Source organism: Balaenoptera musculus, chromosome 2 (assembly GCF_009873245.2).
Source record: "Balaenoptera musculus isolate JJ_BM4_2016_0621 chromosome 2, mBalMus1.pri.v3, whole genome shotgun sequence".
Classification (NCBI taxonomy): Eukaryota; Metazoa; Chordata; class Mammalia; order Artiodactyla; family Balaenopteridae; genus Balaenoptera; species Balaenoptera musculus.
The window spans coordinates 137,757,423-137,878,212 of record NC_045786.1 but is presented as its reverse complement, the minus strand read 5'-3'; the positions used below and the strand labels follow the sequence as shown (position 1 = coordinate 137,878,212).

The 120,790-nt window shown below is 39.7% G+C and overlaps 1 protein-coding gene across 1 annotated transcript; it reads right to left on the bottom strand.

The window, feature by feature from the left end:
• Nucleotides 1-14,046: 14,046 nt before the first annotated feature.
• RHOJ (ras homolog family member J) lies at nt 14,047-98,292 on the bottom strand. Its single transcript, XM_036844655.1, has 5 exons — nt 97,649-98,292; nt 37,318-37,376; nt 25,787-25,951; nt 23,755-23,850; nt 14,047-16,435 (listed from the first exon to the last, which is right to left on the bottom strand). The coding sequence occupies exons 1-5, from the start codon at nt 97,890-97,892 to the stop codon at nt 16,289-16,291; spliced, it is 711 nt and encodes a 236-aa protein (XP_036700550.1). The 5' UTR covers nt 97,893-98,292; the 3' UTR covers nt 14,047-16,288.
• Nucleotides 98,293-120,790: the final 22,498 nt, after the last annotated feature.

Below are 120,790 nucleotides of genomic sequence, written 5' to 3'. Positions count from 1 at the left end.
CCTGCCCAAGATCAGACAGCTGATTGGCAGCACATGCCAGGTTTCTCTGAGACAGAACTAAATTCTTTCCATTGGAGCATGATGGCTTTTTGGAGTGTTCCTTCCAAGTTGTTCCTGCCTGGAGAAGTCTTTGAGTTTACTGATGTTGGACAGTCTCTCACCATTGATAAGCATGTGTGCAGTCTCTTCTGGAGGAAGCTCTGTGCAAGCTCGGGTTGTTTTATGGAGATTGTAATTTTTCTCTGGTTTCCTTTATAACCTCTAGCAAGCTAGTGCTTTGCTACAGCTCAAACCAAAGCTTATAACAGGAGAGACTGAGGGAGAAAAGGAGCAGAGCATCAAAGGGAAATTCAAAGAGACTGCTGTGGAGATGAAGGCTGTATGCTCTCAACTCATCTCCCAGGCAAATGTGGACACTGGCAGAGGGATGGTGGTCCAGTGCCTATTGGGGGAGCTCTAGATAAAACCAACTCTCAGCAACTCCTTACTCTTGGAAATATGTTTATTTTGCAATTAACAAAAGGTAAAGAGAAGGAGAATTTCCTAGATTTTTTTTTTCATAAGAACGTTTTTCAACGGAGAATGTAAATGCTCACTGCTCATTCTACCTCAGGGCTTATTAGTTCCACCGGTTGAATTCATGCTTTCCTTCTTCCACTGATTAGGAAATGAATGAGCTACCAGAAAAGCACCAAATTCTGCTGAAGTGACTCAAAGAACTGTTCAAATTAATTAGGTTTTAAGTATACTAACAAGCATTTCTCAGATAGTAAATAAACTGTATATCTAATCGAAAATAATGTGGCATTGATAAAAACAAATTGCATTTCATCAAGTTTTCCAAGAGGACTGATTGTTTTTTTCATTCAGGAGACATTTTCTTTCTTTTTTTTAAAAATAAATTTATTTATTTATTTTATTCATTTTTGGCTGCATTAGGTCTTCACTGCTATGCACGGGCTTTCTCTAGTTGCGGCGAGTGGAGGCTACTCTTCATTGCGGTGCGCGTGCTTCTCATTGTAGTGGCTTCTCTTGTTGCGGAGCCCAGGCCCTAGAGCGCGTGGGCTTCAGTAGTTGTGGCTCGTGGGCTCTAGAGCACAGGCTCGGTAGTTGTGCTCTGAGCCAGGAGACATTATCTTAAAAATAATATGTACCTTATCCTTTTTTGGGTTTTGTTTTCTTCAAAATATTAAAGCAAATTATTAAGAAGTAACTTTAAAAGGATTCTTTAGCAAATTCTGAAAATTTTATTTCTGTTGAAAATTTCTACTAGAGAAACAGTTTACTGCATTAGAAGAATTTGGTCCTTATTGGCAAGATGAATCTTCTGGCATTTCTTTTACAATGATCTCCCTTTGTTTTAATGAACAGGGTTGTTTGGAATTGTGTACAGGGAGGTCTGAAAGGCTCAGTGGTTGGTTGTTGTGACTCTGGAGTATCTGAAGGGGGGTGCTAAAGACCTCTGAGGAGGTGATGTCTAACAACAGGAAGAAGAAGAAATAGGGAAAGGATGAGAAAAAGGGAGAGCAGGTGCACAGCAATGTAACCGGTGGTGTAAGCAGAGACTTGTTCCAATGTTAAGGAATTTAGAGGGACTATTCGAGTCTCTAGGTCCTCATTAGCAGGAGAAAAGCAAACAGTTCCCAAGCTCTTGGCTTTATTTTTGGCTCTAAGTTCCTCTGGCTGTCTTTCTTTAGCATATTGAATAACTGAGTTAAAAAAAAAAAGTTTCCTGATACACAAGATCAATTATATGCTTTGACCTTGACTGTGGGCCATTGGAGCTTCTGGAAAGTCATTCAAACCCCAAATACAACCTCTCCCAAACAAACAAACAAACAAACAATCAAATCACACACACACACACACACACACACAACCTTCTCTAAAAGAGAAAAAACATTTTGCTTCAACAAAGAATATCAATATTACCAAGATGAGAATGGTAATTTTTTTTTTTTTTTTGGTGATGCTGAAGATACGATTACCAGCAAGGGATAAATATAAATATCCCTGAGTCACAAATAATATTATACAACTTAAAATCACTTGAAAGAGCATTTATTCACTTAAACTCTCTATATACACAATAAAGGATATTGATGAATTATTATTAGTCATTATCTCTCTGAAGTACAGATGCAGAATTATGCACTTAAAATAGAAATTTAATCCTGTGAGTGTGCAAGTTCTTTCCACAGGAAATGCATGAACAGATCACACTTTCTTGGTCTCACTCTGTTGCTCATGCAGAGATTATCAAGATATGGAGAGATGCATCCTCAAAGGAAGGTGATCTAAGCTTCTAGGCTGTTCTGAACCTCCATCTTCCATTATCCTCTTGGCATCTGCATATCAAAATTAAAATATTTGGGGGGACCAATTTTACTGAGTGGAATTAAGACATCCAGCATTTAAAAATACGTTGTCTTTAAGAGGAAGATTTTGCTCAGCTTTTGGCTCCTGTTAGAACAAGCTTAGGAAGCTAAAACATAAGCACTAATTAATGAGAAAGTCCAATTGAAACTGGTGGCAAATTTCAGCATGAACAAAATCTGAGCCACCTTCTGGACAAACCAAAAGGAACTAATGTACCATAATTTCACTCATGCCTGTCTCTACGCTGCAAGTTGCAGATCAGTGTAGAAGCAAGTGGGCTCTGATCAGGGGGCTTCTCTTCTTCGGCACTTGATTATTTCAATGTGCTTAATTCACTAGAGGGCCTTCTGATTTCTTGGACTGGGATTTTGTTTTACTGTTGCAATAAAGGGACTGGGAATCAAACATTTAAAAATGATAAGTAAATGGATTCTTAAAGAGAGATCGATTGTTGACGTCAGTTTTCTTGTCCTATTAGTTTCGTATGAAGAAGATAAAATAGGCTTTACTTTGCAGCCTGGGGAAGGGAGTGAATGGGTGGAGGTGCAGGGCTCCAGGAGGACGTGCAGTCCCTGGGTAAGAAGCACTTTTTGGCACCTTGCACTGGTGGTTATGACCAAGAAGTAAACGGTACATTTGCAATAATGAAAATCATCTTTGGTAAGACTTTGTTTTTGGATTTGACTAAATTCTTCCAAGAATGCTAGCCACTTTGGGTAGCCAAGCTGCTCCCAGATGTAAAAGCTGTCCCACTTTAAAAGCTGTACCCAATTTAAGGATATATTGGGACCCAGGTGTTTTCCTGCAGCCTTGAGCATGAAGGAACAGCTGACTGACAGGACCAGAGTCAGAGCTGTAGGGGGCAGAAGGTTGTCCTTCTCAGAGGAAGTGGTCCTTAGTGACGGGTACCTGCACAATGACATCAGGTTCTTACTCTGGGACGGAATCACTGATACCCTAGCCAGAAAATTAGTAGGCCATTTGTAGGTAAAAAAGAAGTGGTAATCTTTGCGCTCTTTCTTTCTTTGTTTGAAAGTAGATATGATTTCCTTCAGAATTTCTGCAGCAACAATGGAATTTGAATCAGATAATAGGCTTAAGCGTGTGTGTGTGTGTGTGTGTGTACAATTTGCAATCTTTAAAGGGCTCTTGTACACAAGGTAGGGTATGGGCGGGGTGAACAAAGCATGGTCCCTTGTAATGTTTAGTAAAAAACACGTTGAATAAGTGATAACAACTCTGGTCTGTGCTTAGGACAATAAAGATATAAATCTGGGAGAGACCCTTTGTAGAGGACAAGCTGTAGTCAATCCTTACTCTGGCCTCTAGAGCACTGTCTAGAATATTGTCTTAAGCAATGAAGAATAAAGCTTAACTAAAAGTTTTATGCCTCAGAAATTTGTTTTATCTTCATTTTATAAGTTTACAACTTTACATGATATAAATCTTGCTTTTTTTTTAAATTTTAATTATTTATTTTTTAACATCTTGATTGTAGTATAATTGCTTTACAATGTTGTATTAGTTTCTGCTGTATAACAAAGTGAATCAGCTATACATATACATATATCCCCATATCTCTTCCCTCTTGCGTCTCCCTCCCACCCTCCCTATCCCACCCCTGTAGGTGGTCACAAAGCACCGAGCTGATGTCCCTGAGCTATGCAGCTGTTTCCCACTAGCCATCTATTTTACACGTGGTAGTGTATATATGTCATTGCCATTCTCTCACTTTGTCCCAGCTTACCCTTCCCCCTCCCCGTGTCCTCAAGCCCATTCTCTACATCTGGGTCTTTATTCCTAACCTGCCCTTAGGTTCTTCAGAACCATTTTTTTTTCTTTTAGATTCCATATATATGTGTTAGCATACAGTATTTATTTTTCTCTTTCTGACTTACTTCACTCTGTATGACAGATTCTAGGTTCATCCACCTCACTACAAATAACTCAATTTCCTTTCTTTTTATGGCTGAGTAATATTCCATTGTATATATGTGCCACATCTTCTTTATCCATTCATCTGTCGATGGACACTTAGGTTGCTTCCATGTCCTGGCTATTGTAAATAGAGCTGTAATGAACATTGTGGTACATGACTCTTTTTGAATTATGGTTTTCTCAGGGTATATGCCCAGCAGTGGGATTGCTGGGTTGTATGGTAGTTCCATTTTTAGTTTTTTAAGGAACCTCCATACTGTTCTCCATAGTGGCTGTATCAATTTACATTCCCACCAACAGTGCAAGAGTGTTCCCTTTTCTCCACACCCTCTCAGCATTTATTGTTTGTAGAATTTTTGATGATGGCCATTCTGACTGGTGTGAGGTGATACCTCACTGTAGTTTTGATTTGCATTTCTCTAATGATTAGTGATGTTGAGCATTCTTTCATGTGTTTGTTGGCAATCTGTATATCTTCTTTGGAGAAATGTTTATTTAGGTCTTCTGCCCATTTTTGGATTGGGTTGTTTGTTTTTTTGATATTGAGCTGCATGAGCTGCTTGTGTGTTTTGGAGATTAATCCTTTGTCAGTTGCTTCATTTGCAAATATTTTCTCCCATTCGGAGGGTTGTCTTTCAATCTTGTTCATGTTTTCCTTTGCTGTGCAAAAGCTTTTAAGTTTCATTAGGTCCTATTTGTTTATTTTTGTTTTTATTTCCATTTCTCTATGAGGTGGGTCAAAAAGGATCTTGGTGTGATTTATGTTATAGAGTGTTCAGCCTATGTTTTTGTCTAAGAGTTTTATAGTGTCTGGCCTTACGTTTAGGTCTTTAATCCATTTTGAGTTTATTTTTGTGTATGGTGTTGGGGAGTGTTCTAATTTCATTCTTTTACTTGTAGCTGTCCAGTTTTCCCAACACCACTTATTGAAGAGGCTGTCTTTTCTCCATTGTATATTCTTGCCTCCTTTATCAAAAATAAGGTGACCATATGTGTGTGGGTTTTTCTCTGGGCTTTCTATCCTGTTCCATTGATCTATATTTCTGTTTTTGTGCCAGTACCATACTGTCTTGATTACTGTAGCTTTGTAGTATAGTCTGAAGTCCAGGAACCTGATTCCTCCAGCTACGTTTTTCTTTCTCATGGTTGCTTTTGCTATTTGGGGTCTTTTGTGTTTCCATACAAATTGTGAAAATTTTTGATCTAGTTCTGTGAAAAATGCCATTGGTAGTTTGATAGGGATTGCATTGAATCTGTAGATTGCTTTGGGTAGTATAGTCATTTTCAGAATGTTGATTCTTCCAATCCAAGAACATGATATATCTTTCCATCTGTTTGTATCCTTTTTAATTTCTTTAATCAGTCTCTTACAGTTTTCTGCATACAGATCTTTTGTCTCTGTAGGTAGGTTTATTCCTAGGTATTTTATTCTTTTTGTTACAATGGTAAATGGGAGTGTTTCCTTAATTTCTCTTTCAGATTTTTCATCATTAGTGTATAGGAATGCAAGAGATTTCTGTGCATTAATTTGTATCCTCCTACTTTACCAAATTCATTGATTAGCTCTAGTAGTTTTCTGGTAGAGTCTTTAGGATGCTCTATGTATAGTATCATGTCATCTGCAAACAGTGACAGCTTTACTTCTTCTTTTCTGATTTGGATTCCTTTTATTTCTTTTTCTTCTCTGATTGCTGTGGCTAAAACTTCCAAAACTATGTTGAATAATAGTGGTAAGAGTGGACAACCTTGTCTTGTTCCTGATCTTAGAGGAAATGGTTTTAGTTTTTCACCATTGAGAACAATGTTGACTGTGGGTTTGTCATATATGGCCTATATTATGTTGAGGTAAGTTCCCTCTCTGCCTACTTTCTGGAGGCTTTTTATCATAAATGGGTGTTGGATTTTGTCAAAAGCTTTTTCTGCAGCTATTGAGATGATCATATGGTTTTTCTCCTTCAATTTGTTAATATGGTGTGTCACATTGATTGATTTGCGTATATTGAAGAATCCTTGCATTGCTGGGATAAACCCCACTTGATCATGGTGTATGATCCTTTTAACGTGCTGTTGGATTCTGTTTGCTAGTATTTTGTTGAGGAGTTTTGCATCTATGTTCATCAGTGATATTGGCCTGTAGTTTTCTTTCTTGGTGACATCTTTGTCTGGTTTTGGTATCAGGGTGATGGTGGCCTCCTACAATGAGTTTGGGAGTGTTCCTCCCTCTGCTATATTTTGGAAGAGTTTGAGAAGAATAGGTGTTAGCTCTTCTCTAAATGTTTGATAGAATTTGCCTGTGAAGCCCTCTGGTCCTGGTCTTTTGTTTGTTGGAAGATTTTTAATCACAGTCTCAATTTCAGTGCTTGTGATTGGTCTGTTCATATTTTCTATTTCTTCCTGGTTCAGTCTCAGAAGGTTGTGCTTTTCTAAGACTGTGTCCATTTCTTCCAGGTGGTCCATTTTATTGGTATATAGTTGCTTGTAGTAATCTCTCATGATCCTTTGTATTTCTGCAGTGTCAGTTGTTACTTCTCCTTTCTCATTTCAAATTCTATTGATTTGAGTCTTCTCCCTTTTTTTCTTGATGAGTCTGTCTAATGGTGTATCAGTTTTGTTTATCTTCTCAAAGAGCCAGCTTTTAAGTTTATTGAATCTTGCTATTATTTCCTTCATTTCTTTTTCATTTATTTCTGATCTGATCTTTATGATTTCTTTCCTTCTGCTAACTTTGGGGTTTTTTTGTTCTTCTTTCTCTAATTGCTTTAGGTGTAAGGTTAGGTTGTTTATTTGAGGTGTTTCTTGTTGCTTGAGGTAGGATTGTATTGCTATAAACTTCCCTCTTAGAACTGCTTTTGCTGCATCCCATAGGTTTTGGGTTGTTGTGTTTTCATTGTCATTTGTTTCTAGGTATTTTTTGATTTCCTCTTTGATTTCTTCAGTGATCTCTTGGTTATTAAGTAGTGTGTTGTTTAGCCTCCATGTGTTTGTATTTCTTACAGATTTTTTCCTGTAATTGATACCTAGCCTCATAGCGTTGTGGTCGGAAAAGATACTTGATACAATTTCAATTTTCTTAAATTTACCAAGGATTGATTTGTGTCCCAAGATATGATCTATCCTGGAGAATGTTCCATGAGCATTTGAGAAGAAAGTGTATTCTTTTGTTTTTGGATGGAATGTCCTATAAGTATCAATTAAGTCCATCTTGTTTAATGTATCATTTAAAGCTTGTGATTCCTTATTTATTTTCATTTTGGATGATCTGTCCATTGGTGAAAGTTGGGTGTTAAGGTCCCGTACTATGATTGTGTTAGTGTTTATTTCCCCTTTTATGGCTGTTAGCATTTGCCTTATGTATTGAGGTGCTCCTATGTTAGGTGCATAAATATTTACAATTGTTATATCTTCTTGGATTGATCCCTTGATCATTATATAGTGTCCTTCTTTGTCTCTTGTAAGAGTCTTTATTTTAAAGTCTATTTTGCCTGATATGAGAATTGCTACTCCATTTTCTTTTGATTTCCATTTGCACGGAATATCTTTTCCCATCCCCTCACATTCAGTCTGTATGTGTCCCTAGGTCTGAAGTGGGCCTCTTGTAGACAGCATATATGGGTCTTCTTTTTTTAAAAAAATTAATTAATTAATTTTTGGCTGCATTGGGTCTTTGCTGTTGTGAATGGTGGCTACTCTTTGTTGCGGTATGCAGGCTTCTCATTGCAGTGGCTTCTCTTGTTGCAGAACATGGGCTCTAGGTGCACGGCTTCAGTAGTTGTGGCACGTGGGCTCAGTAGTTGTGGCGCATTGGCTTAGTTGCTCCGTGGCATGTGGGATCTTCCCGGACCAGGGCTTGAACCCACGTCTCCTGCATTGGCAGGTGGATTCTTAACCACTGAGCCACAAGGGAAGCCCACAGGTCTTGTTTTTGTATCCATTAAGCCAGTCTATGTCTTTTGGTTGGAGCATGTAATCCATTTACATTTAAGGTGATTATCGACATGTATGTTCCTATTACCATTTTCTTAATTGTTTGGGGTTTGTTATTGTAGGTCTTTTCCTTCTCTTGTGTTTCCTGCCTAGAGAAGTTCCTTTAGCATTTGTTGTAAAGCTGGTTTGGTGGTGCTGAATTCTCTTAGCTTTTGCTTGTGTGTAAAGGTTTTAATTTCTCCATCAAATCTGAATGAGATTCTTGCTGGGTAGAGTAATCTTGTTTGTAGTATTTCCCCTTTCATCACTTTAAATATGCCTTGCCACTCCCTTCTGGCTTGCAGAGTTTCTGCTGAAAGATCAGCTCTTTTCCTTATTGGGATTCCGTTGTATGCTATTTGTTGTTTTTCCCTTGCTGCTTTTAATATTTTTTCCTTGTATTTCATTTTTGATAGTTTGATTAATATGTGTCTTGGCATGGTTCTCCTTGGATTTATCCTGCATGGGACTCTCTGTGCTTCCTGGACTTGATTGACTATTTTCTTTCCTATAGAAGTTTTCAACTATAATCTCTTCAAATGTTTTCTCAGTCCCTTTCTTTTTCTCTTCTTCTTCTGGGACCCCTATAATTCGAATGTTGGTGTGTTTAATGTTGTCCCAGAGGTCTCTGAGACTGACCTCAATGCTTTTCAATCTTCTTTCTTTATTCTGCTCTGCAGTAGTTATTTCCACTATTTTATCTTCCAGGCCCCTTATCCGTTCTTCTGTCTCAGTTATTCTGCTATTAATTCCTTCTAGAGAGTTTTAAATTTCATTTATTGTGTTGTTCATCAGTGTTTGTTTGCTCTTTAGTTCTTCTACGTCCTTGTTAAGCATTTCTTGTATTTTCTCCATTCTATTTCCAAGATTTTGGATTATCTTTACTATCATTACTCTGAATTCTTTTTCAGGTAGACTGCCTATTTCCTCTTCATTTGTTAGGTGTGGTGGGTTTTTGCCTTGCTCCTTCATCTGCTGTGTGTTTCTCTGTCTTCTCATTTTGCTTGACTTACTGTGTTTTAGATCTCCTTTTCGCAGGCTGCAGGTTCATAGTTCCCGTTGTTTTTGGTGTCTGCCCCCAGTGGCTAAGGTTGGTTCAGTGGGTTTGTAGGCTTCCTGGTGGAGGGGACTAGTGCCTGTGTTCTGGTGGATGAGGCTGGATCTTGTCTTTCTGGTGGGCAGGACCGCATCTGGTGGTGTGTTTGTGGTGTCTGTGACCTTATTATGATTATTATGATTTTAGGCAGCCTCTCTGTTAATGGGTGGGGTTGTGTTCCTGTCTTGCTAGTTGACTGGCATAGGGTGTCCAGCACTGTAGCTTACTGGTTGTTGAGTGCAGCTGGATCTTTGCGTTGAGATGGAGATCTCTGGGAGAGCTTTCGCCGTTTGATATTACATGGAGCTGGGAGGTCTCTGGTGGACCAATGTCCTGAACTCGGCTCTCCCACCTCAGAGGCACCTGCCTGACACCTGGCTGGAGCACCAAGACCATGTCAGCCACATGACCCCTACTATCCTATGAAATTGTAAATCGGGGGAATTCCCTGCTGGTCCCGTTGTTAAGACTCTGCGCTGCAACTGCAGGGGGTGTGGGTTCTATCCGTGGTTGGGGAACCTGTAGTTTTGGGGCAGTCATTGAGGAGACAACTCCGTCAGCTCCCATCCAGCTTCCCTCTTTCATCTTCTCCGACTTGTGGGCTAGGTAGGAGTTTAATATTGTGACAAAGGGCACAAGCTTCTTTTGCAGATTGCCTGAATTATCAAAGTTAGGTGACTGGATGATTGGAGGCTGCTGGTTTTGGAGGGTCTCCTGCAGAGGCGGGGGCTGCAGTGCCTCAGTCTGGACACTGGTCTCTTTCTTATTTCTTCATGGAAAATAATTTTGGAGGGCATTTTTTCTCTCCCTTAGAAACACCAGAAAGACTTTCAGAAAAGAAGTACTTTAGATTTATCAGATCTTTCAAACCAGATGCTGCTTTTCTGCTTTTGATTCCAAAATATGCTGTTTCTGCAGCTGGGAAGCACATGACAAGTAAAAGAAAGGACTCCTGAAAGCCTGTTTATTCATCCAGTAAATGTAAACAGCTCAAATATTAGCCTAAGGAATACCCAATAGGTAGCATCAGAGAGACAGGCGAAGCTGGTGGTTTCATCATCTTGGCAGCTACATATTTGGGTGTAAAGACTGATGATAAACTTTTTGTTGTCTCATAGGCCAGTATTCTCAAATTTTAATGTGCACATAAATCACCTGGGGGTCTTATTAAAATACAGCTTCAGATTCAGTAGGTCTGGCCTGGGGCTGAGATTCTATAGTCCTAACTATCTCTCGGGTAGTGCCCATCCTATTAGTTCCCAGACTACACTTTGAGTAGCAAATTTCCCATTCTAACAGAGGCCTGGGGAAGGCAGTTTTCTTGAGTGGCTGGTAGGGACACCCTCAGATAACCCAGAAATGACAGTAGGAAAAAAAGACTGTTAAATGAATTAAAAGTACATGGCACAAGATAAACTGCAAGGTTAGAGTACATGAAATAATATTCCATTAATTATGAAAAGTATACACAGAATACATAAGAAGCAGATTGTAAGAAAGTCAATCCATGAGCAGGTCAGCCATTCTCCCCTTGTCTATCATTTCCTCTGTAGAGATTACATGGGGAGGAGTGTGGACCATTTCCATTGGGATAAAACTCTGCTGAGATGTACTTAAACAGCAATTACTGTGTACTCAGAGTAAAAAGCAATTTAAACCAGGTGACGAGGAGAATGCAGAATTCATTAGGCTTCTGCCCACAGCCCCTCTACCCGAAAAAATCCGATTGCTTACAAAAATTGATTTAAGAAAGAGCAGGTGGTGATAATTTTAGGTGCATATTTACAAAGCTACCCTAAACATACCACCCTGCCATGAAAGAGTTTCTATTTTTTCTCAAAGAATTAACATAAACTCAAAAGGCTGCCTTGTTCAGGGTCTCTGGGAGGTGAAGTGTGCTACTATGGCTTCTAGGTGAGACTCAGCTCTGGGCCTTATGGACCCTCTCCTCAGATTACCCCAGGAATCACATCCCCTGAAACATTGATCAGGTCCTGTTCATCAAAGATAACTGCATATACTGGGAGGCTTGGAGGACATGGCTGAAAATACAACAAAATCACACCAGCTACAGTATCATGAAGTTTCTGAGTCACTGCAGAACTCAGAATAAAATGAAATTACCAGGGTAGAACATGTTTAAAACATGCACAAAATGACTCTGGATTTTAACATAATATTCCCTAAGGAGAAAAAAAACATAGATTGTGACCAAGATTAATCATGCAGCTTTTCCTCTAATTTCCTGTAGTGGAAGTTAAAAGCCAAGAACTGTTACTGAACTTGCACCCTCCGAATTCGCAGATGAGCCAAACCCTCCTTGACTCATTCCTGTCCTAACCCCAAGAGACCTCCAAAGAGCAGGGCTGAGCCTTTAATGCCTGATGCGCCTCTGCGTAGAGCTTGGAGCTTTAATTTCCCTTCTGGTCTTTGTTGACCATGGAAACACCATGAATTGTTGCTTTATCTCATATTTTGGTACTCCGTTATTGCTGTTGTACATTTTATTTTATTTTGTTTTGCAGTTTAGAGATGTTTTAATTTTAGGAAGGTAATGCTGTTGTGCATTTTCAATGCAATTAGAGATATTCTGCCAAGATAAATAAATATCCTTCATACAAGTAACTGTCTTTCCAGATATCCCACAGTCATCCTTTGCAGGTTTTAAGTCACATTCATTCTCAAGGAAACTTTCAAAATAATTTATTCACTCATATTTCTCAGTAAGTTTCCCTTGACTGCCTGCTCCATATTGGCAGAGAAGGTGTGAGGGGGATGACCTGCACTGCTATTTAAGACTCAAAGAGCACTGTCCAGCATTTCATCCATTTTTAATGAATCACGAGGTGGAATTATCTAGGATTATCACACGATTAACTCTGTTGGCTGACTCTGCTTAGATACCCAGAAACATGGAATGCTCTTCATGTGAATGGTCCTGCTTTCTTCCCTATGCCTCTAGAGACCAGTCAGAGGTTAGCAATTCCCTGGGAGAATTGTCAGCTATGTGTTTTTGCCTTGTATTTGGTTATAGCTTTTTTCTCCATTCTCTAAATGTTTCCTGTTTAAAAGTACCTAACTTCCTTTGCAAGAAATTCGGTTTCCCTGACCTTCTCTCTCTTTTTTTTTTTCTGTTTCTAATGGTCCTTGAAATGAAAATGTTTTCTTGAGTTTCCTTATTTGTACTTGAGTCATTATACTCAATGACTCACGAGAATAGCTGGTGACCTGGGGTTCTCTCTGTTGAAGAGAATGCACATTTTGCATTCTGGCCTCTAAACATAGGGGTAGATTTAAAAATGAAGACATAAATGGTTAATCATCTCCAGCATGGTGTCAAACATTCCTTTAAAGTTAAACCTTGATTTTTAATCTTCCATCACTTTGGTCTTATGGATGAGTTTGCCTTTATGAATGCAATACTGCTTCTTTAAGGCTGACCTCAAATCAAATATTTCTTCTTGAAGACTCTCTACTTTGCGTGGTTATTGCTCATAGGAACCAACACTCCTAATGATATTTTTGTTGGCTTCAAATTCTGGGCTAACTTTTTAAAATTTTCTCCTGGAATTGTGAATGTGGTTGTGACTGCCTCTTTACTACCGTTTGAATATTATTTCCTTACTGGTGTTCTATGAAAGTTGTGTATGTTTACAGCCACTTCATCCGGTACCTCTCTTATAGACCGGAAATCTTTCAAATGGTTCTTTACATGTCATGATCAAACATATTTTTATTAAAGTCTCAGGACCAAATCTCTCATCCTCTCATATGTGTATGACTCAGTTTTTGATTTCCCAGTTTAGTGCTGCCTGGTTTAGGGTGGATGTAGTTACTGCATTCAGTAATTGCTCTTTGAATATAAATTTACTTGGCAGAAAGCAGCCCAGAATTTTCCTGTTAACACAGCTCTGACTTGTGTCTTAGTCCTTTTGTGTTTCCAAAGGAGTCTATTAATTCTACCAAACAACCCACCATCTGACTGAAAAAAAAAAAAAATCTGTCAAACTAGCTACTTGATTAAGCCATTAGATTGAGATTACATTACATTGTATATTCCGGATTCCAGGCATATTAGCACGTAGATCAGATTCTTGTCTCTAGGTTATTACTAGTTTGATGGATTATCTTATTCTAGTGGCCCATGCCATGTGTTTGAAATGTGGCTAGGATCTATAGGATAAATAGATATAACTCGGGTAATACTCCTACAAAACTCCAACTTAATATGCTGATAATGAATAGATTATAGTATGGAGTTGAAGGGCACTGGATGGGAAGCAGAAAAGCTGAGATCTGTCCCAGCTTTGTTGCAACACATCTCTTTTAACTCATCTGGGCTTGAGTTTTCTCATCTGTACAATGAAGGGATTGGACTATAGCTTCTTCTATCTCTGAAAAGTTAAGACTCTACCCTCCAATGGAGATCACCTGCCCTTTCTTTACTTTGGAAGATAGTGTAGACCTTTAAAGGATCCTTGTTGAGATTTCTATGTCTTTTTATCTTTGGTTTCAGAATATAGTTTTATTCAATCTTATGGCAGAAAACATTTTTTTTTTAAGTGAAATGAACTACCAATCGCCATGAAACAGGGAATACATGATTAATTTGGTGGAATGACATTAACACATTTAGGTTGCTTTGTTCTTCATTATTTTATTCAACAATTAGCTCATAAGCCTGCTAAGAGCCTGTGCGCCACACAGACACTAACAGTCTCTCTCCAGGTTCTGGTTCCCGGTGAGAGAGAGATCTCCCACTATGAACAAGTTAATCCCTGTGGTCCATTAGGGAGGTGATGGCTTGGGGAACCGTTCGCCTGTTGAGTGCACACATCTGGAAAATTCTCCTTGGCCGAGCAAACATACTGCTCTCAATTTTTCATCCACATCAATGAGATGTGAGGAGTGGCTCTTTAGCAAGACACGACCACACAATAACGTAACAAAACCAGCTAACGGCACTTCATTTATTATAGGGCTAAATGCTCATTATTGTTTGTAAAGGATGAATTCATAACCTCTGCAGAGTTACAGTTTATACATGGTTGATTTCCATTTACAAAGAGAGAAAGTCATTGTTTTCTCTAAATGTCAAGCTTTGACTTACAAAACTCCCGTTTTCTTTTAGGTTGGGGGATGTGTGTGTGTGTTCAAGAAAATGTTTAGCAACTAGATAGGGGAGAAGGGAAATAAAACTTGAAATGTAGTAGGGAAAGCACATTTCAAAAATTCTAAACAAACAAACAAAACCCCCAAAACTGAGGGGGTTTCATGGAAGGTCTTAACAGAGAAGACCCACACCATACACTTCTTTTTTAATGTGCTTCCTCCAGGAGCAGAAGGAACTGGGAAAACTGGATTTTTCCAACAGGAGTGTGAATCTGGAAATTCTTAAACTAAAATTTGTGTAATTTCATGCTGCAAAGAGGCACTCTGCTTATGCAATTGAAATAAAAAATAAAGTGCCTACCTGGGTGTTTCCAGAGTAACTGTAAGCAAATAAGACTAATTAGAAGCCTTCACAGTCTCTAATTAAAAGCTAGGAAATAACTCACTCTGTGATACAAGAATCCCTGGATGTTTGGAAGAGTCACTTCCCCAAGGCCAAAGTCCCTGTTCCATGGAGCATATCATTTTGGAAGCAGGGGATCCAGAGCTTGGTACCCATGGATCTAGCCCTGAAATACACATTTGGGACAATGAGTACAGGAAATAGGGAGGGGCAATATTTTAGTACCAGTTGTACTTGGAAAATATCATTTAAAAAGAATGGGAGCTCCCATGGACAAGGAGAGAAGCACTTTCAGTTGAAGTGAGAGGGAAAATTGAGGCACTTTGCTTAAGCTTTGGGGACTTTTAAACACTTAACTTTTTCACGCCCCATGGCCCGATCCTTCTTTGGAATAAAGTTATTATTGGGCTTGGGAGAGAGTGTGAAATCAAGAAAGGAAAGGGGCATGCAATGGGGAAGGGAGGGAGCAGGAAAGTTCACTTTGCTGAATAAAGAATCTTTTAAAATATAGGCCTGCCACATTCTCTCCCCAATCAGTTTGACTGAAAAGCAGAAATACTACTTTCTTAAACACAGTTCATTTGCAATTTTCCATCACAATATAATGTGGAAAAAATAAGGCTACCTATCAACGGAAGCATATCTGGGGTGAATCTTAGGCAAAAAATGTGGACCTGCAATAATTCAGATGGTGTTTTCTTTCAATCAGTTTCAAAAATTATGGCTCCATATATTTCCAAAAGTTTCAACATTTTCTTGTATCTCCTTATAGTCAGGCGCTCAGAGGTACGTGTTGGTTTTAATAGCTTTGGTAGAAACATGCTGAAATAGGAATGGATATAAAACCCTTTGTCTTTAGGCTAATTTGGTGTGGATTTATAAGGCCTGAGTAAACTGGTAAATTAGTAAATTTCTTAAAATAATACAAATGAATGTAAGACACATAGTAGAAGAGCAGATTCAGAAAAAAAAAAAAGGTTAGTATTGTATTCCCATGTTTTGTAAAAGATATCAAGTAAGGCCACCAATACAGGAACCGAGTTCTTTTTTCGTTTTTCCCGTGGTGATTTCCTATCAGCTTCATGTTCTTGGAGGGGGCGGTGAAAAATGCAAGATGGCCTTTGACTTTGTTTCCTACGTGGTCAGCAGTGGCACGGGCTGCAATCCGGGCTCAGCATTCCCGTAGAGTGTGCAACGTGGGTGCTTCTGGCTGGTAGGGAGGATGTGGCAGTTGGCTGATAGTGTGCCGTGTTTGGGAGGGCTCACAGGGCAGAGGAGCAAGCCTCTGTGTCAGGGACTTCCTCTCTGGTCATGCCCTCCTTTTGGCTTGAGCTGGGTCTCGGAGGTTGGCTGCCATTCTTACCCTTAGATGCGGTGGAGGTGGGTCTCAAGCTACCTCAGATAATTAAACAGCAGCTGTGACACTTGGAGCAGTGTTTCTTCTTTTTCTTGGGATGGAAAATGGTGAGGATCGCTTCATCAAAAACGGCTTTGAGACCTTTCTGAGTCAGGGCCGAGCATTCCAAGTAGCACTGTGCTCCAATCTTAAACACACAAGAGAGAAAGGCATGAGAGGAGAAAAAGAGAGAAAAGCACAGTGGTGTCTGCCCTCTGCACAGCCAAGTGCTGCTGCTGCTTGTCTCACAAACAGCCTGGGGGATGGTTTGGATCATGTCTTTTTCTTCTGCATTTCAATTTGCATCTGCTATCCTGATTTTTGGTATTTTTATATTTTTTTGCTTTCTGATATTAATAATAAATGATTGTGGATTGCTTTTGATAAGCAACAGATTCTGAAAGTGATCCATAACCATTTATTCCTAAATATAAGAATATAAAAAATATAAAAATTAAGAGAGGATTCAAACCAGTGATATGGTTTAAATATATATTGTGAACAACAGGGTACATGATGTTGTTTTTAGTACCTTCTCATTTGTATGCAGAACATGTAAATCTGGTGCAAGCGAAACATATTCCCTTCTGTATATAGTAGGGCAAGGTGTCAACTTGGTTAATAAAGCACATAGAAAGAGAGTGGGTGATATGGTTTTATAGGTCATTCTTGATTAAAATGCTCTTCTGACAAGGTATCTCTCAGCAAGTAATATCTGATTGGTCATATTATTCAGTTTTAAGATACATTAAAAGGCATATCTTTAAGCAGTTAAACTCCAAAACACTAAAAATAAAAATCATAAAATGCATTTACTGACACAGACATCCTCCTTGTCAGTATACAGCCTATGTGTATTTAAATGAGGAAATATTTTGTGCTTGCTTAGGGCTTTGTTTCAAAGCTTTTGATGATTTCATATTATGATGTATTTGATAATCACAAGATCCCTATTAGAAATATAAAAATTCAGGCCAGAGCCATAGATTCTCATTATAAAAATTGCAGGGTAGAGCAGACCAGAAGTTGGCAGTCAACTTCATGAGATAATTCATGTGAGGGAGACCCGGGGTTTTAATTGCTCCCAAGCTCAATATGAGCTAAGAGTTTGATGTGGACCTTTTAATATTAAGGATATCTGGATAAATGCTTCTATTGTATGCTTTACATTATAAGAATAACTTTGAAAAATTACAGTGTACTCAGAAGAGGATGGCTGGATGGTGAGCTCCTGGAAACCAACAACAGATAAATGACTAAAACAGGGTAGCAAAATCACATGCCGATTAGGGCCAGTAGCTTATGTAACTGAGTAAAGCAGCGCTGGTGCCAGACAACAGGAAGAGGTAGAGTCTGTGGCGGCCTGTGAAGTAAACACCCTCTCCAGAGCTGGTAGTCTATTTGGCTTAGGCAACTGCTGCCAGGCAGGAACGTTGGTTCATCACTGCCATCTTTGTATTTTTCAAGAGGACTTGGACATTTGGATTTTAGTTAATATTTACCAATTTAAAAACACTCTGTGGTCCAAGCAAGCTGCTGATGTGGGATGTCTTTGGCAGCAACCAGCCAGTTTGTAATGTGTGGATTAAAGGGACTGGTGACTTAGCTTAGAATAGAGTGGGAACAGCCCCAGAAGGTGAAATGTACTGTTTAAGGACATCCAACTAGAAAGTAAATGATCTAGACCTAGCATCTGGGTCACTTGATGTGTGTTATTTTCCTAGTTCCATGACGGAAACTGTGACCCTCATCACTCAACACTGCAAGAAGCTGGTCAAGCTGACAGTTAATGAAATGAAGCTGCCTACCTGTTTGAAAGTCCACAGATAAGAAAGCTAAGCATGAGGTAAAACTGTTCTGGTGGCATCCAGATATTATGCACTTGCTTTTTTCCTGTATGGTTAATGGTTACTGTATGAGCCAAAGGAAAATACTCAAAGAAAAGATGTTAGATATTGATAACTTATTTTATGGTTTCGTTTTGACCATGGTCTGGATTAGAATATGGCTTTTTAATATAATTAAAAACAATTGAATGCAAGAGAGGGATAAAGGATAGAGAAATTTTTCCTAATAATGTTCTGAAATGTCATCTGTCACATTTTGGGATTGTGTTCGGTATTCGATACGAACACATGTGAAAAGCACACTAATCTAGTGAATGTGTCAACTGAATGAGTGCTTGTAATGTGCTGGCTCTTGTCAGTCATCCTGAAAAAATACACAGAAAGCACTGTGGGGCTGTTCCATCCGGAATACCTCCCCACTAATGATCACAAGCCTCAGTTGATTCTGGAAATTACAGGAGAGCTGGGCTGCTCTGGGCTCACACGTGGAGTTCTGGACTGTCTGGTCCTGCAAGACGGGCAAGCACACTCTCTCCTCCTCCTGTCCCCTCTCCCCACCCCCTCACCCCCCATCCCACAGTGCTGCTGACAGCGTGTCAGAGTTTGTCTTTTGATGGTGCAGGAGGAGTCCAAACTTGTCTTTCCCAATTCAGACATTTCTGAAGGTAATGAAACAGCAGATCAAGGCATTATTGTATAACTGGGTTAATATAACATTATTTTGTACTGATAGTTCCAGGAAAAGTAGCAAACAGATTTTGGGTGTGATTTGGGAAATATGTGTGAGAACCAGAACCCAGTTGTGAGATGAGTATTGTTAACCATGGCTCAAGGGGTCTGAGGGTCAGAGAGGAGAATTTATTCAGGTTCAGGGAAAAGGCGCAGCCATGTTATAGGGACTGCTGAAGAAAAAATGTGTGCCCTCAAAGATGCAAAATGGAAAACCATCCCAAGGAAATACAACCTCTCTTACAGCAGCAACTTCATCTGCCTTTTGGAGCAAAGTGATCTACACAGTCAAATATTTAGAACCCATCTGTAAGCGCTCAGGATTCACAGATCTTTGTTTAGATACACATGCTAGCAATCTGGGACATGCTTTACCAAAATGATGTGTTTTCAAGAACAAACTAAAGATTGAGAAATGTAAACTGAGAGAACACTTCCCTGCTAACTTTATAAAAGCTAAAACTTATTGTCTCAGATGCTGGGAAATTTTTCAGAGGTGTAGAGAACATTTTGAGTCTGACAAGAAGAAATTAGAAAACAGGCAAACAAATTCACAATGACCAATCAAGTGGAAGAAAACCTAGTATTTCTTCCAGATGGTCCTCATGGAGGTGGGACACGTTCTAGAACAAGATAAGGTATAACTGGAAAGAATAAAGGTGGAGAGGTCTTCCCAGCTGCAGACGTGTCTGAGAGGACACAGTTTCAACAACTCTAGCTTGCTGAGCTAGATCTCATGGTACATTGACTCATTCAATCGGGAGGTAAGTCTATCACCATTCTCCTTTGCAGCTCAGATAACTGATGTCCAGAGAGGTTAGGTAACCTCTCTAAGGCCACACAACTAAGAAAATGGCAGAGATTTGAATTTGTCTGTCTCTTGAGCCAGGGTCTTAACCAGTCTCTTGTGCTCTCTCTAGCAAGTGTAAAGAAATATGTTTGAAAGAGCAAAACTAACGAACAAATGGAGATGCTGTTATGGGCTGAGTGACAGTAGTGAGAGAAGAAGAGAAGGAAAAGTAAGGCAGTTCCTGTAAATGGAGAGGAGACATGTCAGTAGAATGAACAGAGTGGGCTTGTATCTTAAGGAATGGCTAATAGCAGAGAAGTTCCTTATTTCTTATTTAAGAACTAGGAAGGGTACATGCAGCGAGAGGGCAACTTGAGAGCCAAGCAAAGGAAAAGGAGCCAAATAGCTTGTGAGAGAATTTCCATCTCAACAAATCAACATTATGACCAAATTGCTGAAAGAGGAGAAGGGTTTCCAGGCTGCATGCATTTGCTGCTGATGTTTCTTTCAAGAACTGGCAGAATTTGCCAATGCAAGGGTGGATAATGTGAGGGCACTGCTTGAGTGTAGGTTATTATGGAGTGGTGGGGACTATGGCTTACTGAAGGGTATATACATTGCTTAAAAGACTGTTGAAAAGTTGCAGTTGATGAGGAAATGCTGGATAGTGCTGCCGGATGTACTGATTTTTTTAAAGAAGCTAGAAATGTGTATATTTACATAAAGTTTCCAAATTGTTCAATGTTGACCACTAAATCACATCAAAAATACCTGTGTGGGTTGATCAAAACATTTGTGGGTGAAATTTGGCCCATTACTTGCATGTATTGGTCTCCTTATCTGGAATTTCGTCTCCCCAGTCCCCTAAATTTGTCCACTTGACAAACTTGTTCCTATCCTCTAAACCTGGCTCAGTTCTCAACTACTCCAAGAAATCGTCTCTGAGTCCTCCTCCCCTGAATGTGTCCATCACTCTCTCCTTTCTGTTACCTCAGCCCTTTGTGTACCTTTCTGTTGTATTTGTTCAGTTGGTGTACTTTTGTTTGTCTATCTCTCTCATCTTCTGGCCTGTGGGTTTCTTGAGGGCAGGGGCTATCTCTCTCTCTCACCTCTGTAGCCCAGACCCTAGCGGTGAAGTGACTGATTTCTAATGACCATGGGAGAAAGAGGAAATGGCCGGCACACAAAACAAGGAAGGTAATGGTGACTCTTGCAGTCAGGGGGAGGGTACTAAAGACTCCATGAGCATTGATGACAGGATTTTTGCTGCAGTTTTGCTGCTTTAAACCCCACTGGTGCAAGTTAAAAATCCAGGGGGAAACAGGTGCTAAGACAAAGAGTGAGAACAGCAATAAAAAAGGCACAGGGTGAAGAAGATGGCAGGAGAGGCCCAAAAGAGGCCAAAGACCAAAAAAGGAAAGAAGATGGTCAGGTGTTTTATCAAGAAATACCTCAGGAAGTCTGAGCTTAGAAAATCATGTTTAGGTTGTATCCAATGGAATTGGGAAAGAGAATGCACAAAAGTATCATCTTAGAGCTAAAGTGACATATATTAGGTATCAGTTATTGCCAAATAAGTCCAGTGGCAGTATGGACATACACAAATGAGAAAAGCATGGGAAAAGTAGGCTGAAGATTAAAAAACAGAATAATGAAGGGAAGAGGGAGGATAAAACAAGTAAAGGGATAACAATGAATATTTATTATAAATTGATATAAAACATTTATGTAAATGTAGTTGACTTTGGAGTGTAAAGAACTGGAAATATATACAATATGAAAATGTCCTTTATAAATAAAATGTCCTTTGAGTCCAAAAAGAGATGATAGATAAAAAATGTTTTGGAAATTGAAAAGTACTGAACAAAAAGATATAAAAAAATCTGAACTTGCAAAGCCTTTAAGCTATGGGGAGAATATACACATTAAATATGGGGCTTCAGTCTGTAAACAAAGAAGCCCCAAACCTAAGGGTTTCTTTTCAGATTATAGGAGGGAAGCAGAAGAGCATGGTAGTTAAAGCACAGTTTCATATCCTGGCTCTGCCACTTTCAAGTGTTGTGACTTTAGTCTCTCTGAGCCTCAGTTTCCTCTAGGAAAGTGGAGGTAATAATATATACACCTCAGGGGGTTGCTGTGAGGATTAATTAAGACAAAGCATGTAAAGCGCTTGGCATGAAACCCAGCCCACTGCAAACACTCCATAAATGTTAGCTGTTATTATAAACTACTTGACAGGAAAGTCAGGGAGCAGAGAAACTTAAAGCATCTCTATAATTACACGAATTGTGATGAAACAAGTTAAACTCTTGCTTGGTTTTCTTCTAAATTGGATTTTGTTAGCTAAACATGATTCTCTCAGTATCTGAGAGCAGTTGCTAGGAGAAACTGGCAAAAGGCAATGAAGTGGTGAACTCAGCCATTGTTCCTAAAATAAATATGAAATGAGATGGGAGGCTTTGGAACAACTTCTCAGAGGGAAAAAACGACTTCCCAAATGAGAAGTCAGTCTAGGACACTGACAGGATGGTGGTGGGAGAGAGGCCAGAAGCAAGAGACACAGAAAACAAGCTCCTGCAAAAAGGAGGCTTCCGGGACCTCCTTTTTGTGAAAAATGCCTAGCTGGGAATCACATACAATCATTTATGGAGCTATATATTTATGTACCTTAGGGAGAGAATGGAAGCTGGATGTGTGAAGAAAAGGTAGAAGAACCTGTAGATGTATGCCCATCTTATAGGAGGAAAAACAAATGGCTGGAGGAGAGTTTACACAAGGTCAGGTGCATGGGGATGACGTCCACAGAGCTGGCTTAGAGTTGTTTTATTGTGTTATTATCAGCTGTATGAATCAAACGTGTTCATCTCCCTAAGATTCTGTTCCCTCACCTGTAAGAGGAGACCAGGACTATGTGCCTGAGGGTGAGCATGAGGCTGAAATAGACAGAGCTTGTAAAGTGCTTAGTGAGAACACAATGGGTGGCTCACACTGCTGGTTCTGACATTACTATCCATAGAGGTAGGAAGCATTAACTTTCTCAAATATTTGTAAGATGTTCTCATATATTGCATCCATAAAACATAACTTTAACCCATTTCTATTCGAGTGTATCGCTTAATTTTGTTGCCTATAAGAAAGTTTTAATAAGAGAAATGCACGCATTTTTATTCACAAAGAATTGGTAGTTAATGTTATTCTTGACCTATTTAAAAGAGGGACCCCTAACTCTGCCCCAGGACATACATTTGCAGGGTTAGTTACTTTAGAAAGTAAAAGAGGAATTTCTGAAACCTCTGGCAGGGCTTGATGGGTTTGTGACTAAATCAATGAGGAGGTTATGGAAATATGATTTATAACCCTCCTCTTGCATATGGTACCTCATCCTCTTGTGTTCATTTTAGTGTCTGCCTTTGTACGCATCTTGGTGGTAAATGGGAGACAAAGACTTGGTCTGAATCATTTGCCCAACAAAATCACTGTTAAGCTCTTAAGAATGAAGAAAGGTCTGTGGAAACTGTTCCAGCTGTGAGCAAGTAGCTATTATCTGTCGAATAGCCACATGGATTCTCCAACTAGTTACCTTTTGGTCTATGTTACTCTTTTAAGATGCTGTTTGTGACATAATCCAGCCTCTCTAAGTGGCTATTCATTACAGGGTGAGAAATACTGAACAAATATAACCCTGCCAGATGGAAATCGAAGTCTCTCCCAGGAAAATCACAAAATGCCTTTTATGGAGTCATTTAAATGAGTCACATGGATAATAAGCAATGAAATTTACAAATATATATCTAATGATTCCCATTATTCATACTTAATATGGCAAATGGGTAATTTTAGAGGTTGCTAAATCAAATAATAAGTGCTTCAGCTGTTTAAATTCACCAAGTTTCTTAATGAAAAACAGACAGTGCTGGCTGACAAGAATGCTAACCAAATGGTCCCTCCCAGCCTGACGAGAATAGAGGGGAGAGCATAAAGCAGAGAGATGACTCTGAACACATTGTGTTTTAAAGCAAAAGCCGATGTCGTTCTTCCATTCCAAAGCATACAGCAAACTCTTCTCTCAGCATCCATTTAAAATGAAATTCAAATCGGTACCGCTTTTGCAAGCTTCACGCCATGCTCATAAGTGAGAGGTTTCTCTTTCATATACAGCAAACGGGCCAAGGTTTTGGGGTCATCTCGGAGATCAATCTGGCAAAAAACACACATGTGATACACTTATTTACTTTTTCAGGCCTCACCAGACGTTTAAAACTGTGACATAATAGAGATGTTTTTCCCCTTGACACCTATGAATTTTCTTTAAGGAAGCACATACATATGGCCATATTATGTCTAAAAATTAGAGTGAGTTCTTTGTAAGTGTATACACCAGGCTTTCCTTATAGTTTCCCCTTCAAAGCTATTACCCTGGGAGCTGATTCGAATGATTCTGTAGCTGTTGCAAATGTTTTTTGAAATTTCCTGTTTATTCCTAGGTCCCACTTATAGGATATACAAAATAATCAATCAGTCTTACTACTGTACGGTGATGCCTCATTTGATCCCTGGTTATACTACTCATTATCTAATAGTTTATTTCCTGGCTCTGAATATATATATATATATATATTTTTTTTTTTTTTTTTTTTTTTTTTTTTTGGAAGGGGCACAGTTTCCAAACCAAATCTTCACCCTCAAAGGGATGAAAATTTGCCACCTGTGAGGATATTCTAACAAATGTGCTGCAGGCTCTGAAGGCAAGTCCTAAAAAGGAATTTCCAAAGGGCTTGCTCAAGGAATAAGCATTAATCTTTTCAAAGGCAGAACTACTTCGAAAATAGCATCTATGTTTGGATTAGGGTTGATAATTTAATTAAATATTTAAGTTGCTTTAAAATCTCACTGTGTGTGTGAACACATGCATACATACATGGGTGTAAATGTGGGCACATAAAGGCTTGTGTTTTAAAGGAAAAATAATATATTCATATATTAGGGTCCCGTAAGCACATTTCTCAGCTTTACTAATTTGTGTGTGTGGGCATTTTTGTTTTGGCCTTAATTTTTCAACTTAGTGCCCACCAGTTATAAAAAGGATTCAAATCATACAAAGATGTTTACATGTCCCATCACATATTTTCCCACCAGATGGTCAGACACTATCGTCTGGAGTTAAGGCAAAAGATCTCATTTAAACAAACTAATAATTATCTTTCAGAGCAGAAGCATTAACTGTATTCTGATTTATGGATGTATTAATTATCTGTCCATACACTCTCTAGGAAACATTTTCCTTTCTTTTACTTTTTAAAAAATTTCTCTTTGTGAAGCACAATGTAAAATGAGAAATAGAAAGCAGCAGCATATGAAACAGATAATAAAGCTCTTTGGTATCATTACATTTCCATATGTCTTTGGGATAGTAATTTGGGTTTTAACATAGCAAAGAACAAAATCTATTTAAAACTATAAAAAGCTGGAACAATCTTTAATGCATTTGTGCAACTGGCTTACTGCTGGAGATTCAAACTATGGAACTTTATTAGCTTTCAAAACACTTTAAAGCCTTTTACAATCACAGCTTTATCTGGTATATATCTGTTTTAATGTTTTTTTAAGATCTGAGAGATCGGGGGCTTAAAGGGAATAGAGAACAATGAATTTCTGTCTTCCTTTTCAAGGGCTGTTCCTGAAGAATTTTTGTCATAATGAGCTTTTCTGATTGCTGCGGTCATTTTGACATTCACACCTATTTTGTGACTTTCAAAGAATCATGGATTTTAGATATAAAAAATATTACATAATAAGTGTAATTGACATCTGCACCTCATTCCTCTGGCTCAGGACTGAAGAAGGTTGTCTATTTAAAAAATTACTTTGTTATTTAAAAGCAAAAAGCGGAGAGATTAATTTTTAAAGGCCACATCAAAACTTCCTGTTTCATATTAAATAGCTTTATTGTCTTTTCAACCATGGGCTAAATAATCATTCAGTCCTTAATAAAGGCTGTTCATAGGATTAATGTATCTGAGACACTCTTCTATAGTGTTTGATAGAATAGGATGTTCAGGAGATGCCGAAAGGGTCTTTTCATTTTCACAAACCCTCCACCGACCGACCCTCCCTGCCATGCCCGCCTTCGAACCTGGGTCCCTATGAGGACGTAAGGCACGTGAGGCATGCAGTCCTTCAGCTCCGGGACCCACTCCTCCTGGACGTTGTGATAAGAGGCAGGATTTACGACGGAGAAGCAGATCAGAAACACATCCGTGTTGGGGTAGGAGAGCGGCCTCAGCTGGTTGTAATCCTCCTGCGGGAAGAGCAAAGAGTTTGTGCGTTTGTACAGCTGGGGTGAGGTGTGGCCACGCAGTTCCAGGGAGTGACACGGGAAAGATTCCACCGTCGTGCCCTTCGACCCCATTCCTTCCCTGACCCTGGAATCTGGTGGTTCCCTATATTACAAGAAGTAAAGGAGCCATCAATCCGGAAAACACCTGTTTGTTCTGTATAGAGATTATGAATCGCCTCCGTTTAAGATGAACTAAAAAAAAAAAACCTAAAAAAAATTTTTAAAATAGCTTTAGTGAGGTAATTTACATACCATGAAGTTCATCCATTTAATGTGTATAACTCAGTAAGAATTATTGCAATTCTCCTGTCCCTTGGGAATTGTGTTGTATTGAATAGGGATTTAAATTAGTGGGTCATTGGCCAAGGCACAGAAATTCTCTCCTTATATAATTAAAAAAATTGCATTGAAATTTAATTTAGAATAAGCTAACTCGAATGCAAAGCAAAGAGTTGTTGCCAAATCATACACCACAGTATTTGAAGAAATATATTGTCTGAGGGTTTAGAGCTGGGAATTTGGGGATTTGTTTCTAAATCTACCTAAAAGCCATACTGTGGCCTAATAAATAAAATGCCAGATTAATGACTTTTCCCCAAAGACTTTTCAGACCAGAATATGCTCTAGTTGAAGAGTTCCTGTTTGCATACGATGTTTATGTATATGCTGTTTTAGTGGGAGATGATAGAGACAAAGAAAAACATTGGATCATCTCAACTTTGGGAAAATGTCAGCAAGTACCTTTTATTGTATGTGAAATGTTTTAGGAGGTGCCAAGGTAAAATCTGCTATTTCATTAGAAGGTTTAATCTATTTTCATAGAATTTGGTAACACATAAGCCCAAAGTAACTTTATGTGTGTGTATACTTTACATGTATATACTATGTATACACACATGTTCTCACATACCACAATATGACAAAATGTTCATACACACTACGTGTAATTTATATACATATACACACTACGTACAGGCACACATTATACATACATACATAGGTGCAATCAAATCTATATGTTCACACTTATACATGTGTACATAGACATGGGCAACGTATCAATTCATTTATTAGGGTCTGTCCTTACTACTCTTCCTAACACTTAAAAAAGTTACAAAATTTATATATGCTCTTTGCAAAAATTCAAACATTACGGAAGTACATAGAGTAGAAGTAAAACTTTGTTCCCATCCTGCACGTGATCTCTAAGAGTTTTTCCTCTCTTCCCAGAGGAAGCAGCTATGTAACAGTATCCTTCCGAACTTCTAATATTTATTTATGCATATAACATACACATGTTTATTTAAAAAAGAAATTGATTATATAGCTCATATTGTTGTGACACTTGTTTTTTTCAACTTAACAGGTCATGGGTATTTAAAAATATTGACCTCACTATCTTTCTATTGACCCTAACAATGTCTTTATAAAAAGGGGGTGCACACAGCCACGTACACGTATGCCCCTTCCAAGGGGAGGAAGCCCCTTAGAATGTCAAGGGTGGTCATCTCTGGTTGGTAGCCGTGCATTTATCTATCATTTACTCAAGGTGCCCAGCACACAGGGGCTCAATATGCATGGCTGGCACTATTACTGCTTCTAATACTAACAAAATCTAAGCAAAATTCAATGCAAGCTGGCAAGGATGCTGAAAAATCCTAAAATCCTAAAAAGTGAACTAAAAGAACACACACAAAAAAATCAGTCATTGTGGTTGAGTACATTGCTTAAAAACTGATTAGGCCAGGCCTACGATTGCATCTCAGTCAAGTTGTGCCCATGGCTATGTGTGTGTGTGTGTGCGCCCCTGCGTGGCAGGGGTGGGAGTGTGGGAGGGGACAGCTTGTCTCTTGTCAGTGACTCTCCTCTTTCCACAGCTAGCCCTGAAAGCCAAATCTGTCCCACAGTCTCTCTGCCTCTCTCCTTTCTCTCTGGGACTTTCTCTCTCACAGTAGCTGTGAAGCCCACAAGCCAAGAACTCTCCTTCCCAGCCCATAATCTACAGCTGTTCATGATACCACCTGCTCCCTGCCACTTCATCCTCTCATCTGCATTGTCATAAATGGAGTAGGGGCCGTGTTGTTTTTTTCTCATGCCCCACTTGTACTCTGTCCATAGCAAATATTCCATAAATGCTGTTGACTGATTTTGATGACACCCAGTCTGCAGTGACCTGCAAATGAACACATGGTTTTTCTGTGGATCATTTACTGCAGTAGTTTTCATTAGAATCATCCAGGGAGTTTTAAAAACATCCTGATGCCCTGCTAACCAACTACCTGCCTCTACCTTCCCTACTCTGGGACCAGTGAAATCAGAATCTCTGGAGAGTGGGCTTGGGTATCTGGGTATTCTGATTTCATTGGTCTGAGGTTGGCGTGGAGTTGAGAACAACTGATTTACATCATCTTCACTGTCAACAGAGTATGTATCAGGGGCTTATTACTAAGGGCCAGGCACTGTTTCAAGCTCTTACATGCATTATCTAGTTGAATCCTCACACTGGCACTGAAAAGATGGTACCGTCAACATCCGAATTTCATAGAAGAGGAAGTTAAGGTTTAGAGAAATTCATTGGACCATTGGTACAGAGCTATGGGGGTATTTAGCCTGAATCCAGCTCTAGCTCTTAATTGTGACCACACAATTTGCTTCAGCCCGGAATTTTAAGGGACAGATTGAGCATTTTCTTGAAAATTCAGTTATCCAGGAATCTTAATATGGATTCATGCTTTACCCAAGGATCTAGGAAAAGAAATGTTAGAGACCATGGGGTGGGTGTGGTATCTGTTTCTACAGAGCTATAGAGAGGCGTTATCTCTAGGCCTGCATCTACCAGAAATTACCACCAGATGGCAGCAGACACTGTATATTTAAAACCTCAAAGCTTAAAAAAGCAGCACAATTGAGAGAAATGTCAGAACTAGGTAAGTTGGGTCACAACTAGATAAGCAAATAACTGGTAGTCTGAAAGGATCATGTTTACTTGATTCTTTACCTGGAAGCTCTCAAAGGAATTCTGCTCACATTATGGAAAAGTTAGGAAGACCCCTGGTTGCTGGATTAACTGTAGGTGGGAAGGTGAAAAGAGTTTGGTTTTTCGATAATTTACCCTCCTGGTAGGTCCGGCTGAGTGACTTCTGACTGTGTCCTTCATTGGGCTTTATCCTGCTCTGTATTCTGGATCTCTCTTCTGTGGAAACCTTAGTCCTGCTGTATAATTCCATTTAAAAAGATTTATTAATTGCCTACTGAACGTCTAGCATACAGCATTCAGGATGCTATGTGAACTATATAAGGCGAATAAGAATTGGCAAGCTAGTGGGGGAAAAAAATGAAAATATGGGAAACAATTCGATTTATGTGAAAATGAGACAGGTGAAGTTTCTCTTGCTTTTAGTAAGCTCTCTGATAATAGAATAATGTAGAATAGTTATTTGACTGAATTGGGAAAATACAATTTCAAGGCTGGAAGAGGTCTTAGAGGTCAGTTAGTGCAGTGGCTCCCAAAGTAGGGTCCCCGACTCGCAGCATGGGCATCACCTGCGAGCTTGTTAGGGATGCACGTTCCCCGGTGCCACCCAGCCTTCCTGAAGCTGAGGCTCTGGGGGAGGGGCTGCTCCACCTGTGTCCTCACAAGCCCTCCAGGTGACTCTGTCATGGCTCAAGTCTAGACACTGAGTGATTTAATCAGAACTACAGAGCAAACGTACCTCTAAAGAAGGCTCACACCTAGGCTGGTCGGGCTCATTTCAGCCCCCGTTTGCCACTGGCTGCAGCTATGACACACGGCAGTGGGTTCAGGATTAATAAAAGTAAGTGTCCCCTCACACTGAGGCCTGGGTGCTGGGAGTTTGGGGGACTTGAATTTGTACCAGCTGATAACTCGGGTGATTTTTTTGCAATGGGGCACGTTTGGGGTCTTGGTCGGATGCACACATGTTGAGATGATATAAAGGGGCTCTGAGGAGTGGGTCAGTGGTTTATTTGGTATTTGAGGCCCCTTCCAATGTTGAAACTGAGAATGGAAGACTATAAGAGTGACTCAAAGGGGGCTTCAAGGGCTAAAGTGTACAAAGAGGCTGGGGAGGGGATGGGGGTGGAGGGAAGGGTGGGATTTGGGCAAGGTAGGCTTTTGAGTGCTTTCCACCCAGCTTCACTCCGAAGGCAGGAGAGTGTTTGGTCTGAAGGCAATCTGGTGTTCTGGGGTAACTATGGGTGATTATCAAACAAGAAAAGTTCAGCGACAGCCTCAGCCTCAGACGGGCCGAACACCTTGGGTTCGAAATATGCCTGGAACAGCCGCATCATGATGGCACAGGTGGTGAGCAAGTGAAACCATTAGACCAGCCCTTCTCAAGCTTTATGCATATTTGAATCACCTGGGGCTCTTGTTCAAATGCAGATTCTTATTCAGCAGCGGGCCTGGGATGAAGTCTGAGAATCTGCATTTGTCACAGGTTTCCAGGTGGTGCTGATACCGCTGGTCTGGGGACCACACTTGGAGAGGCTAGGCGCCTTGCACCGAGCATTCCCTCCACCCCGCCCCACCCCCACACCTATGTTAAATTGGAAATAGAATTCTGCTTCCAAGCCCTGTTGGTTTAATGATATCTACCCCAGATTTTCAACACATTCTTTCATATTCTCCCATAAGTACACTCATCTCTGTCAGGCTTGGTTTGGAAAATGCGGACAGCACACATAGGGCAGGAGAGCAGCACAGTGTTCAGGAACGTGGGCTAGGGAGACTTCTTCTCTGGGTTCAAATCCAGATGGCCTGTTGGGTCAGCCGATAGCAAAGAGGAAGGCTCCAGTCCTTCCAGGTTGGCCCTGGCTTGCCATTAATGAACCCCAGGTGTACTTGCCTCCCTGCCTGGCCCTTATGTCTCTCTCTTCAGCCCTTGCGGGGGCAGGGGGCAGGGAGAGGGGAGGAGAAGGGTTTCAGAATCCAGGACAGGTGAAGACGCGTGCTGTGCGGCCCTGGCTGAGTGAGGGGTACAGCTGATGGCCTTCCTGCTCCCCGACTTTCGTGGTCACCGGTGACAGCGGAGCTGCTGTGGCTTCTCAGTGACAGACACCATTCTGTGCTCGGCCGCAAGCAGACGGCCCCCTATCCAGCAGTGCTTGTGTGCAGAGAACTCAGGGGTTCATCCTGCTGAGAAGCCAGGCTCCTGACGCCAGGAGATTCTCATTCTTCCCTGGTAGTGCTGCTAACTGCCACTTTTGCAAATGTTGCTTTTGAGATACGTCCATCCTGGAGTTTGGCCTGAGAGGCCACAATCACAGCAGGGTTTTACCCATGTTGCTCCTGTAGGCCAGGGCCCACGAGAGAAAGAGACAAGGTGTCTTAGTACCGGGACTGGTTCCAGTCTAGGTGGTCGGCTGAGGGGTCGAGGATGGCTGGTTCAAGGCCGTGACCTGGGAAACGCCCCTCTCCCACTTTGGCATTCCTTAGCCGGCCAGTACCCAGGCTTGAGGCAGTATCCCCACCCCAGCTTCCTGCTCTCCCTCGTGACACACTCTAAAGAAACTGGCCTGCAAGTACGTCGTTTAAAAGTCGGCTCTCACCATACGATCCAGCAATCCCACTACTGGGCATATACCCTGAGAAAACCATAGTTCAAAAAGAGTCATGTACCAAAATGTTCATTGCAGCTCTATTTACAATAGCCAGGACGTGGAAGCAACCTAAATGTCCATCGACAGATGAATGGATAAAGAAGATGTGGCACATATATACAATGGAATACTACTCAGCCATAAAAAGAAATGAAATGGAGGTATTTGTAATGAGGTGGATGGAGTTAGAGTCTGTCATACAGAGTGAAGTAAGTCAGAAAGAGAAAAACAAATACAGTATGCTAACACATATATACGGAATCTAAGGAAAAAAAAAAGCCATGAAGAACCTAGTGGCAAGACGGGAATAAAGACACAGACCTACTAGAGAATGGACTTGAGGATATGGGGAGATGGTGGGGTGAGATGTGACAGGGTGAGAGAGTGTCATGGACATATATACACTACCAAATGTAAAATAGATAGCTAGTGGGAAGCAGCCGCATAGCACAGGGAGATCAGCTCGGTGCTTTGTGACCACCTAGAGGGGTGGGATAGGGAGGGTGGGAGGGAGGGAGATGCAAGAGGGAAGAGATATGGGAACATGTTGTATATGTATAACTGATTCACTTTGTTATAAAGCAGAAGCTAACACACCATTGTAAGGCAATTATACTTCAATAAAGATGTTTAAAAAATAAAAATAAAAAAAAAATAAAGATAAAAAAAAAAAAAAAAAAAAGTCGGCTCTCAGACTCTCTGTAGTCAAGCCAAAGCTCTGAGCTCTAGAAATCCCTTTCAGAGAGACGCTCCATAACGCAGTAGGAGGGACAAGAGTCGCATAGGCTGGGTTGGCAGGACCTAAATAGATTTGGTTTATAGACCAGGCCTTATTGCCTCCCCAGTGTGAGCTGAGGGGGTAACATGACGAGTCACCCTGTACAAAAGCCCCTCACTTCATTGCCTACCCGACTGTTTGGAATTCTACCCAACAGATGAACCAGAGTTCTGAAGGCTCTTTGTCTTCAAAGGACTCCACTCAAAGTCCAAGTATCAGTTTGTTTCAGGGGCTTGGGGAGAGAGCTAATGTTTAATAGCAGCTGCCACGTGCTGGCAGGGTTTGCACGTGACTTCATTATAACCTGCCTTCAGCAGATGCTTGGCTGGCTCGTGCAGTGCTGCGAGCGTGTCTCAGGCGAGGCTGGCGGGGCTGCAGTGGTGCCCGAGGTGACTAGGTGTGGCGAAGTGGAGGGAACCAGGTCGAATGATTCTGTCCAGGGCTGACTTTGAGGGTAGAAATAACGAGTTCCTATCAGTTTATCTTTCCGAACACATGCGCTTCTTGAAGTTGTTTTTGTTAACTCTGAGCCACAGTTAGCTCAGGACAAAGATGAGGGGCACTGCTCCTTGGTTTGTTCATGTGAGAAAATCTAATTATTCACAGTAAGATGGAACCCTATAGCCAGGTTCAGAGATTTATTTCTTTTTCTGTGGCTCAGGGATTAATCAATTGGTTTTGAGATCACCACTCTTCCTTGTTAGTAACTCTGACCAGATGAGTAATTTTGAATTAGTTATAGATCTTCCTTAGCCATGTGACCTCAGCAACATTTGTTAGAATATAACTGAGGAGGCTAGATTATCCTCCCTGAGGCTGGGAATGGAAATGTTGGGACAATGCTTCTAAATTAAATTTGTCACAGAGCCTTATTGGCAGAGTCTAGAACCATGGGAATCAACTTGGGTAATGGTTCTTTTCCACCACATCCTCCTAACATTAGGAACAATGTTTCAACCAGCAAAGACTCTGATGGTCATGATTCTTTTTTTTTTTTTTTAAACATCTTTATTGGAGTATAATTGCTTTACAATGGTGTGTTAGTTTCTGCTTTATAACAAAGTGAATCAGTTATACATATACATATATCCCCATATCTCCTCTCTCTTGCGTCTCCCTCCCTCCGACCTTCCCTATCCCACACCTCTAGGTGGTCACAAAGAACCGAGCTGATCTCCCTGTGCTATGCGGCTGCTTCCCACTAGCTATCCATTCTACATTTGGTAGTGTATATATGTCCATGGCACTCTCTCACCCTGTCACATCTCACCCCTCCCCCTCCCCATATCCTCAAGTCCATTCTCTAGTAGGTCTGTGTCTTTATTCCCGTCTTGCCACTAGGTTCTTCATGACCTTTATTTTCCCTTAGATTCCATATATATGTGTTAGCATACTGTATTTGTTTTTCTCTTCTGACTTATTTCACTCTTTATGACAGACTCTAACTCCATCCACCTCACTACAAATACCTCCATTTCATTTCTTTTTATGGCTGAGTAATATTCCATTGTATATATGTGCCACATCTTCTTTATCCATTCATCCGATGATGGACACTTAGGTTGCTTCCATGTCCTGGCTATTGTAAATAGAGCTGCAATGAACATTTTGGTACATGACTCTTTTTGAATTATGGTTTTCTCAGGGTTTATGCCCAGTAGTGGGATTGCTGGGTCATATGGTAGTTCTATTTGTAGTTTTTTAAGGAACCTCCATACTGTTCTCCATAGTGGCTGTATCAATTTACATTCCCACCAACAGTGCAAGAGTGTTCCCTTTTCTCCACACCCTCTCCAGCATTTATTGTTTCTAGATTTTTTGATGATGGCCATTCTGACCGGTGTGAGATGATATCTCATTGTAGTTTTGATTTGCATTTCTCTAATGATTAATGATGTTGAGCATTCTTTCATGTGTCTGTTGGCAATCTGTATATCTTCTTTGGAGAAATGTCTATTTAGGTCTTCTGCCCATTTTTGGATTGGGTTGTTTGTTTTTTTGTTATTGAGCTGCATGAGCTGCTTGTAAATCTTGGAGATTAATCCTTTGTCAGTTGCTTCCTTTGCAAATATTTTCTCCCATTCTGAGGGTTGTCTTTTGGTCTTGTTTATGGTTTCCTTGCTGTGCAAAAGCTTTTAAGTTTCATTAGGTCCCATTTGTTTATTTGTGTTTTTATTTCCATTTCTCTAGGAGCTGGGTCAAAAAGGATCTTGCTGTGATTTATGTCATAGAGTGTTCTGCCTATGTTTTCCTCTAAGAGTTTGATAGTGTGTGGCCTTACGAGGGTCATGATTCTTAAATTTTAATGTGCATACGAATCACCTGGAGATCTTCTTCAAATGCATTTTCAGATTCAGTAGGCTGGGGACGGAGCCTGAGATTCTGCACTTCTAATAAGGTCCCTGGCAATGCTGCTGGTTGGTGGACCAGACTCTGAGTGGTAAGGTTCTAGAACCGTGGTTCTCAAAGTATGGTATACAGACCAGCATCAGCATCACCAGGAAACCTGTCAGAAACGTAAGTATTAATACCTAGGCACCATCCCAGACGTGTAGAATCAGCAACACTGCAGGTGGGGCCCGGTGACTGGGTTTTAACAAGCCCTACAGGCGATTCTGATCCCTGCTGGAGCCTGAGAACCACTGTTCCACGAAATGAATTATTCCTACATGTCATCCTCCAGTGGAATGCATTCCAATACCTAACGGTCCTTTACTGCTGAGAGGTCTTCCTTAGGTCTAGCCTCAAATTGTTTTGCTTAATTATTCCAGTTCTTTTAGGCATTCTCGAGGTCATTTTTCAAGGTCCTAATCATAGAGTTTTAGTCCTATAAGGAGCTTTAAGATGTGTTCTGATTTCTTTTCCTCGTGCTTTACGCTCCCCCGTGAACCTTGTGAACCTCTGGGCTTTCAAAGTAGCTGGTGGAAAGCATTAAAGTGAAAGGTAAATTGAAGAACTATCTATAACCCATTTGTTGTTATATTCTATCGGTGCTCATCACTTTCTTCTGTGTCAGAGGTTTGGGCCAATTTGGAGTTTAAAGATATTTTTTCCACTGCCTTAGAGTCTCCACTCCTATCCTAGTATTATTAAATTTTTCTAAGGACAGAGCAGTGGGAAAGAATAATTAAACTGCTTATATGCAGTTTTATTGGATTCAAAATTAAATAGAGGCCAGGGAGGATGTTCTGGGTGCAATTAATGCACAGAAGCGAACAATTGTGGTGGATTGCTATAGAACTGGGGAGAACTGGGGGGGCACAAGGGGCACAGAGAGCATTTTTAGAAGGCAAGGGAAACAGAAAGAGGTTTCAGAATCAGGCAGTAATCCTTGCTGTATTGAATTTTTCAAACTGGTTTATATTAGTAAAATATGATTATGGAGGAAAAGGGTGTGAACTCTTTTTTCAGGCTGTGAGTCCCTGATGAATGGGGACACCCCAATGACTGTGTGATTGAGTGAGGGTAGGCAACTCCAGCCCGAATCGTTCCAGCTGGAACGATTTCTGGGGGAGGGGCAGGCAAGCAGGAGCTGCACTGAAGCCCTGTACCTTAGCTCAGAGGAGCCAAATCACTTTTCCAATCTGGGCATCTGTGGGCATCCTTTTCTAGTCGTGTGCCTCGGTATTGATATGAGAGGTCTCCTCCACTCTCCAGTTCCTGAGAGTAGTTGGCTAAAACACCCATCAGCCAGAGAGGGGAAACTGGTTGCTTTTAGGAGCCTTGAGTGTGGTGCTAGGTTTTCCAAGTTCTCCACTGCTTGGGCCTGCCCAACATCTGACTTTGATGTTCCACAGACATTTATACAGTGGTTCTTGCAAATGCACACGGAAATCCCAAAGAGAATTTTATTTATTATGATTTTTTTTTTTTTTTAGTATAGAGGTATCAAATTGAGCAAAAAGACATATCTCCAGATAATTGTGAAAAAAGTCTAGACAAATGCATAACTGCAAATAACAATTACCAGGAAACTCACAGTGGGAATAAGCATGGTCTAATGTTCACTCCAAAGGACTTAAGATGTATGCATTTGGACAGACTGAACAACCCGCTGATTTTGACCTAAATAAATGACCCAGGATGTATGGTACCAAAAGCTCTGTCAAAGAAATTGGGCCCTAACTGTCAGTTGCTTAACCACTTCCCCTCTAGCCCATGAACTTGTAACATTAGAAACTTTTTGTAGTGGAGTGTGGGATGCAAGGAAAAAAAGATAAAGCGGCATTTTCACCCAAGCAGAGCGTGTGCTAACTGATTAAGCACTGAGGGTGCCAGTCCATTGCCTTACATTATTGTTTGGCCAGGTTCTCCAACTTGAAGAAATATTTCTGACAGAATGAGCATATTTCAGGAATCTTGGAGAATTTAGAGTTAATCCCGGTTATTCAGGGGTTGACCCTCACTTTGGGAAAACATCCAGGATCCTGGATTTTCTTCCTTCTAACACTTAATCCATCTTCTTCCTACTCCTTGATCCCCATCCCCTATCTCTTTTTGTACCTTTTCACAGCTTGTTAGGCAATTCAAATAAAGAGCAGGCAAAGAATATAACATGAAAAAAAAAATATGGGTGAAACTAAAATTTATGAAATTGACTCAGTAATCCTGGATCTGGAATTGGTATGGGTAGGAAGAAATTGGAACTCTTGGCCAAATATGTTATTCTGGTTAGTGATAGTCATCAATCAATAAATGAATGGTTATTTGCCTATCCACACCTTGAATCCTACAATGATTTAGTTTTCTGTAATTATAAATATTTTTAAGATATTCAGAATATCTTGGTTGTCATTTAGGTAGACAATAAATTTGCCCCAAGTGATCAGAGGAGGTAATATCTGTACCGTTAGTCCCCATATGCCTAGCCAAATGGATCATTATCCCCGCTCCAAACTCTTAATGAATCAAGATAAGAAAAATGTACCTGTCCTGCGGTGTCATACAGTCCGAGCAAGTGTTGCTTGCCTCCCACTGTCACAGTAACTAGGGGAGAAGAGAAAAGAGGAGAGTCTGTAAATGCAAGCTTCAATCAGGAGTCTTCACGTTTCTCTATGCCAGCATCTCTTTGGGCAGCAAGGACAAGCATATGCCTCACCCGTGTATATTCTAAACCAAGTTGACAGCATGCTTGCCAAATGAAAGGCAACCGTGGGCTGCAGTGAGAGCAGATGGGCTGAGCCAAGTCCAAATTTCTCAACCGAGGTGGATACTATTGGTGCCACTAGGGCACTCTGCAGGCTGTTCATTGATCCTGATTAGGCCCTATAATATCAAGCTCCTGAAGGAAAAGGATGCTGGACTCTTTCTTGGTTAGGTTATTTTCTTCTTTCATTTGGCTTGAGCCACCTTTCGGGATATAGACTCGTGTAAGCAACCTTTCTGTTAGAAATCTTGCGGCTTTTATTTGTCATCAAAATATTAAAAAACCCTGAAAACAAAGGATATTAACCCAGCTGCCTATGTTATAGTCTATAAGGCAAAGCTAATAATGAAATGCGAAGGGCTTAACATTTATTTCAAAAAGTGTTTTTATTAAATATCTCTGTGCTTTAGCTCAACTGATTCATTACAGTTTGAACCTTAGTTGCAGTAGGAGGTGTTTTATATGGGTTTCATCTCACATACCTGAAGGGCATATATAGAGTGAAAAGTAGAGAGTTTGATTTACTCAGCAGGCTTATTGCCTCGCCAAGCAATGATGTCCAAAAGTGAGAGGTAATAGAGGGATACCAGCTGCTCTTTACATGGCTGGAAATGAAATAAAGTCTCAACCTGAAACTAAACTGAGATTGAACAATCGAAGGCAAGAGTAATATGATTCTCCCGGTGAATGGAAAGAGCAGATTTAAATTTCCACAAAAATGTAATCTCTTTTTGGAAAAAGAGTAAAATATGAAGGAGAATGTGATTTTTCCTAGTTGATTCAAAAATGTACAAATGCCGGGATTTACATTCACTATCTTATAATAACCTATAATGAAATACAATCAGAAAAAATAACTGAATCACTATACTGTACCCCTAAAACTAACACATTATTGTGAGTCAACTATGTTTCAATACAAATGTGCAAGTCCAACATAAAAATGATTTTTGATTTCTCCTACCATTAGCTGTGCAGGAAACGAAAGATAAATGGAATAGCAACCTTTTATAACCATATCCCTAAAATATGCCAGCCAAATTCTCTAGCCTGATGCTCGGAGTTGCTGCTTTGGTACTGATCTGACTTGTATTTGTTTTCAGGTTCAGGGCCTACGTGTATGCAAAGTGCTTCTTAATGGCTCTTTCTTTGAAAAGCACTTGTTTAAAAGCACTGCCTTCCCAGACACTGGGAACAAGTTTTCTAATCTACTCAGATCAACGTGTGTTCAGCTTGATAACATGGCAGCAGCTGCGCAGATGAGCTTTTACATGTGTGTTTTTAAGGGGTGAACCCAGCTCCATCCAACGCTAGTGACAACATCGAAGAGGGGCGCCTAAACATTTTTACTTCCTTTCATAAGCCAGGCTAGCAATGGAAATGAAGGTGAGATGGTGCAGCCCCGATCTCATCCTGTTATATTTTCCTCTTCCTGCACACTTGGAGCCCAGTCAGATGTTCCTAAAGTCTGCCTAAATGGTTTCTTTAATGGCCAATTCACCACCTAGACATGGATCAGGAATGAAGGGAAGAAAGCCAGCCATTACAACATGGAATTTCCTGCCTCTAGTGAGCCCAGTACTTACAGGTTAGGGGCAGCCGTTCTGGAGACCCCCTTGGATGGTCCCCTGACCTAGAGGCCCAGGGCCATCTGCGGAGTAAGTACTAGAAGCTGACTCACCCTCACGGCCCCACTGGGCACTGCAGAATTTCCAAAGCGATGGCTCTGACCTTTGTCACTGGAGCCCTGAAGCTCTTGTTTGAGTTTTCTCAGAGAACAAACATTCCTTCCAGCCTGCTTTTCCTCAGGCCTCACGCTTTTCTCCCTTGGCAGCTCTGACTGCAGAGAATTGTACCAGGCCTGAGGCGAGCGCCAGCCCGGGAAAGGTGGCCGTCGGGCTGAGAGTCTGAGCCCAGCCTTCCCTTCCTTCTGTCCTTCCCTCCCTCAAGAGTTTATTGGGTTCTGGGACTGCCCTCAGTGTTGGGAGCGTAAAGGCCAGATCCAACTCGTCCTGTCACGGAGCGTGGAGAGGAGGGTACAGGGCAGTGCAGTGATCACTATGCTGGCGGCAGTGTGGATGGGTGTGGGAGCGTGCAGAAGGGGCACCACTGCACGTGCACACGCGCACTGCTCGAGTGTGGTCAGAGAAGTCTTTCTGGAGGACACGTCTGAGCTGCGTCCCAAGGATGGCCAAGAATTACCCAGGGTGCACTGGGGGTGGGACGAGGTGTGGTTCACGAGCTACCCAGGGTGCACTGGGGGAGACAGGGCATGTAGGTTCAGGCCCACCCGACTCACTAATACAGCCTTTATTCTGAAGGCTTTGTTAAACTATGAAAGTCCTGAATTCTTGTTCCCAAAGAAAGCGAAAAAGAAGGAACGAAAATAATTTACTTGCGTTAAGGCAAAATGGTGAGAGGAGGGAGGATGAGTTTTTTTGGGTGGAAGCCAGGTCAGCTTTCAGCTTTGCTGCCTACTCTGTTGGACCAGCCCTGCTGGAGGAATCCTGAGGGAACAGGGCAGTGCCCTCGTGCCCCCATCTCTGGAAATCACTTTCATTCTCTCTTCTCTGCCCTTTGATTCTCCCATTTTATCAGAAGGAAGATAAGTGGGTCACACAGTTGATGACTGAGAATATCAAGGGACAGACAGCCAGAGACAGATCCAAGCATTACTCACATATTGTGGAACATGCAAATGGCTTTGTGAGTCCTTATCTTGGACTAGCAATGGATGCCTTATCGCTTTCCAACCTGGGCTCTATGAGGCTCCTCAGTTTGGAAATGAATTAGTCAGATCAGCATAGAAGGAAGGTATGCTCTAAAAATGATCATAGGAAATGTAGAGACGTTGAGAGAGCAGGATCTTTTTAGTCAGATGGTTCTGCGTTTGAATCCTATCTTTGCTATTCACTGTCTGAATGACCTTGGGAAAGTCACCTAACACCTCTGAGCCCCCCTTTCCCTATTTGTTAAAAATGGTGAGAGCATCACCCATCAAAGAGAATACTTGTGAGGAGGAAGTTAAATGAGAAAATGCCTGGCACACAGCCTGGCCCATAGTAGGTGCTGAGAAGTTGTTATTTCCTCTCCTTCAACAAATGCTTATTGAACCTCTTCTAAGACCAGGGACAGTCTATCTTGCTCTCCCCTGTATACCCAGTGCATGTGAAATGGCACAATAAATTTATAATATTTGTGAATTACTGGTCACTTTCTACCCTAAATGGTAGCTATTTAGATCAATGTCATGTGTCTCTGACCGGACAGGTAGGCCCTTGAGGACAGAATCTCCATACCCCATACCCCACACAGTACACAACACAGTTCTTGGCATACGTAGTAGTTGCTGAATCTACAGAACAGAAATGAAGCCCCAGGGGCAACTCAGGCAGAAGGAGGTCCTTCGAAATGTGCAGAGCTTCAGCTTGAAGCATCCTGGCAAGACGCTAACTGCTGGGAAGTACCTGCAGCCAGCAAACCTGCCTGGCAGACAGTGGTCAGGCTAAAATCCCAGATCACCTTCTATTCTCGGAGCCGTTAGAGTTTTTTTTTTTTGAGCTTAGAGAGGTTTTAAAGAGAGTGGATCAAATGACCTGCTAATGGCTCAGATGGTTCTCTCAATAAAGCGTGGAAAGTTGCCAGTGGCTTGTTAAGTATGAAACTGAAGGCCTTCCTCTCCAAATCCATTAAGCTCTTGGCTTCCTTGGGTTTGTTCTTGGTGCAGATTGGATGGTTAATTTTATGAGTTGGAGTGAGGTGCTAATGAAGTTGAAGTCTCGGGTTTGGTCTCCTGAGGGTCAGTTGCTTTCACCCAGAGGAGGAAGTGTCCCGGCAGGACGTGAGCCTGTCCCCTCTCCCCACCACCCCGTCTCAGCATTTCAGTCACCTCATGAAACTGCATGTCATTTGCAAACCCAGATGAGGAAGTGTTGGTCATTCCCTGTAAGCCAGCTCAGACCATCAGTCCAGCCCATCAGCAGCACTAGGAACCTGGTTCACAGCCCCTGCCTTGTTGGGTGGTGGGCTGGCCATCTCATCCACCAAGAGCAATCTTTTGGAGCCGATGTGATGAATATCTGATGAATCCTGAGAACCGGCATGGTGGAAATGCCAGGTCAGGTAAGAGGAAGCCTCCCAGTGCCCCTCTGTTCCCAGCACATAGCCGGCTGTCTGCATCACTCATGTCAAATGTACTCTATTTGGCAGCTAGGATGAGGCATACCTGACTATGCCTCATCCTAATGGTACTAGGGTGGTACTAATGGTACTAATAATACCTTTAGTACCATCCTAGGCACTATTTTGGAGGAAGAAACACTAGATTTATAGATATAGCAAGAAATAGAATTTTAATTAAGTTAAAAATATGGCCCCATGCAAATATGTCAAAGATTTATTAACTCGTTAATGAGAGAATCAGTAAGATGATAAATCTTGTTCAAAGAGCATTTTGAAGAACTGGGCATTTATAGGTACTTCAAAAGCAAAATGTTAGAATAAGATGGCTAAGTTCCATGGAAAACTGCTTGTTGTCCTACGGAAAAGATAGCCTTTGGTGTTCTCCTTTCTACTAAACAGGAATTATTTGCATCTTGACCCAACAAGATTTACAAGTTAACATGTAACTTCAGAAAATCTAAACTTTTAGTTGATAGCAGAATCAGACAAAGGTAAGTTCCCCTAGATTACTAAGCCTCGGGGGAAGGGTGTTGAACACTGCCTTAGCATGGACAGTTGCATGTTCTCAGCCTTATATCCAAGTTCCAGATAATTTTTCTTCATGACCGAATTCAAGTCCATACTTAGCTATCTACTCATTTGGTGAGATGTTGGGTAGGTCAGTAGGTTTCTCCCTCACCTGGAAGATAAACACATTGTCTTTACCCTAAAGAGGTATAAAAACTCTTTATTAGCTGTTCCAAAGTCAGGGGTAATCATCACTACAGTTTGTCTATGTCTGGGGTGCTGCACAAAAAGGAGAGTTTAAATGAAGAATCTCAGTTCTGACCCTCGTCATGCTTGCTGACTGAGTATCTTCAGCAGTGTTCGCTGACCTTTTCCCTCTCTGAACTGACCCTCATCCCCTGCTCCTCGTCCTTTCTAGAAGATCCCATCTGGGGCTGTGACTCACTTAGCACCAGGGTCTGCTCTTAGGAGCTGCTTGTGTGTGTTCGTGACGTGCCTTAAGCCTCACAAATGTGCATGTTCATTTTATAAGGAAGCAACTCAGAGGCATCTGGGATGACATTTCCCTCAAATTAAAATAAGTTAGAAAACAGAATGAAACTAGAAATAGATAATACACTTTCATAAATATGAATGGTGGTGAATTCCTTCCTGGTGTGGTTTCATCCTTCCAACTTACGTGTTCCTGTTAAGGCAGCTTGAAAACCTCATCCATCTACACTGGCCCCCCCCTCAGCCAGCTCGTTTCCTTTCTTTGCAGAGAATGCCTCTTGTTTCCTAAGCAGCAGCGTGTGTGTGTGTGTGTGTGTGTGTGTGTATGTGTGAAATAAAAGTTGTTCAGGCAAGTCTCTTATTTGATGTACTGGTGTCAGGTCCTGTTTCCGTAGAACAAAGACTGAGGGGGAAACCAAACAATCTCCCTGAGAATCCATTAGGACACTGAGCTGAGGGTTTTCTTTCGTTAGGTGTGTATATTCGTCCTACAGTAACAAGAGTTCCTTGTGAACAGGGTAACATACCTCTGCCATGCATCTCCATCCCTGGTCATGTTTCTTTTCTCCTTTAGGTATGCCTGTTATGACAGGGGATTTAGTTTGTAGTTGTTTGTTTAGTCTGTAGTGTAACCACCCCAGATTTTAAGGCAGAAGAACTGGCTGGAGGCCTGAACTCACTGTGAGCAAACTCTAGGATCTCGAGCAAGTTACAGCTTCCCTACGTTCTCAGTTCTTACTGGAAGTTTGAGGAGAAAAGAAGATCATGAATATAAACATTGTGTACAAGAAAGCTAACACAAACATAAGGTGACATCAGTGAGCAAATGGCTTCTTAACAATACTTCTGGGAACAGAGCTTGCTGAAATGAAGTTGGGTATGGGGTGGGTGTTCAGGAAAGGTCTACCCTTGTCAGTACTTGTTTGATGAGGGAGGAGGGGGAGGAGGAGAAGGAAGGGGGGTGAAAGGAAAGAGGAAGGGGAGGAGCTTGTGTGGTTCCAGGACCTTTGGAACTGGCTGGGGATGAGGCCAAACCAAAGACAGAGCCACGATTCCATGACATTCATATCCTGGGATTTTGGAGTCTTGCTTGGCCTCACCCTTCCTTCCTCAACATTCATTTGGTCTCTACATCCTGCCACTTCTACCTGCTAAGTATCTCTAGATACTCGGACTCCCCTTCCCATCTGTGTAGCTGTCCTCATGCAACCCGCAACCTTGTCAATTGCAAAAGTCTCCTAATCAACATTCATTTCTCCAGGCTCATTCATTTCTCAGGATTAATGTAGCTGTGGCTCCCAATCATCTCCGAGATAAAATTCAAATACTTTCCAAGAGTGTACAATGTCCTTGTAATCTGGCCTTTGGTTTACCTTTCCAGATCTCTCTTATTTTTTACCCTCCTACAATCCAAACTTCTTGCAGTCTGTTATACTCACAATGTCTTTGTTTAAGTTGTTCCCTCTGGAAATCTGGAAAAGAAATTCTGGAATGCTTTCCCCACACCTGTCAGCCTGGAAAACTTCCATAACCTGGAAAACTCACTTTTGTAGCGCCCCCCTTATGTCCTCCAACTACCTTAAGTGTCTTTCCATGCTTACTTGCCCATTGGGCCTTAAAGTGCTGTGTTATTTATCTTCATGTACCAAGATCTAGCACGGGCCTGGCATGTGGCTCCATAAATATTGGTTCAGTGACTGAAAAGTGAATTAAACTCCAACTAAAGCGGAGGTTTTCTCTGAGGCATATATTTTCTCCAGATGAGTCTTTGCCCTTTCCCGAAAGGGTCACCATGAGCTTTTCTGGATGGTAGTAGTAGTGGTAGGATGAGCTCATCAGCGGTGGTGTCCTACACTAAAGCTGGCCTACCTTTTACAAGGGGATGCCATGGAAATGTGGCTAACCTGGGTGGGATCAGTGTTTGGGGTACTCTGCCACTTTTCCAGGCAACTTCCACCAGCTACAGGGCTGCCAGACTCCATCAGTGGGGCAGGACCACTGGCAAGGTGTCCTGAGGTTCACTGTGGCCATATAAGCCATAGTAGCCAGGCTCCCTGGCATGAACTACAGAGTACAGGGGAGCTGTCTTTTGATTAGGACTTTGGGAAGCAGTGACTGAATTATAAGTGAAGCCTGCATGTTGAGGTGTGTGGTCTGCAAACCAGGGTGTGCTTTTTGCATGATCCTCTGTATAAAGAGATACTTAAAAAAAAAAAAAACAACCCAGCTCCTTCAGTGACATTCATACATTGCTAGAAACTCATAATAATTAAGCTGCCATTGAGGTATGGTGGAATAAATACCTAATTTAGAGGCAGATACTTTTATTTTCAGCCTTGACCTAGACTTGTTGAAATCGATGTTTCATGGCAGTCACCAGGGGAAGCTAGTGTTTTGTTTCTTTTTGGAATTTTAGAATTTTATTTATTTTTTAATATAGCAGGTTCTTATTAGTTATCCATTTTATACATATTAGTGTATATACGTCAATCCCAATCTCCCAGTTCATCACACCCCCCCCACCTCCCTGCTACTTTCCCCCCTTGGTGTCCATACGTTTGTTCTCTACATCTGTATCTCTATCTCTGTCCTGAAAACCGGTTCATCTGTACCATTTTTCTAGGTTCCACATATATGCGTTAATATACGATATTTGTTTTTCTCTTTCTGACTTACTTCACTCTGTATGACAGTCTCTAGATCCATCCACGTCTCTACAAATGACCCAATTTCGTTCCTTTTTATGGCTGAGTAATATTCCATTGTATATATGTGCCACATCTTCTTTATCCATTTGTCTGTCAATGGGCATTTAGGTTGGGGAAGCTAGTTTAAAAAACACAGAGTCCCTGGTTTCACATCCCACCCCTAGATTCCAAGGAAGTAGGTCTGGGGTGGGGCCCAGAAGTCTGCATTTTTATCAGACTCTCTAAGTGAGTGATTCAGATCTGAATTTCAGTTTGCTCATCTTTAAGATGAGAATAATAATAAGCTTGATGACTCTAGAGCATCCTGTCCACTTTAGAAAGTTTTGTGAATAACAGATGAGGTAATATAAGGGAAAAATGTTAAAATTTATAAAATGCTACACAGATATTATCTTTTTGATCCTATCTGACACACAGTACAGGCACAAGATGGTCTGTGTGTAGCAGCAGTCCTTTCCCCTCCTTGTCTAGAAATAGTCACTAAGGAAATCCAAACACCTAGGTGATGATAAAAGTGGAATAGTGTATTCCTGTGAAGAGTGTTCAATGAATTATTAGGCTCATAAAAATTCTATCAGGTACCAGCTGTAACTACTTAGAAAATATGATGGAAAATATCCTTTTCACAAGGACAACAAAAACTATAAAGTGTCTAGTAATGGGAAGACCTTTATGAAAAAAAGATCTTCCCATTACCTGCTGAGAAACATAAAAGAAGAAAAATGGGGAAACAGCTCATGGTCTAGGGTGGGAAGCTCTGTATCTTAAAGATGTTAGATCTTCTCAATTTAATATGTTTAGAGTAATTCCAATAGAATTTTTGAATTGGGAACATGACAGAGCGATTATAGCAGTTATATTCAAAATTTAGTTGGGGAGAATAGCTAATAATTAAAAAAGAATGACAGGATAATTGTGCTAATATATGTTAACATGGATTATAAAGTTATTAAAGCAGTATAGCATCAGCGCAAGAATCAATGATCCAGAACAGGAATCTCAGCCACTGAACCTATGCTACATATGTAATGATTTAGTATATGATAAGTGGCAATGGGGAAAGATGAATTAGTCAATATATGGCATTCAGATAGTTGGTTACTGTTTGGAAATAAAAAAAAGGACTCTGAAAATATAAAAGCAAATGAAGAAAACCATAAAGAAAATGATTGATATATTGACTAAAAAAGTCACATATGTTCACATATATTGTCAAAAATAGTCAAGAAGGTTATTGTCTTTGATGCATAAGGGTGCTTTCTGATTAACAAGAATAATAATTAAAACAGAAGAAAATATATAAAGAATATAGAAAATTTACAAGTAAATAAAAGGCCAATGAATATTGGAGTAAAAAAAATCAAATTAAACAAGATGCAATCTTTGGCTTGTCAAATTGGCAAAGATGAAGAGAATGACACCCAGGGCTGGTGAATACATAAAGAGGTGGCAGGTATATGCTGCTGGAGGATATGTAAATTGATTCAAGTTTTCTGTCAAGTCGTTTGGCAGTATAGATCAAAAGTCTAACCAGGGGTCTCCCTCTGACTCGGCAATCCTGTTTCTGCAACGTATCCTCAGGCAAAATCATATAAGTGTGCGAGAATATACACGTATAAAACTATATATCACCAAAAAGTTTATAATAGTAACAGTTGGAAACAACCTAAATGTTCAGCAGTTGGGGATTGGCCCTTATCAGTTATGGAACAACCTTACAATGGAAATTTTGAAAGAACATTGAGGTAAAATATTTAGGGTATAATGTCTAGGGAGTAGGAGATAGAATTCTATATTAAATAGGTAAAAATATTTATAGGAAACTCTTTTTATTTTTTCCATACTTGGTTACCATGAACATGTAAATCAGAAAAAAAAAAAGACATTTGGGTGCTTAAAAATTGTGGTTATTTTGTTGTTCTTATTACTGTTATATGTAGATTGGAGTCAACGTCATCTAAATTGTCTCCCATCACGGAAGTTCTACCATTTCTTCTTGGTTCACTCTCTAATTTTGTCTTAGGCTTATCCAGATTTACTTTAGGTTGTAGGACCAAGCTTATATTTTTATGAGGAGGAATATGTGATGAATAGGTCTACTGCAGTGGAGGTTTATGAGCTGTGTATTGCAGAGCAACTCATCTTTTTCAGAGAATTATGATGAACCACTAATGCTCTACCTATATTTGCATTTCGTAGGTACCAAGAAAACACTGTGCATTTGAAGATGTTGGAATCTGCCAAATGTATTTGTTGCAAACCAAAAGAAATATATGAGCTGTAAAGACAACAGCAGTAAATTGGTTCTAAATATAGAACAATGTCTAGGCAGAGTGAAATAAACTAGTCAAGTGAATATTTAGACTGTGTGTTTCTGCTCTCAATAACTTCTTTTCCAAAGCGTTACAAGATTATTTGGAGAACATTAAGCGATTTTTCTCTGTTTTCTACTTTCGTGTATGGTTGTTGTCCTGGATTATATTTACTCATTTGCCTCTTTGTTATTCAGGATCCTAGAATTTTATGTATTTGTGGTTTTCTCCCTTTATTTATTTCATTTATCTTAGTCTAATATGGGGTTCTTTACAGGTAGCATATTTATTTTCTAGTTCTTAAGAACTGTCAAGAAATATTAATAGTTGCTGGTTAATTATGATCAAAGGAGGATGTGTGACAATTTGAGATAAAACAGTTCTTGGCTCTTTTCTGCAATGAATATCTAAGAGATTGTCTTGTATAACTTTATTAAGTATTTTCTCAGAATTTGCATAGGGTAACATCTACCACTTTTATGTCCTTGTTCACATGTTTTTCCCCAATTGTTTTTCTTCAGACCATCTAAAAAGAAAAGTATAATTTTGGGGATGCTTGTTAGCAATGTAAATTTCATGGCTAGTCAGTCCCATTAAGGAGAGGTTCATAGCCAGTAAAAGGGATGCCCCAAATGTCAGCTACCATCAGAACCTGTGGTGCGCATTGTCACCCAAAGCTAGAAAGAGGCTTCATGAAATGCTTGGCACTTGAGGTCAACTGGGTCAGTGGATTAGCAATGTGAGGCTTTGAATTCTTATTCATGTTTTTGCTTTTCTGTCAGATTTTAGGTGAGGTACCATTAATCTAGTAGAGTTCCTGTGCATTTTCAAGTATTTAAAAGATGTAACAAATGAGTGGGGAACCATGTGGTATATGGTCTCATGTGGTTTCACATTCAAGGACACACAACACTAACAGCCTAAAGTCCTCATAAACCACTCTAACCTTAAGTGAAAGATAAAGATACCAAAGGGGGATTCAAATTATAAACCATAGCACTGCCTCTTAAAATCATCTTTTTCTCAGTATTTTTCTCAGCCTACCATAGCCTTGAAGTTTTGCCACTTCTCTCCGTTCATCACCAGCACACCTTCTGTAAATATCTTGGTCTCTTTCTGCCACACAAGAAAGCCAAGGCTTGATTGGCACTCTCCTTTGGGCTTTGGAGGAGAGGAAATCTGAGTAGCCAAAGGCACTTTCTCTCTTCAGCAAAAGGAGGAAGGGAAGGATAATAAACATTTATAATATCTGTTCTTGTGTCCCTGACACGTTTATAATTCAGGTATTTGTTTTATAAGTCAAGGGGTTGTTTGCCAGACTCTTAGGATAGTAGCACCATGTCTTTCTCCTGGAACCCATAGACACTCAGCAGTTTAAATAACCACATTGTCAAGGACACCATAGGTAGATGGAACTGCAGACTCTGCTAGACCACAAGGTGAAAGGCTCAAAGGTAGAAAGTGGATAGAGAGAAGATGACGGTCCTCCTGAGTCATCACTAACTGGTCAGAAGCAAAAGGAGGTTGTGCCAGTGGAAGTTGTGTGGACACAGGGTCAGGACTGCATGTGTGGAGGGGTGTGAATACCACAGGCCACTAGCACTGTGGTCTAGAGAATGTGAAGTTAGGCATGCAGGACCTGGTAGGGCAGTGGAGCTGGGGAAGCTTTGCCACTAACTACAGAGAAATTACCATATCAAAGAGGAGAAAAAGAAGTCAAATTTGCTGGGGACAAAAATGGGGGTGGGAGTGAGAAATAAGATGGAGAGGAAGGAAAGAGGACTTGGGAAGGGGGTGGGTTATTCTAATTGGCATCAATCTTCAGAAGCCCAGTGTGGATCCCACCACAGCGCAGGTCCAGGAGCTGGTTCAGTCTAGATACCTAGGCAGTTTGGGCCTAGCTCGGATATCTCCTGGGTTGCCCTAAATTGACCTGGTCACCCAGAGAGCTCTCTGACTTGTGGCTTCTCTGTCCTTCCCTTGGTCTTGACCTATGACTCTCCACTGGGAAAACCCACACCTATTCTGAAGGATTATTAAACTCCTGATTTGAGCTGGCTGTGTCAGGAAGGGCGTATGGGCCTGGGCTCAGTTCTTGAGTGGCTAGCTGTCAGGGGTGCCTAGGACTGGGTGGAGAGAGGGCTGATAAAGAAACTCTTGTCACTTCTGTCTGGCCTGTTCTTTTCTGGATGGAATGACATGCTACTGAGTCCTGTCTTCCATGATGGCACTGATAACGGGACAAGGGTAGACCAAGGATGTTGCAGAAGACCAAAGTGTTGGCATGGTCAGGAAGGCCACACCAACTCATGTCTATTACCTTTGCTGCGGCTCTGCTGTCCCTACCTTGTGATGCTTGTGCCTCTCCTCTCCTCCCATTATGAATTTCTAATAAGGGCTGTGATGACTGATTTTATATGTCAACTTGGCTGGACCATGGAATGCCTAGATATTTGGTCAAATATTATTCTGTGTGTTTCTGTGGGGGTTGTTTTTGGATAAAATTAACATTTTAATCAGTAAAGCAGATTGTCCTCCATAATGTGGGTGGGCCTCATCTAATCATTTGAAGGTCTGAGTAGAATGAAAAGACCCACCCTCTCCTGAGTCATAGGGAATTCTCCAACAGAGTGCCTTTGGACTCCATCTGTACCACTGGCTCTCCTGGGTCTTAAGACTACTGGTCCACACTGCAGATATGGAACTCCCAGTCTCTGTACTCACCTGAGCCAATCCCTTATAATAGATCTTTTTCTCTATATATTCACGTCCTATTTGTTCTGTTTCTCTGGAGAACCCTGACTAATACAAGGGCTCTACATTAGGACTGTACAGTCTGATCTACAAGCTCTCAGCTAGAGGACAAGTGTATAGCATAATATTTGGCCTATCATAATGATTCAACAAGTAGATAATAAATAAAAGAATATTTTTTGTGACAGAGTTTGTTAGGTGAGAACTGATACCAGTGCCAGTTGGTGTATAGTGTGGCAGGTGAGGGACACAGGGCATGAGCTATAGAAGAATGAGGCTGATAAATAAAGGTGCTGATTTGCAGATGGCTTGGTCACCAATGACCCAAAGCATCCCTCTATTAATGATATAGAAGGCATCCTTGGTGTAGTCAAGGCAAGAGCTTCTTCTTCAGGCTCCAAGAAATATAGCTCCAAAATGGAGATAGAAAAGATAGCACATGCAGCAGGTGGCCCTTCATCCGAGTGTGAGATGGGGAGAGAGAAGAGCCGGAGCTGTTTTTTCCCCTGCTGTCATCAAGAAGTGCATGTGAATCATGAGGATGTTTGGTGAAGGATGGGGAGGTGGGGTTGGCTGGTAATGATGGCTCTTGTGAATGTGCAGATTCTGATTCAGTCGGTCTGGTGAGGCCTGAGAATTTACATTTCTAATAAGCTTCTAGCTGGTGCCCTTGCTACTGCTCTGCAGGCCTCACTTCAAGTGACAAGGCTCTTATGCTTCCCTTAAATATGGGGTGTGTGTGTGTATATATATATATATATATATATGCATGCAAGTGTACCCCACAAAGGCAATGCAGAAAGGAAGCTGGATCTGGTCCGCAGCTGGAGTAGTCACTCTCACCTGCCCCCTCACTGGGCTTCAGAAATTAAGGGGGTGGGGCATAGTCACCTTATCGGTCCTGCAAAGAGCCCAAAGTGTCTGCCATGGGGGAAGCCTCCTGACGGGGCTGCCAGTTTCCTCGATGGGGATTTGAGGCATGGAAAGGACTGCAGCCAAAAAAGAGGACCGTAAAAAGATGGAATTAGAAACAAGTAATCTTGAGGCTTGGAAAATTTTGTCTCACTCCCTTGGATCATTACTGAGGGGAAATTGACCTCAAAATGTGAGAGCATGAGGAAAGGGAGGGAGGCAAATGATTGGGGCAAATGGGACCATGAAATGGGCTGATTTTCTCAGTCATTTATTTCAATATTTCAGTAGATTATACTCAGAAGCTTGGAGTATAATAAAAAACAGGGAGCTCAGCTCTGTGCTCTGTGACGACCTAGATGGGTGAGATGCGGGGAGTGGGAGGGAGGTCTAAGAGGGAGGAGATACATGTATACGTATAGCTGATTCACTTCATTGCACAGCAGAAACTAACACACATTGTAGAGCAATTATACTCCAAAAAACCAAACCAAACCAAACCAAACCAAACCAATGTGTTTTCTTCTATGTGGGGATTTCTGAGTGTCTGTTTGAAGTTCTGTGACCTAATTTACACAAGTGTGTTTCTGGACCTGCGGAAGTAGCTACTATCGCTGTCTGTCTGTCCACTGTAAGGACCTGTGTGGACACAGCTTAACGGGCAGCTGGTGAAATCAGACAAATTTGCCTTCTCTGGGTGAGCTCCCCTCACCCCACTTCCTTCTCTCTGGCCTAGGAATTGGTATCCTTCTTTCCTCTTCTTTATCAAAATATATCCTCTTTTCTCCCCCACCACCCTCCCCAACACATTGAGGTCTACAAACACTTAATAACTGAGTAGACTGTGAACTCCTTACAGGCAAAGACCAACTTCTAGGACCCAGCATAGTGTCTTGATTGTGGCATTTGCAGAGACGTGGATGGACCTAGAGACCGTCACACAGAGTGAAATAAGTCAGAAATAGAAAAACAAATATCCTATAATATCACTTATATGTGGAATCTAGAGAAACGATACAGATGATCTTATTTGCAAAGCAGAAACAGAGACACAGATGTAGAGAACAAATTTATGGTTACCAAAGGGGGAGGTGGGAGGTGGGATGAATTGGGAGATTGGCATTGACATATACACACTACTATGTATAAAATAGATAACTAATGAGAACCTACTGTATAGCACAGGGAACTCTACTCAATGCTCTGTGGTGACCTAAATGGGAAGGGAAATCCAAAAAAGAAGGGATATATGTATACGTATAGCTGATTCACTTTGCTGTACAGCAGGAACTAACACAACATTGTAAAGCAACTATACTCCAACAAAAATTAATTAAAAAAATAATGGATGTTCAATAAATGGGTATTTGTTAAATAAATGGATAGCTTCAAATCTGCCCCGCCCCCAACAAGAGGGTGTACATTTTAGAGAGAATGGCATCAGGCTGGTAAATCTCTAATAGGCCCTCAGGAGCATCTGGTATGCAGGAGGGGAGTTTATGTGAGACTGTAGCTTTCCTAGCACTCAGGAAATCACAGCAGGAGGTCCTGGTGATACTTTCTGGTGTGGCTAACAGATGCAATTCTTGAATTGAAACTGATCAATTCTAGGAAACAAGGAAAGCTATTGAACCCATGGCTTGGGCACACTCCAAGCTAGACAGTAATCGAGTGTTTGGCTAGTCTCCAGCACTGACAGTTGAGACAACCTTGATCCAGGCTTGTGTGACATAAGGCAGACCTTGAAGTTCTTAATTTCATAGTCTGGGGGGAGCAGCCGAAACCCTTGACCCTGATCTCTGCCTGGGACGTGTTCTATCATCACTCCAACTCCATGCTTCCCAGGAGCACTGTGGTGGATGGTGCTAGAGCTGCAGACTCTGCTCCCAAATCTGACTCCCAGTTACGAGGAGGAGAGAAAAATAGAAAAGCACACCTGTTAACTACATTACAGATTTTTTAAAAATATAGAATTAATGAGAGTAAATGAACATTAATCATACCTCCTGAGATAAATTCAAACAGTTTAAAAAAAAAATCATCACATTGGCTGGCCCTTCAACTGTCAGCAAAGAGTTTTCTCTTTCAGATTTTGTCCAAGGATCAGGTCTTCTGGCTCTCTGTGAGGTATGGCATTTGTAACTAATCGTTTTTGTATATGATCTCAAGAAGGGTGAGAAGGGAATAGCCTTACAAGTCAACGCGTGCTGACTTGCTTAAAACTAGAAATGCCTGGAGGAAAGCAGAGATAGGCAAGAAGGGGGCAGTAGCCTACAGCAGTGAAAGAAAATGATTAAAAATATTATCTGTAACCTACGTGTGTTTGAAGTATTCAGATGAGTGTATTTTTGGCATATGAAGGAATTAGGAATTGGCACTCACAGGCAAATGATGGCACTATTGAAAAACATGCATCTATTAACAAATATGCATCTGTTGAATGCCCCTTAGCATGGTACTGCCTTGGGTTCTAAAGGGCTTTCACCTTGAGAATTATAGAGGCATTGACCTTTGGGGGCTTATAAGTAAGTATAAATGTAAAAGAGTAAGGAAAGGCAAGAGAAATAAACTATATATATAACCTAGAGCTAGGAGCAGGGCTAGAAAAATTGTCTAAACATCCAGGCAAATCCTTCTTGAACAATTATGGAGAATTTCCTAATTTCTCTGTTAAATATTATCTCACCTTTACATTCCTGTTCTTAAGAGATGCTTCTTATCCCATCTTTATGACGCTGTTGCACTTCTGGGAGTGGAGGAATGAAGGGCGGTTAGGAGATGCTAGGAGTAGGGGGTGGAAAGGGCAGAGAGGGTTTGGGAATGGCGAAGTCCAGGCTGGAGGAATAACAAAATAGCCTCTTTCATCACAGCTGCATGCTAGAGAGCTGTTAATTGGGAAGGAGTGATTTTTTTTTTTAGGGTTAAAATCAGCTTAGGCATATCCCTGAACTACTTTTCCAGGGTGAAGAAGCATTTTATATCTTGTCTTTGGACTGAACTGTTGGAATACATGGACTGGTTTGAATGGATGGTACTGGACACTGGAGACAGTTCTTTGATATGGTTTTAAGCATATCCCAAATTCATACCTTGGGACATCCACAGATACCTATTTCGTGTAACAATTGTAGGCAGAATAATGGTCCCCCAAAGATGCCCACCTCATAATCCCCCAAATCCCCCAAATGAATATGTTACCTTATATAGCAAAAGGGACTTGGCAGATTTGATTAAGTTCAGGATTTTGAGTTGGGGAGATTATCCTGGATTACCTGGTGGGCTTGATGTAATCACAAGGATCCTTACAAGGGATAGAGAGAGGCAGAAGAGTCAGAGAAGATGTCAGGATGGAAGCAGAGGTTGGGGTGATGCAAATAGAACCCTAAGCCAAGAAATGAAGGCGACCTCTAGAGGCTGGAAAAGGCAAGGAATGGATTTCCCCCTGTAGCCTGCAGGAATGCAGCTCTGCTCAAACCTTGATTGTATTGGGTTGGCCAAAAAGTTCATTCGGGTTTGTGTAGCATCTTACAGGGAAAAAACCGAACGAACTTTTTGGCCAAGCCAGTAAGTTTGATGAGATACATTTCTGGAGGTCAGAAATAAGATGATAAGCTTTCAGTAATCTGTTGCAGCAGCAATAGGAAACTGATACAGTAACTTTATGTTATAAAATATCTACTAGCTGAAATAAATGTTATAAGTCAATAATGTTTGGGGAGAGTGGACATCCTTTCCCTTGGCTTAATGTTCCCACTTGAAGGCATCACTTAGTATTAATACTCTTGGCCTGACTGCCCCCAGGGGAGTGGAGAGAATGATCTGACTGGTAAGTTTGAGAACGGTAACTGGGTAGGCCCTGCTCAGCCCTTCCCCTTTCCGTTTGAGATCTGTCTGACACAGATGTAAAAGCTCTGTTTCTCTTCTCTCTCTCTCTCTCTCTCTCTCATCCTCCCTCCTTCCCTCCATAAGCCTTTGTTTTCCAATACTGTTTGTGATGGTTTATGTGCTTAAACCCATTCCGCTCTTTTTCTATTTGACTCCTTTTTCTCTCTCTCAAGCAGGGAAAAGAGGTGTCATTTATTGAAACTCCTGAAACACAACTCATCACATAGATATTCTTTCTCTTTTCATTGACTAAATTATTTTTCATTATTTAATTTATTTACTATGTCTTGCTTAGTTCCAGAAAGTATTTAAGATGGTTTACAAATACATTATAATTAAAAATGAGCTGAGGGACAATGAAGGACTGATTAGGTTAAACTGTAGCAAGGTTAGAATGCAAAATCCATATCACTAGAGTCTATTCTGGTGCTGGCGGGGCAGGGGTGGGGGGACTGTTGGGGAGGGTTACAAATGGCTTCGAGCTTCTAATCAGTCAAAGCAAAGAGGGAAGCCTAATTGGTTAATGATTAATAGAATCATTATAGAATCAAAATAGTATGACTTTCGGAATATAGTAGCAAAACACCAACTGGTTACTCAAGAAAAACATTACTCTTCCTAGAACTGAACGTAAAAAACTCTCTCCTATGGCTCTTCATAAAGAGAACACTTATAACAATATAATGTAGTGAAAAGGATTCTGAACATCATCTTGAGTAAGTATGGCTACACTTACCTTTAGAAGCTATTTTTTACAATATCCCTCAGTGTAAGTAAATGGTGTAATAAAATACACTTCCTTCATTTACATTGAATATTTATTGAGCATCTGCTATGGGTTGGGGCAATGCTTGGTACTGGGACATACATAGGTGAGCAAAACAGAACCACCCTGGTCTTCAGGGAGCTTAGAGCCTAGAGGGGGAGCCAGATGCTGTACAAGTAACCCCATCCTAGGAAGATATAAAATCAGGCACTAAGAGAGTATAAAACTGGGGAGTCACTTTATATTAGGGGTCAGGGACAACCTCTTTGAGGAAGTGACATATAAGCTGAGACTATAGGAATAAGTAAAGCGAGCAAGGCAAAGAATGCGTGTATAGTGGGAAAAGATCAGGTGTGTGTGTGTGTGTGTGTGTGTGTGTGTGTGTGTACGTATGTATGTGTATAGAGCATTCTAGGCAGAGGGAACAACACACACAGAGACCCTGAGATTGGAAAGATGTGGAGGAAATGAAAGGTCAGTGTGGCCATCGTGTAATGAATGAGGGGGGTGAGCAGACAATGGCTTGGAGAGCTTGCGTATTTTTTAGCGTAAGCAGTGGGAATCCTTTGAAGGTTTTTGAGGAAGGAAGTGACATGTTCTAATTTATATTTTAAGAAGCTCACTCTGGCTGCGCTGTGACAGCAGGTGAGAGAGAACTGGGAGCCTGTTGCCGTGGCCCAGGAAGATGATGGTGGCTTAGACCAGGGGGTGGCAGTAGAGAGGTGGAGATGTGCGTATGGTGGTGGGGGCAAAAGCAGGCAGATAGGTGTTTTGCTGTTGATCTAGGGAACATTTCTCCCTATTTCTGAATTTGATTTAATCCTAAATCAACTTCAACTTTTTCTTAACTGATTGGCTCTAGCATCTCAATTAGTTGCATGTGCAAATTGGGCAGGTTTCCTAGGAGACACACTATCATCCCTAACAGGATTTTACTTAGAGCCATGGTTCTTAACCTTGGCCACACCCTGGACCAAAGATAACAGAATTTCTGGGACTGAGACTTAGGCACAGACATATTCTAAAGCCCCCCAAGTGCTTCCATTGTGTGGTTAAGATTAAGAACCACTGCCAGAGAGCATTAGATTAATGATGGGATGTAACATGTGAGATTAGAATTAAATCCAATACTTAAGGTTGTAAACAAGGTGGAGAAGGAATATTTTTTACTAATGTGAGATTTGAATGGAGCCAACTATTTGCAGTTTTCTCTAACCAGCTCCACATACGGAAATTAAATCATGATTCACTGAGGAAACTAACATCCTTGTAAACACTTTAACTTACAGCAGCTCTTGTCAAATTTATCTGAAACCTTGGACTCTTAAATGAAGGTAAGTTCTTAGGCACTGCATGAATCAAAGTGTAGGCTAATCGGACACGAAATGTTTCACCTCTAGATCACTGCCGGAGGCCAGCAGTTCTGAGCATATGGTGGCTGCTTAGTGTTTTTTTTTGTTTTTTTTTTTTAAAGGAACTTCTTTTTAAAAAATTTTTTTTTATTTATTCATTTATTTATTTATTCATTCATTTATGGCTGTGTTGGGTCTTCGTTTCTGTGCGAGGGCTTTCTCTAGTTGCGGCAAGTGGGGGCCACGCTTCATTGCGGTGAGCGGACCTCTCACTGTAGCGGCCTCTCTTGTTGCGGAGCACAGGCTCCAGACGCGCAGGCTCAGTAATTGTGGCTCACGGGCCTAGTCGCTCCGCGGCATGTGGGATCTTCCCAGACCAGGGCTCGAATCCGTGTCCCCTGCATTGGCAGGCAGATTCTCAACCACTGCACCACCAGGGAAGCCCAGGGGCTACTCTTCGATGCAGTGTGCGGGCCTCTCACTATCGCGGCCTCCCTTGTTGCGGAGCACAGGCTCCAGACGCGCAGGCTCAGTAATTATGGCTCACGGGCCTAGTCGCTCCGCGGCATGTGGGATCTTCCCAGACCAGGGCTCGAACCCGTGTCCCCTGCATCGGCAGGCGGATTCTCAACCACTGCGCCACCAGGGAAGCCCTTAGTGTTGTTTTTTAACAGAACAATCAGCCTGCATCCTGTTGCTATGGGAAGGCCCCCAGGACTACACACTTGTTAGTCCTCATGTATCAGAAATGATTCATGCATACACTGAATTGGTGAGTTCCCATCATCCTGCCCATTCCGCAGAGGCTAATTAACTCTGCAAGGACTGGGAGTATAGTGGATGTACCTCGTTCCTTCCGGCATCCGTTTCATACCTTCCTCTGTTTCCTACAAGTGCTGTGAGGTTCTCAGCATCATGCAATGGGCTCTGACCAGTTCTAAGAGTGAGCTGTGATTACTGTAAGCCCATCACATATCCTATATCCCTGATCACATTGATTGGTTGGGAGTTGGCCCATGACCTAAGTCAGACCAACTGGGACCAACAAGACTCAATTCCAGGTTCTTTATTTGAGGTATAGGGGAATGGACCCTCTTTTCGACTGAAAGTGAAAGGATAAGGAGGTAGCTGCTGTAGCCACTTTTTGGAGCTGTGAAAAGAAATCTCTTTGAGCATGGACCCATTCCCGAGGAAGCAGGGCTGAAAGATGTTGTGTAAGTCATGGATAAAGCTTCATCTGAAGCCAGGACTACCCCTGTAACTTGCAATGATATAAAGACTGTGTCTGCCTTATTCACTGTGGCTCCAGCATGACAGTAAACATTTGTCAAATGAATGAATGGTAAATAGAGGAAAGAGAGCAGTGTTAGGAAATGGAAATAAGTATTGAGTTTATGTAACTGCAGAAGAAAAGACCATTATCTAGGAGGCCAAACTCTCATCATTTTTCTGATTCTGACATCGGCTTGAAATAGCAAAATATGGAATTTCCTTCTGATTACCTTACAATGACAAAGGAAGCTTAAATGGAAAAAAGCAGAAATAAATAATAAATTGGGTTGGATGGGAGGGAGAAAATCCTTTTTCTTCAACACTAGTATCAGGGGAAATCTGACTCAGATTTAAGGCATGTAAGTCAATGAGTTCCCAAACTGACGTATTTTATTATTTTTTTAGCTTTACAAATATTCCACTCAATTTAATCACACTTACTTTGACATAAATTATTAAAATTTTGCCCATATTCAAATTTGTAGAATCACTGTATCATGAAAGGAAGTATGTTCACATGTTTCAGTATACTAATCAAAAGATAAACGTATATAGTCAATGATCTACATCATAATTTTTTATGTGACACTTACTCGGGGCTACAAGCATACTTTACATAGGAAAACTATTTCATTTCAGATATAACACATAGGTGAGGAGAGACAAAAGAAAGATTTAGCAGTGACCTCTGTGATGATTTTACCCAAGGACATATTCAAATATGAGAAGGAGACAATTCACTTTTATATGGGAAAAAAGATAGTTTGCATTTGCCAATAGAAGTTTATCTAATTTCCTCCCAGACAAAAAGCAATGAAAATTTTCATCATTTCTTCCCTTCTTGATTTTTTTCTCTATTTTTTTCACCAACTTACTAGACTATACTAGGTTCTAGGCCTACCAGCAAGAAGGAAGTAGAAACAGAAGAGTGATGAAAAGAGGGTAGAGACAGCATAGGTTTTCATATCAAATTTCATGCTTTGGAAAATTCAGATACGTTTGGTGAGCTGGTAAGGGCCACTGGAGATGCTGCTCTAGAACTGTGTACTGGCTATAGGATGAACCCTTCCAAGTCCACGGCTCAGGAGACTTGTTGAGGGTCTGCGGAGCCAGTACATACTGAGTGTGTCTACTGAGAAAGCCTCAGTGTATTATTTCAACATAATTACACAAACTTCTGCTTAGTCTTTGATCTGGTTACTCCATTCTTCACTTCATCTAACAAGAAGGGCCAAGATCCTTATGTCTCTTAGGATGCTCCCTGATGAGTTAGTTCCACTTCTTTCTGATTCCACCCTTGTTCTGCATCCCCTTCCAATTCTGTCTCCAGACCTGTGACATGGAGCTGGGTAGGAACCCAGGGAATAGTTAAAAGGAGTTAATGAGTCCATTTCCACCAAGGACTGACTCTAAGGTCTCCTCTTATAAACCTGCAAACAGACTGTGATCTGGTTTGTCAAGCTGAATTAGCAACTTGGAATCCAACCTCCCTTCCCACCTCCCCTCAGCATTTAGGTTTCTAGGCTAGCCCACGATAGCATATAGTAAAGCTGAATTCTCATAAATGTATATAAAAAACAGAAGGAAGTTTTCTTATCCCACATACTGTTACAGAAAAAAAAGGTTAAAAATTTATCTTGAATCCTAGTCATCAAAGAAAAGCTAAGTACAAGAAATAGGGGGAGGTGATAACAGGATTAATAATAGCTAACATTCCCTGCATACTTGCCATGTAGAAAACTGTGCTAAGTGCTTTATGTGAATTATCTCATTCAATTTCTCTTTAACAGTTAAGGAAAAAGGAGTCTCTTATATGATTTTTCCGAGAACACACTAGTTGTAAGACTCACAGCTGGGAGTAGAATGTAAATTTGTCTGATTTCAAAGCCCAGGCGTTACCCACTATGTAGTTTCTGTAGAGATTCTGAAGACAGCTTCTGGAAACTTACCAGGCTCTTGATGTCACTGGCTTATTATCAAGCCCAATTTTCTTAAACACTCAGGACTTTTTTGACTCTTCATTGCATGTTGTGCTTTTAGCTTACACATGAAATGGAAGAGGAGAGACTGAAAGAGAAATATTTTGAAGACAGAGGTGAAAGGTGAGGACTAGAGATGAGTGGTGAGAAGTAAGAAGAGGAGGAGAAGGGAGGAGGGGAAAGTGAGTACTTGAGAAGGTGATGGAAAACAGACTTGGGGTTGGGCCCTTCTCTGGATTCTGGCCCAGTCCCCTGGGTAGTTGCCAGGAGAAAGCTAGGGGTTGGGGAGGGAAGCATAAGACACTCCTAAACTGGGTCTTTGAAACGTCAGAATCCCTGAGCTACGGGGTCTCCTTTGGGTTTATAAAAAGGTCAAAAATCATCTTATAGTAACATTAGCTACACAGTTAATAGGTGACAAAGCCAGGATTAGGATCCAGTCTCTTGGAATTCAAAGTCGGGGCTCTAGCTGTCCCCTTTTTTTATGTTTCTGAATGTCTGAGCTACTGTGTGTGACTGTGAACGTCTCCTATGGGGTCCCCGCCATAAGTAGGTATGGATTTTTAAATTTTTAATTAATTTATTTTTTTGCGGCATGCGGGATCTTAGTTCCCTGACCAGGGATCGAACCTGCACCCCCTGCAGTGGAAGCACGGTGTCTTAACCACTGGACTGCCAGGGAAATCTTGGTAGATAGGGATATTAGAAGTTTTCCAGACCCGTCAGTTTGTAAGCATTTACCCATGAAGAGATCATAGTCCCAGATTTATACATTGGTTTACACTGAGGTCAGATTTGCATAGTTTAAAAAATACATCTTTTTCTAAATAATATACACTGTGTACTAATGTAGCCAGTTGGGTCTTTTGCCTTTCTTTTCAATGAAGCAAAATAATCTTGAACATTTTTCCCTTGTTGGGTTTATACTGTGATAACTCGGAGGTAAGGCTAAGTAATGTTCAGAAGCACCAGCACTGAAAGAGTTTCGTTTGGTTTAGTACCTTGATGCACACAGAGTTCTGTGGAACTAGATGGAAACACTTTGGATTTAATATTTCCATAGATGTGACTGAGGTGATGAGGGAATGTTTGGTTTTTTAGTTATTCAGTGACTCGATATTACATTGTACTGGATCCACTATTTATCAGTAATTGATAAATTATTCAATTTTGTTCTTTATGTGTTCAATATTATGCTTTTCCAGAAAGGGTTTAAAGGGGCTTGCCAAAACAAATATAAGTTTTTCATAAAGTGAAGCAATCATGGTGAAAAGAAAATTAATGAGGGAAAAACTAAGTGGAGGCAAAGAACATGTTATTATACAAAATGCATGGTGGGGCTTCCCTGGTGGCGCAGTGGTTAAGAATCCGCCTGCCAATACAGGGGACACGGGTTCAAGTCCTAGTCCGGGAAGATCCCACATGCCGCGGTGCAACAAAGCCCGTGCGCCACAACTACTGAGCCTGTGCTCTAGGGCCCGCGAGCCACAACTACTGAGCCCGTATGCTACAACTACTGAAGCCCACGTGCCTAAAGCCTATGCTCTGCAACAAGAGAAGCCATTGCGATGATAAGCCCGCGCACCACAACGAAGAGTAGTCCCCGCTCACCGCAACTAGAGAAAGCCCGCGCACAGCAACAAAGACCCAACGCAGCCAAAAATAAATAAAATAAATAAATTTATTTAAAAAAAAAAGCACGGTGTAAGCTCCTGTATATGGATCCGTGAGAGATAGAACACAAATTTGGTCCAGCAGTTTCCGCAGCCAATGTGCAGAGGGGTGAAGGATGGATGAGTCATAATGTCCATGAAGTAGACACACCCGTTTTGCAGTTAAGGACCCTGACATGCAGAAAGGATCACACAGCCAGTAAACCCTGGGCACTGTATTTAAATTCATGGCTGACTGCAAGACTCATGCTGTTCTCAATAAACGCTGCTGCTTTTGTGTACACACAAATGCCCATGTGTGAGTGGTCTCAATCAGAGACAAGTATAATGACATCAGAGCTAAGGCTTTGCTTACCTGAGAACTCCTTTATTTGTTGAAAATTAATTTTTATGTAGTTTTGTGATCTTGGGCAGATTTCGTTTTAATTGATGTTGTTGTTGCAGGGGGTCCAAAATAGCTAGTAGTCTAGGCTGACAATTGGCAATGTCACTTTTGCCACATTCTGTTGGCTGAAGCAAGTCACAAGGCCAGACCAGATTCATGGGTAGGGATCTGTCTTTTGATGACAGTTACTGCAAAATCACATTGTACAGGATGTGGATACAAGGGGACATGAACAATCTTTGGTGATTTTTGTACCTCATCTACTACAACCTCAGTCTGTAAAATAGAGATGGTAACAATACTTTCTACTTTATAGGTGGATTGTGAAAATTATATGAGATAATGTGGATGTGACCTGGCACTTAAGGAATGTTGGATGTTTGTTATTATTATTTTCGTACTTATCCTCACAACCAACCACATGAAGATGTTGTAATCCTCATTTTACAAATGAAGAAACTCAGAGAGTTTAAGTAACTTGTCCCTGATCACATAGTTAGTCAATTGTGGAGCCAGGATTCAAACCAAGTTTTGTTGACTTCAAAGCTTGTAGCAGAGATTTCCTGACTGCTCACCAAATCTGTTTGTTTGTTTTTTTTTTTCCCTCTGCACACATAAGTAGACTACATTTCTCAGCCTCCTTTGCTGTATGGGTGACTGAGTGATCTCGGCCATAAAAGAGGAGCAATGTTGCTCAGAAGGGAAAGAATCCGGATCTCTGAATCTCCACATGAAAGACAAATGCCTGCAGATTAGAAACACTGATTTTGGATTTTAGTGAGCTGGAAATATGCTTTTGTGAATAGCCAATGAATTGTTGGAGTTTGCTATAGCAGTTACAAACAAACTACTACAGTTTAGTTGTTAACTAGCTAGCTCTACAAACTAATACTAGCTGTAACAAACTAATACTATACTAGCAATAACAAACTAGCTAGTTGTATTATGACTAGCTGTAAAACCTTGGGCAAATTAATATATTTGAGTTTCAGTTTCCTTGTTTTTGAAATTGGGATCTTAATACCTTTGTGGAATTTTAAGGATTAAAGATAATGTATATCGACCTATCTCACTAATATTATATTACTCGAGGTTTGGCAGCTGTTCCAAATAAAGAAGCCATTATTAATTTCCAAAGCTGCTCATTTTCAATCAGGCATTACTTTGCTTTGATAACGTCCCTAATGTTTTCACAAACAACAACAATAATAGCAATCATAGCTCAAATTTATTGCCTTCTTGCAATGTACAAACTGCCAAGCACTTTTTATGAGCACATCCACTGCACATATTCCTCTCCCAAAACCTATGAAATCAGAGCTCTACTATCCCCATCTTAGAGATGATGAGACTGAGGAAGAGAAATTAATAGAAGTATCTGTTTCAGAAATGAATGTTGTATTAATACATGTTCTGAGTAGGAATAGGTGCTGCTACTCAATTGACAGTCAGTTGTAGGAGTTCACCTATAAAACGTGCTGGTCATGATGCTCCTCTTTTGGCATCACATCAGAGATAGTGCCCTTTGCACAACTGTGGAGATGACTGCTGTTTGTCTTGGGGAAGAGTGTACGGCTCTCACAGCCTAATTCAAAAGATCAGCTCTCCAGAGTAGTTAATGTGTTCCCTACATCATGTTTACAGGAGCCATGAGTTAAGCCTTCCTCAATTGCTGAGGGGCTGTTTCACGGCACTACTCCTCAGGCTATCCTTAACCTTTTAGGCAAAATATAATATGGGTCATTGGGTCAAATCCTTTGCTGGCACTTCAGAAATACCAAGTTTCAAGCCAGCGTGTCATTGTGCAGGGCAGGGGGGTAGGAGGAGCTAGCCTTGGTGCTCATTGGTGGATCAGCCCAATGGAGAGAACAGTTAATGATGCCATCTGGGTTACCTCGAGACATACAGGGGAGAAATACTTTTCTTTCCTTGGATTTTAGAGGGGCTTGTTCAGATTGGGAGTTGAGAGAGCCTGAAGGTGTATGTTATCACTTTTTTCCCTTGGGAGTTTTTCTTTAATTTGTTTTTTGTTTAAAAAAAAAAAAAAAAAAAAAAGAACAAGGTACAAGTACTATAGTTCTCCATTTGGCCACCCTATCATTTTGAATATCTTGATGCCCACAATATACATTCCCATGCCCCCTGGAATCTGGTGGGTTCCTTGTATTTGGTGATGGGGTCGACACAGTATATACCCTCTATCGATCTGAACTGTAAAACTCAATAGAAAATGAACCTTTATTTTTGAACTGTGTTTTAGAGTGTTTCATTTATATAAAAATACTACATGTAGCAAATAATTGTGGTTATTTCATTTTACGTCTCTGAGTTATCTCCTTTGTATAACTGTACGACATAACTGCTTATATAGGTCTGTGGATAGTTGTGTTTAGTTTGGATAAGAGCTTATGGCTTTTTCTCACAAAATGGGAGTGGGGAGTGGCTTATTTAAGGAGAATTATGGCAAAGAAACTTATTGTGATTGCTAATATGTGCCTTTCCATAAGACCAGTCTTCCCAAACGGTGTTTGAGTTAATGAGGCACAAAGAGAAAAGGGGAGCTTCTTTCTGCAACATCAACTCCCAAAAAACAACCAAATAACAGCACTTCATTTTCACATTAAAACAAAGAAGGATATATTATGAACGCCAAATTCATAAGGCGATTAAAGATAAAACATAGAACTTCAAAGAAATTTTCCACTTGCCATTGTTGGGTGTACTCCCCTACATCCCCCTTCCCCCCACAGTGTTTCCAGCCTGCACTTTTCCTCTTAAGCTGTCAACAACATAACTAACTGCTCTGCAAAGTTAACTGGATATCGATGTCCCTGTCATCTGCAAAGCTGCAGAAAGCACATAAAGGTAGTTAATGTGAGCGTCTTTGGCTTGTACTTGCTTTCCGTCATGTCAATAAATCCTAAATCCTCCCTTGAAGTCACCAAAAACTACTGGCAAGTCATTCTTCTGAATGAGTGCCCAGAGACACGGGGGGCAAGCATTTGTTTAAAACATAAAACTATCCAGGCATGTGTAGCCAAGCAGGCAGGGCTCTCTTTCCACCTTGTTCCCCATCTAGGGATGTGGTTTCACTCTGGGAGGGGCAGGCCACCAGCACGTCTCATCCCCAGCCTGTAGTTCCGTCTTGCAGAAGCACTGTTCCAGACACACATAGCCAAGAGAACCTGTCTCCTTTTCTGACACATCTCCCACTCAGAAAAGAAGCTCTCATCCAGGGACAGTAGGCTGAGAATATTGAGTCTTAAATGCTTCTGCCCAAGCTCAATTACAGGGCAAAGACTCCAGGCCAGGAACAACAAATCGAGAAGATGAGGGTCTACTGTCCCCACTCAGAGCTCCACTCATAGGCCAGGGGTATCACTCTGGGAGAAGTGGGCCACCATCTTGGCTGCAATTCCAGTGCGAAGGCACAGAAACTTTGCTTGGAGGGATTGGAATATTAAAGAGCAAAGAGCACTACTCTGCTTAAGGTAACTGACTTTATTTGGAACAGAGAATGGGGAAGTTCATGCCTAAGGTTGTTGTGGAAAACAATTGGGACCTTGGTGGTGAGCAATTAAGAGGAGGCAGGTAGCTCCGTGTGGGAAACAAGCTATAGAGTAGACGACCTAGAAGTTTAACAGGGTGAAAGAAACAATTAAGGAGAGAACTAGAGGGTTGAAACAAACCTTAAAGAGTCTCCCCAAAGACAACCCTTGCAAAGAGGACCAAATTTATTGGATCAGGCTGTGGAAAAATTTAGGTACCAAGCTGTTATCAAAAACAATAGTGCAATCAGCCACCAGTGAGTGGCGGCTAGCAGCAACTTGGGGTATCAACAGAGGCAGTCAGCTAATAGAGAAATCCGGAAAAGAAAGCCCTGCAAAATCCATTCTCATCCAAGGATGATCATACACATGCCAATGCATTGACCTCGGCGGAGTGACGTCAGAGGCTGCCCACAGAAGGGGAAATAGACTGTCCTAAAATAATCCACCCAAGTCACAAAACAAACAACAAAAATAACAAGCCCCAGAGTGGGGGAGGGAAATCAGTACCTACAGTTGCTATAATATGTCATCTAAAATGTCCAGTTTTTTTCAAGGGAGTGGGGAGGGAGAGGGATGGACTGGGAGTTTGGGGTTGGTAGATGCAAACTATTACATTTAGAATGGATAAACAACAAGGTCCTAATGTATAGCACAGGGAACTATATTCAACATCCTGTGATAAACCATAATGGAAAAGAATATAAAATGTCCTGTTTTTAATCAAATATTATGAGACATGCAAAGAAACAGGCAAATGTGATCCATGCATGGGGGAAAAAAAGGCAAGAAAAAAAAAAAAAGAAAGAGAAAGAGAGCTGGCAAGTCATTGATGGGATTAGAAATCTCTTCTTTCCTTCTTTCTCTTGTATATTTATGGCTGTATCAAAGACTAGGGAGGAAGCAAAATTCTTTGGTCGTTGTTTTCCCAGAAAGCTTAGAGGATAGATGATTAATACTACTAGGATGGCATTGCATTTTTGACTCACTGCTTCAAATCCACGTTAAAAAAATGTAGATCTCCAAGGACCATGGAACAAACACATGTATAGTGCCCCCCATCCTCCCCCGCTGTGCTCAACTTATCTCTGAGAAGAGTTTTGTGAGATACTCTAGAACTGATAATAACTTCAAAGGAACTTTCCTGAGCAATGTCTTTGGTATCTATACTTTATATTATATTAGTCGTTATTTCTCACAAGTGCTCTGGGAAGAAAGCAAGTGAAATATTGGGAGAGGACTGGCCATGGATTTGAAATTGAAATCATTGAATTTGAAATCAAAAGCTTGAGATACTTAGTCTGCTGTTGAACACATTCTTAGCAAAATATAATTTTCATATCATGGAACCATTATCACAAATGAGAAAATGAAAACAGTGGATTCCGGTTACAAATGTCTTAGTTACATTAAATGAGCTAAATAATTTTCCTTGAATAATCTATTATAAGGCGCAAAATCCTGACATAACTTGATTTCATTACGTTTTTACTTGTTCTATAAAGCCAGTAGGTGTTTACGGAGTATCCACCGTGAGACTTAATAAAAAGATGATTATAAGATGGTCCTATAGTTTGTGGGCTTGATTGTTTTTCTTGACAGCTTGTGCTGGGCATGGATCGTATATTCTCTCCCTCACTGCTTCTGCCACATACTCAATGTAAATATTCCAGTATCTTTCTATTTACTCACTATTTCTCTTCTGCTGCTTGGAGCCCTCTGCATCTTCATCCATATCATTTTTTTTCCTCTGAGATCAATCAACCAACAAGTATTTTTTATATTGTTGCTGTAACAGGCTTTGCAGGAATTAAGCTATAATTCCTAAAGGAAAGGGTAAGATTTCTGTCCAAATTGCTCCACATAGCCACTAATGTAGTAATATTTCATGCCAAAAAGGACTTAATGGTTTGGATGACAATAATAGATATATACCTTAGAAAAGAATGGGATTTTGGGACTTCCCCGGTGGCACAGCGGTTAAGAATCCACCTGCCAATGCAGGGGACATGGGTTCGAGCCCTGGTCTGGGGAGATCCCACATGCTGTGGAGCAACAAGGCCCGTGCGCCACAACTACTGAGCCTGCGTCCTGCAACTACTGAAGCCTGCGCACCTAGAGCCCGTGCACCACAGTGAGAAGCCCACGCACCGCAACGAAGAGTAGCCCCTGCTCACCACAACTAGAGAAAGGCTGTGTGCAGCAACGAAGACCTTGTGCAGCTAAAAATAAATAAAATAAATAAATTTGTAAAAAAAAAAGAAAGGGATTTTTAGTTTCTTTCTTTTAAACACAACTATGCTTAGACTATTCCAGAAAGAAAGTGTATTCACATATTCTTTTCCTTTTTTTTTTTAAAGGGACTCTATTGGTTTTTATTTATTTAAATATTTAAATATTTATTTATGTATAATTGACATACAACATTATGTTAGTTTCAGATGTGCAACATAATGATTAGATATTTGTGTATATTGTGAAACGATCACCACAATAAGTCTAGTTAACGTCTGTCACCATACATAGTTACAAAAAAATTATGTATGTATGTATGTATGTAACATTTTTTTTCTTATGATGAGAGCTTTAAATATCGAGTCTTCTAGCAACTTTCAAATATGCAAAACATTATTATTAACTAGAGTCGCTGTGCATACGTAACATCCCCAGGACTTATTAATTTTATAGCTGGAAGTTTGTACCTTTTGACTTCCTTCACCCCACAACCCTCAGTCCCCAACAACCATCAATCTGTTTTCTGTATCTATGAATTCGGTTATTTTTAGATTCCACATATAAGTGAGACCATATGATATTTGCCTTTCCCTGTCTGACTTATTTCACTTAGCATAATGCCTTCAAGGTCCATCCATGTTGTCACAATTGGCAAGATTTCATACACATACTCTTATTATTAAAACTTTTTATATTTTTGTTTAACCATGAGTCACCTCCCAGCCTTTGCTTCTTCCTATTAACCAAATCCAGCTCCTTTAGGGTTTTCTCAAAGGCCCTATTTTCAGTATTATAAATTATTCATCTTATCATTCTAACATATTTACAGAGTATTTACCATACAGAATAAAATATAAAATTCTGTGACTCTTTATAAAGGAAATGCAAGTCAGAGACATTGCTCCTGAGGACTGGAGAGAGTCAGATAGTCACAAAGGTTTCTATTTTAGTTGTTCAGAATTTCATCTCTGGTCTTTTAGCATAGAGTTGACTTGCTTGATAGTCTTCCCTTTTCACTGTCCTTAATTCCAGAAAATATCATACACACTTATTAAAGAAACTTCTCTTTCCCCTCCTCTGCTCATCTTGAGAGAAGTCTGCTTTCATGTTTCCCTGTCCTGCAGGTAAATGGCAGTGACCATCACAAAATTACAGCCAAGGCACTCTGAGCTGACTCTCTTAACCCCTGAAATAGAGAAGAAGCCCTTGGCAAGTGCAGAGGGTTAGTCACGTCAGTTTCTGACAACAAAATTTATAGTTCTATTCAAAGCAACTTTCAGAAACAACTTGAAGCCATTTAAATTTCCCCAAAGAGTCAATGAAAGTATCAGTACTTGGACTTGCTGATTCTAATGTTCTTAGAATGACATGGGAACCATGTAAAGTCTATGAGGCTACTACCCCCAAGTTTTTCTGGTAACATGGGTCAACTTTGTTGAAGAATTCTCATTTTTATTTCCACTTTAAAATGATTTGTTATTCATTTGAATAAATTATGCTCATCAGTATGTAAGCACCTAGAAAGATCATGGGCTGAATTTAGGCTCCTGATTTGCCTAGCACCCAGCCTACGGTGTGACAAGGTGATGTGGATTTATGGTTATGAGCATGGAATGAAGTATCAACTCTGCTGCTTGCTTATGTGTGATGTGACCAGGAGCACGTTTCTTAATTGTGTTGCATCGTCCTCATCTCCAGAAATGGAGAAACACAGTTACCTCCCAGGATCACCATGAAAATGTACTGATATATATCAAAGTCTTCATCACAGTTCCTGAAGCATGAGCAGTGTTCCATGAATTCTATGCCGACTGTATTATCATCCTAAGCATAACTAAAAGTACACAGCTCAAGACTTTCCCCGACCCTGATTTTTGAAAAGTTAATTTTATACTATGCTGATGATGACTATTGCTTTAACAATTTCCACAGCTTCCTAAAAGTGGTCTGGCCTGAACTATATTTTTTTCCTGTGCCTGAGGGAAACAAAGAAACAAGCAAGCAAACAAGGAAGCAACATATTGGAGTTACATTTAATAACATTTCTAAGATGGATTTGACTTAGTGTTCTAAATACACCTGAAATCTACAATTCTCCCCCCCACATCATCTCTCACTTATGAGTTATCAAGGAAAATTTTTTCTCTACATGAAAGATTTGCCATGTTAGGCCATGATCTACTGCTGGTGGAAACCAAGGCTAAGAGGTGAACGCGTTAGAATAAATCTGAAGTGAGTTGAATATGGTCTGGAGCTTGTCAATTCTTGGCGGCTGCAGGACCAGCAGGACAGAGCAGGGTGGGAGAACAGCCAGGCTGAAGTGGCAAGGAAAATTCCTTTCACACCTAAGTTGTACTTCCTAAAGAATGAGGAGCATGTGAAAAATCCCTTGATCTCACTGTGCTGTGATAACGAGAGCAGGAGTGATGGAGATCGTCCAATGATACACATCAATTAATGCGGTCTAACCTTCAAATACAGTAGAAATTTGCAATAAAATCAAACTTACAAAATGTATACCTACATTTTCATCAGCATTTCTCAGTTATATTTCTTGTTTCTACCATATTTAGATACCCTTTGGAAAATGCAACAAGAAATTACCCCTTGGAGGCATAATTAAACTGAAGCTTAACAGGTGTGTAATTGGAGTTTTTGACGAGTAGCTAACAGAATGCCATGTTACGCACCGCTCTCGTGCTATTGGCCTAAGAGGGAAATGAGGAGGATTTAAGAAATAATAATGACTCTCAAGAGAAGATGTGTTTTAATGCTTAAAATTAAATTTTTCCGGAGACCGATATTGATCTGACATTCAAACTGTTCCAACTGTTGTGTGGAGTACTTGGGAAACAAAAGAAAATTATTCTTTTTAAGTTAAAAATTTTTTTTCTCATGAGATTAAACTGAGCTGGTCAATGTTTTGTCAGATCATGCTTTCTAGGTTATGTCATCTTGTTTCCTGCTAGTGCTGAGCTGTTTAATAATAGAGAAACTCTGATTTTTTTCTCTTGCTCATATTTTCTCTTATCTCTATAGGCAGAGTATATCTCACGAAACATCCTCTTTTGTCTACTCAAAGTCTATTGAAATAGTTTCCCACTCGCGTGTATGTGTGTGTGTGTGTGTGTGTGTGTGTGTGTGTGTGTGTGTTTGCATGTATGGCTTTCTGGAGTCAGAGTAAGAACAAAGGATGTAGAAGGGGAGGTTTGATCTATAGATCTGTAGAAAAGTGCAGAAACAATTTAAACTCCTTGTGAGTGCTGTGTTTAGCTTTTAGAACATTGAAAAAATGAAGAAATGTATTTACAAAGGAGAATTTCTTCCATGTGTCCCATATGCACATTTTTCTCTTGGGGAAATATTTATCCAAGTGAAAAAAAGTGTTTATTACGGAAAGTCATCCATTTGTATTTTGATATTTCCTCTCTGGGAGAAAGTAATTCTAACCTCAAGTCTTTTGGTAGGTTCGAAAGTAGGATTAGAGAATTTAACCTTCTGATTTCAGCACAGTTCCAAAGTTAATAATCAGAAACAAGCACTGCCATCAATTCTAACAAAAGACTTACTTATTTCTAAAACCAAATAACCATCTCAGTTTGAAAAAGTGTGTGTTGTAGCACAGGGCACAATTATCATTTAAAAAAATCTTCCTTTAAAGAAGATTTTTTCTCAATTTTTTATTTCAAAAATTTTGAAACATACTAAAAAGTTGAAAGGACAGTGTGAACACCTTCTACCCTCCACCTAGATTTAACAATGTTATCATTTTGCCACATATGCTTTGTCTCTCTATGTACATAATTTTTTCCCTCTGAACCATTTGAAAGTGAATTGCAGACATGGTGACATTTTACCCATAACTACTTTAGCAGCATTTCCTAAAAAAGGACATTCTTCTACAGAACCACAATACTGTTATTATACCCAAGAATATTGACATTAATTTCCTAATATAATCTAAATCATTCCATATTACAGTTTCCTTAATTGTACACGAATATCTTCAATAGCTTTTTTTTTTTGGTACAAAATCAGGATCCAATCAGATTAAAACTTCGCGTTTAATCTAGAGGGGTCTGTTCATCTTTTTCTCCCCCTTGCTATGTTATTGATGTTTTTAAAAGAGTCCAAGCCAGTTTTCTTGTGGAATACATCACATTCTGGAACTAGTAATAGTTTTGATATGATTTTTGACAATTTAGAATCACAAAAGAAGCAGCCTAAGAACTTAGTTTAGTATATTAGTAAAGAGATAGTTACCAAAGTGGTGAATACTTTCATATTAATATAGAAACCCCAGGAGATTTAGATCGGACAGAAGGAATTTGTCAGGAAACATAATAGTATTTTGGGAGCACAATGTGTCTGAGTTTACTGGTTTTTAGATATTCTAAAATCAAAAGAAAGGGAACTGATTTCTTTAACATGTCATCATTCTTCCGTGGATATGTTTAGCAAATGGTTGGGAATGCTGGTTTGGGGCTTATAAGAGAAAGTGTGGTTAAAGAAAGAAAAGTTATCTCTTCCAAAAAATAGAAGAGGAGAGAACACTTCCAAACTCATTTGATTAGGGTAACATTATCCTGATACCAAAACCAGACAAGGACAACACAAGAAAAGAAAATTACAGGAATATCTCTGAAGAATGTACATGCAAAACTCCTCACCAAAATATTAACAAACTGAAATCAACAATACATAAAAAGGATCATACACCATGATCAGGTGGGATTTATCCCAGGGATACAAGGATGGTTCAATACCTGCAAGTCAATCAATGTGATACACCACATTAACAAAATGAAGTATAAAAATCATATGATCATCTCAATAGATGCAGAAACAGCATTTGAAAAGATTCAACATCCATTTATGATAAAAGCTGGGTTATGTCAGCAAAGTGGGTATACAGGGAATGTAACTCAACATAATAAAGGTCATATATGACAAGCCCATGGCGAACATAATACTCAGTGATGAAGAGCTGAAAGCTTTTCCTCTAAGATCAGGAATAAGGCACTCTCACCACTTTTATTCAACAGAGTGTTGGAAGTCCTAGCCAGAACAATGAGGCAAGAAAAATAAATAAATCCTTTGAGAATATCTCCCTCCCCAGTCTGTAGATTTCTAGAGAAGGTAAAATTGCTTAGAGCTGTATAAGAGGTCAGATACAGATACATACTTTTTCCATAATGATGCTACTTTTAAATTATCACAACAATATATAATGATATTTTCATGCATTGAACACTTGTTAGATGATTTATGTATTTCAGTTTATTTATTCCTTACAACACATCCATGAGATAGGTATTTAACTCCTTTACAAGTGAGGAAATTAAGAGTTAGGCCAGAAATTTCTTATTTCATATATCACTCTGTACTAGCTCAAAAGCCATGCTCTTGACTGCTGTATAAGAATACAAAGCACCCTATTTTTTTTTTTTTTATTCCCCGGTAACTTTCCCATTTCTTTTTTATATACCACTTTTCATGATCTTCACATTTTCCTCTACTTTGAATGGTACACCTATTCTTTGGCTACTGGCCTCAGCTTTTGAAGAGTTAAGAAAACTCATGAAAATATGTCTTTCCTAACAGATGGCAGATCCGAGAATTTCACTGTTTCCCCATCCTTCAGCTGGGGTTGGGAGTAAACTCCACTGTGAAAATGGGTCAAGATGATAACTGTTTAATCACTTAACCAAATGGTTCAGACTCACTAATTGAAAAATATAGGTGTTTATATAATTGTTACATTTATAGGAATCATGTTTTATCTATTATTGCCTCTCAATGTTGTACGAGAAACGTGATAATCTGACTTAATGTTAATACAACTATGGTTTACTGTGTTTGAATATAGACTGTGCAGTGAAGAGCTTCCTGCAGGGGCAACTCTGCATCAGCTGTAGTCTCCATATTCTGGCAAAGTTCCTTTAGTGAAGTGGCTCTAAGAAATAAATTGTGTTTTTTTTTTTCCTATTGCCTACTTCCCAGGCACCCCAACATACGTTTCTCCCTAGTGCTGTTGTTCAAATCCTCCTTGAGTTATTGTATCAGCAAAGTGTAGTTTTGGGGAAGGAAGACAGCTTTTCCTACCCTGAATTTAAATTCAACAGGACTTATGAAAAGTAATCTTTTCAAGTGTCAGAAAGGAAGAAAGTATGCCTGAATACACAAGAATGAAAGAATTTACTTGAGGGTGGCACTAATGATTCTCTAGTTGAAAATGATTTGACAAAACCCACAGTGTGGAGAGGCTTTACCACGAAAAATAAAATGTAGGTCTAGAAGGAACCCCAGTAAGTCATTTCATAACTGTCTCAGACATGTTAGTGTCCTAACCACACAAGTACCATGATTGTCTGTTCTCTTTATGAAGAGATCTTCATATACGTGTACTCCATAACTCCTTAGCTCACTTCAGTGTCTTATGAACCAAACCAACCAACATTAATCTATGTTGGATTACTCTATGGGCTTTTGTGTTGTTTACTTTTCCCTGGGTGTTGGAAACTAACAATAGGGAAAATACAGTCTCTGAGGTCAGGTGTTACATAAGGACAAAGAAGCTGGGTCAGGTATCTCTCACACGTGAACAAAAACAATAGAAAAGCCACCGACATTTACTAAACATTGATACATATATTGATACATTGGTTCACTTAATCCTCATATTTCCTAGGTGAAATATGTCTTTTTGTATCCTCATTTTACAAATGAAGAAACTGGCTTAGAGAGTTTAAGTGATTTGGTGAGGATCAAACTACCACTGAATGTCACAGTTGAGTGTCTAATTTAGGGCTGCTTGGTCCAAAGCACATCTTCTTGATTACTCTGCATGTGAGTGTGTCCATTCCTAACATGGCTATGCAACATAATTTTAAGATGGAATTTTTCAAAAGCGTGACTAGTTCTTTGCCCACATAACCAGGAAAAATAATAGTTCAAGCACAGCATGTTATAAAGAAAGTAATTTTGATTTATTTGACTAGCTGTTAATATTACACAGCAAGATAGTTGGATTCACTGAATTATGGAACTAGTCAGTTTTTCTGTGCTTATGCATAAGTATGATCTAATATTTTCTATAAAGGACCCATAAAATCTGAGGGAAAGATAGAGATGGATACAAATAATTGTTGGAATTAAGGAAGAACCAACATATTAAAAAAAAACTATAAAGTGAAGGCATTGTATCCCTGTAAACATACATTTGTTCACTCAGAAGATATTTATTGAGTGCCAAGCATTCTTCTAAATGCCAGAGATATGGCCTATCACCTTAATAGCTAGATGATAAAGAAATGTAGTATGTGAGTGCATGTATATATGCATGCAATATATTAGGTGGTGACAAATGCTACAGAAAAATAAAGCAGGATAAGTGGAGAGTAGTTCATTATTATATAGTGTGACTGGGGAAGGCCTTGTTGATAAAGTGACATTTGAGTGGATCCCTGAAGGAAATGAGCAAGGCAGTCATATGGCTTTTGGGAACGTAAGTGCCAGGCAGTGGGAACAGCAAGAGCAAAATCTCTAAAAGGGAAACTTCCTTTCAAGGAACAGCAAAGAGAGTAGAATGAATGCAGGGGAGAGAGTAAGTTAAAAAAATACCTCTAATACTTTTCTCTTATCCAAGTGTATCATCTTGTACTTTCTATAAAATGTTAAGTAATAATGTTAGTATGGGAACCCTTGCTTCATTCCTGACTTTGTTGGAAATATTTCTAGCTTTTTCCCATTAAGCATTACCCTGGCTTTTTGACTAAGATAGATTTTTATAAACAAAATACCCATGTGTTTAAGTTGTCTATTGTTGCATAAACAGCTATACCAAAATTTAGTGACTTAAAACAATACTTATTTCATTATCTCATGTTTCTATGGGTTGACTGGGCTTGGCTGGGCAGTTTCTCTGCTTAATAATATGTCATTTTGGGCTGCAGTTGTCTGGGGGCTTGACTAGGTTGGAGCTTCCAAGATGACTCATTCACATGTGGCAGTTGGTGTTGAGTTGTCTGGGAGCCCAGCTGGGGCTATGGACCAGAGTACCTTAGTTCTTCTGATTGTGGTCTTTCCATATAGCTTGGCTTCATAGCATTGACAGCTAGGTTCTAAGAGGAAGGAAATCCTGGGCTCTGGTGTACCAGAAAATCAATTTTTCTTCACTCTCTTGGTCAAGATAGTCATAGGACCAGTTCAGATTCAAGGGTTGAGGAATAAACTCCACCTCTTGATGGAGGAGTGACATATTTATAGAGGAAGGGAGAAAATGAGCATGGTCATCTTTGGAGGCTATCATATCATCAATTCCCTATTTTATTGTTGTTATTATTTAAATCAAATTTTCATTATTAAATTTTACAATGCTTTTTCAATCTCCATGAAGGTGATAATACTACTTTTCTCCTTAGACCTATTAATATGATAAATTTTATTAATAAATTTTCTAAGCTTGAACTACTCTTAAATACTTGGAATAAACTGCTCTTGTACATGGCTTTATCTGTATGACTCTTCATGAGGTCCTTAGCTTCTATGATCTGAATTAGGTGTATGCAGTCTTCTAAAACCTTCAAATTATTCTCTTTTCTGCACTGTTTTATATACATGGGCTATAGTTCTTTTCCCTTCCGGATGTGTCCCTTACCTTCAGAAATTATATTTTTGTTGGCAGTTTTTGAGACCCATCATGACTGGGCTCTGTCTCCTCAGCTTCTATTTCCTTCCTTTGTTTCTTCTGTGAATTCTGCTGTTTTTGGTGCCCTTTTTAAAATATTTTGGAATCTATGTCCTAGTTTTACTGAAAATATAGTTTGTGTTTTTGTTTTCCAGTTTTTCTTTTGGATGGTTTCAGGAAGAGAAGAAAACTGGATTTATGTAATAACGGTCATGTCAGAAGTCCCAATGAAATACTATTATTTTTATAGAAGTAAATATCAAAATATTGAAATGATTTTCACAGACTCTCAGTAGACATTTTAGAGATGAAATTGCTTGAGAAGTAAAAGATTTCAATATTTTGGGGGATAGGGGTGAGATTATTACAAGTTAATTATTTATCTTCTTTTCTTTGGTGGCAAATACAACCCTCTCCTGGAAAGCTAGAGGTAATTTATATTGCTCCAAGGATAAATTTTTCTCCTCCATCAACCCCCAACTATAGCTTAAAAATGTATAAATGATAGTTGTATAAATGATGGAGGTTAAGTGATAGTTGGATGCAATTGGAAAAAATGCTTTTCCTTGAAGATTGACCTCAGTCACTTCCAAAATTGTGATGGGGTTGAGGAGCTGAGGAACAAGCCTGGGAGTTAGCGAGGGGTCCCCAGGGTGGGGGTGTGGGATAAGGGTGAGCATTAACTTCAGAAGTCAGAGAATGCTCGGGAAGTCAGGAAAAATACAAACAAAATCTTCCAAACAGCAAACTTCTGGATCTATCCCAGTAGGGACTAATTGCGCTTATTAACTACTCTGTGAATTTGATATGAAGTAGGCCCTGATTTTTCACTAGGCAATAAATTGTTTGAGGTATATTATCAACAGTAAACAGTACAATTACAATTATGTCTTTAGAATAGAGTGTTTTAATATCCAAATGTTCTTATTGTGAGTCTTTTTAAGGTCATAAGAATGGATTTACATGCTTGGTTAGAAACAGTTCTTCTGGTACTGCAGCTGGGTGATCTGGGCTATGGAGACCACCCCCTCCCCACACCTGCTGCTGAGATAATACCAACAGTTCTGAGACATTTCCACCCATAAAAGGAACCAGCAGGCTGTGTGCACGAGTTACAGGGCGCAAAGCAGAGACCTCTGGTTCTGAGCCCTATTTCTGGCACTCATGCATCCATATGGCCTATGCATGTGTGAAGGAACAAATAAGGGTTAACTGCATTCTTAGAGATGCAGTCCTGGGGAAAGAGGATGTGTTCCTTTTTCATGCTTTTGCTGTACTTTGTGTCTAATTACATTTTATGTCATTCTACACTCATGGAGTGTTTAATAAATAAAGTGATTTATTACTAATCAGCAACAATAACATTTGATAGTGTTTTCCAGCACACAAAATGCTTTCATGTACATTATATAATTTATAATTTGTTGAGGATGTTTGGCTAATACAGATTAGTTGCCTAGGTACCTCTATAATATTGTGTTATCAAGAAGACAGATTACTTCCTAGATACCTTGTTTCAATGTAAAATTACATGTTGGAGAGAGTTATAGTGGTAATAATTTGCTTAACAAGTATTTTTAGAGACTCTCAGGGTAGAGAAAAATTGGACTATGAAGTGAGATTATAGAAACTTTTAAAGGGCTTTTACGGATAAGACCATTTTTTCTTAAAAACAAATAAAGCATGTTGAAGTCATCTTGTAGGGATGAGATTGAACACTAATCTGGAAAAGCAGAGTTGTATAAGGGCCATACCTCAGGAGTATATCAATATATATCTTTCTTTCTTTTTTTCTACCAAGAGAGTTGGGGCTTCTCTGTCTCTGTCTCTCTGTATCTCTTTCAGACACACACAGTCAAGATCAACAGTGAATTGGCTGGCACTTGTTTTAGTCTTCCAGAGGTGTCCATGAAATTAAAGATTAGAATGCTCATATCGAAACCATTACTGCCAGCACTGAGCTGATAAAATAGGTATAGAAGTTACCTTTTATGAATATCTCACAACTTTCCTATGAAACCCTGCAGATAGTAACCTTCTTGCGAGGAAGACACTGATCTGGGCGTGATAGAATGAGGCTTTTGGGCAATAAGCAACTCATTGAATGTCCCCGCCCTTCCCTCCCTTTTCTGTGCACTTCATTGATCACTTAGGATGATAGCAGAGTAGGGCCGCTGTTAAAAATGTCATGCGTAAATGCAGAACTTGGTTGGAGATGATCTGTAACACTGAGGAAGAGCATCTGTCAATGCTGGGAGTTCTGTGCAGAGAAGATGCAGTGGGGCCTTAGAAACAACAGGACTATAGGATCTCTTCCTTACACTGATAGGTCCTGCTCTAGCAATAGTCCAGATGGCTCACCAGAATTTCCTATTTTCACTATACCCAACAGCGTGAATAAGACCTGGAAGTGCCTCCAAGATGGAATCTTCACAAATAGCTTTTAGCTGTGAATTCTGTGAGAATCAAACCTAAGGTCCACTCATCTACCCACAAGCCCTAAGTTCTACTCTTCTTCATTCTTGTCACTTGTCATTCAACAATGATAGATGAGCTCAGAGCAGGAGGAGCTAGTCTACATCCTTCCTTCTCCTCTCCCTACCTCCTTTGTGTTCTCCAGATATACAGAGGTGAGGTGAGCAAGAAATAAAACATCTTTTAAAGTAGTTGCATTTCTTTGCCTTTGTTCTCTGGACCTTCGGACCCAACACAACATCAGGCTGCTCCCTTTATGAAGTGGGTTCATTCACAGTGAAATAATCTCAGATTCTTTGAAGGGGAAGAGGCCAAAATTACTTTGGAAGTTGTACAACAATGTCATATTTGAACCTGTCTAGTCTAAATCCCTCATTTTGAAGTTTAAGATGATCTCTTTAGGCATGTCCATGAGAGATGTATAATATAATGCAATTTTCATCCCTGGGGCATCAGTTTGTGTTCCTGACACTGGTGCTACATCCTTTATCACCATTCTCTGGTGTTGGAAATAAAATCAGCGCTTATGACCTAGTACTTACTATATGCCCAAGTGTGATAGGGGGATAGAGGTTTGCCTCACTAGGAGGAGTAGCCTGGCAGAAGGGGATAAAAGCAGCTATTTTAAAAATTAAAGTTGTAATTGAAGTATAGTTGATTTACAATGTTGCTTTACTTTCTGGTGTACAGCAAAGTAATTCATATATATATATATATATATATATATATATATTCTTTTCAGATTCTTTTCCCTTCTGGATTATTACAAGATATGGAGTATAGTTCCCTGGTTCCCTGTGCCATACAGCAGGACCTTGTTGTTTATCTATTTTATATATAGTAGTGTGTAGATGTTAATCCCAATCTCCTAATTTATCCCTGTCTCACCTCTTTCCCCTTTGGCAACCATAAATTTGTTTTCTGTGTCTGTGAGTCTAATTCTGCTTTGTACATAAATTCATTTGTATCATTTGTTTAAGATTCCACATATAAGTGATATCATATGGTATCTTTCTTTCTCTTTCTGACTTCACTTAATATGATAATCTCTAGGTCCATCCATGTTGCTGCAAATGGCATTATTTCATTCTTTTTTTATGGCTGAGTACTATTCCATTGTACCACATCTTCTTTATCCATTCATCTGTCGATGGACATTTAGGTTGCTTCCATTTCTTAGCTATTATAAACAGTGAAAAGCAGCTATTTTATGGGAGGTATTCATACAGCTGAGAGACAACAGAGGAGGAGGAGTAGGAAAGCTTTGGGGATCTTATTGCCTCAAGAGACTGAGCACAACAATATAAATATTTAGAGATAGGGCATAATGCCAGATTCTTTAGTAAAAAATTCTAGTTCTGCTGTTTGAATTTCTATAGCTTTAGCCATTGAGCAATAATGTGTATAAAGAAAGAAGGTGTTTGGGAAGTCAAGTTAAAACCACAATCTTCTATAATTCAAGAACATTTGGATCTTTGCTAAGATCATCCAGCTCTCTCATGCTACGTGCCTACTCTTATCTAATGGAACAGGACTCCAGGTGGGTCCTGTTTTCAAACAGCACCTCTCTTGGAGAGTGAGATCGAGTTACCTAGTCAGGGATTCCAGGGAGTAGGAGTTTCCTGTGCTAGTCTTCATCCCTAGAATCAAGAGTCTTCTTGTCTCTGTGACTTGATGTTAAAATGAGAAAAAAAGGAGAAACTTGGAGATTAATAGAGGAGGATCACTGTAGAAAGGATCCTAATGGGTCCTAGTGGAAAAATTACCAAGGATTTGGGGCTGAAAGAACCCTGTTGTTGAAGAATCACAGAGAAAAATTTTACTTAATTTTCTCTTTCCATAGGTTTCAGACATTGCTCAGGGGGTAGATTTGGCATTATTCCTTCTGAATCACTGATTAATTCACCAAGGAAGAAATACACAGCTCTTCCTCATTCCTTTTGCATCATGGTGTAATTTCCATAACTGAATTTCTATGATTATCACATATACCATTTAAATATTTCTTAAGTATTTTTTCCTTAATAAAGGATAAAATTTAAATAGTATGAGCATGAAGTTTGGCTTATCAGGAGCTGCTTGTCAAGTTAATGTACCACTGCCTTTCTCTTAGAAGATGTACATTCCCTTTCCTGTAGAATTCACCAGATGGAGGTACTTCAGAGGGGGAGGAAAAACTTTTAACGCACATACCAAAGAAAGTTTAGGGTCTTTTAAAAAAAAGTAGGAGAATATGAAGAGACTAAATAAGAACAAAAACAATCTCTATGAGGCTCTTTCTTGAGTATGTCATATATTTTTCAATAGACGATGATTGATTTTAAGAACCACGAAAAGAAATAAAATGTGCATTAAGTCCTCTCAAGTCACCATTTTCAGTTACTTTGTCCAAAGGTTGTTGATGCCCATTTACAAAGAAATAGAATAATGCTAACAATTTTTAATGGACAAATGGATCATTCTGTGGGTTGATCCTTCTCATCTTCAAAGTGCTTTACCTGGTGCTCTTTTTCTCTAGGCTTTGAGTGATTTTCAGGGTTTGTGGGAGTAACCAGATGTTGGCTGTAAAAGTAGAGCTAAGTGTCTCTGTCAATGGAATAGAAATTCTCTTCCTCATTTCACGGGAACAGGCTTCTAAACTGTTGGTGACATGGTAAAAGATAGGGAAGCTGAAGCAGTGATATCAGATAAGAAAACAATGATGGGTTTACCAGCTCCTTGTGACATTGAACACAAATAAAATGTGTTTTTCCAAATGTTGTGTGGATGCTTTGAAAGTTATGCATCTATTAATCTAATTCCCAACCCCCTTTCACTCCTTCCCCACCATCATAAGCTCCCACACTTGGATATCAGTAGAAATTTTGGAAATCACTTGAGGACCCACATATATAAATAAACACAATGTGAAGTAAGATTAATTGATGATGTGGTAGGGTCCAAAATAACTCATGATCTCTTGTAGGTACTTCAGGGTTTGTTTATAGCTCAGAGCTTAAGATTTCTTCCTGTGTCCAGAAAAATCTAGATCACCCTGGAACAGAATGTCTTTTGTGAAACTGGAGTTCAATCTGTGGTAATTGGTGAGGTTTTTAAATAGGATGTTTGTCTGATGTACACTACCCTAAAAAAGCTTTTAATGTGTTCACTGGTAGAAAGTGAATGAAGCCTAAAAATGCCTCAGGATAATTTGTAATATACTACATACTAAATCCTAGTAAGAGTAACATATCTGTTACAATGATAGAGTATCCAGTGCTATAAAATACAGTGATCTATGGTCCACAGGGACAAAAATGTCTCCTACAATACCAAAGAATGTGTCAACCTAAGGACACATTATTTCCCTAATAACAAGGAAAAAAACCCCAGACAAACAAAGATAGGGACTTCCCTGGCAGTCTAGTGGTAAAGACACTGCGCTTCCACTGCAAGGGGTGCCGGTTCAATCCCCATTTGGGGAACTAAGATCCTGCATGCCTTGCGGTGAGGCCAAAAAATAGAAAAAAACAAAACAAAACAAACAAACAAAAAGATAAAACAAAAACAAAGATAGAGGTGATCAAAAAGATTATTTAGTCTAGATTTCTACATCCTGTTAGGACTGCACCTAACCATGTTGACGAGACATCCATTACTACCAAAAAATTACAAAAGCTACTTACTGTGTGCTGCCCACAGATCTGAAATGAAAGTCGAAAGGAATTCATGAGAAGTTGCCCATTAAAAATGGGGAAAGCATAGGTCAAATATCTATGAAGGGAGTTGGAAAGATCTGGGTATATTGTCTGAGGACGATAGGGATGAAAATTTCCTTGGTTTTCAAATATGTTAAAAGCCATAATTCTGAGGATGACGATGAGGATTTCTCCATCTTTGCTAACTTGAGAGGAAATGGCTTTTATCTACAGCCTGAAAGATTCAGTTTATCTAAAGGGAAGGACTTGGTAGGGAGAGTTATTAGGAAGGTAAGTGAACGAAATAAACAGAGTACAACCTCTACGGCAAAGTTTATGCCTAATATTGACACTTAAGATTTAACATTCACTCTCTGTCTCTTGTGAAAAGTTTGGTTAAAAACATGTTTACTATTGAAAATTCTTAAAGCTCTTATTTAGCAGCTTGAACTATTGTAAATGTCATATGAAATTCATTTTAGTTGAGGAAAGAAGCTCTTAAGGCTTATAGTGCAAGCTTATCCAATATGAGCAGAGAGGAGGCTGGAGGAGAGAGAGTATAGCCATTTTTCTCCTAATAACTCCTCTTATAACAGGTATAAAGTGCCCAATTATTTATATATATGTTCACTACATTTCCTACTGGCTGAAAATTAGTATGCTTTCTAGCAAATGAATGGTTGCATTTTACAAACCTCATTCACGATTTTTAGAAAGTTTGCACCTGGCATACATTAAGGAGATTATTGACTTATTGTTTTTCTCATTATTAATGTAATTACTTGAAAAAAAGTTATACAGTACATACTTTAGGGAATTAAATGTTTCTTTTTGCCTCTAGGATATAGCATCCAAAAAACAGATAAAACAAATCCTTAATATCATTTGGAAAACAATTTTTGCGTAGTGAAATCACTCAACTCACAAGTTTGAAATTTGGCTGGAAGCAAAAGCTTTTGAAATTGTTTTTCCTAGAAGAATAAAATTGTTTTACAACTTTTAAACAAAGCCAATACACTACTTTTGAATGTATGCTCATGATGCTTAGGACATATACTTTTAGGATGTTGTAGGATCAAATTTCAACATAGAAAATTATCCTGACTGTTTACATGGGGTACTAACTTTAGTGTAGAGCAGTGGTTAAAACTGTGGGACTCTTGGATGTCATTCATTCACTCAGTCATTCAGTAGACATTTCTGGGTGTCTGTTGTGTTGTAGGCTAATTCCAGGCATTGGAGACATAAGAATAAATGAGACAGAAAGAACCTTGCCTTCATGAAGTGCACATTCTAGAGTGAGGCAAGCAATGGACAAGTGAATAAACAGATCGGATAATAACTATAGAGAAAATAAACAGGTTTTGAAAGGGTGGTCAATTTAATCAGGGTGGTTTGGTTTGGCCTCCTGAGGAGGTAACATTTGAGCTGACAGATTTTAATCCCAATTCTGTCACTTCCTGGTCCTGTGACATTGGACTGATTACTTCTCTGACTTCCAATTTTCTCTCCTGTTAAATGAAGATACTTACCACCAGAGATAATATGAGGCTCAAAGAAGATAGCAAAGTAACACAGGGCTTGGTGCATATTAAATACTTAGCTAATTAATATTAGTTACTTACTATTTTATTAATAAACTATAAACATTACTCCAAAAGGATCAGGAAGCAATTTTTTCATTATGATACACTCTGCTCAGACCACACAGGGGGAATTGTTTCTCTCTTGTTGGCAAGTTGAATCACATTCTGAGGCCTGACTGACTCATCTGTATTAAAACAGCTTGAGAGACTCCAAAGGCCTGGTCCCCACTAGCAGGAGTGCTGGTCCAATTGGTTGTCCAGATAAGGGTGCCTAAATCCCAGTTACAAAATTTCTGCCTCTCCCAGAATTTATGTCCTGTCTCTTTCAGGAACCAGATTCTAGCCTAAGTAGAAGCTTTTTTGGACTCTGAGAATAGAATTTGAGGCAACTTTCCATTTTTGTTTTTTTTTTCCTCCTTTTCTCCAAATGTTAGGTCAAAGTGTGAAGAAGAACAGAGAGATCTGCAGAGGGGAAACAGATGTTTATGTTCATTTCACAATCATAGGGCTGGGTGGATACTGAAGAGCAAGAACGGCACCCAGGACACAGCTGCACCCAAACCACCCCAAGGGTCCCAGCCTCTTTCTTATCTTTTAAGACTCCTTTGTTTCTTCCCATGAGAGTAGGTGTTCTCTAAGTTTTCCTCAGTGACCCCTCCGAAGGTCTCACGGTCGTGCTGATTACCGTTTTGCTGACAGCAGGCTCAGTGAACAGCGATGAACAATGTGCAGCTTTGCCGATCGTGCCTGAGGCTTTGCTCCCATCTGCTGGTGCTTGGTGCACCCAAGTTTGCCTAATTAATCTTCTTTCCACTCTGTTTTATAACTCCCACTCTTCCCTGTTCTGAGTCTCCGAGGCTTTTCCCTTCCCTCCAAGGCACCAGCCCTCTCCCAACATTTCCTGATTCTCAGCCTTGTGGATTTTCTTGTTTCCAGGGTCTCTCTATGTCCCAGCCATGGGCACAGATCTTTTTAAAAAGCACTCTGGTTTCTCATTTATGAATTTACTAGCTGTTTCTGAGAGGCTCTAAAGGCCTCTTCTGTCTTAAACAATTTCTCCTGTTAGAAACTACCAGGTCAAGGAATTATATATATATACATATCTTTTTTTTTTTTTTTTTTAAACTCCACATTTGTTTATTTATTTATTTTTGGCTGTGTTGGGTCTTCGTTTCTGTGCGAGGGCTTTCTCTAGTTGTAGGCAAGCGGGGGCCACTCTTCATCGCGGTGCGCGGGCCTCTCACTGTCGCGGCCTCTCTTGTTGCGGGGCACAGGCTCCAGACGCGCAGGCTCAGTAGTTGTGGCTCACGGGCCTAGTTGCTCCGCGGCATGTGGGATCTTCCCAGACCAGGGCTCGAACCCGTGTCCCCTGCATTAGCAGGCAGATTCTCAACCACTGCGCCACCAGGAAGCCCTACACATATCTATTTTTAACTTGCTTTTTACTGATTGATGGTTGGTTATAGAATTGTTCTTCTTAACTTGATTTCTAGGCATCTTGATAGCATAAACAAGGGTTTTCTGAACTTTCTAAATTACATTAGATTGAACTATATGAACTTATGATATCCAAATGGTTTTGAACTGCCAAATGGTCATTTCATAGGTCCACCTAATAAGAAATGCCTAGGATGCTTGTTGAGATGTATATTTACAGCTCTTTCTCTTAGTGGGTCTGGTATGGAAGCTCTGGTGTGGACCAAAGAATCTGCATTTTTTCCTTTTCTAAATTGAAGTATAGTTTTCCTTTTTAAAGTTGAAATATAATGGAATATACTCAGATATTTATACAGATTACAATGTATTCAGATTATTTATACATATATGTATATTCAGATTATTTTCCATTATATGTTATCACAAGATCTTGAATATTGTTCCCTGTGTTATACAGTAAATTCTTGTTGCTTATATATTTTATGTATAGTAGTATATGTCTGTTAATCCCAGACTTCTAATTTATCCCTCCCCCACTGCCTTTCCCCTTTGGTAACCATATGTTTGTTTTCTATGTCTGTGAGTCTATTCTTATTCTGTGTATAGATTCATTTGTATTATTTTTTAGATTCCCTACATAAGTGATATTATATAATATTTGTCTTTCTCTGTCTGTCTTACTTCACTTAGTATGTTATTCTCTAGGTCCATCCATGTTGCTGCTAATGACAATATTTCATTCTTTTTTATGGCTGAGTAATATTCCATTATATTATATATATATATATATATATATATATATATATATATATATATATATATATACACACTACATCTTTTTAAACCAATCATCTGTTGATGGGCATTTGGGTGGTTCCCATGTTTTGGCTATCATAAATAGTGCTGCTATAAACATTGGGGTGTATGTATCTTTTTGAATTAGTGTTTTCATCTTTTCCAGATATATGCCTATTAGTGGGATTGCTGGATCATATGGTAGCTCTATATTTAGTTTTTTAAAGAACCTCCATACTGTTTTCCATAGTGGCTGCACCAATTTACAGAATCTGCATTTTTGACAAGCAGGTTTATCTGATGACCAGGCAAATTTGGGAAATACAGGTATATCATTTGTAGTTGAATAAATGTCTAATTAAATATGGTATGTAGGGCAATTTACATTGTTTATGAGTCTATTGTATTTTATGTAAGAAATTTTGACTTAGTGAGTGTGATGATGATTACTAAGAGTCCTTTAAAATCTGTTCACGCTTTCTTTGGGAATATAGCTAACCTCTCTTACAATAATGTATGGCCTAGGGTTTAACTTCTCTCCAAAGAAATGTGAACAGAACTCATGCCTGCCACTTGTGGACATGGCCCCGACCACTACTCCTTGCCCTCCATGTCCTCTCATCTTCTCCTGTCTAGATATAGAACACTACAAAGTCCTACCCAACAGCAGAGTCACAAGATGGAAAAAAGTAGATCCTTGGATGATTACATAGAGTAGTACCACCTCACCAACCTGAACACTTGCCCAGGTCTGTTCTCTGAGCAAAAAGAAAAATAGAATTCTAACAGTTTGAATCATTATGTATTTGAGTCTATTTGTTCTAGCATCCTAGCTTATCTAGTGTGGTGCCATCATTACAAAATTCCAAAAAAAGTGTGCTGTTAGCTTAACTGTTAAGTGGTAGGTAGTAAGAAAACAGAACAGACTAGAAAGATGAAGATCCATGTTATACCATGGCAAAACATTTGTAGAACTATTGTCTGTGAAACCTGGAAGGTAAACCTAGTTCTTACTGAGTCTATTACGCTCAAAGAAAAGATTGGGAAAAGTCAGAATATTAGAGTATATTAATTGTTACTGTGTTTAACTAGGTGTTACAAGAAAGAAAAGAGTTCAATTGGTTGTGTTTAAGCAGCGATTGATAAAACACAAATATTAATGTCCTTAATTAATAGTTGGAAAATTGATTATTTTTGTATTTCCCCAAAGAAGATACAATTAGATAAGGACTTGAGCAACAAATGTCCATTTCTCTGTTAAAACAGGGAACCAGCTCTGTGTCAAAGAGAAGAGCCAGGGTGTTCCCTTCCCATTTAAGTCTTTTGCTTCATACAGCCTCTACGTAGCTAGTGTTAATTTGAGAGCAAAAGGCACTGGCTAGATGAAGCAGACAAATAAAGTATTTTTAAGAAACATGTCTAGGAAAGAGATTCTTTGGTCTTGGGTGTGGCTACTGGTACATGGAACTTACCAGAAGCCTAATAAATTTTTGAGAGAATTGTATTTCCAAAGAAACTCCAAGCTTGTACTAAATAGTCTTCTGACTATAAAACAACACTTGAGTCTCGAAACTGGACAAGCCAGAAGCAGGCTATGAAATTTGTGCAGCTCCTGAGAAAGACAGAGTCCCTGAGGCCTGATTCAGATGTGTGTCATGGTGGAAAATGGATGAGGAAGAAGAACTCCCCAGAGACCCAAGCCAGGGGAAGTTGAGAATAATGGATGAAGAAATTCCTCCCAGAGAACAGCATAAGTGTCAATTCAAGAAACTTCCCCCACTGCTAGGGCAGGAAGTCTTTCTAACATTTGCCATCAGGATTCTGTTATTGCTATGTCTCTCCTATTCTTTACTTTTCTGAAAGGGGGTTTAGATATTTTGGTTATCCCATCCCTGTTCTATCATTGTCTAAGGGGTGATTGTATATATGGAGGAGATAATGAGTCTTCTACTGGACCACAAGGAGCCATGTCTCCATCAAATGGAAAGGACCAGGCATTACCTGCATGGCTGGACTTTAACCTGTTTCAGTGAAAGACTGGGGCTCTGGGCGGTCCCTCTTGGGAAAAAGTTTGTTTTACCTGTGGGAAAAAGTGTGCAGGGATATTTGGTGGCTACAGAGTCTGACACAAACAGAGATGGCTAGTTTCCATTAAAATCTGTCCTTCCCTCTTCTGGGCATGTAGGTGGTTTTATTTCCCAGCTTCCCTTAGACCGAGGTGTGGCCTCGTGACTAAGTTATCTCCTCTGAAGTTTGACTGGAAATGATGTCCGTCACTTCCAGGCCTGGCCCATAAAACTTTCCATTCAGGTTTCTCCACGCTCTTTCTCATTAGTCTGGTTGGATGTGGACAACTATGAGATCTTAAGGGATGGCAGTGTCACAAGATGCAAAGAACCTGGGTCCCTAAATGACTAAATGGAGGAAAGCAGCCCCACTGACTTGAATACATGTTCAGGAACATAAATTATCAAGGAACATCCTGTCGTGGTGTTAATCCCTTACATGTTTAGGTCTGTTTGTTATAGCAGGTTAGCATACCCTAACTCAGTGGTCCCCAACCTTTTTGGCACTGGAGACCGGTTTCGTGGAAGACAATTTTACCACGGACCAGGGTGGGGGATGGTTTCAGGATGATTCACGCTCATTACATTTATTGTGCACTTTATTTCTATTATTATTACATTGTAATATATAATGAAATACTTATACAACTCACCATAATGCTGACAGGAGGCGGAGCTCAGGCGGTAACATGAGCGATGGGGAGTGGCTGTAAGTACAGGTGAAGCTTTGCTTGCTCGCCTGCTCTTACTGTGTGGGCTGTTTCCTAATAGGCCTCGGACCGGTACTGGTCCATGGCCCGGGGGTTGAGGATCCCTGCCCTAACTAACAGTGGCTTTTTGATTAACTTATTAGCTATAAACCTACACACTGCTTACATTATTTATTTACTGTTTCGTGGCCTCCACTTACTCCATTACAGGTTATTTAACCTTGGGCAAATTGGTTAATAACTTTGCAACTTGGTTTCCTCATCAGTCAAAATTAGGAAAATAATAACACCTCATAGTATCATTGTGAGGAGGCAATGAATCGATGTATGAAAATATCTCAAATATGCTCATAGCAAGAACTTTGTAACTGTAGAGCTATTGTTATTGTTGTTAGTACATATTCTAGTGGTGTTTGAGTTTTGTCATTAAATACTACCACACTGCTTGTAGGATCACACGTGGCCGTAATGAAATTCACACTGAGACTGCAAATGAAGAACATCATAAATAAAAGCTGTATTGTGAACCATTACAAAATGCTGAATGAATACACATGGATCAGGTCCTTTTGTCTTGTGAAAATTAGGCATATCCAAAAAGTTGGTGGACTTCAGAGTATTCAGGAACGATCCCAGGCCACTCTGTGATTCACAGTGGGTCTCTATTGAATTCATGGTGGAATTAATCCTGACTGAGTTATACCCGGAAAATTAACTGTTTGGATTCTGCTAACTCACCCAAGGGGTGGCATGGATTTTTGTTTGTGGGAAAGTACATTTTCAGCCTTATCAGAACCTGTGTCCTTACACAGAGGGTAGGGCCTCTGTTGATCCTTGTGATTTTGTGCTCAGGATTGGTGAGGGAGATAATTTCTGTTGAGTTTTCCTACCTGTCCTTTAAGTTAGTTGCCTCATGTTAGTTGCCCACCTTCATGTTGCCTTTGTAGAACAGGCCAAGTAGATCCAAAAACAAAGATGTCCAATGTACTGAGCCATCTCTGAGCCAACTTTGCTCTTTGCCCCAAAAGAAGAAGTAGTGATGGAAGATTCTGAAAACGTTATCCTGGAAATAAAGTACTGTTTACCTGAAGCCCAAAATTTTTGGGCAGTTAGGTAGTAAAATTTATGAAGGATTTCCTATCTTAGACAGTGAAAGGAGCCAGGCCTTGTGGAACTAAAAGTCTTGGTCACAGGGAGTCTGTCCACCGAAACCTGAATCAGTCACAGGCCTTGGTTTGTTGCCAGATAAAGCTGGAATGCAGGAGGGTTATGAACTGCAGATGCAGTTTCTAATCCTGGGAGCATGATTTTTCTTGGGTCACTCTGGTCACAGATACTTAATTTTCTTTTTCCCTCTTCTATTCTTTCTTACTCCTAAGAGATGAAGCCCACAGTTTACCTCTCTGCAGTACGCTCTGGCTTTCTGAGTGTAATTTCCACCCCTGGAGCCTCTGAATGTGCTTGTGCTCATAGGTATCACAGTAGACTGTGGAAGGAACTGTCTATACAATTCCTGTTACTGCACCTTTGATATGGCCTCCAAGAGTCCAGAAAAAGTATCAGACACGCATCACACTGCCTCAAAAAGAGATATTGGAGGGTTGAATACCTACAAGACATTGGGTTTTTGAGCATCATGGCATTTAGAAGGAACAGAGCAAGCCAACTGGCCCATTCTTTTCTCCTCTTTCACGTACTTCCTTTATATTTTTGCCTAAGGTTAAAAACCTGGTGATTTATTTCATAGACCCATGAGAGGTATTTCAGGTTTTCTTTTGGCTTACAAAAATGAATCTCATCCATTCTCCAGAGACTCTCGGGTGTCTTTAGAAAGAACAAAAGAGAAACTCCTGAGTAAATATTCCCAAATGGGCAGAACTATGTCATAACATTTTATAAGCCTGGGGCTTTGTTTTTATTCACTATGATTTTATGTTATTTTTTCCCTTGTGGATTGGACATAGTTTCCCCCTTGCTCTGGTCATTAGCGTTATGATGGAGTCTACATTGGACTAATCATCACTTAATTAGGTGGAAAAAGTTTAGAATTGACTTTCAGCTCTCTGTGAAAACAACTGCTTTTACACCTCACTCAGCTGATAGAGCAACTAGATTTTTCCCCCCCTTTCCACAAATTGTGTTAATTTCCTGCATAGGCAGCCTGGGTTTGCAAATAGTGACTTAACTAAGTTTTTAAATACAGGTGGTTTTCTTAGAAGAAGGAGCCATAGACATGACCGATTCTTATACAGAGGATGATGGTAATGGTGAATGAGGTACGTCATGCACAGGCTTCAACTTGAATGGGATTATTTTACACAGCCATGCACATAAACAGACAAACCATGCACACTACCTACCTCAACATACAATCTAACTAAACTAGAAATGGAAGTGTTATCCTTATGTCATATGTCGTGTGAAACATTAATTGATACTACTTTATCAGTGAGATGTCTGCCACAAAACTCAAAGCTAAAGATAAGATGAAGACAGGATGGGAGAAGACATGATGGTTGTTCCATGGTAAGCTGTGAAATCTCTAAAGGTTGTTGGGACATCTTGAGTCATCCCTGGAAGGGAGTAGGAAGAAGTGCCCGGAGATGTTTCTCATCAGTGACCATTAAAAGCATCAGTGACCATTTTTATCTTCCTTCTACTGCCCCCAATTTTTAGACCTAGCCCATAGTTGAACTTGGGGTTACTCTGGAACATGCGTTTTTATGAAGAACTATAAACGAGTGAGCCACTCAAAATTTAGCTAAGCTTTTGAATATAATGCAAATGGAGGAATTTGAGTACATCCCATCTGTTTCCAAATGAAATTTATACATTGTATAGTTACATTATTCAATAGATGTGACATTGGCTGGTTGGGTCAAGAAAATTCTATGCTGTATTATAATCCCGGTAGAGATAAAATGATTCTTTAAAATACAAGCAAACTAGTTCAAAAATATAATACATTTAATAAATATTTTATATGTTCATTCCTAAAGAGACATCTGTTGGACCAACAACTTGTTCATTTATTCCTCAAAGTTTTAATGGGCCAGGAATTATCTATGCGCTGGAAGGACAGAGATGCATAAAACATATTAATTCATTAATTCAGTAACAAACTATTGAGAGCATACTAGATGTTGAGTTCTGTTTTAGAAGATGAAGATAGAGCAGTGAACAAGACAAAGCCCTTGCCCTCATGGGGTTTACGTCCCAGTGTAGGATAAAAATGGTAAGCAAATAAATATAATGTGAAGTAGTGTTAAACCTTATGAGGAAAGATGAAACAGGATAAAAATTAAAGAGTGACTGTACGCATGTGTGTTTGTGTTTGTGTGTGTGAATGCATTAAACAATGTGATCAATTGAAGCTGAGGAAGATCGGGGGGAATAAGGTAAGGTTGGGGGAAGAGCAAATGCAAAATCTTCAAGGAAGGAAGGAGTTTGGTGTGTTTGAAGAATATGAAGATGGCTGAGAGCAGAAATACTGCAGAGCAGAGAGTTAGGAGAGGAGGTTGGAGGGATAATGGGGACTAAGTCATGGAGTACCTTGTAGACTGTGATAAACGATGGGGCCTCAGGGTGAAGGGATTTGACTGGTGGATTTGGGCTGTGGGTAGTCCTTCTGTTGGGAGTGTGAAGAACTGAACTATACGGGATAAGACTGGAAGCAGGGAACTGGGAGGTGATTACAGTAGTTTGGATGAGAAATGATGGTGGCTTGGATGAGAGTGAAGACAATGGAGGTGGTGAGAACTGATCAGATTTGAGATGTATTTTGAATGTTGACATGATTGGTAGTAGGAAGGGATAATAATAGGTGGTTTGGATGGAGAGCGATGGGAAGTATTGTCAAAGGAAGAAAGGAGTTAAGGATAATACCAGAGTTTTTGTTCTGAGCAACTGCGTGGAAGACAGTGGTCATATACTTCTATGGGGAACACTAGGGGAGGAGTAGATTGGGGCAATTTAAAAATTCTGTTTTGGACAGGTTAAGTTTGAGATGCCTATTAGATATCCAAATGGACAGTTGAATATATGAGTCTTGGTCAGGGTTTTTTTTTTTTGTGGTAGAGCTATACATTTTGGAGTCATCAGTGTATAAATCATATTTAAAGCCATGAGACTAGATACTGTCAACCAGGGCATGAGCATAAATAGAGAAGGGGACTGAGAGACTGAACACTGAAGTATGCCAATGTATAGTGGTAGGGAAAGAGATGGAGAAAGCAGCAGAGGAGATAGAGAGAGATTTGCCAGTAGGAGAATGTGGTATCCCAGGAGCAAAGAAAGTGTTTCAGGAAGGAGAGTATAAACCGTAAGAAAAACCTCCAAGAGATCAAGTAAGATGAGGACTGAGAATTGAACACTGGTTTTGGCAAGACATGACCCTTTTCCTCAGGAGCTTATAGTACAGTGGGACTGGGGAAATAAGGAAACAAATAAATTGCTATACAATGGTGCAAGTTGTGTTCTAGCAATGTTAACACATTTCTGGGGATGGGTTGGAGATGGAGCAAGGAATTCTCCTTGGGGAGTCTAGGAAAGCTGCATCGAGCAGATGTACTTTTGGATTCTGATAGGTAGGAGGGAGGGAAAATAACCAAGATTTATAAAACTTAAAAACATTTTTTTCTAGTTGGTTGTTGATTTTTCTACAATCACTCATGCAGAACTAATATTTCCTCTCCAGTGAATATCCCACTACTATTACTCCATGTAGACATATTTATCAATTATCAGTAAACACGATAACTATATCATCAGGACAATACACACACTCTATCGCACCCTACTCCATTTGAAGGATACTCTTGTAATTATATTTTTCCTTGTTGTAGCCTTTATATTTTAATTACATTTTAATTCCCTTTCATAGCTGTGTGCAACTGTAGAGACCCTATTCTTTTTTTAATCGAAGTATAGTTGATTTACAATGTTGTGTTAATTTCTGCTATATAGCAAAGTGATTCAGTTATACATATCTATCTATCTATATATTATTTTTTATATTATTTTCCATTATGGTTCATCACAGGATATCAAATATAGTTCCCTGTGCTATACAGTAGGACCTTGTTGTTTATTCATTCTGTATGTAAGAGACCTATTCTTAATCACAATAGCTACTATTACCTAATACTTATCATGTGTAAGGTGCTGTTCTAAGAACTACGTGTATTAATTTATTTTGTTCTCATGATCTTAATACCTCTATTGTCCCTTAAAAAAATTCATGACAACTGAGGCACAGAGAAGTTGAGCAACTTGCTCAAGACCACACAGTAATGGCAGAGCCAGTATTAGAACTGGGCTGTCCAGCTTCAGAGCTCACTATCTTAAGTATTTCCGTCCTTACTATTATATCTTTACCTTCCTAGGATGGGTAGCTATTAGGGAAAAATCTTCTTCAAGGGATAGGCTCTCTTTGACTTGAACTTTTCTAAATTCTTTGACTGCAATTTTCCAAAGACTCAGTAAACTATTTGCAGGTTGTCATTTCAGAATGAGCCAGTAGGACCAGGGACTGAATACTGGATATTTCTCCACGTGCAGAAGAGAGCATGAGTTCTTTTACAATTGACTGTAGATTCTCATGTGACTGTGTAAGGGTTTATGTTCAATCAGTTCATGTATGAGGAGCGTGGTGGTAAAAAGAGTTAGGGTCTTCGTGATGGAGAAGATCCCTCTACAAATGGAAGTGTTCACTTCATTGTGCTCCTAGATGTATGTGGCTTACACCTTCACTTCCCTTACAACCTAACTACAAATGCATGAGATGACTGTGTACTTAAAAAAAAAAAGTACAAAGTGTAAATCAAAGTAACAATGTTTGAGAATGCCTACTATGTACCAAGTATTGCTTTGGGTACAGTGGCTGTGATTTCTTGAGAGCTAAAACAAGGAATAGCCAAAATCTAAGAGGCTTTGTTGCTCAAATAACAGCAAGTATGTACACAACTGAAACATAAAACAATTTGATCTTAGTGGAATCTAGCGGTGGTCCAGCCTTTGTTTGATCTCTAATGATTTTTATAGGCTAACTTTATCTCTAAAGATGGTTTTATCCTCTTTCTTCCTGACACTGTACTGTAATTGCTTCACCCAATTGTTGGGGATGGGATATGTAATTTTTAAAAGCACTTGAAACCTCTCCTTTTAGTAGATTGTGGGTTCCAGTTTTGATCTAAATTTTTTGAAATTAGGTATGAGCCAGTTCCCTATCCTGGCAGAAAGACGGTGTAGAATAAATAACTTTTGTTAAGATGTTTACAGGTCAGGATCCCAATAATTTTCTTAAGTTGCAGACCTAATTTTACAATTACTTTTTTTTTTTTTTTCCCCCTCAAGGTGAAAGTCTACCTGTACTTCTCTTCATTCCATTCTCATTAAAATGTTCTTCTCTGGGCACAGAAAAGCTTAAGAGAGCCAGTGTTCAAATTTGCTCTTGATTTCTACAAATATAGAAAAACCTGCTAGAAAGTGGATATTATTTTCACTGTGGTTCTCTCCCTGTCTGCTATGTAATAGTTGTCGTAAATCATGTACGTGTAGTAGTAGGAGGAGACGTAGGTGATTGTTTAGCTGTGGAAAAGAAGCTGCTTCCTACAGAAAGGATTTCAAATGACCTCACAGCAAAGCCAACGCTCACACAGGTTTCCTGTGGGCCATTTCCCCTTCGCTGCTCTGGACCCAAAGCTAAAGTGAAGAAGAGAAATTTTCCTCTCACAGAATCTCAAATCTCTGGTAACTCAAGCTGATCTCATAGTGAGCAAGCCGATCATCATATTCAAAAAAGTTATAAAATCTAGGCTATTGTAAACCTGAAGCATTTTATGAATTTGCTTTTAAGAAATTTAATAAGATTCGTTTTGGAGATTAAGAGAAAAAATAAGAGTCAAAATGGAAAAATTTAAATAAGCTATCACACAACAAACTTTAGAACACTCGAAAAAATATACCCGAAAGAATTAAGTTGTGGCTACAGTATCTTAACTGTCAGATCTTAAAGTATTTTATGCCATATTTTGTGCTTTGGGGACATATGTTGAAATAAGTAAAATTTTATTTTTATCTTTATTTTTACCTTTAAAACATATTGATTAAAAATTTCTCTTTTAATTCAAGATACAGATTGCCTAAGAGATACTTAAAATCTTTCAGTACTTTTTCTTCAATCTACCTCTACAGGAAAATGAAAGTACATCAGGACAGCACCAATTATTATAGAAAAATGAATGTTCTAATGTTACTAATCTCAGCATTCCATTTATAAATGACATGTGGTGAATATATGAGAAGTGGCAAGAACACGTCTTTCACCAGTTGTGTGGTTAGTGTCGTTGTTGTTTTTTAAAGAACTGTGATACAATTACCCTACCTTTTAAAAAGTTCACATTAAAGAAAGTTGATGAATCTTCAGGCAAATGTTAAGTAAAATCTCTAGCCGCAAAGCTTAGAGGATGGTTCAGGGTATTTCCCCAGCGTCATTCATTCGGTTTAACTGGAGAAAAGTGTTACCATAACACTGATATACAAGTTGTCCTAACAACAGCAAAGACCTTGGTCGTCTGCTGTGCCCAGCTACCTGGCTCCTGGCAGGCCCAGACCCAGCACTGACATTAGAGATAAGCCAGGCCCCTCTGAAGCTGGGCTGTGGTCTCCCGCCTCCTTCACCTCGTACGCAGGGGTAGGTTTTCCGCTTTTCTTACCTGCATAGTGGTCAAACACAGTGGGCACGTACTCCTCGGGGAAGGCGTCGTTGGCGTAGCTCATGAGCAGGCAGGTCTTCCCCACGGCGCCGTCCCCTACCACCACGCACTTCAGCATCTTCTTCTCCTCGCGGCCACCGCAGCCGCAGCTGCTGTCATTTCCCTCCTGGCAGTTCATGCTCACGGCTCCAGCTGCTGTGACTGTGCCTCTGCCGTTGCTTCTCCTGCTTCTCCCAAAGCCCATGAAGCGAGCCGCAGGCTTGAGGTCACTCTGTCTTACTTTGGGGAACTCGGATCATGCAGACTTGTCCGAGGCGGCTGGCATGTGCCCTCTTGCTTACCATACTGGTCAAGAAAGGTAACACACACTGGGGAGAATGATTAAAAGCATCTGCCCCTTGCCCCCATCAGTTTGAGTTATGAATCCTCATTTTTCACCAAATTCTAAGGGCTTCCTGGGAGTCTAGAAATTTCAACAGCCTGAGGGTTTCACTCTGCTCTCCTGTTCTCCAAGCCTGGCTGAAGACACAGTGGAATTTCGCTAAATCTTCCCCATTTTCCACTTCACATCTAACATGGAGGAAAGCTGGGCTTTTTAATGGAGTTTTCCCCTTGCTTCCTCCAGCTTGCCGAGTGTCAGGAAATCATGGGTTTCCTGCTGCATTCCATATTAGGATCAGTGGGCTGGAGAAGGCTGCAACAATGGGAGCTCTGTGTGTGTGTGTTTGTACTTCTGGGGAACGCTGCCAGGACATGGAGTGGGAAAACGCTAGGGGTCCCACTGCAGACTCAAGCTGTCAGACTTCCTGTTTCATCCACGGCTGGGGAGGTTGTTTGCCTGTGGGCTGGCTGGGAAGAAGCTGACGAAAGGATGGAAACTGGGGAGTACTGTCGGCCACAGAAACAGAGGGAACCACACCAGCCGTTGTAGGATAACATATGACATCATCCCTCACTGAGTCACCAGTTAAAAGCTCTGCAGATGAAAACTGGACAGTTCTTCACATACTCAAGCGAGAAGCCCTAAGCAATTTGTCCTGGCAGTAAAGAAGAAAACCTTCCAGAGTTTCACTGTTACAAAGGGAAACAGTTCTTGCAGATCGTAGGTATAAGATGTGTGATCGGGTTTATAAGCTGCCACATTTGAGCTCAACGCTCAAACGTGTATTCCAGACCCAAACATTTTTATGGTTGTAGCACATAAGAAATCAATCAGATGTGGGATGTTTGCATCTTCTTATTAGCGAATAAACACACATGTGCTTGGCTCACCCTTACTTTTGGAAATGAGAGTGTGTGGGATGGCTGTATTGGTTTGTTTCAGGTCCCCAAACGCTGCTTTTGCTTGAACAGTTCCGTTTTTGATTTAGTCTTCTCCCCTTGGTCAGCCTGGCCCTCTTCAATTACAAAGGAGCCATTGGCAGCTAATTTATTTGTCTATTGGGTCACTCAAAACGAAGCCTCTTTGAAGCTCTGCGTTTGATTAATGTACTCGGTCTTAGAAAAGAAGTGGAACTCTGCAAGGGATTTTGACAAATGGGTCAAGTACTTTTTTGATGGGGGAACTATGTGTTCCTTTGAGATTTTTGAACACTCATTTTTAAGAATTCAGATTATCCATTTGATGTGAGGAGGTTTCTTTGTGTGTGGGGGGGGTGTGAGAAGTCTGACTTAATGAGTGGCTATCAATAATATCTATATCCACATATATATGCTACTGTATAATAGATATAGCCTCACATTTCTTCTGTGTTGTATTACAGTAACACTTGCCATAGTGTTTAGTGTCCCAATATTTCTTTCCTATAAAGGGATGGTGTTTCAGTCAGGTTGTTGTGTATCTACTAGATCATGTTGCTGTAACAACTCCCAATGCTCAATAATTTAAAATAACATGAATTTCAATGAGGTATCACCTCACACCTGTCAGAATGGCTACTATCAAAAAGTCTCCAAATAACAGATGTTGGTAAGGATGTGGAGAAAAAGCAACACTTGTACACCATTGGTGGGAATGTAAATTGGTGCAGCCACTATGGAAAATAGTATGGAGGTTCCTCAAAAAACTAAAAATAGGTTACCACATGATCCATCGATTCTACTCCTGGGTATATATCTAGAAAAAATGAAAACACAATTGAAAAGGATACATGCACCCCAATGTTCATAGCAACACTATTTACAATAGTCAACACATGGAAGCAAACCAAGTGTCCATTAACAGACAATTGGAATAAGAAGATGTGTTATATACATATACAATGGAATATTATTCAGCCATAAAAAATGAGATTCTGCCATTTGCAGCAATGTGGATGGACCTAGGGAATATTATGCTTAGTGAAATAAGCCAGACAAAGAAAGCCAAATATTGTATGTTATCACTTATGTGTGGAATCTTAAAAAAAAATCAAATAAATGTATATGTAAAGCAGAAACAGACTCACAGATATAGAAAACAAACTCGTGGTTACCAAAGGGGAGAGGGAAAAGGAGAGGGACAAATTAGGGGTAGGGATTAACAGATACAAACTACTACATACAAACTAGATAAGCAACAAAGATATACTGTATAGCACCGGGAATCATAGCCATTTTCTTGTAATAACTTATAAAGGAGTAAAATCTGCAAAAATATGGAATCACTATGCTGTACACCTGAAACTAATATATATTGTAAATCAACTATACTTCAATAAAAATAAATAAAATAATGCGTATTTCTTGCTCACATTGTATCTGTATTATGTATTTTTATCATCTTCATTCAGGGATCTAGGCTGGTGGAGTAGCCACATTGAGGACATTGATGATTACTGTGGCAGAGGAAGAAATTAATGTAGTAAGTGACATTGGCTCTTTTTTTTTCCATAATAAAAACCTATTTTTATTTTATTTTATTTATATATATTTATTGAAGTATAATTGATTTACAATGTTGTGTTAGTTTCAGGTGTACAGCACAGTGATTCTCACACACACACACACACACACACACACATATATATATATATTCTTTTTGAGATTCTTTTCCCTTATAGGTTGTAACAAAAATTGAGTAGAGCTCCCTGTGCTATACAGTAGGTCCTTGTTGGTTATCTATTCTATATATAGTAGTGTGTAGATGTTAATCCCAATCTCCTAATTTATCCCTGCCTCACCTCTTTCCCCTTTGGTAGCTATAAGTTTATTTTCTACGTCTGTGGGTCTATTTCTGTTTTGTGGATAAGTTCATTTGTATCTTCTTTTTCTTTTCTTTTCTTTTTTTTTAATGATTCTACATATAAGTGATATCATATGGTATCTTTCTTTCCCTTTCTGACTTCACTAGTATGATAATCTCTAGGTCCATCCATGTTGCTACAAATGGCATTATTTCATTCTTTTTATGTCTGAGTAATATTCCATTACACATTAGCTCTTAAAGCTTCCTTTTGGAGGTGACATTTCTGTTCACATTCACTGGCCAAAGCAAGTCCCATACCCATACTACCCAACAGGGTCATAAGTATAATCCTACCACGTGCCAGGAAGGGAGAACTAAATGCTGGTGAACAGTCTAAATAGTTTAGACAACCAGAGGTAGTTGCATTGAGGTTAAGTAACAAGTGTGAAAGTTGAATTGTTTATGTTTAGTGCCGTTCTGAAGCATTTGAAGGCACCGAAGACTGCATGTGATTTATGTAATTTCATTTTCATTCAGTCTACCTGAAACATCTGGAATTTGTAATAATAAAATTGCAGTTGGCTCAAGCGTGAAGCCAGCAGCCAAACAAATCTGTGCAGGCGAAGGGGTGACTGACAGTGTCAAGAACCTCATCCTGAAGATTAATAAGGCCACTTTGAGCACAGGCAATGATATGTCTTGGGTAGAATTTTGAGGAGGTTCTGCCTTTGACCTTGTACCTGAGATCAGCCAGTAAATGTGGCATGGAGTAAATACTCCATTCAGAGATGGAGTTCTCAAACATAGCTGCCCAGCCCGTGTTCCTACATTACAAACATGCCCCAGCCCACTGAGTACTTGGCCTAGGAATAAAAGGAGATATCAGATTGGGTGAAATTTTGCTACATCTGTGTGTAAGCTAAACCTTGCACCAGCAGACACAGATATTTAAGTTCATGCCGATTGCTCTGTGGATCGCAATTTAACAGACGTTTAAGAGACCTGAAGCAACCAATTATGGGTCCTTTACTTCTCACTCAAAATCCAATCTGACATATTGGATTATATGCAAAGATGGATCATGGCCATTGAGAATGTTGGCTATATTTCTCAAGATAAACTCTTCCATCGCTATTTACGGTCCGCCGCCCCCACCCCTGCCAAATCGAATATTTATAGGGAAAAATGTTTGAGACATTCTAGTAAAAATGGTCAAGAAAGTTAGAATTTTATTAGCCTGCTGATTATATGGATCATACTGTCCATGTGAGAATAAATCTTTTTAAATATTAAAATATTGACCTGAATCAGAATAACAGAATCTTAAAAAAAAAGTAAAGATAATGCAGCATTGTTCTTATAGGTCTGTGGGTCCATAGAATTGTGACTACTTGTCCAGATAGGATGGTCAACAATATACTTTAATTTCAAAAGTTTATAGGTATGAATTTATAAGTGGTATGAAGACCATTTGCTAAACTGTTCTTTACCAGATGTCTGTACCATGTCAACGACTGAGTGGTGGTTTTGTAGCCATTAATTATTTGGTTTACCTCAAGCACCAAGTTTACACAAACTTACTAGTACATGGTGAAATCTTGCTGGACTATATTTCCTGCTTTTTCCAAGAGATCTTAATTCCTTGGCTCCCTCTTGTCCTGTGAGCTTTGGCTTCACATGAATTTTCCCAAATGCCAGCAGAGTGTTTTTGCATAAAATTCTGATTCTTCTGATTGACTCCAGTTTTAGGTTGACTTTAATAAAAGAGCCCAGACTTTCTCCCTTGTCTATTTTTTTTTTTCTTTTGTGCTTGAAACTAGAAGTTACTCAGGGAAATAATGCAGTTGGGTCAGATACTCTGATTCTTGATTAGCCTCTATGTGGGAGACTGTTAAGACTCTAGTCTTAGGAATGTGGGATGTGCTGTGGTTCCTATGATTCTGGGATGCCCAGCCCAGCCCAGCCACGAGTCACCCCCATCCTAGAGAAAGCCTTCTGTGGAGCTAACATGGAAGTCAGGCCCCTGGTGGTAGAGGGTATTGTGTGAGACAGGAGTGCTGTGTAGTTCTAGGGGTTCTGACCCAAATCTCCCACTGGAACTAAAGCTGAAGATTATTTGGGGCACTGCTAAAAGTTAACAGGCTGTCCTAGGACTGGCCTGAACTGGAACCACTCCCCGCCAAGGCCGGTGAGTTGTTGCCACCAGGGATACTTCTGGATTTGTGTTTTTTTATCTGTCAGGCCACCTGCATTCAGCCTCTGTCTATTGCCCCTGTCATATCATATCATATATCATCTATTCATATATCAGCCACGTTTTCTGGATGTGACCTTTCTATAGTTCCAGAAATGGCTTTCATTTTCCTTGCTTGAAGGAATTTTCTCCCTTTGCCAAATCTCTTAATTCTTATAGAAATAGATTACTTGCAGCTCTAAGGCAGATAGGGACTTCTTTCTGTCTTAGGACAGAAGAGGCTGATTTGACCAGTAACAGTCAAGGTGTGTGTGTGTGTGTGTGTGTGTGTGTGTGTGTGTGTGTGTGTTTCTTTTCTGTGTTTCACTATTGCATACCTTAATTCTGAAAACAAAGCCTTGTTCCAGAAAGAGTCCTGTGGGTGATCTGACTTTTTTTATTGGGTCTCTCTCCATAGAAACCCAGTTGTTAGAGAACTTTGAAGTTCCCCCTATCCAGAAAATCTGGAGAAAGATAACAGTTTAGAAAGAAATTTTTCATGGATTTCTGATCTTCCAGATGGAGAGGTGTATTTTGGAAGGTGGAGAAATTTGAGATTGAGGTGGTGCTGGGTCGTTCCTTCATCGAGGTCACGGAGCAGTAAATAGCCGGTGGAAATAGCCATTTTAGTCAACAAAGATCCTTGATGATTGTTTCAATGGGTTAGTGATATGGGTCCAAGAAGCCTAACGTCACTGGATTGGTTATTGTCTGGGTGGACAAGCATCACAGTGTTACCACCACAGGCTGAACTTCTGTGGGGTCTGGGCCATCACCCATCTGTTGCCTGGTTTTAATGTAGGATCTACTGGGAGAGTGAGAAAGATTGGTGTAAATCTTCCACCTCTGCTAGAAAATTCAAAATTTGACCTCTGCTTAGGATGCATTATTGTCATATAAAAAATGACCTAGAGGGGTAGGATAGTAAGGGTGGGAGGGAGGCTCAAGAGGGAGGGGATACGGGGATATATGTATGCATATGGCTGATTTACTTTGTTGTACAACAGAAACTAACACAGCATTGTGAAGCAATTATACTCCAATAAAGATGTATTAAAAAAATTAATACATAGATTGAGAACTTGAAGGGCCTCTCAACAATAACAGGGGATATCTATTATGTGCAAGGAGGCATTTTGGTTGTTGTGACTGGATGAAACACAAAAATGAGTCCTCCTGAGAGCCTGCAGGTTACCGGCCAACTTCTTGTTGTGAAACACTAAATGCAGAGGGAAATGCAATTCTACTCTGTAGACTTAATGTGTGTTTATATTTCTTGAACACCCACTTGCTAATTGACTTGTATCTAGAAATCATATGCATCAAAAGAAAGAAACATAAAGACTACCAAGGCTGAAGTGACATCACAGCTTGAATCTCAGATTCAGTGTTCATGCATGATAGGGACTGAGAGGAAAGATCTGGAAACTGACTCCCAGTGGGATAAGTGGAGAGAGAGTTAGGGGAAAGAAAACATCTTCAAACAAATCTATAAAAAGCTCCAGGACAGAGGAAGGAAGAGAATTAAAGTCTTCCATGACTGTAATCCCAGCAACACTAGGCAGAGGGTGGGTGGAGTCATTATGCAGGACACATGGTTTTCAGGTTGAATGCCCTAGAAAGTCAGCGCCTTGACAATAAGAATTGTCAAGATGCAGAATTCTTTTGGAGTGAGAATTCCAGACAATTTTATGCAATTTTCATTTTTTGTTGTTGTTCTATTCACTCTTTATTGTGCTGACTTATTAAAGGCACTGTGGGTACTTCAACAGTGTTAAATAGTGGTTCCTAATTTGTGTCTATTGTTTTTGATCATGTAATATTTGTCAGTTATTTTGTACTTTACTTCACTTTTTGGAAAACTAAAAGAATTATAATCGATTTTGTGAGATTCATATCTCCTTTGTTTACTCTGGAAGTCTAAAGGTAACTTCTTTTTACTTTAATTTTGTATGATAAAATAATATCATTTTTACTGACTTTATAACAGGAAAATTGGCAATATGCTTAAAATGGTTTTGTTCTTGTAAATTTCACATATGCTTTTTTAATCCAATTTTTATTTCATTTTTCCATATCAAAGAAAGATGATCCTTCAAAAATGCCCACATCTCTGAAGCATTCCTGTCTAATTCTAATGTACAGCACATTCCAAGTACCCAAAGATTTGTTTCTATTGGACTTTCATTTTTTATTATGTCTCAGAATCTTTCCAAATCTCAATCCTATTGAATCTGGAAGGAACTTTTTATGTTTATTAAATCCAACTTTCCAAACAGTAAAGGCATTTTCTTTATGGCATGGCTCACAGGCCGTGTCCTTTTCATGACTACTATTGTTCACTACATGAAGCAGCAACCACTATTATTTACTATTTTAATAATCAGGGTGCAATTGGCTCTGTAGTGGACATCTGTTGTTTTTGCCTATCTAAGATTTCTTTCCTCTTTTGGTAATAGCACGGCAATTTCCCTTCTGCCTCTTTTCTATCTTCAGTCCAAGTTGTTCATCTGGGGCTGACCCCACCCTCTAATTCAGGAGTGGGCACATGATCCAGGTGTGGCAAATGAAAATTATCTCTGGGGTTTTAGCTGATGCTCTCTGGAAATAGGTGCTCTTTTCCCCTGGAATTTCTCTCACTAAGGATCACATAAGCTTGCTGTTGGGGCCATCTTTGCCACCAGGTGTAAAGATCCTGCCTGATGCTGATAATAATAATGATGATAAAGTAGTTTATGTCTTTTAACCACTTAATCCTCTCCTAAAACCTATGAGGTGAACATTATTATTATTGCCATTTCTATCGTTAAAAGAACTGAGGCTAAGTGAAATCAGGTGATTTGTTAGTGTCAAACAGCTAAGAAGTGGTGGATCCAGGATTCTAGGTCTGGCAGCTTGCTTCTAGAGCTTATATTTTTAACCATTATACTACAGAAAAACATAACTGAAAGAGAGAAAAAACAGATTCTGGATCACATAATTTGAGCCCTTGGATCCAGCTATTCTTTACACAGCCCTGGATTTCCCTTTTGAATGAGCCAATGCATTCCCATTTTGATTTATATTAACTTGGGATGATTTTCTATTATTTTCACATGAAGGAGCCCTGGCTGGTGCCTGAAAGAGTGATGGGGAAGTCTTGGGTAAACTATGCTTCACCATGTGGCATTTGAGAAAATGCATGAAGAGAGGACTTGCTTAATAAGCCTATGCTTGCTTAACAAAGCTATGAAATGCTGGAGGGAGCATTCTGGACACATGTGATTATAATTTGAGTTGATTTTCTCTTCAGATTTATGCTTTTGTTTTTACATGGTACTATAGACTGAATGTTTGTGTCCCCCAAAGTTCATATGTTGAAATCTTATCTCCAACATGATGGGGTTTGAAGGTGGGGTCTTGGGAAGTGATTAGACCATGAGGATGAAGCCCTCATGAATGGGATTTGTGCCCTTATAAAAGAGACCCCAGAGGGCTCCCTTGCCTCTTCTACCATGTGAGGACACAGCAAGAAGACAGCTGTCTGTGGACCAGGAAGTGGGCTCCCACCAAATACCAGATCTGCCAGAATCTTGATCTTGGACTTCCTAGCCTCCAGAGCTATGAGAAATAAATTTCTGTTGTTTATAACAGTCTAGTATTCTGTTATAGCAGCCCAAACAGACAAAGACACATGGTTAAGAACTAGATGTAAGTCACTTACGCCCCTACTTGTGTAAACTATAAGAAAATCCTCATTAACTAATGACTTTTTGCCTTTTAAATAAAAATAATCACATCTCTAGAATATAGTTATGAATATATAAAAGACCTAAGGAACACAGTTGGACCCCAACTAGCTTAAGTTAAAAGACGTTTATAGTCATGTAACTGGGGTTTGCTATAACTGGGTTTGGCTGATCCAGGAATTAATGTTGCCACTAGGATCCATTCTTGGTCTCCTACTTCTGGGTTGGCTCCATCCTCAGGCTCTACAAAAGGGCCTCTGGCATCTCTGGGCTACTCCACAGCCACAGTGGAGGGAAGCTTCACTTCTTCAGCCACCCAGCCTGGTAGGGAGGAGAGTGTATATCTTGGCATTTCCTCATAAGGGCTAGGTTTCTCTCTGACTTGGGTTAAGTGAGATGCTGATGGGTTTAAGCCAATCAAGCTGCACCCCTTGTGTCATGGAATCACAGGGCTGAAAATGGAGAGTGGGACTGAGGGAGGAAACTCTAGATATTGATGTTAAGAAAGAAAGTGAAAAAAATAGTAATAGTAATAATAATAGTGCTACCGGTGGTAGTTGTAATAGTGATGATAATAATAATAATGGCTGTATGTGTTAGCATATATTAACATATCTAATTCTTACCACAACTCTATGAGAAGGGTACCATTAACTTCTCACTTTACAGATGAAGTCACTAAGACACAGAGAGATTAAGTTCACACCCCTAGGAAGTGACAGAGCCAGGATTCCCACAAACACTCTGGCTATAGAACCCTTACTCTTCACTTGGTTATGTTAAGAATGGATGCTGAGTCGCAAACAGTGAGTGTCCTACCTTCAGTTTCCACCCATCAATGATAATCTTTGGCCTTTTATTTAAGAGCCTGTAACATGCAGCAATGTTTAGTGCTGTGCTCTAAAATCCATGCCTCATTTGGTCTGTTTGCAGGGATTGTGTGGGGTAGCCTATCAGTTTCTGAACTCTGGTACTTCAGACCATTATCTCTATGCCTTTATTCTTACTGAAGGTGATGATAAAGCACTATATTTCTTAGTGTATCATCTCTGCAGCTGATCCCAACCATGCCTAAATCTAGGATGCCTATTAAATATCCTTCTCTCCTGTTTGTTTTCATGGCCATCTCTTACATAATCAAAATAAGATTGGAACTGTAAGTGTGAAACATTATTGCTTCGTGCCATATAGAATAGGTGCCATCTAATAGGAGCCATCTTCTGTTTGGTTTAATTTTTGTTTTCTTTTTCCTGGTAGGTAAATTTGGCACATAATAGGAAATGTTTATTTCCTCTGACTTTGGATACAAAAGCTTATTGTCAGATAAGTTGACTGCCTTTGATACCACTTTTTTTTCTTTTTAAGAACTAACTACAATTTTGCCCACTCACTTCCTTTCTCCAAAATATATTTTGGACATAAACTTGTTTAAAAAAACTAAGCCAACACATTCTCTATGCCATGAAAACATAAGATACTGTTACCAGACCAAGTCAACTGGATGAATAACAGCATCCTAGGAGAATAACTATATCCATTTCTAAAGTTCTTTTATTCAGTTAACATCTGTCTCATTGCAGTTATTCTTAGTATTTCTTAAACTACTGGAATCAATACAATGCTTAGTCTTAAGTTATTCTTTACTGAAGATCTTGTTAAAAAATGTTGAAATTCTCTTTCTGTCATTGGGAAAAGCTCCCTTAGAGTAAATGTGAATTTTCAAAATCTGGTTGAGGAGATGGGATTTGTGAAGCCTGATTAGCTAAACCTTCTGTGGTTTTAGATTCAGGCCTGAATATACTGAAAGAAGCAGATTCCATAAAATGAAGTGACAGCTCAATTGGTTTGATAAGCCTTTGCAGAAATATAGATTTTCCACTGTCTTTCCTTAAGCCTTTCCTTAACCTCAGAAATAATTCTACATTTGACACTGGTATGACATAGCTCCTCTCACAGTTATGATAGAAAAATCAAATAAGGATTTGGAGAAGCAGAGGGTTCTTCTATGAGACAGTAGGGTAAGCCATTAAATCCCAGATGGTAGGACTTCCCTTGTGGCACAGTGGTTAAGAATCCGCCTGCCAAGGCAGGGGACATGGGTTTGAGCCCTGGTCCGGCAAGATCCCACATGCTGTGGAGCAATGAAGCCCGTGCGCCACAACTACTGAGCTTGCGCTCTAGAGCCCGCAAGCCACAACTACTGAGCCCATGTGCACAGCTACTGAAGCCCCCATGCCTAGAGCCTGTGCTCCACAAGAGAAGCCACCGCAATGAGAAGCCCACGCACTGCAACAAAGAGTAGCCCCCACTCGCCGCAACTAGGGAAAGCCTGCGTGCAGCAACGAAGACCCAATACAGCCAAAAATAAATAAATAAAAAAAAAATAAATTTATATATATATAAAAAATTCCAGGTGGTAGATTCTGCTCAGATGCCACCATTCTCTCCTCCAGTGCCAGGATAAATGTCATCACAGTGTGCTGGTTCTAGCTGAGTTTGGACGTGATGGCCAAGTCCTGCTCAAAACTGTGCTCCAGGCATCTACCACAAACTGATCGGCATGCAAAGTAAAATCCTTTTCCAGTCCTGTTCAACCATCAGTAGAGAGAGCAAGTAACTCTTCCTGTAATCACGGAGGAAGGAGAAAAGGGAGGTTTTAACATTTAATGAACAACTATCATATGTTAAGCACTGTGCTGAGAAATTTTGCACACTTATCACATTGAATCCTTTTAATAATCAGAGAGGTTGGTGCCCTGGTTTCCACTGTTCTTAAGTGGAAACAGAGGCTCAGGGCCAAAGTCACAGAGCTGGTAGGTTAAGTGATGGAGCAGGGATTCAAGTCCAAGTCTGAATCTGAAGGCCATATTTCACTTGCTTTTTAAGCCTTTTTTAGAATCATTTTTAATAATCAATTGTTTATATGATTTTAAATGTATAGGTTTGGGAAAATGGCTGGAAGTATAGTTTACCATGGATTTATTAATTTCTGCAACAGATATCCATTGAGCACCTACCAGGTACTGGGGATATCGTGGTGAACACATCAGATAAAAAACACTGCCACCTTTGTGGAGCTTACATTCTAGTCAGAGGGACCAGCCAGTGCAAATGCCCTAATGGTGTTATCCCTGGAATGTCTGAGCTCCAGTGTGCCTGGAACAGAACGACTGAGGGATAAAGTGATGGAGGAAGCTGAGTGCCAGGCTGTGGGTTTTTTAGGTCATGGTATAGATTTTGGTTGAATGTGTTAGGGAGCAACTGAAGACTTGGAACAGAGGGGTGATGTGATTGGACATATTTTAAAAGGATCACCCTAGCTTCTGTGAGGAACGTAGACTGGGAACTGGAGGAGGATGAAAGCAAGGAGAGCAGCTGTAATAATCCAAGTTAAATATGGTAGTGGCTTGGGCCAGAGAGGAAGTGGAGATAAGAGGTCGTATTCTGGGTACAGCAGTGATCTGAAGGATTGTATGTAGGTTATGAGATAATAAGATGAATCAAGGATGAACCCTGGAGATTCTGGCCTGAGCAACTGGAAGGATGGAACTTCCATTAGCTGGGACAGTCAGTAGAGATTTGTGGGTAGGGAAGATCAAGATTTCAGTTTTGGAGACGGTGTGTCAATTGGACAGAGACATGTATGGTCCTAGATTTCAGGGGAGAGATGGGGCTTGGGATAGATTTGCCTCCCTGGAGAAATGAGAAACCTCTCGAAGTTAGAGGAGCAAAGGAGACTGAGGAGAGCAAGGAGAGAGCCTCAAGGAGGAACATAAGGAAACGTGGTGTCCAGGAGACAAGTGAGGAAGGTATTTCCCAGAGGAGGCAGTAATCAACAGTGCTGAATGCTGCTGACTTTTTTTTTTTTAGATTTGCTTTATACATTTATTCTTCATTTTGCAAAAGAATCTGTAAAAGCTTTATTGTAAAATAAAACAGATTTAAAAAGCCACATAAAACAAATGTATAGTTATTATATTACTATTGTTGTTACTTATTTTTATAAGATGGACTTCCTTATAAACTCCCCAGGTCAAGAAATAGAAGTTTGCCAGCCATCCCAGAAATCCTTTCATGTGCTCCAATCCCAACTTATGCTTTTCTCTGAGAGTAACCAGACTCCTGGCTTCTATAGCAGTCACCTCCTTGTGTGTATATTTCTAATAGTTTATCGCTCATCCCTAATTGGGGGCATGCTAAGGATATACAGCTTAGCCGTAAAAGAAGTCGTTTAAGTCTCTTTTAGTTTACAGGTTTCACCTACTTCTTTTTCTTTTCCCTATAATTTATCTGTTAGAAAACCCCAGGGCATTTGATCTGTAGAGTTTCCCACAGTCCTGATTTATTGGTTGCATCCTATGGTATAGCTCAATATGTTCCTCTGTTCTCTCTTTTTTTAAAAAATTATTATTATTATTTTTTAATTGGTCATCAATTTTATACACATCATTGTATACATGTCAATCCCAATCTCCCAATTCAGCACACCACCATCCCCACCCCACTGCAGTTTTCCCCCCTTGGTGTCCATACATTTGTTCTCTACATCTGTGTCTCAACTTCTGCCCTGCAAACCGGTCCATCTGTACCATTTGTCTAGGTTCCACATACATGCGTTAATATACGATATTTGTTTTTCTCTTTCTGACTTACTTCACTCTGTATGACAGTCTCTAGATCCATCCACGTCTCAACAAATGACTCAATTTCGTTCCTTTTTATGGCTGAGTAATATTCCATTGTATATATGTACCACTTCTTCTTTATCCATTCATCTGTTGATGGGCATTTAGGTTGCTTCCATGACCTGGCTATTGTAAATAGTGCTGCAATGAACATTGGGGTGCATGTGTCTTTTTGAATGACGGTTTTCTCTGGGTATATGCCCAGTAGTGGGATTGCTGGATCATATGGTAATTCTATTTTTAGTTTTTTAAGGAACCTCCATATTGTTCTCCATAGTGGCTGTATCAATTTACATTCCCACCAACAGTGCAAGAGGGTTCCCTTTTCTCCACACCCTCTCCAGCATTTGTTGTTTGTAGATTTTCTGATGATGCCCATTCTAACTGGTGTGAGGTGATACCTCATTGTAGTTTTGATTTGCATTTCTCTAATAATTAGTGAGGTTGAGTAGCTTTTCATGTGCTTCTTGGCCATCTCTATGTCTTCTTTGGAGAAATGTCTAATTAGGTCTTCTGCCCATTTTTGGATTGGGTTGTTTGTTTCTTTAATATTGAGCTGAATGAGCTGTTTATATTTTTGGAGATTAATCCTTTGTCCATTGATTTGTTTGCAAATATTCTCTCCCATTCTGAGGGTTGTCTTTTTGTCTTGTTTATGGTTTCCTTTGCTGGGCAAAAGCTTTGAAGTTTCATTAGGTCCCATTTGTTTATTTTTGTTTTTATTTCCATTACTCTAGGTCGTGGATCAAAAAAGATCTTGCTGTGATTTATGTCAAAGAGTGTTCTTCCTATGTATTCCTCTAAGAGTTTTATAGTGTCCAGTCTTACATTTAGGTCTCTAATCCATTTTGAGTTTATTTTTGTGTATGGTGTTAGGGAGTGTTCTAATTTCATTCTTTTACATGTAGCTGTTCAGTTTTCCCAGCACCACTTATTGAAGAGACTGTCTTTTCTCCATTGTAAATCTTTGCCTCCTTTGTCATAGATTAGTTGACCATAGGTGCGTGGGTTTACCTCTGGGCTTTCTATCTTGTTCCATTGATCTATGTTTCTGTTTTTGTGCCAGTACCATATTGTCTTGATTACTGTAGCTTTGTAGTATAGTCTGAAGTCAGGGAGTCTGATTCCTCCAGCTCCATTTTTTTGCCTCAAGACTACTTTGGCTATTCGGGGTCTTTTGTGTCTCCATACAAATTTTAAGATGATTTGTTCTAGCTCCGTAAAAAATGCCATTGGTAATTTGATAGGGATTGCATTGAATCTGTAGATTGCTTTGGGTAGTAGAGTCATTTTCACAATGTTGATTCTTCCAATCCAAGAACATGGTATATCTCTCCATCTGTTGGTATCATCTTTAATTTCTTTCATCAGTGTCTTATAGTTTTCTGCATACAGGTCTTTTGTCTCCCTAAGTAGGTTTATTCCTAGGTATTTTATTCTTTTTGTTGCAATGGTAAATGGGAGTGTTTCCATAATTTCTCTTTCAGATTTTTCATTGTTAGTGTATAAGAATGCAAGAGATTTCTGTGCATTAATTTTGTATCCTGCAACTTTACCAAATTCATTGATCAGCTCTAGTAGTTTTCTGGTGGCATTTTTAGGATTCTCTATGTATAGTATCATGTCATCTGCAAACAGTGACAGTTTTACTTCTTCTTTTCCAACTTGTATTCCTTTTATTTCTTTTTCTTCTCTGATTGCCATGGCTAGGACTTCCAAAACTATGTTGAATAATAGTGGTGAGAGTGGACATCCTTGTCTTGTTCCTGATCTTAGAGGAAATGCTTTCAGTTTTTCACCGTTGACAATGATGTTTGCTGTGGGTTTGTCGTATATGGCCTTTATTATGTTGAGGTAGGTTCCCTCTATGCCCACTTTCTGGAGAGTTTTTATCATAAATGGGTGTTGAATTTTGTCAAAAGCTTTTTCTGCATCTATTGAGATGATCATATGGTTTTTCTTCTTCAATTTGTTAATATGGTATTTCACATTGATTGATTTGTGTATATTGAAGAATCCTTGCATCCCTGGGATAAATCCCACTTGATCGTGGTGTATGATCCTTTTAATGTGTTGTTGGATTCTGTTTGCTAGTATTTTGTTGAGGATTTTTGCATCTATATTCATCAATGATATTGGTCTGTAATTTTCTTTTTTTGTAGTATCTTTGGTTTTGGTATCAGGGTGATGGTGGCCTCATAGAATGTGCTTGGGAGTGTTCCTTCCTCTGCAATTTTTTGGAAGAGTTTGAGAAGGATGGGTGTTAGCTCTTCTCTAAATGTTTGATAGAATTCACCTGTGAAGCCATCTGGTCCTGGACTTTTGTTTGTTGGAAGATTTTTAATCACAGTTTCAATTTCATTACTTGTGATTGGTCTGTTCATATTTTCTGTTTCTTCCTGGTTCAGTCTTGGAAGGTTATACCTTTCTAAGAATTTGTCCATTTCTTCCAGGTTGTCCATTTTATTGGCATAGAGTTGCTTGTAGTAGTCTCTTAGGATGCTTTGTATTTCTGCGGTGTCTGTTGTAACTTCTCCTTTTTCATTTCTAATTTTATTGATTTGAGTCCTCTCCCTCTTTTTCTTGATGAGTCTGGCTAATGGCTTATCAATTTTATCTTCTCAAAGAACCAGCTTTTAGTTTTATTGATCTTTGCTATTGTTTTCTTTGTTTCTATTTCATTTATTTCTGCTCTGATCTTTATGATTTCTTTCCTTCTGCTAACTTTGGGTTTTGTTTGTTCTTCTTTCTCTAGTTCCTTTAGGTGTAAGGTTAGATTGTTTACTTGAGATTTTTCTTGTTTCTTGAGGTAGGCTTGTATAGCTATAAACTTCCCTCTTAGAAATGTTTTTGCTGCATCCCATAGGTTTTGTATTGTCGTGTTTTCATTGTCATTTGTCTCTAGGTATTTTTTGATTTCCTCTTTGATTTCTTCAGTGATCTCTTGGTTATTTAGTAATATATTGTTTAGCCTCCATGTGTTTGTGCTTTTCACGTTTTTTTCCCTGTAATTCATTTCTAATCTCATAGCGTTGTGGTCAGAAAAGGTGCTTGATATGATTTCAATTTTCTTAAATTTACTGAGGCTTGATTTGTGACCCAAGATGTGATCTATCCTGGAAAATGTTCCGTGTGCCCTTGAGAAGAAAGTGTAATCTGCTGTTTTTGGATGGAATGTCCTATAAATATCAATCAAATCTATCTGGTCTATTGTGTCATTTAAAGCTTCTGTTTCCTTATTTATTTTCATTTTGGATGATCTGTCCATTGGTGTAAGTGAGGTGTTAAAGTCCCCCACTATTATTGTGTTCCTGTCGATTTCCTCTTTTATAGCTGTTAGCAGTTGCCTTATGTATTGAGGTGCTCCTATGTTGGGTGCATATATATTTATAATTGTTATATCTTCTTTTTGGATTAATCCCTTTATCATTATGTAGTGTCCTTCCTTGTCTCTTGTAACATTCTTTATTTTAAAGTCTATTTTATCTGATATGAGTATAGCTACTCCAGCTTTCTTTTGATTTCCATTTGCATGGAATATCTTTTTCCATCCTCTCACTTTCAGTCTGTACGTGTCCCTAGGTCTGAAGTGGGTCTCTTGTAGACAGCATATATATGGGTCTTGTTTTTGTATCCATTCAGCAAACCTGTGTCTTTTGGTTGGAGCATTTAATCCATTCATGTTTAAGGTAATTATCGATATGTATGTTCCAATGACCATTTTCTTAATTGTTTTGGGTTTGTTTTTGTAGGTCCTTTTCTTCTCTTGTGTTTCCCACTTAGAGAAGTTCCTTTAGCATTTGTTGAAGAGCTGGTTTGGTGGTGCTGAATTCTCTTAGCTTTTGCTTGTCTGTAAAGCTTTTGATTTCTCCATCAAATCTAAATGAGATCCTTGCTGGGTAGAGTAATCTTGGTTGTAGATTCTTCCCTTTCATCACTTTAAGTATATCATGCCACTCCCTTCTGGCTTGTAGAGTTTCTGCTGAGAAATCAGCTGTTAACCTTATGGGATTTCCCTTGTATGTTATTTGTCATTTTTCCCTTGCTGCTTTCAATAATTTTCCTTTGTCTTTAATTTTTGCCACTTTGATTACTATGTGTCTCGGCGTGTTTCTCCTTGGGTTTATCCTGTATGGGACTCTCTGCGCTTCCTGGACTAGGGTGGCTATTTCCTTTCCTATGTTAGGGAAGTTTTCGACTATAATCTCTTCAAATATTTTCTCGGGTCCTTTCTCTCTCTCTTCTCCTTCTGGGACCCCTATAATGCAAATGTTGTTGCGTTTAATGTTGTCCCAGAGGTCTCTTAGGCTGTCTTCATTTCTTTTCATTCTTTTTTCTTTAGTCTGTTCCACGGCAGTGAATTCCACCATTCTGTCTTCCAGGTCACTTATCTGTTCTTCTGCCTCAGTTATTCTGCTACTGATTCCTTCTAGTGTAGTTTTCATTTCAGTTATTGTATTGTTCATCTCTGTTTGTTTGTTCTTTAATTCTTCTAGGTCTTTGTTAAACATTTCTTGCATCTTCTCGATCTTTGCCTCCATTCTTATTCTGAGGTCTTAGATCATCTTCACTATCATTATTCTGAATTCTTTTTCTGGAAGGTTGCCTATCTCCACTTCATTTAGTTGTTTTTCTGGGGTTTTATCTTGTTCCTTCATCTGGTACATAGCCCTCTGCCTTTTCATCTTGCCTATGTTTCTGTGAATGTGGTTTTTGTTCCACAGGCTGCAGGATTGTAGTTTTTCTTGCTTCTGCTGGCTGCCCTCTGGTGTTTGAGGCTATCTAAAAGACTTGATGGGAGGCTCTGGTGGTGGGTAGAGCTGACTGTTGCTGTGGTGGTCAGAGCTCAGTAAAACTTTAATCCACTTGACTGTTGATGGGTGGGGCTGGGTTCCCTCCCTGTTGGTTGTTTTGCCTGAGGTAACCCAACACTGGAGCCTACCTGGGCTCTTTGGTGGGGTTAATGACCGACTCTGGGAGGGCTCACGCCAAGGAGTACTTCCCAGAACTTCTGCTGCCAGTGTCCTTGTCCACACGGTGAAACAGAGCCACCCCCCACCTCTGCAGGAGACCTTCCAACACTAGCAGGTAGGTCTGGTTCAGTCTCCCCCGGGGTCACTGTTCCTTCCCCTGGGTCCCAATGCACACACTATTTTGTGTGTGCCCTCCAAGAGTGGGCTCTCTGTTTCCCTCAGTCCTGTCAAAGTCCTGCAATCAATTCCCACTAGGCTTCAAAGTCTGATTCTCTAGGAATTCCTCCTCCCGTTGCTGGACCCCCAGGTTGGGAAGCCTGACGTGGGGCTCAGAACCTTCACTCCAGTGGGTAGACTTCTGTGGTATAAGTGTCCGCCAGTCTGTGAGTCACCCACCCAGCAGTTATGGAATTTGATTTTACTCTGATTGCACCCCTCCTACCGTCTCATTGTGGCTTCTCCTTTGTCTTTGGATGTGGGGTATCTTTTTTGGTGAGTTCCAGTGTCTTCCTGTCGATGATTGTCCAGCAGCTAGTTGTGATTCTGGTGTTCTCCTCTGTTTTCTATATTTTTGTTGATTGACAGCTGGATGCAGAAGTTGTTCAGACTCAGTACTGCCCCTTTGGCAAGACTAGTGCTGTATGCTCAGAATCTGCTCTGCTACTGGGCTACACTTTGGCACCACTAAGGTGGTGGTGAGCTCTTTCTCTCATAAAGCACACGGTATCTGCTCCTCTCTTTTGTGGTGATTTTAATAGCCATTCATGCTCATTACCTAAATCTATTAATTCTTTAGAGCTTGCAAAAGAATGGCATTCTTATTCTATAATTTCTTCTTCATTTATTACTTGGAATATTTTACAATAAGATGATTTCTATCATCCACTTGGTGGGTACCCAGGGGTACTCAGTTTATGTAGCAATGACAATGTATATGCTTGACTCTTCTTTTTTTTTTTTTATGATGCCACAGATTTCATTAATCTGCAGGCTAAAATACAGAGATATATGACATACTTAAAAGTTTTACCACAGCTGGGTGGATATAAAGAAGAAAATTTCATAGAGGCTGCTAACTTTCAAGTAAGAAGGGGACTGACTACTGACTGTGGGATTTTGCAATGTCTAGGTCACTGGTGATCTTGACAAGAGTGGTTTTGGTGGAGTTGATGGGAGCAAAAAACTGACTGGAGAGGTTTAAGAGAAGGATCAGAGAAATTGGAGGTTCTTTTTCTTTTAAAGAAAGGATTAACAGCATAGTTTTTCATGCTGATGGGAAAGACCTAATAAAAGGGAAAAAACTGATATAGAGGATAGAGGGAGAATTGTCAATGAGAGGAAAGGTGTTCACAAGTTTTTGCAATGAAGAAGGAGATAAAAATATTTCTTCTTGGTGATCTTATAATGACAGCTTTGTCACTGAAATATGGTTTCAAGTGGTGTATCTTAGTGATATCAGAATCTCAAACGGCCTGATCCATTATTTGAAAGCTGACATATCAGGATTTTAAATGTTGGAGCTAAAATGGCAGGATTTGTTACAAAGATTGACCTATAGTGAAAAGGGCTCCACTGCTGAGAGTCCGATTTCTTTCCCCCAGGACATGATGATGTTCTTCACCGGCCCCAGAAAAAAAAAATGATTATGTATGATTAGGGTATATTTGAAAACCATACCTAAATGTTATAGTAGAACCTGAAAAAATGCTGTCAGAATTGGACGCTGTCCAAGTAGATTTGGAATTGGTTCAAATCGCTAAACTTCCTGCTCTCTTTTGTGATGTACTCCTTGACTTAGCATCTGGCAGAGTTTTGAGAGTGATCTTCAGTGAAAAATCATCATATAATTTTTGGATTCTTTGCTTAATTCAGTTATAAGCTCTCTGACAGACCCATCCTCAATTGCCATTCCTGATATCTACAATTGTGATTTAGGATTTTACAGCTTATTAGAGATAAAGTGTAAGAAAATAAATCACCCATATGTGGATGGAAACTGATGTAAGTTGGTGTGGAGCTGGATGCCTTGATGAAAAATTGCAAACAATATTCTACTTCTCACTTACATGTAATCATTATTTATTATATTTTTATTATTTAATGTTGGGATGAGTTCTGTCTCTTTTTTTTTAACCTAAAATTCATAGCACTGTGTCAACTGACTGCCCATGATGTGTTCTTCAGTTGTCAAAAGTTGGAGAAACACTAGTCTAGGTCATGCAGGGACATGTAGCCTTTGGAAAAAAATTTGGATTGTATTCAAGGGCAGTGGGAAGCCACTGAAACACATTAAGCAGGGGACTGATATAGTTTTATCAGTGTTTTAAACAAAGATCCTCTAGTTATATTGGTTAGAGAGGTACAAATGTGGAATTACAGAGATCAATAAGAAATTGACAGTTGATGGTTACTTGGACTAGAGTGGTGGCAAAGTAGACAATAATATTTAGCATCTATTGAGTACTTACTATAATGATCCTATGAAATAGATACTGTTATTGGTCCCAGTTTTACAGATGAAGAAACTGAGGCACAATGAAGCAAAGTAATTTGTCTAATGACACACAGCTAAGAGATTGGAACTTGGATTTCAATCCAAATAATCTGATTCCATAGTTCATGATCTTAATCACTGAACTATTTGCCTTTCTTAGATGGAGGTGAAAAAAGTAGATAAAGATATATTTAGAGATAAGATCAAGAGGACTTGATAATGAATGGGCTATGGGTGGTGATGAAATAGAAGACTCAGAGGTGACTCCCATGTTTCTCCCTGAATCAACTAGAAGGATTCCATATTTATTGAAACAGAGAAAGACTGAAGGATACACAGATTTGGAGTGCAGCTTGGCAGGTAGAGGCTAAGATGCCTGTGAGACATTCAAGTGAAGATATCCAGTAGGCTGCGGCCCATGTTGAATTACAGCTCAGGAGAGAGGTCTGGGCTTGAAGAGATCTATCTGGGAACTGGCAGCTTATTGGAAACCATGGTTGTGCTTTGAGTCAGCCCACAAACAATGCAGTACCTGACACGAAATGGGGGCCCAGTGATGCTGAATGAATTTGTAGAAGAACCATGGATCTTTGGATTTGCTGTGCACCATATATAGTACAGACTCCTGCTATTCAAAGTTTATCTTTCTGGATGTTAGGTGGTTAATAATATCCACTTGAAACAATCTCACTCCTCAGATGTTTCCAATGAAACTACTGTGAAAGAAAAACACTCTGAGAACTTCCCTGGTGGTCCAGTGGTTAAAACTTCGCCTTCCAATGCAAAGGGTGTGGGTTTGATCCCTGGTCCGGGAGCTAAGATCCCACATGCCTTGCAGCCAAAAAACCAAAACATAAAACAGAAGTAATATTGTAACGAATTCAATAAAGGCTTTAAAAATGGTCCACATCAAAAAAATCTTAAAAAAAAGATAAACACTGAAAAATATCCATTTTGAATATGTCCATGAACAGTTAAAACCGTCTGTTTAATGAGTAGCCTTAATGATCTGTATTCTTAGTTTGCTAAGAGATAAACCTTTTTTTTTCTTTTTAGTTCTAGAACTCCCCAGTATTATTAACCAAGATAGTGGGTATTGAAAACAATAACTTTTCTTATCTTTCACATCTTAATAACCTCATGTTTTAAGATAGTTTGGACATTTTAAAACTTAGAATAACTTTAAAGAAGAATTGTAAGAATATTGTAAAGAACTCCCATGCATTCGAAATGCAGATTCACCAATTATTAGCATTTTGCCACATTTGCTTTATCATGCCTTCTCCCTCTATATTATACACATAGTATTTCCCGGACCTTTTTGAGAATATGTTGCAGACATCATATTCCTTTACTCCTAAATACTTAAATATGTATTTCCTAAAAATAAGCTCATTCTCATGTATAGCTATAGTACAGTGCTTAAATTCAGGAAATAATAACATCTTTATAATACCATTTTATAATTTGCGATCTATATGCAAGTTTCTTCATAGCAATCTGTCCCCCATTCCCACACCCCCTCCAGTAGAGGATCCAACCTAAGATCATGCATTTCATTTAGTCATCATGTCTCTTTAAATCTCCTTTAGTTTGGACAGTTCCTCAGCCTTTATTTGTATTTCAAGATGTAATTTTTGAAGAAAATAGATCGATGTTTTATAAAATGCTCCTCACTTTAGGTTTAGCTGATGTTTTCTCAGGATCAGATTCAGGTTATGCACTTTTGGTAGGAATGCTATATAAGTTACAGTTATATTTAAAAAAATATTTTATTGGAGTGTAGTTGATTTACAATATGTTAGTTTCAGGTGTACAGCAAAGTGAATCAGATATATATATATATATATATATATATATATA

Coding starts and splice junctions, on each gene's coding strand:
- RHOJ (XM_036844655.1), bottom strand. CDS start 97,892: ATGGGCTTTGGGAGAAGCAGGAGAAGCAACGGCAGAGGCACAGTCACA. Junction 25,952..37,317: donor TGTATGACACCGCAGGACAG/GTACATTTTTCT, acceptor CTCTTCCCGCAG/GAGGATTACAACCAGCTGAG. Junction 16,436..23,754: donor GCGTGAAGCTTGCAAAAGCG/GTACCGATTTGA, acceptor TGTGTGTTTAAG/ATTGGAGCACAGTGCTACTT.